This window comes from Gossypium hirsutum, chromosome A12 (genome assembly GCF_007990345.1).
Source record: "Gossypium hirsutum isolate 1008001.06 chromosome A12, Gossypium_hirsutum_v2.1, whole genome shotgun sequence".
In the NCBI taxonomy this organism is placed as follows: domain Eukaryota; kingdom Viridiplantae; phylum Streptophyta; class Magnoliopsida; order Malvales; family Malvaceae; genus Gossypium; species Gossypium hirsutum.
Genome location: NC_053435.1, coordinates 90,975,411 through 91,119,589, shown reverse-complemented (window position 1 = coordinate 91,119,589; position 144,179 = coordinate 90,975,411). Strand labels below are relative to the sequence as shown.

The 144,179-nt window shown below is 32.5% G+C and overlaps 8 protein-coding genes, 1 long non-coding RNA gene, 2 other non-coding genes and 1 pseudogene across 21 annotated transcripts; 8 read left to right on the top strand and 4 right to left on the bottom strand.

Moving 5' to 3' along the window:
• The first annotated feature begins 1,242 nt into the window (after positions 1-1,242).
• LOC121210980 (F-box protein At1g67340) lies at positions 1,243-3,462 on the top strand. Its single transcript, XM_041083066.1, has 3 exons — positions 1,243-2,160; positions 2,257-2,419; positions 2,507-3,462. The coding sequence occupies exons 1-3, from the start codon at positions 1,916-1,918 to the stop codon at positions 3,251-3,253; spliced, it is 1,155 nt and encodes a 384-aa protein (XP_040939000.1). The 5' UTR covers positions 1,243-1,915; the 3' UTR covers positions 3,254-3,462.
• A 3,882-nt stretch (positions 3,463-7,344) lies between these two features.
• Positions 7,345-16,123, top strand: LOC121210979 (probable signal peptidase complex subunit 1). 5 transcript variants are annotated; one of them, XM_041083065.1, is made up of 3 exons: positions 7,345-7,503; positions 8,201-8,472; positions 16,023-16,123. In XM_041083065.1, exons 1-3 carry the CDS (start codon positions 7,405-7,407, stop codon positions 16,024-16,026), a joined length of 375 nt encoding a protein of 124 aa, XP_040938999.1. In that variant the 5' UTR covers positions 7,345-7,404; the 3' UTR covers positions 16,027-16,123. The 5 variants fall into 5 exon arrangements, with proteins under 5 accessions (XP_040938999.1, XP_040938996.1, XP_040938998.1 ...); XM_041083062.1 differs by having other exon boundaries at positions 15,996-16,123; XM_041083064.1 differs by having other exon boundaries at positions 15,901-16,123.
• LOC121210978 (F-box/kelch-repeat protein At1g67480-like) lies at positions 16,046-17,708 on the top strand (annotated as a pseudogene).
• Positions 17,709-19,383: 1,675 nt separating this feature from the next.
• LOC121210977 (uncharacterized protein At3g27210) lies at positions 19,384-20,681 on the bottom strand. The gene is made up of 3 exons (XM_041083060.1): positions 20,151-20,681; positions 19,914-19,991; positions 19,384-19,792 (listed from the first exon to the last, which is right to left on the bottom strand). Exons 1-3 carry the CDS (start codon positions 20,323-20,325, stop codon positions 19,482-19,484), a joined length of 564 nt encoding a protein of 187 aa, XP_040938994.1. The 5' UTR covers positions 20,326-20,681; the 3' UTR covers positions 19,384-19,481.
• A 1,058-nt stretch (positions 20,682-21,739) lies between these two features.
• LOC121210976 (receptor protein kinase-like protein ZAR1) lies at positions 21,740-25,602 on the bottom strand. Its single transcript, XM_041083059.1, has 2 exons — positions 23,655-25,602; positions 21,740-22,715 (listed from the first exon to the last, which is right to left on the bottom strand). Exons 1-2 carry the CDS (start codon positions 25,162-25,164, stop codon positions 22,084-22,086), a joined length of 2,142 nt encoding a protein of 713 aa, XP_040938993.1. The 5' UTR covers positions 25,165-25,602; the 3' UTR covers positions 21,740-22,083.
• Positions 25,603-71,159: 45,557 nt separating this feature from the next.
• Positions 71,160-71,232, top strand: TRNAK-CUU (transfer RNA lysine (anticodon CUU)). The gene has a single exon. It is a non-coding gene; the product is annotated as a tRNA-Lys (tRNA).
• A 2,936-nt stretch (positions 71,233-74,168) lies between these two features.
• On the top strand, positions 74,169-74,296 carry LOC121211600 (small nucleolar RNA snoR86). Its single transcript, XR_005906819.1, has one exon. It is a non-coding gene; the product is annotated as a small nucleolar RNA snoR86 (small nucleolar RNA).
• Positions 74,297-82,299: 8,003 nt separating this feature from the next.
• LOC107928654 (uncharacterized) lies at positions 82,300-88,322 on the bottom strand. 2 transcript variants are annotated; one of them, XM_016859911.2, is made up of 10 exons: positions 88,128-88,322; positions 86,894-87,677; positions 85,275-86,283; positions 84,806-85,202; positions 84,405-84,663; positions 84,116-84,322; positions 83,769-83,942; positions 83,115-83,312; positions 82,912-83,022; positions 82,300-82,776 (listed from the first exon to the last, which is right to left on the bottom strand). In XM_016859911.2, exons 2-10 carry the CDS (start codon positions 87,581-87,583, stop codon positions 82,444-82,446), a joined length of 3,378 nt encoding a protein of 1,125 aa, XP_016715400.1. In that variant the 5' UTR covers positions 87,584-87,677; positions 88,128-88,322; the 3' UTR covers positions 82,300-82,443. The 2 variants fall into 2 exon arrangements, with proteins under 2 accessions (XP_016715400.1, XP_016715399.1); XM_016859910.2 differs by having other exon boundaries at positions 84,806-86,283.
• Positions 88,323-95,144: 6,822 nt separating this feature from the next.
• Positions 95,145-98,199, top strand: LOC121211438 (DNA-directed RNA polymerases I and III subunit RPAC2). The gene is made up of 5 exons (XM_041084205.1): positions 95,145-95,157; positions 96,036-96,156; positions 96,259-96,335; positions 96,416-97,030; positions 97,964-98,199. The coding sequence occupies exons 1-4, from the start codon at positions 95,145-95,147 to the stop codon at positions 96,589-96,591; spliced, it is 387 nt and encodes a 128-aa protein (XP_040940139.1). The 3' UTR covers positions 96,592-97,030; positions 97,964-98,199.
• A 967-nt stretch (positions 98,200-99,166) lies between these two features.
• Positions 99,167-102,554, top strand: LOC107928666 (CASP-like protein 5B1). Of its 6 annotated transcripts, XR_001692666.2 has the most exons (6): positions 99,167-99,248; positions 99,550-99,647; positions 99,782-99,844; positions 100,059-100,113; positions 100,723-100,867; positions 102,349-102,554. XR_001692666.2 is itself a non-coding variant. In XM_041083058.1 (5 exons), the coding sequence occupies exons 3-5, from the start codon at positions 100,073-100,075 to the stop codon at positions 102,425-102,427; spliced, it is 258 nt and encodes an 85-aa protein (XP_040938992.1). In that variant the 5' UTR covers positions 99,291-99,647; positions 99,782-99,844; positions 100,059-100,072; the 3' UTR covers positions 102,428-102,554. The 6 variants fall into 6 exon arrangements, 1 of the variants encoding a protein (XP_040938992.1); XR_005906304.1 differs by lacking the exon at positions 99,167-99,248 and having other exon boundaries at positions 99,285-99,647; positions 100,059-100,122; positions 100,703-100,867; XR_005906303.1 differs by lacking the exon at positions 99,167-99,248 and having other exon boundaries at positions 99,286-99,647; positions 100,059-100,122.
• A 20,865-nt stretch (positions 102,555-123,419) lies between these two features.
• LOC107928685 (NADH dehydrogenase [ubiquinone] flavoprotein 1, mitochondrial) lies at positions 123,420-127,750 on the bottom strand. Its single transcript, XM_016859935.2, has 3 exons — positions 127,466-127,750; positions 124,543-126,011; positions 123,420-123,778 (listed from the first exon to the last, which is right to left on the bottom strand). Exons 1-2 carry the CDS (start codon positions 127,733-127,735, stop codon positions 124,554-124,556), a joined length of 1,728 nt encoding a protein of 575 aa, XP_016715424.2. The 5' UTR covers positions 127,736-127,750; the 3' UTR covers positions 123,420-123,778; positions 124,543-124,553.
• Positions 127,751-129,232: 1,482 nt separating this feature from the next.
• LOC107928708 (uncharacterized) lies at positions 129,233-130,826 on the top strand. Its single transcript, XR_001692681.2, has 2 exons — positions 129,233-129,656; positions 129,750-130,826. It is a non-coding gene; the product is annotated as an uncharacterized lncRNA (long non-coding RNA).
• The last annotated feature ends 13,353 nt before the right edge of the window (positions 130,827-144,179 follow it).

The following is a 144,179-nucleotide window of genomic DNA, read 5'->3' as shown; positions in this document are numbered from 1 at the left end:
ACAATTTTTTTTTTTGAGAACTTGTACAATAAGAGGATTGTAGTTTCACTAATTTGCCCATCTTGTAGGTATGTCAACTATTAGAAATTTCTTGGCCTACATCGAACAATTCAGATAATTTTAGGATTTGATGGTTCATGTTTTTAATAATGCTTATTATGAAGTCAGTTGTATGATTGTGGTAATTGAGAGCATATGGTATTTTTGTAACAAATTGATTCATGAGAATTAACGAATTATTATTACTAATGTTTTAAGCAGAATAAAATCTTTAGCAGAGGAATTAAAAATGCTAGATGGTAACATACCTTCCCAATCTTGTCAGTTGCATGGGTGTCAGTCTCTCTCCTCAACCTCATTTGTTAAGTAAACTTTGGTGCGGGGTTTAAAGGCAAATTAGAACAATCAAGATCAACTATTGTTATCTGAAATAGTGATGACTTAATATTAGGACCGACAGTAATGATGAGCAAGAGCACACCTGAAGCTTTTTCAATTGAAGCCCTCGCTTGCGTCTCGGCCATTTAATTTGCTGAAGACATAGGTTTCCAATTGGTGAAGATTGAAGGAGATGCACGCACGATTATTAGGAGACTCATAGATACCCAAACGTACTAATCAGTTATCAGCACTTGTATTGATGGGAAGCAAGCTACGAGTCGTTTTGGTGCTTGTGGGTTCAAATTTTGCAGTAGGAACAACAACCTTGTGGGGCTTCGATTATAACGAGAACAAATATTGAGTGGAGGAGCTGCCGAATTTCGCCGAGGTTGTGGTGAGAAACAATGGTTGGTGTGTAGATCCACCTGAGTGAAGTTGGGAGGTTCAAGGATTTTTAACAATATTTTCTTTTTGGAAAATTGTGTTTATGGTGCCCTCTGATTTTATTGAAGTTATTAAATGAGGGTCATTCATTTGGCTAACTGTATTTTTAAGGGAGAGTGCGTTGTAATTCTTGAGGTTAAAGAAGAAATAACTAAATGTAGGTTTATAAAAATATTTACATAAATCAATTGCATTAAACAACCTAATTTCCTTATATTCTTAGAACAAAACTGTTATCCTTGTATGTCCACAAAATGAACTAACGGACGGATGTATTCTAAAATAACGGGGCTTCAATTATAATTAAAAGAGAAGAAACGGAAATAAAAATAACAGTAACTGAAGTGAACCTTTGTTCGTTGGTGCAGCTGAGCTGAGAAGTTTAAAATCTTCGGACCCGCAAAGAGAGAGCGTGTGAATCACTCCCGAAACAAGAGCCCAAAATGGCCGGCGGTGTTCACGCGCCGGACCTACGTTGATTCTCGTATAACCTTGGAGCAAAACTGAATAACAGAAAATAACCGTAGTTTTTTTTTTTTTACTTGAAACAAATTTAACCGCTTTCAAAACAAACCCACAACTATTTCTGGAGTTGGACAAGGTACTGCTGCGGGCGAGACAATACGAGGTATTTTTTTGCTTACTTTGGCTTTTATCTTGTTCTTTTATTTACATTTCTCTCGTCTTGATAAAAAAATAATAATAATAAAGTTACAAGGGAGTGGTCGGAGTTGTTGAGTTTCCCAGTGAATCATAGAACCGACGACGAGATAAGGGATCTGGGTCAACGGTATTTGACCGTAGAAACAACCACTAAGCAGGGTCAATAATGTAATTGAATGTTCTTTTTGTTATTTTCTTATACTTTCCAATCTTGTTTAGGTTATGAGTAGGCAGCATATGTTTTTTACTATTTATAAAATTATCAACATTAATTAATTTTAAAGAGTAATTCAACTCGGTTCTGTCGTTGTTTCTTTTATCCCTTTGAGTCCTCTGGTTATATATAAGGTCTCAGTTTGGCTTTTCATTTCCTCTCTTTATCTTTTGTGTTTGAGCCACTAAGATAACAGATATAGAGATAGAGAAAATGAGAACAAGAAGAGGCCTTTGTTACCCTAGGCCCGCCGATGTTTGTGTAGACAAACTAGTAGTTAAAACTCAGGATTTCGCCCGAGATTTTATGGGTTGCCGGAAACGCCAAAGATTCTCCCCGGAGATTGCAGGAAACCCTGATTTCTTCGATCTTTTACCCGATGATATTGTCATTTCTATATTCTCCAAGCTTAGCTCTACTGCCCGTTCCCCTTCTGATTTCATCAACGTCTTGATTACGTACGTCCACCTCCACTGGAATTTCCGATTGTGTTTTTAGCCATAAGTTTGGGTTTCTTTTTCTTACGAATTTTTATTTTTATTTTGTGAAACCAGATGCAAGAGATTTAAGAGTTTAGCACTCAGTTCGGTGGTGTTATCCAAGGCATCTCCGAAAATGTTTGCTATAAAAGCAAAAAACTGGTCGGAGTCAGCTCACCGGTTCTTGAAGACTTGCTCTGATGCGGGAAATGTTGAAGCTTGTTACACTCTCGGCATGGTGAGTTGACTCGGAATCAATACCAACTGATTATGAATTGTTGTTAACTTTTATCGAGTCTCTTACTGTTTTACGATTTGCTATCAGATTCGGTTCTACTGTTTACAAAATCGAGGCAGTGGAGCCTCTCTTATGGCCAAGGCGGCGATTAACTCCCACGCGCCGGCGCTTTACTCCTTGGCTGTGATTCAGTTCAACGGCAGCGGCGGCTCTAAAAATGATAAGGACCTTAGAGCCGGTGTGGCTTTGTGCGCCCGGGCTGCTTTTCTTGGCCACATCGATGCCCTACGTGAACTCGGCCACTGCCTGCAGGACGGGTATGGCGTCCGCCAAAACATCGCCGAGGGACGTCGGTTCCTCGTCCAAGCCAACGCTCGAGAGCTAGCGGCGGTGTTGTCATCAGCGAGTGCTTCTAACGAAATGACGCACACTTGGCTCACGTGGAGCCCACACCCAATCCCGCCCGCCAGCCAACGTCATCCGGCCATCCCCGGATGCCCATTGCTGAGTGATTTTGGGTGCAATGTACCAGCACCGGAGGCGCATCCAGCAAGCAGGTTCTTAGCGGAGTGGTATGAAGGTCGGGGAGGGATACCGGGGCCTGGTTTGAGACTTTGCTCGCACGTTGGTTGCGGGAGGCCGGAGACAAGAAAGCACGAATTCCGGAGATGTTCGGTTTGCGGGGCTGTAAATTACTGCTCACGCGCTTGCCAGGCTCTGGATTGGAAGCTTCGCCACAAAGCAGAGTGCGCGGCTGTTGAGCAGTGGCTGGATGAAGAAGCTGATGGTGGTCATGCTGTTGCTGGGAATGATGACGTTATTGCTGGAAGTTAAAGGCCCATGGTAATTTACTGTTTCAGAGGCCCTAAAAGCTGAAAAAAGGAAATTTACTATGGTGGTTGAAACGGCAGAGTTTCCATTCATTCCCTTAATTGGGGGTGTAAGTTGGGAGTTATTTTGAGGATTGAAAATTGGAGTTTTACTCTTCTCTTTTTGTATTATATAAATTATAGAGGAAAAATGGAGTAAAAATTAAAAATGAATGTTTGGGTAATTTGTAGGAGAATAATTCCATTGAAATTGGGCATTGCTTGCAAAGTGGGTTTGGGAAGAAATAAAAACAAAATTAGGTATGTGGATGGAATTGTGAAGTTTGCATTTCATTTAATTCCAGCAAAGAAAAAAGTAAAAGAAAGAGGGAGGGAGGGAGGGAGGCAAAGTGTATGGCAGACAATGGGGTTTCCTTTATAATTTTTCAACCCACTTTTTCCCCCCTCCCTGACTTTTTGGTGGTCAAAAAAAGGACTGACCAGAAAATTTTATATTCAGAAAGTGAAAGTGGTGGGAGATATGCATTTTGCAAGTGGTTGCTTCTTCCTCATATTGGGAGCGTTGAGTTTTTACATTAAAGTTTTGGTCTAAAATCCAAAATAAAGTAGAGGTGGTGGGGATGCAATCAGAGATGCACTTATTCTTTTTCATTAATGCTCATTGGGTCTATCTTTATTTAATAGTGAAGCCCAACCCATTTAAAAGTTGGTTTTATCGACTTTGCTGAAAAAGGAAGATCCACACCCTCATTTCTTCCCTCTTCCGATCCAACCACTACCATAATTACAACGCATTTCTCACACTTTTACTTTTTTCCTAACTTTCCCAGTTTTTATCATTAAAATCAACCCAAACTCTTGATTTTTAATCTTTCATAACATACCAAAATTTACTTACCCTGTAAAACTTATAAAATGATTCTAATAAAATAGAAAATCATAAATATTTATATATTTAAAAAAAATGTTGACATAGTAATATTAATATAATTTTCTAGGTTTTACATAAAATATAAAATAACAAAAATATCCTCTTAATAATGTTTTTATTTTATTTTATAAAAGAAATAGGTTCTTTTGGTAATTTCCTAACTAAGGGCATATTGAAAAAATTCCATTTAATTTTTTTAGTAATTTATTTTTTAAATGCGTTTGATAATTAAAAATACAAATTATTTGCTAAATTTTTTAATAAAAAATATTAAAAATAATAAGTAGATAAGAGCTACTTATCACTTAACGAAAAGTACGTTAAATTGATTTATTTTGAAAACTATGTTATTCTTTAATTATTTTGAAGACTATCATATCAATTATATGATCATTCAAATTAATTATTTTATTTAAGATATTGAACTCGAATTTTACATTGTTCTTGATTTAATATTTTTTTTAATTTACAATCTTTATATTTATTAAGAATATACTTTATTCCAAATTTTTTAATATTTATTTTTTTAGCACTTAAATTTCATTTTACCAAACAACACCTAAAGGTGTTTTATAAACCATTAAAAATTTTAATTTTATCAACATTTAATGTTTTAAATGTGTTTGATAATCATTTTAATTTCTTACTTAATATAAAATTAACTATTTTAACAGTTAATGTAGAAACAGTTAAGTTCATTTTATTTTATTGAAAATTTGAAATAAAATATTTTTATAAAAAATGAGATATTTAAATTATCATATTTATCTTTTATTCAAAATTATCTAAAATAATATAAAATATTACATTAATAAGATTAAAATTTAAAAAATAAATAACCTTTTTAAAATTCAATATTTACTTTTATCAAACAACATAAATATATTCAATACTTATCTTTATTAATTTACCAAATAATTTTTTAATATAAATTCAGCACTTATAAAATTTAGTAGTAAAAAATCATTACTTAATTTTCCAATGCTTAAATTTTTAGTTTATCTAACACACCCTAAGTTGGAACTCTGCTAATGGGTGACACAAACTCAATTGACACTTTAAATAATAGTATAGATACTAGATGCATTGAAACTCATTCTCTCGGTGAAAAAAATTAATTTTTAAATTAAAAATTTTTATATTTATACTATACTTAAAACTCAGGACTGAACTGATGTCATTATTTTCTTCGGTAAAATAAAAATTTACATTACAATTTAGGCGAGGTTAAAATATTTCTAAGTCCTTGTACGCTTCATATATTTGAAATTTAACCTTAGCTTTTGTTTTATGGAATTTAACTCCTTTATTTTTAAGATTTAAAAGTTTAAGCCCAATTGTTAATCTCATTAATATTCTTTTGTTAAATTCATGTTAATTACATAATCATTTTTCTTGTTTCATGTTTACCAATTGAGTATCTGTTTATTTCAAAATATCACACTGGTTAGTTTAAGAGAAAAATTTTAATAATATTAACAATTGAACCTAAATTTTAAAAAATGGTAAGTAAAATGGACTAAATTACTAGAAATAAAATTAAAAGGATTAAATTCTAAATGTACGAAGAGTATATAAATTTAGAGTATATTTTAATCTTTAGGAGGAGGGGGTGTTAGTACTAAGACTAAAACCCTGGACTTTAAGGTGCCAACACAAAATTTTAACCACTTACTCCTTTAAGGAGTTGATGAATTGATGTCATTAGTTTTACGAACATCAACTTAGTTAAAAAATGACTACAAATTTGTTTCTATTAATTAATAAATTATTTAATTTAAGGGATATACATAATTTATAATGCACACAATAGACGAAAAAAATTGGATCAATTAGAAAATATCACATGTCAAGTCGAAATTATCCCAGGTCAAGTTAAAATTACCTTGGGTTAAAATAATGATATCACGTATTGTGTCAAAATTATTTTTCTCTAATTAATTTAAATTAATTAAACGAATAAAGATAAAATAAAAGAGTTTAATATTTACGAATCACTTCAAATAAAGAGTTTACATTCCACAATAACTCTCTTTTACTCAAGTGATTAACACTATGAAAGGGAATCAGTTCCAAACCATTCTATACTTTCACAAGTTTAGAAATCCAAAAAGTTTTCTAAAGAGAAGATTTTGTAGACAGGATGTTCTCTCCAAAATCTCAAGAAATTTTTAAAGAAATTGAAATTTTGAAGAAATCCTGAAAACATATTAGTTCTATTTATAAAGAAAGCAGTCTTTCAGTCAAAATCTATTTCAAAAGCAAGTTACAATGACATATGAAACAAGCTATATCTGTCCAAGTTCAACCCTTCATGCGGAGATTTTTCACATCCAACGCTATGCCAGCTGTCGTATCATAATTTTTTCCACGTTAATTACCACGTTAGTTGTAGCATTATCACTTAATGACCCATTAAGGGATTTTATAAAATAAAATAAAAAACTAATATTTAAGAGGGTGATTACTAACTTTCAATTAGAGGTGAATTTATTGCAATTTTATTAAGGTTAACTGATTTAAACGTACAGTATTTTTGTGTATTTTATTTTGAAAATCATTTATAGTAATTATCAATTTTATAATAAATTTAAATTGAATAAATAACATGTTTAAATTTAATCTAATTTTATCTTAAAATTAAAAAAATTAATTAAATCGACGTTATTGGCAAAAGTAGAAAAATGAGTATAATTTAAATTTAAAATAATTCAACGTGTTTTAAATTGTTAAATTACTAAAATTAAACCCAAATGACAGAACATGAAAGAATGATAAAGTGAAATGATTTGTGAATTTTTTAAATAAAAAAATCATTAAAAAATTGTAAAATCCAATCAAATTGCTAATTCAATAGATATTTCATCCCAATTCAAATGGTTTATACTAATTTACGGGGCAATTAATTATCTCCCTTACTTTAAATTAATATATCCATTGATTATTGATCCGATTAATCGATTTAATCTAATTTCAACAACAATAATAAAAAAACAATATAATTTTAGATAAAAAAAAATTGAAATCCTGAAAACATTGACTTCAAATATATAACTTAACTAGAGATTATTAATATTATTATTTATTTATTTCAAAACAGCTTTTGTTAATTTAGGTTGCAAACTAGTTTGGATAATATGATCCAACGGATATCAGATACGTCCTTGCTTTGGATCGTGAGGCGATGAATTTTCGTGTGTTCCCCATATATTAAAAATCTGTAAATGTCATATTTCACTCAAAACTCTCTGCTCTCTTTCCTAGGTTACCCCGTTTCACTTCAGACATTTCTTCCTCTCTCCGCTCCCTCACTTCATTTTACGGTAAGATTTTACCTTTTTTGCTCAAAATTGAAATCCTAGGGTTTATACTTTTTAATCCGTTCATCGTTGCCCTCCCCCCTCTTCTGCTTTTCTGATTCGATTTTGTGTTTGCTTCTTGATCGAAACTTATCAATTGCGAGGGAAATGAAAGGGAATTGCACATTCCCGCTGTGAATCCGTGGATTATTAAAGTCTATTTTCTCTGAAACCAAGCGTAGCCCAAATATTTAACCGTCAATTTTTTATTCTTGATTTCTTACCTTCTGGTCGCGGATTTTGGTGATCTTAGATTATTATAATGAACAGTCAGCTTCCATGGCTTTTAAGTTTATTTATTTTGCCATCTGATTTCTCGCTAACCAAACATCATATAGGGTTTTGATTTAGCAGTCTTCGCTCCCAAATCATAATCAACGTTCTCTTGGGTTTATAAAAAAAACGTACTTGTAGGAACCTATTTGGGGATCGGGATTCATGTGTATAGTAAATTTTGCATATTCCAGTTGCAGAATTGCAAATGAAGCACGCAAATATTGATGTCTCTATTGGCGAAGCTCTGAAATGCTAGATCATTAGAAGGTTTAATGGGAGACTAGTGATAAGGGTGGATGGGCTTCTAGTAATAGTTCTTTTAATTGCATTAGGGATTGTTTTTGTCGGCACTTAGAGCTTGGATTGTTGTTGAATTGTATTGTAGATGGATTGGCAAGGGCAAAAGTTAGCGGAGCAGATAATGCAGATAATGCTGTTGGTGTTTGCAGTGACTGCATTCGTTGCCGGTTATGTATTGGGATCGTTTCAGATGATGGTTCTCGTATATGCCGGTGGTGTGACACTCACTGGATTGATTACAATTCCAAATTGGCCTTTCTTCAACCGCCATCCACTCAATTGGTTGGATCCCAGCGAAGCTGAGAAGCATCCCAAGCCACAAGTGACTGTGAGTTCGAAAAAGAAAGGCTTCAAGAGGTAAGGTCATTCAAATTGATCTTAGCATCGTTAGAGGTTTCTAGGGGACTGAATCGATGTTTTCTTCTTTTATGTGCTTCGATGGATACTATAGTCGAGCTGATTTTCCTGAAATTTTTTTGAACCATGAAACAATTAATTGAAGAGTAACCTTCTTATGCATTAATTTCTCTTCCTTCTTGACAATTATACTATATTACATTGTTGCTATTGGATTTTGATTTAGATTTCCTTGATTTTATTGTTGTTGGTTCGTTGTTTATAAATTAATATAATGGAAATCATTTAACACTTTCCAGGACAATTGAACCTGCTCATAGATTAGACCCATCTCTTCCCACAGCCAACCTAGTTACATTAGCATGATAAACATGCATTTGTGCTTATGTGAATGATTACATGAGAAATGATTGTATGGGACAAATTCTGCTATGTCAGTATATATCACTCTTGCTCGAGTCATGTCATGGAATTAGGTTTTTGAAAAAAAAATCAATAAATCATTAGTGGAGTTGTTTTATTGTTTAATTATAGCATGTGATATGTAAATATATTTTTTCAAAATTTTGATTATATGGTTTGAATGATAGTAATATATGCTGATGGCGTAACTATATATATGTATTTTATATATTCCATGGTTTTATAATAATGAAGAATCTGCAAGGCTATTTAGAATTCACTCTTCTTCAAAACACTACTTCATATTGGTAAATGACACAAACTCCTCTTTGATTAAACCATCTTCGTTATTCATTTTCATTTCTAACTTATATTTTCATTTTGTTTAACAAAATTAGACACGATAGTAATTAATAGCAGTATAATACACACTTATTCTAATTGGATTCAAGTCCTAGAATGACTAGATACAGAAGCAGCATTATTCAAAACTTTAAAAAGTATATTCTAAGATAAATAAAAATTATTAAATATTAAAAAGGCTTAATGTATTATAAGCCTTTGAACTTTTAAAAAAAATCAATTAAGCTCTTTTGAACTTTTTTTGTACCCTAACAAAATTGCCCAAATAGGCCTTATGTCGTTATTTCGTTACCTGTTGGTATTTAACGACAATGTTGCGTAGTTGTTAACATAGTAATACCATGTCATCACTAATGATTGATGTAGTGTTGCCATGTCATAATTGATTGCTAACGTGATAGTGTCACATCATTATTTATTGTTGATGTGACATTGTCATGATAGTAAATATAAAAAAAAGAAAAAAATTAAATTTATTTTAAAAACAAGAATACAATAAATTTGAATAAATGATTGTCTAAGTTCATTTGAATCTAGACACCTATTTATTTAGATACATTCTAAAATTATAAAAAATCATAAAAATTATAAAAAAATTTAAAATTTATAAAAATTATTAGAAATTAATTAAACATCATAAAAAATTTAAAAAGTATTATTTTTATTTTTTAAATCATAAAAGGAACATCAATAACTTATATCATAAAATCAAGATTAACAAATTTTGCTTTATTTTTGCCTCTGATTTTTCAATTTGTGAAAGTTATACTAATCAAATAAAGAATAATATTTTTTTAGAAATCTTACAAAAATTAATTTGTTTTTTATAAATATTATGGTTTATATTAATTTCTAAATATTTTTATAAATTATTTTTTTCTATTTTTTATTTTTAATAAATTATTTTCTTTATAAATTATGTAAAATTTTATAGGTTTTAATTAAAGGTAAAGTCTTTTAGATTTCGCAAGCGAATTTAAGATGTGACAAGTGTCATATTTATTTATATAATTATTTATTTTTATTTTTTTACTACACTCTATGATACACTTGTCAAACCTTCAACCCGCTTGTGGAGTCTAAGAAACTCCATTGGTAGTATATCAAATGATTTTTCTTTATTAATTTTAATAATTATTATAATTATTAATGATTTATATATATTTTATAATTCTATAATGAATCTAGACAACTATATGTCTAGATTCAAGTGACCTTGGACAACTGACTGTCTAGATTCATTGTGTGCTAATTTTAAATTATTTTTTTGTTGATGTGGCACTGCCACGCAAGCAACAAGCAGCTATGTGGCATTGCTACATAAGTAAATGGGGATGATATGGCATTGCCACGTTAGCAAACGATATTAACATGGTGTTAGATTGCAATCAATTGCAAAACTAGGCTTTTGAGGGGGAAACTTAGTGGGAGATTGATCTAGCCTTTGTATAACGATGAGGTCGCCAATTTAATGAGAGTTAGATTGATGTTATTAGGACTTGAATAATTGGTTGTATTCTAAGAAAGATGCTGGATCATTACTCTAGGCTAGCCTCGCAGACGTAAATTAAGGTTGATCTGCGTAAACAATCTCGATGTTCATCTTTATGTTTTTGTACTTTTGATTTTGTGGTTAAAATTGTGGCCATAGTTCCAAGCTTTATTTTAGACACAATTTATGTTTGCAAAACTAGTACCCCTTCATTTTTACAATTGGTATAAGAGCCTCTCACTTAACATAAATAGTGATTATCCTGGTTGATATAGTTACTTACAATGGAAGAATATTTAGTCTCATGCCACCCTATGCTCGATGGGGCAAATTATGTATATTGGAAAGCTAAGATGGAATCATTTATTAAGTCAACAACCGAACGAGCCTAAAAGGTTATTTTAATTGATGAACTCATCCTTTCACAGAAATTGAAGGAGTAAAAACTCTTAAGGCTGAAACAACCTGGACTACTGAAGAAGAAATGACTGCTAATGTCAACTCCAAAACACTTTAACTTGAGTGGATGATGGACTTGTTGGAAAATTGAGTCCGGAAAACACAACGGAAAATAAGTTTAAGGGAAAATCAGAGTTGTGTTATCTAAAGTAATAAATACTTAATTAAAATTGCACCTTTATGATTTGTCAAGGATGAATGCTTCAATCAAGCAGTTTTCTTTGCTATCCTCAAACTCACGTCTATTGAGTATGGGCTCGCTTTGAATTAGAAATTTTTTCACAAATTAACAATGGGGCAATTTTATAATTTCTCTAAACTTATGCGATCAAGTTGTAAATAACAAGAATATCTTTAGAAATTTTTTAAAATTATTTCTTTAAAGAATTTTTTTTTACAACTTTTCTTGAATTCAAGTGTGTGAAAATGATGACTCGTGCTCATTTTATATAGGGAGAATTTAGAGAAAGTTCAACTAGGATTAGAATTAATCACATTAATATTAAATTAATATAATACTATCTAGATAAACATTAAATTAAATTTAATATTTCTTATTAATATCTATATAAATATTAAATTCAATTTAATATTAAAATCATTAAAATAATATTATCTTTAGAAAATTTAATTTGAAATCAAGTTACCTAGTAGAATTCTACTAGAAGTCTAATTTTTCCACTACTCTACCACCGAAGAACCATTACCACCAACTATCCTCTGGTGCCTGATGATGCCATCGTCGACGCGACTCTCTCAGTGCCTCGAATCGTCATCGTTTTGCCTGAATGGGTCTGGCCGGTTCGATCCTGTCCAGTGACGTCCAGATTGGTCCGGTCCAACCACCTGTTGGACTGTCAGTCCAGTTTCATACACAGGGCTCGATTCAACTAGTTTTTGGGTTTCAATATTGGATTTTAATTCTCGGGTTCAATTTTCAATCTCAGGTGCAATTTTTAAGTTTAGTTACCCATTGGGCCAATTGTCTGATTTAAAAATTAATTTTCAAAAATATTATATTTATTTTAATTAATTTGATTAATTTAATTTTACTTGATCAAAATTAATTTTCCCAAAAATCATTAAGATTTTTCAAATTAATTTTTCAAGAAAATTCTTTAATCAAATTCTCTAGTTGAACAAATTCTCACGACTACCGAATTTAATTTCACATCGAATAAATTGACTCAATTAAATTATTTTCAAAGTTGTAGAATTTTGTTCTCATTCAAATGTAATCCAATCGAGCTTTTGTTGAGCTAGTAGAAGGACCAATCAGACATATAGAATTAGGCTCGAGTAATTATAATTATGTCTAGAAGCATCGTTTTGATAATTTGCAATTTACATAATCATGGAGTAAATACCATTATTGAAAACTCCTTATTATATACTATTTACGAAAGCAATCCATCCAACTACTTTTTCCAATGACCTCGTCATGTGTGTGTTACCCTCATATGGTATCATTGATTCCTTTGAATTAAATACGTTCACTCAATACAATCCTATTTTATCTCATTGTCACCATTGGGTTTTCTTAATGATTAGTATGATCATTGCCAACTAATGACTGTGATAAATTATTCGTTCGAGAACGAGCAACCCGTGGCCACGTTTCATATTTATCAATTCACACAACGCCAATAAGAGGATATTGTTAACTCCTTAATCAAGCTATTAATTTCATTGTTTCTAGTAAAGCCATGTACTTCACGATCATCTTTAGAGCATAAGGCTCCACTTATATCAAAATACATGGGTTACATAACCATGATCAGTGACTAATTCAGGATTTAAGTAAGTTACACTATGAAGGTCACAAGTGGATTAATTCACAAACGGATTCAGAATTAATTTAACTTGTGTCCAATCCAATGTATCATTCTTTCAATGAATACATTTATGCCTCTACCAGTGGAGCCAACTGCTCTGATAGTTAAGATTAGCCATCCCCTTAGTTGGAATTGTAGACGACATAATACTTATTATGAATATTTGAATCAAATGCTCACTTTGATTTTTTTACTGGATTACAACTTATTTAGATTATTTACTGAAGTAAGTTATTTTTCTTGTAATGTAAACATTCTTAAAGTGTCATTTATCATTAATTTGAACTTAGACAATCAATAAGCTAACATTTGTTTGTCATAATTTTGCTATGTATGCAAAACATACACAAAAGATATAATAGTGAAATGTGAAATTAACTTTATTTATTTATCGTTTAAATACATAGAAAAGAGTTGCATATTTACTACAATATGGGCACATTTCCCAATAGGACTATGTATGCATGACTTGTATACTTTGATGTAAATGAAAGCCTGAGTTCAAATTGATAAAGAACCAAAAGTTGATACATTTGGTGTACTGACTTCTACATGATGTTGCATCATTCCACAATAGTGGAATTCATAGCCTAATAAAGGCTAAATAATATCCTCCCATCGACATTATATGATAGATGGAAAGTAGCGTGGCCACGGGTTAATTGTTTTAGTATAAATGATTAAATTACTATTTGATAGTAATTGACTTTTCATGAAGAAAGATATAATTGTTACCAAAAGATTAAATAAAATTATATTGTGAGAATGAATTTATTCCAATGAGATTAAAGATATTCTATGAGGGTAACACACTTATAACAAGGTCATTGGACAAACACTTATTGAATAACTTTCGTAATGGTATATAATACAAGAAAGCTTAGTTATGATACTTTAATGAATGATTTCATGACTAAATAATATTGTAATTAATAGGCAAAGAGTTGGAACTTAGTTACAAATTATTTGATCCCAAATTATATATATCCAATCAGTTCTTCTGCTAGCTCAAGATAACTAGAAATGAATTGCATGTAGAGCCAATAATTTGAAATGAATGAAAATGATAAAGTAAGAGAAATAGATCGCATGTATTATTATTCGCAATGAATGTGTTTTCTTGCTAAGTACAAAGGATGACTTAAAAATTAATTTAAGCTCTTCGAATTATTATTTAATTAATTTTAATTAAATAATTGATGTTTGAAGTAAGAATTAAATTAATTAGTCATTGTGGATTTGTTGAATAAGTCAATTAAATATATTTTCTTAATAGATTCTACTATTGTAAAGTGGTCATGACTTTAACGGTATCAGAATTGAGTTGAAAAAATAATTTAATTGAGAAATTAATTTAGTTAATGTAACTAATTAAATTAATTGATTAAATAAATAATATTTGAGAAATAGAGATTAAATATTGGGTTGGATAAATTATGAGTATTGGATAAAAAGTTCAGATAGCACATGTAATTGGATCTAATACATGAAAAACCTAACTAGGCCTTATGAAAAACAAGGGGCGACAATCCTTTAGTTAAGACCTTATTTCAACAGAACTCTTATACTGATTCTCTATAAATAGGAACTATGTGTTGAATTATGCATTGTTATTCTATCAAAAAATAGTGAAAATTTATTTTACAAAATAAAATTTATTTTTTGGGAAAACCACATAATTCTAGTTATAGAGAGAATTAACTTCCCTATTGAAAGTTAATAAAGTTTTCTATTCTGTGCAATTGGTTCATAATTCTTTAAGCCCACACATAAAACAATTCATGATTCGAGAATAGAGGAGAAGACTGTTTGGTTGAAAGTCGAGACCGATTTAACAACCTCGTACAAAGTACATGTATTATTTCAGTTAAAGTTTATTTCTATAAATATGACAATGACTCGATTTTAAAGAAAATTTTAAACTTTTATTATGCTTAAAAACACTGTTTTCTAAATCGATTTTTCCAACATCTATATTTTGAAGAGATTGATGATGCTTTTCGCTTGACCTTGTGTAGCTTCAAAAAGAGAAAGGGAGGATAGAGTAGGAAAAAAGAAAGAAATTATATTAAATTATATAATTTTTTTTGTCAACATTTAATTGGTTTAATGGAAGTGGAATGTTGGACCAACGTGATAACAAATTTAAAGTTTAAACTACAACTTTTGACCAAAAAAATGAAAAAAGTTTAAATAAATGAGAAAAACTCTATAATCTAGGATAACTTTTGACAAAGTTCTTTTTTTAAACTTTTGTTGTGTTTTCTTAAATCGATGTTTCCAACATCTATATTTTGGAGAGATTCACAATATTTTTTCACCTGACCTTGTGTTCTTCGAGAAAGAGAAAGATAGGAGAGAGCAGGAAAAAAGAACGAACTTATATTAAATTTTATTTTATTTTATGTGTTAACATTTAATTGGTTTAATGGAATTGGAATGTTGGACCAAAGTGAAAAAAAGTTAAAGTTTAAAGTTTAAAGTATAATTTTTTATTAAAAAAAGTTTAGATATATGAAAAAAAAACTCCATAATTTAGGATAAATTTTTTTATTTAAGCAAAAAAAAATTATTCCTTTAATTTATGAACTGACCAAAACAAATTTGATGCCTTGGTTAAACACGGATAGGGATTGTATAAAAATAATTAATTTAAGTCAGCACATACCCTTTTATAAAAAAAAAGTCAGCACCTATCCATATCGTAGTGGAAGTCATCGTATATCTCTTTTATATGACGTTGTGATGCTCTGTCTGTTCTATCTTCGATGTTATATTTATATTATATATTCAGTCCCCCATTCCTCGCTCTTTTGCATCAAATCTCCTCATCTGCTTCTCTTTTTACACAAGCAAATTCTTTTCCATTATTTTCAGGTAACCCTTTCCTTCAATCTATTACTTGTTTGTTAAGACTGAGAGAAGGTTTTACATGGACGTTTCTAAAGGTTGTACGTTGCTTTTTTGGTCAGACATCAACTAGTATTTTATTATTGTAGATAAAAAAAATATCTAGGAAAAAATGCCTGCTTTTGTGAGAGGAAAGAAGAGGAACAAAGGATCCATCGAATGTCTCACTTCCCTGGTTGACCAAGATAAATTGATTCATTCAAAAGTTAATGAGGGTGATAAATTTGAAGCCATCCCGTTGCTTCCGGGGCTTCCAGATGATGTGGCTAAGTATTGCTTGGCTCTTGTTCCTCGTTCGAGCTTCCCTTCCATGGGCGGTGTATGCAAGAGGTGGAGGTCGTTCATTGAAAGTAAAGAATTCTTGAGAGAGCGAACAATGGCGGGTATGGCTGAAGAATGGCTTTATGTTTTAACTATGGAATCTGAAGGAAAAGAAAGTCGGTGGGAGGTTTTGGATTGTTTGGGACATAAACGTCAAGTTCTCCAACCAATGCCGGGGCCTAAAAAAGTAGGGTTTGGGGTAACTGTCGTTAATGGAAAGCTTCTTGCCATAGCCGGCTATTCAGTTATATATCAACGGGATTGCTTCTGCCTCACCTGATGTTTACCAATATGATTCTTGCCTCAACAGGTTTGTTCTATTATTTACTGGTTAATTAGGAAATAACCATTTGAAAAACATATATATATTTAATATTTAAATAATAATATTATTTAATTTTCATATTAAAGTTAATATATTATAAAATTGAAGAACGGGTCAACCTAGTTTGATTTTTTTTTCCTTGGGGAAAGCACATTTTTAGGGTAATATTTTTAACCAAATTCTCTGAGATATGGATGAGTCTTCAAGGTGCAAAGGATAGCCCGTCCTTTTGATAGGTTTGATCATCATCCGTGACATATCTCTATGTTTGCAGATGGAGAAGACTAGCAGACTTGAATGTTGCTCGTGCAGATTTCGCCTGCGCAGAGGTAAATGGCAAGGTTTATGTTGTCGGAGGCTATGGGGTTGAAGGTGAAAGCCTTTCCACCGTAGAGGTGTATGATCCTGACACAGATAAATGGACTCTAATCCAAAGTCTCCGTCGACCACGGTGGGGTTGCTTTGCATGCGGATTGAATGGAAAACTTTACGTATGGTGCGGAAGGTCAAGCTTTACAATTGGAAACTCTAGATTTGTGGATGTGTACAACCCCGAGAACCGCAACAGGTGTGAGATGAAGAATGGTGGTTGCGTCATGGTCACCACCCATGCCGTGGTGGAGAAGAAGCTTTTCTGCATGGAGTGGAAGAACCCACGGAATTTGGCAATATTTGACCCGAATGATGGTTCCTGGAAAATGGTTTGGGTTCCACTGACAGGGAGCACAAGTGTAGGGTTTCGGTTTGGAATATTGGGTGGGAAACTTCTACTGTTCACGGTTGAGGGCGGCGCCCATGATTATCAAACCCTTTCGTATGATCCAAATGCAAGGCCAGGTTCGGAATGGCAAACTTCAAATATAAAGCCTTCGGGTTTGTGCCTATGCAGTGTCACAATCAAAGTTTGAATGAATCGTTGATTGATAATTTTATAGGCTTCATTTGGATTCACACACCTTCAGTGCGTTGGAATGTCAACACTTTTATAACACAAGTTAAAAATCCATCGCACTGTTTTGTGCCTTAGAGTGGAGAACTTGTAAACATGGCTCCATTTACTCATCACTGGAGGCTTTGGGTGAAGTTGCAAAGTTGAACATCCAATGGAAATAAAAATGGTTTAGCTCTTTCTTTGGACTGTCTTTTTACATCTTTAACTATTTAATTTTTAATAGTTTTTCTACTTTTAACTTTTAATTTTATTCATTTTTTATTAAAATGTTTTTGAATTAATTCTTTTAATATGGTTAAATTTTTAAAAATATTTTATTTTTGAATAAATAATTTATTAAGTATATAATTAGTTGATTAATATGGATAATAATATATTGAAAATTTAAATTAATTTTAAAATATATAAAAATAATTTAGAAAATTGCTCTCAAGAAAAAAAAAACGCTCATATTAATAGCTTTAATAGTCCTTTTTCATTCTCACTTTACTGTTATAGCTATGTTTGAATCTAAACATGTATCTAACTATTTAGCTTGAATCTCATCGCTACAATATTCAATTTCGCAATTACTATTGTTTTTAATTTTACCAAAACCAATTTCACTCCAAATTCTCTAGACTTTGATATTTGGATAACAACACAATTGTGAGCTTAATCAATTGAATCATTATTTTTCACTTCGAGGTCGAAGGATTCACTGTTTGACAACATTAACCTGTTTTTTTTTTTGGATAATACCATATATAATATTTGTGCTTCAAAAATGTTTAATATGGTACTTAAATTATCAATCCATGTATTATTATTACACTTAGAGTTAACAATGTTAGTAAGTGCCAAAGAGGCAAACAAAACATATTAGGGGGTTGGGATATTTATACGAAGTAGACATGTTTAAAGTATGGGTCAGTCCAAATAATATGTGTTTAACTTGAGCTAGTTTTTATTCACCCAAATTAGCATTTAAAAAAGCAAAATAGGTTAAATATTCAATTTATATTAGATGTTGAAATTATTTAAGTTTATTTTTATCAAATTAATATTTAAATATTACTTTATATTAGTTTATCAAATTAAACTAAAAATATTAACAAATTTTATATAAAGTTTTATAAATTATATAAAAGAAATCAAACTAAAAGAACATTGGAAAACTTTGAGGGAAGAAACACAAATTATCGTATTTTTAGACCTTAATTATAAGGTAATAAAATTTTTTAAAAAAATTTAAGGGGCTAAAATGAGTACTCACAAAATTTAGGATACATATATATTGTTTTCAAAATAGCAATTCTACATGGATATTATAATACTTTGTTAAACACGTAAATAAAACGTAACTGCTGTTAAATCGAATTAAAACCTTTAAACCCATAAGTCATCTCCTACAATTCAAAATTCTATTTAATTGATCATACTGAAAATTTATTTAAATGATTTGTTTGGGAGTTGAAAATTTTGTATTTAACTTATTAGTTTATGTTTAAGGTGCGGGATGGATTGAAGTGATAGATAATGAAGAGATGAAGAGTAAGATGTATCGAAATGAGGATTAAGAATAATTTGTTGAAAGAAAGTGGTAAGTCTGATGAATTTAGCAAGTTTATGAAAAAGGTGAGATTTTGCAGCTTCAGAAAACAACATACAATGATATGATCGCAAGAAGTGAGGATGTCATAGGAATTTGCTTTAGTTGGATTCTATTTTTTTTTTATTCATTATGTATTTTGGGATCCTTAAGCTTATGTATTTGTTATGGTTAAATTTTAATGGTATGTACATGGATGTGTTTTGTGCCATTTTGCTAATTTTTATAAATTCCACACTCACACAAGAAAAAAGAAAAAACTAGAGTTGAACCATTTTCAATTTTGAGATTGTAGATTGTTTACAAGAGATTTATACAGAATAAATATCAGTTATTGTGAGGGTTTATTAGCCCTTTCTTTATCTCATTAAAGCCCATGTTTGGTGGGCTGATTTTTTTTCCCCAGGGGAGCATCTTGCTTCATTACTGCCAACGGAGTTGGAGATGGATTCATGCGCACTTCTGCTTCTTGACTTTGGAAGCTTGTTCAGCATTTCAGCTTTGTCTTCCAACTCATCTTTCATATTTGTGTAATTATTCACAGCATCATCATCATCATCATTAGAGCTCTCTCTAAATAACTCAATTAGTTGCTTCTTTGTATCTGTGGGAGAATTTTCCTTCAAGGTTTTCCGGTTTTTAGGGCTATTTCCGCAAGAAAAAGTAGAATCTGGATGAAACCAAGCTTTGTCAAAAGCAACGATGTGATTTTGAAGTTAAGAAACTTAGCAATGCTATTATTATGGGGAAATGAAAATAGTTTGTCTCAACAAAATTAGGGAAAATCTCACCACCATTCACACTGAAGAAATCTTCACTGTCAGATTCTAACCATTGGATGGAATCAAAAAACTTCTCCTCTGTGTTACCTGCATAGAAATGATAGACACACTTCAGTTAGATATGTTAAAAACTTGAGTAAATTAGTTTCCAGGCAATAATAAAGGTTAAAGATCTGCATAATGTAATAATCCATTGATGACAAAAAAAGAAAATAAATGTTAAGAAAGCCAGGTTAAGGAACAAACTCGAGTCTCGAAAACTAATTTCTTGTTCCATTGATGATGGCTGACGCCTGGAACCGAGTTCAGCAATGGAGCGCTCCTTTCTGGCAATGTTCTTCTTAGTGGGGGATTGAATTTGGGCACTAAGATTCATGTCTATAGCATCTTTGTTCTTGCAAACTCTAGCGCAATTGCCCATGTCTTTTTGCGACAATGACTGTGTCTCCTACACATTCATGAGGCGGCACTTTAACCAGCCTGTTTTTCTTCAATGCAAGCCAAGAAAAAAAGAGAAGAAAATTGAGAGAGAAAGGATAGGAATATGGGATTTTAGCTTCTTTTTTTTTTTTTTTGCTTGAATTAAATCAACCAAAATGAGGGGAAGGGAGTGGGGAGCTGATTGCTCTTAAAAGCAAAGAAATATCACTGCTTGCTAGCTTGGGTCCATCCATAATCAATGATCTCTTAATTTGGCCTTTATACTGTGCCATTATCTTTGTTTGATTGATACCTTTCTTACTGAACTATTATTTTCATGGCCGTTGCAGGAAAAGAAATAAAGGTTGTTTGTGGGGGTGGTTTCATCATTCCTCTTTTTTGGATTTGTTTTAACTTTGCTTTACCGACATTAACCTCGTTCCAAACTTGTATGCTAAGTTCAGTGTATAAAAGGAACCCTGAATCCAGATCAACTTGACAGTTCTTTTCTTATCTTTGCTTTGCTTTGAATAATTTTCAGATCCCGTTGTATTGTATTGTATTGTAGGGATCACCAAAGACTGAAGAATTCAACTTTGATTTTGTTATACCAACAAGTATAACGCCACATCTCAACAGAACTTAGTGTTGGCCACCTCAGAAGTCGAGTATAGAAGTGCAGCTAATGCAACATCCGAATTGACATGATTTCGTTCTCTGCTGGATGAAATATGTGTGAAGATTAAAGGCATACCAGTAATTTGGTGTGATAATTCCAGCACGGTGTCCTTGGCAGCAAATCCAGTGCTACATGCTCATGTTAAGCATGTTGAGCTTGACTTACATTTTGTGCGTGACAAGGTGCTCAGCGACAACTTCAGGTCAACTATGTACCTGGGAATGATCAAGTAGACCAAACCGTTAACCATAGGTGTTTTTTCTTGTTGTCATGCTAAGATGAATGTGATTGCTATTGAGTCTGGAGGGGGAATATCAGAAGTAACTAAGTAACTTGAATTAATTAAGAGCAATTCATTGTTAGTTAAGTAGTTAAGGGTAGTTTTCTACTTTGTTAATGATTCATTTCTGGAGTATAAGTATTGAATGTGGATTGTAATTGTTAAGTTAGATTAATGAGTTTTCTAATAAGACTATACTCTTAATTTCGTTAGAAGTCTAGAATGGTTGAGTTTCAACTTTCATCTATATTTACTTTTTCTATTAAGAGTTGGAAGTTGCCAACTAACTGGCGAGTTCCCTCATGGTTTATTTATTTTCCTAAAAACATTAAATCTGAGTACTAGTTTTTTCTTCTCAAATTCCATGGCCTTATAGGATACACTTGCCATATGATCAACAGTGTTAAGTAAAAGGGTCAAACTTAATGTCAGAAAAATAATATCTAACAAAAATGATTTACTTAACCCATGAAATGTGCATTTAACCCTACACAGATAGAATTAATGCCTTAGCACTGTGGCCTTGAATTGTTAGAAAAGAAAGAAATTATTACAATCACATCCCAGGGATAAACAGAAATTTAAAATTACAAAAAAAAAAAAATTGTAGCCAAGAAAGGACACATTGTCTCCTATTGGCTCTCCCGAGACAGTTGAATTTTCAAGAAAATTTTGGGCCTAATCTGGAAAACCATTTAGAGGAATGAATATAGTTAATCTTCGACCCCTAACAAAAATCAGTATACCATGTTATTTCACAGACAAAAGACAAAACAAGCTTATATATGTGTGTTGTTAATTTATGTTCCAATTCTTTCAAGATTCTCGGAAACAGTTTTCATCCTGGGTCGAATCTCAGGGTCTGCTTCAGTGCATGCAAGCGCTACATGAAAAACAGCTAACACTTCCTTCTTGGAATGCACTTCTTGTAATAACATCGGATCCACCATATCCGACAAGGGGTTTTCTTCTTCGAATCCTTTCCTTACCCACCTCACCAGGTCTGGAATTTCCATGGAAGTGGATGTGGTCGGAGATAGCTCAGAGGACTTCCCGGTGAGTAGTTCAAGTAAGACCACTCCAAACGAATAGACATCCCATTTTTGGGTGGGTCGACCACCGATGACTCGAGCCTCCGGCGCTTGGTAGTTGTTGGTTCTTTCGGTTTGGATCGATTTGTAAGGAAGTCCGCCAATGAAGCCACCGGACGAAGAGGGATCGCTGCCGGTGATGGTGATGAGTTTGTTGAGTCCAAAATCGGAAATGTAGGGATGGAATTCATGGTCAAGGAGGATGTTGGAGGGTTTGACGTTGCCGTGAACGAATTTCCTGGGACTGCATTCGTGAAGGTAGGCCAGGCCACGGGCGGATCCCTTTGCGATTTTCAGCCTTGTTGACCATGAAAGGTTTGTTGATGGCTGACCATTTCTGCCTGAAATTATTGTATTAGCTATATAATAAAACTACATAAATGAGTATCTAAACTCTTTTTCTTCTACGTAACATGTGTGGTATGGTAACTTAAAAAGATAATACTAAATTGACTTTTTTTTACCATATGATCCAAGGCCGAAGGTGACTGTTGGGGGACCTACCATTTGGTATACAACTCATTTAAAAGCAATAGTAACCTGTCAACCTCACTAACAAATAAGAGAGAAGCAAAAACAACTAGATTTTCTACTGTATTTTACCACTAAATTTGTACTAAACCATACCCGCTGTGGGTGTTTTCTTATTCAAAAGATCTCTTTATTATGCATGCATTTTTATTTTTTAAAAATAATAATATTTATTCTAAATATATATTTTTAAAATACAACATCTTTATACTAGATCGGAAAGTGAAGGTCTTTAACAAAAGTTTCGGCACTATGAGAGTACAATTGTAACGGAAAGGGACTACACTGGCAGGCCTAATGAGTCCCCGTGGGTGAGTAATTACACTCATAACGGGTCGCCCACTTTGGACCACTTCATTTCTAGATCATCATCATTAAGCATGACCAACGTTAGATTATTATTATTACCATTATTTATGCTTTTAAATATACCAAATAAAGAGAAAGGGAAGGAATACTAAATTTTATTAACATACCAAACACACGATTAAAAGAAGCAAATGTATCAACTAATGTTAGGAATGAACAGGGTTGAACCTTCAACATCATAGAAAAATATATACAAAAAAAAGAACGCAAATTGTATTAAATAATGATAAAAACTTAAACAAATTGTGATTGATCGGATGCAAGTGTTGAATATGTATTTGAAGGATAGGAAGACAGATTTTTGAGAAAAGAATAAAGAAAGTGTGGAGGATAAGGAAATAGTAGAGTTGGGTGGAAGAAGAGGAAAAAGAGAAGCTAACCTTTCATGGCATTGGTCAAATTGCCATTGGAGATGAAATCACTAATGAGAAGCTTTTCATCAGGAGCCCAGTAATAAGCTCTCAACTTCACAACATTGGGATGCTTAACCTTCCCAATGGCTTGAACTTCAGCAGCAAACTCCCTGCACCTCTGCTGATCTGATCCACCCTCACCCAATCGACGTACAGCTACGGGGACCCCATTTCCAAGGACCACCTTGTAAACTATGCCAAGCCCACTCTTTCCCAACACATAAGCTGACGCTCTAAGCAGCTCGTCCAGTTCAATGCTGAACCCTTTATCAATGGCCACCAACTCTCCTTCTCCCTTCGCCGATCTCTCCCCTTTCTCATGGTCTTCATTTTCCGAATCTTCGTTTTGAAACCCATTGATACAAGCACATGAACGAAGTTTCCTTCTATCGCTTTCACCAAATTTGCGTTTCCCAGTGCAGCTACAACCATTTGACGAATCTTTCTTTTTCCAGTAAATGTAGGCTATAATCAACCCTAAGAAAGCCAGTCCAGCGGCATCGGCTGCTGAGATTAACAAAATTAGTCCAGGGCCAATTCCTTTTTTCTGTGTTTCGCTTAAATTATTAGGGCCCGAGCTTTGAGTTCCTGAAAGACTAAAGTTGGAGTTTGTACAGGGTTTTTGAAGAGGAAACCCACATAAAAGAGGATTGTTTAGAAATGCCGTTGGTCCCTGGTTAGCAAACGATCCAGTTTCCGGTATTTCGCCGCTTAAATTGTTGTTTCTGAGATCAAAGCTGACAGTAACCGCCAAGTCACCTAAGGTTTTCGGGAGCTTACCAGACAAGTGATTGTAAGACAAATTGAGTGTCGTCGACAATGAATTTAACTCCCCGATGGTACTGGGAATCGACCCGTTGAATTCATTGGAGGAAAGATCGAGCTGAACTAAGTTTTCCATTTCCGGCCAAATCCCGCCGGGAATTTGACCCGAGAACTTGTTTTGAGCTAGGATCAACCTCTGTAACTGCTTGCAATTCTTAAGATTATCAGGCAAAGAACCCGACAGCGAGTTGTTGGAGAGGTCAAGGTTTTGTAACATCGGAAGATTGCAAATCAATGGAGGCAGCGAACCGGAAAGATTGTTACCGTACAAAAACAAGCTGTGAAGCGACGTTGCGTTGAACAGCTGGTCCGGTATGGAACCGTAAAAGTTATTATTGTGAAGATTCAACCTTCGGAGGTAAATTAATGTTCCAAGCTCTGACGGAATGTAACCCCTGAGATTCTTACCGGAAACGGCGATCCCGACAACACGTGGGTCGGGGAAGCCTGTAGTGTTCATGCAGGAAATGCCGGACCAATGGCAGGGCGTGGCGTCGTTTTCGTTCCAGTCGGCGAAAGGTGAGTTGTGACCGGCGGGTAGGTCGACGGCTGATTTTAAAGAGAGGAGAGAAAGACCGTCAGGGGAAAGTGAAAGGATAGGGTTCAGGTTTCGGAATAGGAAGAAGAGAGTAAAGAGAAGCAAATTGTTCATGATCAATTAAAAGCAGCTCAGTTTCCCTTTTCTCTTTTCTTTTTCTTTCTTGAGAATAAAAAATGTGGGTTTTGAAGAAAAAATGAAAGAGAAGAAGAAATGAGGAATAGTTGGTTGGTTTAATGTGGTTTTGAGTGAGTTCTTACAGGGAAGTTAAAGGCGGAGAAGAGGAGGGGGTAGTTGGGTGAAGAAGAGGAGGTATTTATGAGAAAGAGACTTGAGGAAGACGAGATTTCTATTCGACGGTGGGACCCTACCTCGGGCTAGAAAAAGTTGAGGCGAAAGTGGATATGGTGGTGGTCGTGGTGGAGAAGGGTTTGTAGTAGAAGAAACGTGAGTTAGAAGAATGGAGTGAAAAGGAGAAAAAGATACGGAAGTGCTGGTTATATATTGTTTTAAGATTATTTTTTTAGATTTAATATATATATTTTTATGTAATCCCACAAAAATCAATATAATAATTATTTTTTAATTATATTTTAGATTAATGAAGAAAATTATTTAAAACATATATTATTAAAATTTATATAAAATTTAATAAAATTTTGATTAAAATAATAAAATTGAGTGATTAAAACATTGGTTCAGCGTTTACGTTCTCTGTTGAGTAACAAAGTGCAATCATTATTTTAACATTTTCATCATCTACAAGTTTCATCTCGATAAATTTGATAGGATTTGACGAAACTATAAATTTGTAGAATAGTCTGAACCTCCTCTTCCCACAACGTCGAGTTGTTTTTGCACTAATATTTTGTTTCATATATTCAACTTTTACATTCTTATTAAATCTTATTTCTATTTGTTGGCGAGATTCAAAAATACAACCATCTAGTATTTGTAAAATAATCTTGAATTGAACTGTATACGAAGAATTGATTATTCATCTTCAATGCAATATCTGTAAAATAAATTAAAAATGAAAAAAATAGATTTTATTTTTAAAAAATAGTAACTCCTATTAAAAAATAATAATAATTTCATACAAATAATTACAAACTAACCTTATAAACTCGAGCTTCATTTTTAAAATTAAAAACAAAAATCTTTCTTCTTTTTCATTGTTTTCTACCCTCCTACTAAACACAAATCTTCCCTTTTCTTTTTTCTTTCTCTCTCAAACAGATATCGAAAATTCAATAAAAACAAAAAAATTCAACAGATACCATTTTTTTGCCCGAATGGGGTTTTATATTTTGGGTGGTGCCAATTGACACACTAGCGGCACACATTTAAAAAAAAATCCTTGCAACTTACCACTGGCATCACTTGACACTACGATGAATTGACAAAAATTTTTAAAAAAAATTCGACTGACCCATTAAAAATATTTTTTTTTAATTTTTTTCTCCACTATGAATACCTATATTTTTCGTCTAAAACAACGGCGAGACCAAGAGGAATTTAAAAAAAAATGATGATTAGGGGAAAAAGAGCATGGTGTCGCCAATTAATAAAGCAACACCAACTACTGGTATAAAAAATAAGTCATTTTCGTACATAATTATTCTCCCAAAATTATTTTTATAATTAAATAATATGTTTTAAGTTATTTATATAAAAATGAACTGAATGTGGTTGAACTCTCATATCAATGAAGAAGTGAGCAACTACCAATTTGTTGAAACCAAATATTTGGATTGGGTGACTATGTTTAAATTTATAGAATAGAAATATTAAATATTTATATTCAATGCATCTATGCATTGTGAATAAACCATATGTTATCTCACATCACTGATGAAAATTATTTGTATTTAGTTTAAAATATTTATTTATTTATTTATTAGTAAAGCAGTAGTTTATAAAGTTATACATAAACAATTTATAAAATGCAACACTAATTTTTTTTCTGATACGATTATATTGGTGATAATTATTGTGAGAAATTTAATGGTGTTATGAAAACAAAGTTAATTAATTAATTATGTCAACTCAATCAATCATCCACTATGACATGGAACCTAAATCAAGTCATGGTATGGTTTATTTTTTCCTTCTTTTTTCTTTCTTGAATTGTTAGTCTTCTTAGCTCAATTGTTAGAACTTTTAAAAATCAAGTTTATCTATTTAATTATTTTAAGAATAAAAACAATTAACTTTTTATATGTTATTTTTATAATATAATTATTTAACACATTTGATTTTATATAATATTTTTTTTTATAATTTTTACACTAACAGGTAACAATAACAAATATTTTACTGAAAATTTAATTAAAATATTTCATTATAATAAAATTTTACTTAATATATAATAAATTAATAATTTATATTAAGATCAATGTTTTTTGGAATTGAACCAATGATCGAATTGACAATAATAGCAATGCTCGAAATTTTCCTTTTAGTGGTCGAGAGGCTAGCGATTAATTCTATTTTTGAACATCGTTGCTTGCTTGTTCTACCTGACAAGGTTGAAAAAGTTACTTCACTGATCACAGTGTTTTCAAAACTGGACCTGGAAATGGTCGGGGTATTGGTCCGAAGATAGGGGTTGAAGCGATTAAGTTGTGAATAGATAAAAATTGATTGAACAAAGCTAAGAAAACCAATTGAACTAATTTTTATCTATTTTGAATTTTTATTTTTATGAATTTTTAATGATTTATTTAATTGAACAGGATGAACTGATCAAATCGAGAATTGATGGCTTGATTGGTTCAACCATCGATCTAGATCTAAAAAAAGAAATAAGAAAAAGAAAACATATAAGAAAAATATAACAATTTGTCTTTTTTACCACATGTCAATTTTTAATTAGTTTTTTTAAATAGACTCAATGGTTGAACTAACGATTGAACTAACAAAGATACCAACTTAGAAAAAAATAGTTTAGGTATTACTTGTGACAAAAAAAATATATTTAGGTATCAAAATGAAAAAAAAATACATAATTTAGTTACTAATTTGTGGGTTAATCTTCTTTGAAATATATTTAACGGTTTGACAAATAAGGATACTAATTTGAGAAAAAAAAAACGTAGTTTAAGCACCACTTTGTGACAAAAAAAATTTAAGTACCAAGATAAAAAAAATGGTATAATTTAGATACCAATTTATGATTTAATCTATAATAAAAATACAACCTTAAAAAACTAACTTTGTTAGCTGCCAAGGGATCCAAGTGCTTAAAAAACTACTAAAATGTGGTATAACTTTAAAAAATAATTTGAAATGCTAAATTTTTTTTTTAAAAAAAAAGTAAAAAATCAAAACAATATTTAGATACCCTTAAAAGATCACTAACAAAGGTAGAGCTTTATAGGTTTTCAAAAGTAATTTTAAATGCTAAAAAGTTTTAAAAAAATAAAAAATATTTATATACAAACTTAAATTTTTATTTAATTTTCAAGTAAGAGAAAATCAAAAGAAAAAGACAGTGATCCCCACATATCATTAAAATTTATTTTCATAGTTGATTATCCAAAGTAAATTAACTTGTAATGGTAAACAATTATTTCAAGTTTTGAGGATTCAAAAATAAATTTAAGTTGGTATGGGGTTTACACCACTGAAATTTTCACCATAATTGACTCCTAGTATGTCATTAGGTTATTAACATTCTCGATCCACAATATATCTACTTCATGGAAAAGAAGCTTTGTCGTCAGTTGTCTTGTTTCCTTTTTCTTTTCCTCCTTATTTTTGAGTGGAAAAACAAGTTGTAGTTTAAGCTTATGAATATAGAGAATCTTAAACTTTTTTAAAATTTAACGTAAACTGTGAAGTATTTGACTTAGTGTTTTATTAACAATATATTCTATAGAATCTAATTAACCTCACTTCCAAGTTTCAATCATGAAAACATGCTTAGAAGCTAACAAAAGGATAAAGAGAAGAAAGAGGCCTAGCTAGGTTTACTCAAGTTGCCATTATTGTTTTTATCCATACCAGTTATGCTACCACTAAACAATGCCTTATTTTTCTTCTATACACAATATTTGTGTTTTAACCCAAATATAGTGCTTTTTTAATATTATTTATGTGTGTTTTCAAAATTTATTTTATATTTTAAAGATATTTTAACATTCAAAGGTATAAAGTTCAAATCATCACAACAGTATGAAACTATCAAGAGGAAGCTAGGTACTACAAAATGCAGTTGATTGTACCCTTAACTTCTATAGATGTGAGTTTAGGATTTTGAAGTTTGACCACATAATTTATTTATTTGTTGTCTCAAAAAACTTATTTAATAAATCAAAGTCGACAACTATAATAGTTGACTTTACTTCGTAAGTACTCACCCATTTTTCTTTCTTTTTTTCTCACCCAAAATCCTCTTAAATTATCCCAAAAAAATTTGTGTTTTTATATTTCTTTTTTTTTTTTTAGAAAAATGATCATATTAAGATTTTAGGAACAACACATAGCAAACCATGCCATCAATGTAAAAGTTCCAACTAAATTGTATTTAGTTTTGTTATTTTTGTGAAAACATTTTTAAGATTTTATGAAATTAAATATTATTTTTATGAATTTAGAACATTGAAGCAGTCAAGTTGTTCGGCTGTTCGTGCTTAGGAAAGTTTGAAATTCCTAGAGGAAGATGCACTACCAAAGGGTGCTTAAAAACGACTAGTTTATATGTGGCATTTACAATAAAGAAATTTAGTATAATACCTAAGTTACTTGTCACCTTGTAGGAAAGATGGAAGTCGAAAACACATCTATTTCCATGTAAGGAAGCGACTATAATGCTAGAGGATATCATTTTAATAATCAACCTTCCAATCGATAGATATGCAATAATTGGAACAACTAACGTCAACACAAAGTACAAGTGCCGTCAATTTTTGGGTGTCATCTCGTCTAAGGATAAGGACAATAATGAATTAGATGGCAATATTGTGAAATGGATATGGTTGGAAAGGCTTGTCAAACCAAACCTTCCACTACATGCAATTGTGGAGGAGATGGATTGATACGCCAAAGCTTGGATGCTTGCTAGATAAACTCAAATTCGAAAGGGCTTGAGCCTAGAAAAAATCTGGCCCAAGAAAGCTTAAGCCTAAGAAACAATTTTTGTAATGGCCTAAATTCAAAATTATCGAAACAGTGGTTTCGTAACCACAAATCCGATTTAAAGAGAAATTTATTTCAATATTTTTGCATGAAAATTGATATGATAGGAAAATCGTATGAAAATATTGATAGAAAAATTTTACCGATTTAGTGATTAGATAGAAAAAGAAATTATTGAAGAAATTGGGTAAAAACAAGGTATCGAGACCTCTATCTCGTAAAACTGAGTCAAAAATAATTTTATAAATAATTTAGTGACTATGACTCAAGTAGACAGCTTTGAATGAACTATAAATAATAGTTGAATTATAGAGAACGTTGCATATGAACATGAAATGTATTAAATTGATAATTAAATTTATTTATTTAGATCCGGAAGATTCAAATACGAAGCTAGATCGAGGAAAGGAAAAAGTTCGGGATTAGTAGATTTTTATTGTTTACAAACAAGTATCAAGGTAAGTTCGTGTAACTTGAATTACATTCTTAAATGCTTGAAATGTATGTTATTGATGTGGATATGATTTGAATGTTCATTGTATGAAAATTGATGAAACATTGATATATTTAATAAAAAGGGGGAAGAAATCCCGGTTGAATGAAAGGAAATTTCGATGGATCTCTGAAAATGAATTAACGGTAAAAAGGATCTAGCCCGGACGGGTGATCCTATCCTGATATAGCTCTCCCGAAGAATATGTGTAAAATGGATTTAGCCCGGACAGGTAATTCGAATTAGGGTCTGAATTTAGCCTGGACTGGTAATTCAGATCCAAGCTCATTAGAGTAATTGTCGTTGCAGGGGATTTAGCCTAGACTGGTAATCCCGACAATACTCTATGAGTTTATATTGCAGGGGATTTAGCCTGGACTGGTAATCCCGCTGCAAGGTTGAGGTTCGCGGGAGTGTGCTCTCTGAAATGGAAATGTGTGCACATGAATATGAATTGACGGACCCGGAATTGTACACTAAAAGTGTACCTCTGAAAATCCATCGAAATTCCGATAAATTCAATGGGATAAGTATAAAAAATAACAAGGAAATGGAAATTATGATATTGATGAGCTCATCAATCATGGTATATATTATTGGTACATGGAAATTATTGTACTAACTTGAATGTTGAGTTTGTGCATATTAGGGTAATAATGCATTGAATGGATATATGGATGTTTATTGTATTGTATTGAAAATATTAGGTAAGTATAATTCTTGTTACATGAGCTTACTAAGCACGAAGTGCTTACCCTGTTTCCTTTTTCCCTGTTTTGTAGTGTTAAGAGCTCGGAGGTCGGATTTGGTCGGAGACACATCACACTGTCAACCTCAGGATTTCGGTATATAAAGAAACTTTATTTTGGAAACCAATGGCATGTATAAGCTAACAAAGTAAATGTTAACGTGAAATGAGTGTAAAGTTAGCCATTAGTATGGTTAACAAACCTGGTTTTAGATATGTGATGACGTTATCTTATAAATATGCATGAATTTATCTTGAAAATATGTTGAATTGATTTGGTTGATGTGGATTGGTCTCGATTTAATATTGCGGGGAAGGTTAGATATTTATAAAATGGCTATATTGAATATAAAAAAAATTTAATTCGTAAACTCCGGTAATGCCTCGTACCCTATTCCGGCAATGAATACGGGTAGGGGTATTACAATTTTAATTTGAAGAGAGCTTGATCCAAGCTTGCTTGAACTTGCTCATTTGCCACCTTGACTTTACCTTCTATCAAAAGGGAAATTGAAAGCTTGAGAAGGTATAGATGTAACCCACGAAAGTCGACACCATCCCCGCGATCGTAAAATCACAATCTGATCATTTACTTACTCATTCCCCACTTTACATGCCTTGTATAGCACCTTATAAAGGCATGCTAAGATAGTAGACCCCTAATTGTATATACTAGCTAATTGAAATTTTATAATAAAGAAGGTACATGATATAAACTAAGTTACTAGACTTTTTTGGCATCAATGCACCTTCGATCAACTTAAGAATGTATTGTTTAACGTGATGGTTAATGTCGAAACCATCTTTCAAAATTTTAAATTTAATGAAAAAAAAGGGGAATCGACTTTTTGAAAATAAAATATGGAGTCGCCACCAATCTTTTTTGTTTAGGTGTGATAGGATCACCTAAGGATTTGGTTATTTTAATAAGATATTTCTTTTTATTAAAACAACAATTTTGGCCTACGTAAATATGAGAAAACGGGTTCAGGAGTCGGTTACGTATGAGGAAGGGTTAGCACCCTCATTACGCCCTAAAATTGGTACCAAATCGATTAGATATTGTCCTTATGACTAAAATTTAAAAATGTTTTTGAAATGTGGTTCCCTTTAATAATATTTGAATAACCCGAGTTGGTCGTCAAAATCTTCTTGTTTCAGAGGAATATAGCATCACATCCAGCACGATAGGACATGATCCTTTATACCCTCGAAAACACGATAGATTTTGACTTCCAAAAGTTTATAAGTTGAAAATTACAAAAGGATGCTCAACTATTTAGTCCAACGAAAAATTGAAACCCAACACAGTAGGGCACGATTCCTCGAATTTCCAAACATTGAACATTGCCTCGCCTTAGAAAACACGAGTGAAATTCCAACGGGATATTTGATTATTTTAAATAAACGGGAGATTGCAACCCAGCACGATAGGGCACTATTCCCCAAATTTCCAAACATCGAACATTTCCTTCGTTTTAAAGAGTTTTTAGAAAACATGAATGAAATCCTAAAGGAACATTCGATTATTTTGAGCAAACGAGAAATTGCAACCCAGCATGTTAGGGCACGATTCAGCAAATTGCCAATTGTCGAACATCACCTTCGTTTAAAGAATTTTTAAAAGAATAATTATAAAACTAGCTTAAAACGCATTAATTCGACTTGGAATAAAACGGAATTAATCTTAAAAATTTGAACCTTATAAAACAACATTTCGCAAACCAAGTGGAAAACGATGATATGGGATAATGGACATATATGAGATACAATCAACTAACAAACTAATAATTAAGTATAGCTAACCTAAAAATGTAACCCGATTATAATCATGCATGCAAAATAATTGATATAATAATACAATGCTGAAAATAACAATATAACAATTCAATATAACCAAAACAATACACATAATACATAGCATGATATAAAATAGTCAATGTAAGATGTAAAAAAAAACAACATAGCAATTAGAAGCTAACGTGCTATAACAATTTTAAAATAATAACGAATAAATGGACACATAATATATAGGTTGACAAATTTGTATAAAAACTAGGGATATATATATAATTTTTGAAATAGATATTATAGAATAAAAGTTTGAATCAAATTACATGTAAAATATTTTAAACACAAATTTATTTTTAAAAAAAATTGATAACGTACATGATAACTTAAATAATATATAATATGAAAGAATAATAAAACACATGATAAGATATAATGTACATAATAGATTCATAAAACATGTATATAAAAATAGATTTAAGAACAATTATTTGTAGGAATAGTATGAAATTAATAATGCATACAAATTTTAACTAGTCTATCCTATATACATACCATTATACTTAAAAACATTTTAAAGAGATACTGAATAAATATTAAAATAACCCAATATAAAGAAGCAATAATTTTATAAGTACAAAAAAGAAGTTTTCGAATAATTCTAAATATATACAAAAACATTAGATAAATCTTAAAACAAGAAGTATTTTAAATAAATAAAAAAAACTCTATTAAAATAATATATACACAAATATACACAAAAATATTTAAATATGACGTTATACAAAATGTGTAAATAATATAATAAAAAAGAATTTCGAAATAACTACACAAATGAAGACAAATTAAAATAGATAAACATTTATAAGAATATTAAATGAATTTTAAGGTGGCAAATTGCACAAACAAAAAACTCGACTAAAATATTATATATGTACAAGTATGTAAAAATGTTTAAATAAAATACCATACATAATATTAACAAAATATAAAATGAAGATTTTAAAATAACAATTTTTTAAAACAAAGTAAAATTATTACTGTTATTTCAACAAATAAAAAAAACAAAAAAAAGGAATTATCAAGAAAAACAATGCATGGCGTTGATAGAAAACTAAATTAAAATGAATTTAAAGTAATAGGGATAATTTATAAATAAAATAATAAAAAAAGAGGACCAAAATGCAATACGCGCGAATGCATGGGGACTCAGGCTGGAAATAATCCAGCTCCCAAAAATGCAGTGTTTAGGCGCGGATTAAATCGCACTCATGCGCAAATTTATAGGGCGAATTAAAAAAAACGGAAGTAATACAAAATAGGTGATTGAAATACAGCGCAAAAGAGGAAGGACTTATGTTAGAAATATCCCTCAGTGACCAAAGCGCGGATCCTGTCCGGGCATGGCCGGGTCATCGGGTCACAGCTCATGGAACGGTGTCATTTTGTAGCCATTGAGATTGGCTTAAAACGACGTCGTTTCATACATCACATATAAACAAAGATTAAGAAACCCTAATCTAACCCTTAGCCATTTGAAAAGGCACTCAGCCGAACCAAAAACACTCCCTTTCTCCCTCTCATTCGGCCGAACCCAGAGACCCCCTCCGACTGCCCTCCGACCTTCATGTTTGGTCATCGGTTATCACACAAAAGGCCTAATCCGGCCCCGTCCAACCGTGAGTCTAAGGTTCCGTTCGAAAGCCTTAGAATCCTCGCCCCAAACTTCGATTACGACGAAGTAAGAGAGGATTCGAGGGAACTGAAATGGAGGTAAGCCTCTTTTCTTTATTTCTTTTATACCCCGAATAAAAAAGCAAGAAGAGAATGAGAACTAAATCGGAAAACAAAACTAAAAAGGAAATCACCTTTTTAAAATTTTCTATTCGAATGCTTTCTATTGCGTTTTTTTTGTGATTGTATTGTGTCTGTTCGTGTGTGAAATATGCGTGTGTATATTGCGTAAAAGATTACAATGAACAGATCCTTTGGCTTTATAGCCGGAGAAATAAAATGATAGAAAATAAATAATGAAAAATACAATATTCTTTGTTTTTGTTTCTTTCTTGCTGTGCGTTCGTCCTTTTTTTTGCAGGTACGGGATGCGCTGGCGCTTGGCGTGGGGCGTACGGAGGCGCGGACGTGGTCGCTGGAGGGTATGGAGGCGTTGTCCGGTTCTTGGCTGCGGCGCAATGTCCTAGCTAAGGTTTCTGCCTTGATCTTTGTTTTTGGGCTGTATTATTGGGCTTGATGTATTAGGTTTTGGGTCTAAGAAATGGGTTTGGGCTAGGGTATAGTTATTGGGTCATGTAATTGGGACATTTTAATGGACTGTTAATTTTTTGTTTATTATTTTGTATTTTGGGTTCTTCTTCGGGCCTGGGCAAATTGGCCTATTTACAGTCAATATCACCGGGTATAGATTCTGTGGGAGATGCTTGAGGGTCATCAACCATTTTAACTTAATTTGAAGCCCTTGGAAATTGAGCTAAAGGTCAATGTCTGTTCCAAATGCCGGATAAAGGATCTGCCTTAAATTGTACTAAAAACTTCCCATTATAAGATGTTTGTCCACTAGTCAACAATCTTATATCTTTTAGTGTTATTATTGATACGTCGCATGAGAGATGAAACATATGGGTCTCAAATCTCCATCATTCAATTAGTGTATATATGAATGATGGCACAAAAGTAACTTTCTCTGATAGAAACTGACTTGCATTTACTAAGAATGAATCTATCGTCAAGTAAACTCTAAACCCATGTTACTGCAAATTTGGGCCACAAGAGAATATTCCAATGTTGTGTTCTCGACAAAATGTCCTTGTTCATATCTTAATAAACGGGCATTTATTACTGTATACTTGGAAACAGGGGCAGAGCCAGAAAATTTTTTTAGGGGGGGCCGGATGAAATTTTAATTTTTTATAGTTTATATTTTTATAATTTGTAAAGGATTAAATTAAATTTTTATAATTTTAGGGGGGCAAAGTGGAATTTTACGTTTACTAATTTAAAATTTTTAAAAAATTTCAAGAGTCTAAAATGAAATTTTTCATTTTAAGGGGGGCCAGGGCCCATGCCAGCCCCTCTCGCTATGCCCCTGCTTGGAAATTAGAATTTTAAGATACTTATGTACTTAGACTAGAGACTAGAGTAGAAGTAAAAGAGGATTTGTGTTGGTTCTTTTAAATTAGAGTTATGTTAGGTTTCTAATAAAACCTCAACACTTATGGGTGACAAGGTTAATATAATTTTTTGTTAAATTTTTTTCATATTACATTATACATTTGTTTTGAATTTTCATAACAAACCCGACATTTGATGGTGTTGGGTTTTAGATTAAATGTTATCCATAGTCATTAGAAAATTAAATTATGACAATTTAAAAGTTAAATATTGTACAAGAATCTCAATACTTGTGAGTGGTCAAATTTCTGTAATCATTTCAAAATAACTATCCTGATTTCAACATGGAGCTGAAACCTTATGACCAAATAAACTTCAAATTAAAGGAACTTGATACCTATGAATATTGAGGTAATCCTTCATAAAGAACTTATTCTTAGAAATAACTTTTGGGAACACATAATTTAATAATATTAAAAAAAGGGTAAAAAATCTATATTTAATAATCAAAACGTTTTAAAATGGAATAAATAAGGGAACATTTTAAAGTTAATTTAAATTTAATGTATATAAATATAAATTTACACAATTTAGTATACGTTTTTGAAGGTTGTTTTTCCCTTTTTCTTTTTGAAGAAAATTGAGAAGTATGAAAGAAGAAAGAAAAGATGAAGACATACTCCAATCTCAGTCTCCTATAATTAATATTTTAATACGCATCACTTAGTTAATTGTTCCAACAAAGATTCCTTTTCCCTTTGCTTACTTCCAAAGCGACGTAGGTATTGATTGGATTCTTATTTTTGTTCTTTCTTTTTCATTACCTTTTGATACTGCATGCTGCTATTGTTATTGTTTTTATGTTATATTTAATTGTGTTATATATTTATATATTAATAATTTAAATTGGCTTAAAGTTTTGTACCTAAAATGAAATTTTAATTTCTTATTTTACTTAATTGAATCCTCAAACTAAGAAAAATTATCATTCAATCTCTTTAATAAACGGTTTTATCGGTTATGATGACGTATTTCTTAGTAACCGTTGATTCTTTGTTAACATAATATGTTATGTGTACGATGATGTTGAGTTAATACTATTTTGTCTTATTATATTATATTAGTAAATAATTTAAATTTTTAAAAATAGAAAAAATATAAAATTGTAAAAGTTCTAGAAAAATTATAAAAAAATTTATATATAAATTATTTAAAATTCAAATGATTTTAAAAAATAAAAAGTAAAAAAAGAAACTTTCTTGGGTAATCGGTTTTTAGTCCTAGAAAGTTTTCACAAGTGTTCAGGTTCACGAATAAAGCCCACACTCTAGCAACCCAAGGTCGAGATTAATGAAGAAGTTCAAGAAGTTCAAGAAGTTGAAAGTTTAGAATGACCTATTTTGCCTATTCTGAAAACATAGGTATAATTTGAATAAAAGGTTTGTTGTTGTAAATATCAGAAAAGCTCAATTTTTTTTTAAAAAAATTTAAACTTCCATCATGCAGCAACCACATTTTCTAAACCGTATTTTTCCAACATTATCATCATTCAAAATAGTAGAGTTTGGTCGATCTACAAAGATTCTAACATGAAGCAACCAAAGTTATTTGATTCCTTAAAAACAATCTATTTTTGTCATGGAATAATATAATATTTTTCCTGAACTTGGTAACTAGATTCATTTTGGTACCAATACTTTTTTTTGGTCAATTTTGGCACTTAAATTTAACAACTAGGTTCATTTGGATCTCTGAATTTGAAAAATATAAAAGTTTGATGACGTTTCACTTTAAGAATGTGCCATATCATTACTTGAAAATTAAAATTTTTATATAAACTTTCAAGTAATGATATGGTACAAGCTCAAAGTGTCACATTTAGTATTTTAATAGTCAAACCAATGGTTGAACAAGTCAAATCACGAGAAATAGATTCAACTAATTCGACCAATTCAACCGCCAAAACAACAATAATTAAATAAATAATTAAAATTTTATAAAAATTAAAAAAAAAGAAATTTATTAAATCAGTTCAGCTGTCGATTTTTATTCTAATTTTTTATTTTTACCAATTTCAAGCAGATCTGATCAGTCAGTTTAATCTTTTTATTCGGATTGTTATACCAATCAGTTTTTAGTTCATACGATCTAATCTGATTCCAACAACATTAATTATATTATCAAATCTTGTCAAACTTACAAAGTTTATGGATGAAAATAGAATATATATCCCTTTTGGAATTGATTCAAATTAGAACGCATGAATTGGAGGCTCCACCGAATGGGCAAATCCATTATTGTGGAAGGTTTTATCTTATTGTTGTTCTCTTTTTATTATTTCAGTTTTTTGGTTATTCATTGGGTTAAAATAGTCTCTGCCCTCTGGCTCCGAGCTGTGAGAGAGTTTCTTTCTGATAAGAGAGATTCTTAATTATTAGTATGTATTAGTATGGTTTTACTCTTCTTCGCTTGGGTTAATTATTTATTTTTTAATTAGATTATAAAGTGAAAATTTAAAAGATATAATATTATAAATGTTATAAATATCTTATTAAGTGGATATCCATCATGATCAAGATAAAGTTTTAATATACTTTAAATTTTAATAGTTATTAGAATTAGATCTCTCCTTCTTTTATACTTCTTATGCCTATAAATAGAGACTCTGATGAAGCATTGTAATCATCCCCTTTTGATTAATAAAGTTCATTCTCTGTTGCTCTCATATTTTCTTGGTTCTTTATTCTCCCTATCTCTCTTTATTTTATAACACATTATCAGCACGATCTTGCTCAAAGTGATAGTTCCTTTTATCGACGATCAAATTTATCCTCTATGATTTTCAATCTCTTTGACGGCAAGATGCAAAGTTTTTACAGGAAGTTTATTTTATTTAATGTTTCATATCTGATTATTATTTTTCATTCTTCTTTCATTATATGTTATCATTATTTTGATTAACTTATTTTACTTTTTATTCTTAAGGATGGTGAAAGATTTGATATTGTTATCCATATGAAATCAAAAATATTTTTGAATTATCTCATTCCTTCTAGTGATGACGATGATGTTAAAGATCTTCAGGTATATTTTACTATGTTTTATTTATTGTTTATAATAATAGGAGACTAATCATGACAACATGCATAGATAGATTTTGATTTGAAATCTCACGCATGTTTGCGATGGTAATTATGAAATAAAGAATCTATTGGGATGTTTACAAGTCTGTCCTACTAGATTTATTGCATTCCTTGAAGTGAATGTAAACATAAAGAAAATAAAAGATATACTAATGGACCACTAAAAGTGGGAACATAGTAATAAATAAGAGAACAACGAGAATTCTTAAGATAACTCTTTAAAGGGTAAAGATAACTTATGTTATCAATATCTGATATGAAATATTATTGGCCACATATGTGGTGTATGCCCAAATATTTTGTTTCTGTTAATATCCTTTGAGGCAGGATATGAAAATGTAGGAATATCATTATAGATACAAAATATTTATCTTATTTGGTATTGAAACAAACAAATATTATCCCAATATTTGATAGTATAAAATTAGTTGAAAGCTCTAGAAGAGCTAATATATCACTATCTAAAAAGCACGAAATTTGTGATGGTTAATGCATTACTTTTAAAAGTTATTTGTAATAGATCTCAGATTGAGATTGTGAATAAGGAAAATATTATATTTCATATGAACAAAAAAGGGGATTGAGTTATTAATTTATAATCTTTATGATATTCTTTTGTCATCATCCCTATTAAAGGGTTGAAAGCAAAATATTTGATTGTGAAAGATATACTCATGAGTAATAGAATATGATAATTCTATCTAAAGCTTATTATGGTTGGATGTATCTAAAGTCGTAAGTTCTTTTTAAAAACTGTGAGTATAACTCTACAGTATTCAGAATAAGTTTTCAATTAAAATTACATGGTAAAATATTACTGATAAGAACTTGCAAGAGAGAAAACTTATGTATGAAAAGTCATTAGTTATGTACCTGTTATACACATGGAAAATAAAATTCACTCTCAAAGTTTGCTATTAATAGATTTTTGGGCATTTGAAGATTTTGGCATATTCCCTGAAGCGAATATTGCATACAATTATTTGGAAATTATATTTATTGACTTGGTGATATTATAGACTTCACATTGATATAGATATTTCCAGTAGTAAATGTCACAATAGTACTTATATGTGGATAAAAATTAAAAGGAATGATAATACAATTATCAATTTGTTACAATTTAGTACAATTGAAACACATGCTAGAAGTTTACTAATACAAATGCGTTTACTACTTGGCGTGACCAGTTAGACCATCCTGGATCATAAATGATACGAAAATTAATTGAGAATTCATATGGACATTCAATTAAAAAACCAAAAGATTCATTAATTTAAAGAATTCTCATTAGTTGTTTGTTCTTAATGAAAATTGATTATTAGAAACTCATTAGTTAAATTTGAGATTTAATGTTTTGCATTTCTGAAATGAATATGGGCCCATTCATCCACCATGTGGATGGTTTTGATATTATATAATTTTTGTAGATGGATCTACAAAATAATCGCATGCATTATCAACTCGCAACCTGTCATTTGCGAGATTTCTTGTTTAAATGATTAATTTCAGATTATGCAATTAAAATAATTCATCTTGCTAATGTTGGTGAGTTTACATCCCAAGATTTTAATGATTATTGCATATCAATTAGAAGAAAAGTTGAACATCCTATAGCTCATGTTAACAAACAAAATGATTTAGCTGAATTGTTTATCAAATCCCTCCAACTAATAGCTAAACCATTACTTATGAGAACTAAACTTTCTATTTCAACATGAGGTTATGTTAATTTCCGTGTTGTACGCATCAAACTAATAAGTTATAAATACTCCCATTACAATTGGTTTTTGATCAATACCTAAATATTTCTCATCTTTGAATTTTTGTACGTGCGTATATGTTCCAATTGCTCCACCACAATGCACAAAGATGAGTGAATCCTGAAAGAAAGTTGGGAATATATATTAATTACAAGTTTATTTGTGATTACAATTTTGATTCAATAGTTTTCCCTACATTAGGGGGAGAGAAATAATAACTTGTAATGAGTTAGGGGGAGAATAATTTGAACCAGAAGTTCAATAAGGATAACTCATTACAAGTTAACTGTTAAATGTATTTACAAACTTAATGAGAATAACCAAGTGTTATATACCATCTAATATTTTAGTTTGATTCAAAGTCCCAGTAGGAAAATCAATTGGAATAAATAATTGATTGATCGGTTCCAAATATGAAAATTATTCTAGATGGTCAAATAGTGGAGGCGGGTGCTCCAAAAGAGACCCAAGATATAACTAATAAGTAAAACTTTAGAAGAGATTCAAGTACCTGAAACTGAATTTTAAAATAATAAAAATAAGAGATCTCGATAAGTTAAGTCAATTCGAGAAAATATAGAACCGAATAATAAAAGTGGTCGACAATGATTTTGCATACAGTATTATTATAATAAAATAAAAGGAAGATCCTAAATAAATCTATTGAGAAATATAGATATAAAATAAATTGATCAAAATAGAAAGACGCAACTCAAGTACAATTAAACTTGTGGAGTTTTTGGACCAGTAGTCCAAATATATAAAGGTATAAAGTCAGTAAAGGTGCAATTAAAGTAGTTTTGTAAAAGCGGAATAACAATATGAATTTTTTCATGAAGTCCTGGCATTGATTATGAAAAGATATAATATTCTTTTGTGGTAGATGCAATAACCTTTAAATATATTATTAAATTGACAATTCATAAACGATTTAACTTGCTTCTAATGGATATTGTTACAACCTTTTATGAATCGCTCTATAGTAAAGTTTATATTAAAATCCTTGAAGGATTTAAAATGCTAGAAGCATATTAAAATTCTCGGGAAATTTTTTATTTATATGAATTGAAATAATTGAACATATGTGGTAAATTTGACTTAATCAATAGTAGATGAAAAAGGATCATAAAATGATCCAAAATACCTATTTGTATTTTTATAGAAGGATCATGATTAAAGTTTGCTATGATTATTGTTGAAATTACTGAAGAGATCAAAATATGTTTCCCCAAAATTTTCCCTCACTCACGATTTTCAAAAGAATGGTGGTATAAATGCTTAGCAATACATTCAAATAGTCATTTGAAAAATTAGTATTCAAGATTGAATACGTAGAATATGAGAAAGTATGTTATGTTTTCATAAGGGGGAGTAAATACGTGTTGTACTCTTTTTCCCTTAACCGAGGTTTTGTCCCATTGGGTTTTCCTGGTAAGGTTTTTAATGAGGCAGCATATTATGCGTATTATAGATCATGTACTCTTTTTCCTTCATTAGGTTTTTATCCGACAAGATTTTTCTTAATAAGGTTTTAACGAGGCACATTATCTACCAATGGACATCCAAGGGGGAGTGTTATGAATATCTTATTAAGTGGATGTCCATCATGATCAAGATAAAGTTTTAATGTACTTTAAATTCTAATATTTATTAGAATTAAATCTCTACTTCTTTTATACTTCTTTTGCCTATAAATAGAGACTCTGATGAAGCATTGTAATCATCCCCTTTTGATCAATAAAGTTCATTCTCTGTTGCTCTCATGTGTTCTTTGTTCTTTATTCTCCTTATCTCTCTTTATTTTATAACAATAAAGTATTTTTCGAGTATTTAGAATTTAATTTTTTTGGGGGGAATTTAGTCTTTCTATTTTTTGAATTTAAAAATTTAGATTTGTTTGTTAACATTATTATAATTCTTTTGTTAAATTTGTTAGCGTAACCTTTTGAAATTAAAAAGATATTCATTTGGTATCCATGTAACAAAAAAAGACACTATAATGAACTTGAATTTAATAGAGAATTTTAACAGTGTTAACAATTCTTAAAATTTCACATAGGTATTGTAATCAGAATAAAGTATTTAGATTAACTAATGACATTGTAAGAATCAAGGTGCCAAATTATGTCAAAATTAAACTATAGAGATTCAGTTTCAAATTTGAGTGAAATATAGAGATCAAAATTTAAATTTAACCATTCTTGTATAATCTCAAAAAAGTAAGGGGATTAAAGATGAAATTTAACCATAATCGTCAAAATTGACCATAACCATTAAAGATTAAAGTAAAGGTAAACGGATTAGTTGGTTACCCAATTTTTAAAGCGTTTTCATTTTACTCACCTAATCGTTAAATCTCTAACGGTGGTTAACTGTACACACTATGTCATGGGGCTAGATCTTTCGTCTCGCGATCTGTGCGGCCTTAGGTGATCCATTCGTCCAAACTTGCCTAAGTCAGCCTTTATTCAAGTGAGGATTCCTTTAGAAGTCCTCCAAGGCACCAATTTGTAGAGCAGAAGCGATTTTTGCCAAACGAAGCTTACAAAGAAAAATAGAAAGAGCGCACACAAAGTGTTTAGTAAATGTTCTCAATATTCTCTTATTCACAAAAAATAATGAAACAATGAATGGAGTGAGTACAAATGAGGGGGAGGCTCTCTATTTATAGTTGAGCTCCCCCAAAACCGACGGTTAAGGTACATTTACATCGACGGACGAGATTAACCATATCCCTTAAATCATGGTGTCGAAACCATTTTTTTATATTTAAAGAAAAAAACGGTCGATTGAATTTAAAAACGAAAATGTGGAGTCGCCACCAATCTTTTTTGTTTAGGTGTGATTGGATCACCGTAATAAAACGTTTTATTTCATTTAAATCAATTTTGGCCTACGTAAATATGAGAAAACGGGGTCGGGAGTCGGTTACGTATGAGGAAGGATTAGCACCCTCACTACGCCCAAAACTGGTACCAAATCGATTAAATACTGTCCTTTTGTCTAAGATTTAAAAATGTTTTTGAAATGTGGTTCCTTCTATAAACATTTGAATAACTCAAGCTGGTCATCAAAATTCTCTTGTTTCAGAGGAATACAGCATCACATCCAGCACGATAGGACACGATCCTTTATACCCTCGAAAACACGATAAATTTTGAGTTCCTAAAGTTTATATGTTGAAAATTTCAAATGGATGCCCAATTATTTAGTCCAACGAAAAACCGAAACCCAGCACGGTACGGCACGATTCCTCGAATTTCCAAACATTGAACATTGCCTCGCTTTAGCATTTAGAAAACACGAGTGAAATTTCAAAGGAATGTTCGATTATTTTCAACAAACGGGAAATTGCAACCCAGCACGATAGGGCACGATTCCCCGAATTTCTAAACATCGAACATTACCTTCATTTTGAAGAATTTTTGAAGACATAAGTGAAATTCCAAAGGAATATTCGATTGTTTTGAACAAACGGAAATTGCAACCCAGCATGATAGGGCACGATTCCCCGAATTGCCAAACATCGAATATTTTCTTCGTTTTAAAGATCTTCAAATGAACAAATATAAAACTAGCTTAAAACACATTAATTTGAGTTGAAATAAAATGGAATAAATGATTTAAAACAAAAAGTCACAAATTACAAAGTAGCATTTGTAAACAAAAAAGTGAAATTATAAACATGGGACAATATGCACAAATAAAGTACTATATTAAGTGAAGAATAATAGTATAAACATAAAAAATGAATTAATCAACACATCATGGCAATGAGTTCATATCTTATTTAAGACATTAATAAGAAACCAAAATATAATTCACCAAAGAAACATATTAGAAAGAAATACAATAAATTTTCAAATATAGATGAATAACAATTAAAATGATAATACAAATGAAGAGTAAACAATATGCAGCAGTTATGTATGAAATGAAATGAAAACTAAAAAAACAATACATGATATACAAAACAATACGGATAATAGGATTCAATATAATGTGCAACAATTCAAAAACCACTAATAATAAAAATTTTAAAAAATGAACTATACATGTTAGGGTTTGAAATGATTTACATATATAAAATAAAACTAAGAATTTGTAAATGAAGATTTAAATAAATATTGTAAAAGAAGAAATTTGGAGCAAGTAATATATGAAAATATTTTAAACAAAACATATCTATTTAAAGGTGATGATATACATACAATAATAAAAATCAATGTAAACAATATATAATGAAGATATAATAAAAATAAAGAATAAACAATATACATGACAGAATAACAAATCAATATATAATAAAACAATATATACATGGAATAATCTTAAATAACAAAGAAATAATAAAACATATTTTTTTAAAGAATAAAATACTTAATAAATTTGAAACGAAATACAAATAAATAGATTTAAGAAATTATATATGTAAAATAACATGGAACTAATAATGTATATAAAATAAAACTAATTTTGTCATAAATCATATCTATATTAATATAAGATTAATTTAAATTAAATATTATACAAAATTTTAAAAACAATATGATATACAAGGTAATTTTAAAATAATAGTTTTATAATTTAAAAAAAAACAAAGTAAATTATCAAAGTAATTTAAAATGTATATAAAAAATAAAAGATGAATGCTAATCGAATAAAAAAAATGAACTATACAAATTAAAATGAGAAAAAACTTAATTGAAATAAAAGCAAATTAAAAGAGCTAATTAACAAATAGAATAAACCATTGAAAGGACCGAAGTGCAATGCGCTCAAATGGCCGAGGATTAAAAATGCAAATGGTCCCAACTCCAAAACGAAACGCTTAAGCGCGGACTAATCTGAGAAGACACACGAAATTCCGAAAAAAATTAAGAATAAAATGAATTCGAATTGGGCCCAATCAAATGTCAGCGCAACAAGAAGGGACTATCCGTGAAAATAACCCCTCACCGCAAAAGCACGCGGATCTAGTCTGCGGGTCGGGTCCAGAAGCCGGTCAAGGGCCGTGAAACAGCACCGTTTCAGCGTTTAAACGCTGGACTGAAAACGACGTCGTTTGATCCATTTATTTAAACCAATTTTTTTTAAAAAAAAGCTTCATTTCTACTGATTTCTTTTTAAAAAAATCTCAAAGTTTCCCCTTTTCTTGCTCTGCTAGGGTTTGAAAAACTCTTTCGTTGCTGTCGTCGAACCATCGTGAACCCACCGTGGCTTCCACCGTAGACGGTGGTCCAAAGCCTCATGGAGTCGAGTTTTTTTGACCCTTTTGAAGGACGATTTGATGGTGAGGCCTCCCTAAACCGAGGAAAACAGAGGAGAAAGGACCCCCCGCCTTCTCCTTGCATCAACTCCGAAGACAGGAAAGAATACTCCGGCGACGCAACCCCGGTTTTGGATAAGTTTTTTTCCTCCTTTTATTTATATTTTATAAAAAAAAAGAAATTTAAAAAGGAGAAAAATAAATAATAAAGAAAACCGAAAGAAAAGAAGAACAAATTTTGAAATCACCTTTCTCTGTTTTTTTTTTGATTGCCTTCTATTGCGTCTTTTTTTGTATCCTTTTACAATGAAAAACTTTATGGCTTTATAGCCGAAAATAAAAAGAAAAAATACAAAGAATTTCTTTGCTATCGTTTTTCTCTTTGCTGCTGTTTGCTGTGCTGTTTTTGTCTTCATGCAGGTACGGAGGAGGACGTGGAGGCACGAGCGGCGCTAGGGCGTAAGAAGGTCGTGCGTGGGAGCATACGGAGGCTAGAGGTTGCGACGCCAAGCTGCTAGGGTTTTTTTTGTTTTGTTTCTGATTTAGGCTTTGTAGTGGGCTAGGGTTTAGTTTTGGGACCGTTTAGGGTTTGGTTTGGTTTTGTATTTGATTTGGGCTTGTTGGGTCTGGGCCGGGCAAATTTGGGCCTGTACAGCTGCCCCTCTTTGCTCATTATCGTGTAACGAGAATAGAGCAAAGACTTTGAAGAGGGCTAGTTTTGTCCGGTCTTGTCGAGTCTCGACTTCTCTTGGCGCTTCTTTTCTTCAAGTATCCTCAATGTGTTCCACTGTAATTTCAGGGGTAAGATTTGTGGCTTTAATCTATGCTTCTGCAATTAGCTTGATCTATTCTATTGCAGCTTTAAGGAGATAAGATCTGTTTATTTAGCTTCAATCTGTTCCATTGTAATTTCAGGGAGAAGAGATTTGTAGCTTCGATTTACTCCGCTAGAACTTCAAGGGGATCTGCTGTTGATTTCAACCTGCTCCACTCTGCTTAGGGAGACAAGACTTGTAATTCTCAGCCTGTTACCCTACTGCTTAGGGGGTTAAGGTTCACCGTCTTTGATCCGCCCAACTACTACTTAGGGAGGTAAGATCTGTAGTTCATCCTGTTACCCTACTGCTTAGGGGGTAAGATCTATAGTTTAGCCTGTTACCCTCTTGCTTAGAGGGGTCAAGGCTCACCGTCTTTGATCTGTTCCACTACAACTTCTGGGAAACAAGATCTGCAATCTTCAGCCCGTTACCCTACTACTTAGGGGGTTAAGGCTTGCTTCTTCGATTTGCTCCACTACTGTTTAGGAAGACAAGATCTACAATCTTCAGCCTATTACCCTACTACTTAAAGGGTTAAGGCTCGCTGTCTTTGATCTATTCCACTGCAGCTTCAAGGACACAAGATCTGCAATCGTCAGCCTATTACCCTACCACTTAAAGGGTTAAGGCTTGCTTTTTCGATTTGTTCCACTACTGTTTAGGGAGACAAGATCTACAATCTTCAGCCTGTTACCCTACCACTTAGGGGGTTAAGGCTCACCGTCTTTGATCTGTTCCACTACAGCTTCAGGGAGACAAGATCTGCAATCTTCAGCCTGTTACCCTACCACTTAGGGAGTTAAAGCTTGCTTCTTCGATTTTGCTCCACTACTGTTTAGGGAGATAAGATCTACAATCTTCAGCCTGTTACCTTACCACTTAGGGGGTTAAGGGTCACCGTCTTTGATTTGTTCCACTGCAGCTTTAGGGAGACAAGATCTGCAATCTTCAGCCTGTTACCCTACCACTTAGGGAGTTAAAGCTTGCTTCTTCGATTTTGCTCCAATACTATTTAGGGAGACAAGATCTACAATTTTCAGCCTGTTACCCTACCACTTAGGGGGTTAAGGCTTGCTTTCTTCGATCTGTTCCACTACTATTTAGGGAGACAAGACTTGTAATTCTCGCCAATGTCGCTACACTGTCATCTAGGGAACATGTCTTGTAGACTTGGTTTCATATGCCTATGCTTATGCCAAATGACTAGGATGCTATGATCAGAATGAGTCAAATGCTCCTACTAGATGAATGATTATGAATACAGAAATGTCGTGAGAATGATTCATTTTTAAAAGCTTAAGGTATCATTACTCATAGTTCATCAGGGTTCTATCATTGATGTATTACGCCGCCATTTTGTTCGGCTAGTATTCTTGACAGAAAAGTCAAAGAAACAATCACATTTTGCTTAGCAAGCTTGCCCCACTGTAATTTTAGAGTCCCTTCCACCGTACCTTCTGGGACATAAAGTTTGCATCTCCCACCGCAATTTCAGGGGAATAATATTTGCTTCTTTTTTTTTTAAACCTGTTGCAACTCAGAGGTATAGGATTTTTATCATCTTCAATCAATTTGATCTGTTACACCATTCCTTGGGTATAGTGACCAGATGTATGTGTCTAATATTTACATAAATGCAGAGTATCGTTTTTCTTTTCCCGAGAATGATCCCCTTGTACACTTGGGTTGACATTGCTCGTCATTTGTCGAGGTTGTATCACCGACGAAATACCTTGCCTCTTCATTCAACTGATACCTTTGATAGAAAATCCGAAGAGATAGCCACAATTTAGACTCCTTTTTCTCAAGCATTTTCATCCCTTAGGTTTGGTGAGTTCTAAACAACAGTCCTGTTTCAGGGTCTTATACTATTTAGAAGCCTCCAGAGTAATATGCATAAAGCTTTATTGGTCTATTAATCGTTATTTCAATGAGAAATGCTTGAAAAAGACTATAACAATGGACAAGAAGGAAATTGATTGAGAGCATGGCTAGAAACAAATAAGTTTATCAAAGATTGCAAATGTAATAAGATGGAATTAACTCGAGATAAGTTAATCAAAGATAGCAATGTAATAAGAAGGAAATTTATTAGGAGCATATTTTGAAACGAATAAAATAATCAAAGATAGTAAATTCAGTAAGGGTAAGATGAAAACTAGGTGCCCTAGATATCGCAGCCTGAGCTTCTCTGTACAAACTTCTTGTGGACCATTTTGAGCTCAATATATATTTAGGGGATCTGGAGTACTTTGTCAATGCCCCAAGATGTAGCATACTTCTTCATTGTTAATTCAGGCATAGCAAGACTACTGTATGCCCCACTTTGATCTAAATTTGAACCGTCCTTTTCGGGTTTTCAACTCAAATCCCCTTTGGTCTCAAAGCGCCCTTTGCGGGTTTTCGCCTTGGCCTCTCCTTTTTCTTTTTCTTTTTTTTAGGCTTCATTTATAGGTTTTCACCTTCGACTCTCCTTTTAGGTAGAATACTCCTCGACTGGATTTGAATTCACTGGATTGGGCATATCCTTGCCATCAACGGCTAGGATTGATGCTCCTCTTAGAATAGGCATTCTTCACTACATAAGTTCCTTCCCAGTTTGGCGTCCACTTTCCTCTGAAGTCCTTTTGTATAAAAAGGATCTTTTTCAACGTCAGGTCCCCCTCGTGGAATTCTCTAGAACAAACATTTTTGTCGTAAGCTCACATCATTCATTTCTGGTACATTGGACCATGACAGATGGCTGTCAACCACCTTTCTTCAAATTCAACTGATCATATCGAAATTGGATCTATTCTGTCTGATCCAACTTCAGCTTTGACAAGACTTGGCCAAAAGAAATCTTGTTTTCAAAACTGTTTCTATCCCATTAAGCAAATGAGCAATGTGTTGCCCCGGTGAAAGTTCTGGCCGACGTTCAATAGGTATAGAGGGTAAATGGTAACGTCTTTATGCCAATCTTTACAAGCCTCGATTATCTTCCACGATTTTTTATTATTTTTTTTGTTTTTGTTTTTTTTGTTTTTTTGGTTTTGGTTTTTTGGTTTATTATTATTATATATATTTGGAATTTGATGATTGTTGACTTAGTAACATTGGCCATATGAAATGACTTTCACTTTTTTCACGAAGTAATCGACGACCCTAAAGATGAATCAGTATCGGTTAGAAGCTTTTGACGAGATCAGCCTCATAATATCTGTGCCCCACATATAGAAAATCTGTAAAGAAATGGAGGCACATAAGTCTTGTCTTCCTCTATTTGGCATTTATGGCATAACTGATACGATTCCCTTTTACGGTGGGCCAACAGAACTCAAATCTCATGATTAGCCTGGCCATCATAAAGCCATTAGCATATGCTGTTCAAACACCTTGCAGCATCTTCACGTCTTAATAGCCCATGCATGTCTTAATGCGATCATGCGAAAACATCTTTGAATTGGGAATAACTTAATGATGTCTCACTTTGCCTTTATGGTGAGCTAGGGTTTGATCTTCACCTCTTTTCTTCACTTAGATGTCTATTGCCCCTTTGTAAGGTAGAATCTATTTCTCATCTTGTTCTACCATCCTTAACAAATCAGGAGATAGGCTACAATCTCTATCATCTTCAAGGTCCTGAGATCCCTCTAGACACATATTTTACTCAAAAAGAGACTCGAAGTTAGTGACAACGTCGTTCCCGTCATTGATATCTGGAGACCTGCTGTAGGTACAAAGGCAATTTTCAAAGAATAAATTATTCCAAGGATAATTATTTGTATGGAATGATCATGAATGAAAAATATTCGAAAGAATGTCCAAAAAATAAAAGAATTTAAGAATAATTGTTTGAACGGTATGAAATGGAAAGAATAAAAGAATATTTACTCAAAATAATAACAAACATGCATTTTATTGAAATAAAGATTTTGGATATAAGCCTATTTTACAAAAGGATTCTTGTTGCTTCTAGGCTTAAAGCAACAATCGTGTTTTGAATATTACTCTAGATTAACTCTAAAAATACAGGGGTCTCTTCCACAGTCTCATGGTTCAAAACATTCCCAAGTATGTAAGGGCAGATGCTCGAAAAATTCTACTCCTGGGTTCCCTCTTCTAATTCGTTGTTAACGTTCAGATTCCCCAATATCAGGTCTTGCATTAGGGTCCTGAGCTCGATGCACCCTTAAATCTCATACCTCTATCCATCATAGAACTCATAATGTTTACCCCTTTAACAGGAAGGTTGGGTAATAAATTTTCTGTATCAGAGAGATCATCGAATTTCACGATGCCCAATTTGGTAAATCTTTCGATTAACTTTTTAAAAGCGGTACAGTTCTCAATGGAATGCCCCGTGATTCTCGCATGGTATTCACATCGGCTGCCTGCATCGTACCATTTAGGGTATAGAGGCTATATTGGTTCTATGTAAAAAGAGGATACAACATGTGCGTCGAACAGAATGTGGTACAACTCTCTGTATGTGATTGGGATGAGCGTGAATTGGGGTTTTTCTGAGTTCAGTCTTCGATTAGGTTCTTGCCTTGGGGAGGCCTGATGGCTGGCAGTTACCGTCCTTGGCTGGCTTACTATAATCAGCTCCGAACGACCCTTGTTATACCTACTCATACTATTTTCTTTCTTTTCCTTCTTCTTTGGGGCATTTAAAGTCCACTCTCCCCTTTCCTTCGTTTCTGCCAGAACAATTGGTTTGGCTCAATCATCTTTCGGGTTAAAACCTGAACCCATCGAGAAGCTCAATAGTGCCGATATATCAGTCTGATATTGGGGTCCGATAACGACGGGTACCCCTTGTATGTCTGGTTGGGTCAGGATGCTTATTGGGGTAAAACCAAGGGAATAGATGATTTCTTCATTATCATCCTCACTATTGACCACTGGGCCACTCTTTTTTTCAAATTCTCCGGCCAGTAACTAGGTTAACTGGCCCATCATATTTCTTTAGAGTTTTAGCATTTGTTCTCGCATATCTTGTTGAATTTTTATCAATTATTCTTGTATCTGTATTTGCCTTTGCTCTATTCTGTCCAACCTTTGGTCTATGTCCCTTGTCGATTCTGAAATAATTTTACCTAATTAGGGTCCTTTTGGGAAAATCTAATGCAAATGATGCAATGCAATGCAAACGCATAGGATGAATGCAAAGGAAAGAAAGATGTTGATTTTGAATTCAATTCCCTTAGAACAACTTTTCTAGAAAACAAATTATTTTACATAAAACGAATTACGTATACGGCCTTGCTTTCATATTCCAGGCGAAGACACTGATCCCTTCTCTTCGTGAAAGTCAAATCTCGCATGCTTCCAATAAATGCCTCTACTAGCTCCTTTTTGCTTGATCCAGGCCACGACTTATTATCCTCGCAATGTTGATTAGCTCCTTTAAGAAAGTTGGGACGCGACAGCTCTTGAATAATCTTTATCAACTTGAATCCTAGGTAAAGTATTGTTTTCCTCCGTGAACTGTCAGCCTTCTTCTGTCGTGTTTACTTGGACCATATTCAGACAACCATATTGTAGTCCACTTTATCAAGCAATGAATCAACCTCCTTTCTATGATGATGTAATGCAATGCAGTCATAAAAAAAATAAAACACGTTAGTATAGAAATAAATAACAAATAAAGTACCTATTTGGGTGACCACTAAATTTGGGCAAGTTCCTACCTAAGGTGGACTCTCAAGGTTCACTATATATGGCTCGGTTCTAGGGAGAGGGTACCTGAACTAGCAGATTCCTCAACCCTCACCCATTATAGGCTCTATGGATCGAGTTCGATTCAAGGGGTACATTTCCCTATGACCATGCGGAGATGGAAATCTCACGAAATCATAGGTACGGATGTACCCCGAAAGCAATCCACTAGCCCATGCGGAGGTAAAAACCTCACGAAAGCATAGTTTTTTACTCCCACTTAAGAGGTGTGACCACAGCGGTCATGCAATGAAATGCGATATTATTCCACAAGACCTGAACCATAACAATCATACAATCAAATGCAATCGAAAAAAACATGATTTTCAAAATAAATTTTCAATTCTTTGACAAAAGGACAACAAATAATCGATTTTATGGCTTGACTCTCTTGTTCATGTCCCCAACGGAGTCGTCAAGTTGTCGAAACCATTTTTTTTATATTTAAAGAAAAAAACGATCGATCGATTTTAAAAACGAAAATGTAGAGTCGCCACCAATCTTTTTTGTTTAGGTGTGATTGGATCACCGTAATAAAACGTTTTATTTCATTTAAATCAATTTTGGCCTATGTAAATATGAGAAAACGGGTTCGGGAGTCGGTTACGTATAAGGAAGGATTAGCACCCTCACTACGCCCAAAATTGGTACCAAATCGATTAATATTGTCCTTATGTCTAAGATTTAAAAATGTTTTTGAAATGTGGTTCCTTTTATAAACATTTGAATAACCTAAGTTGGTCATCAAAATTCTCTTGTTTCAGAGGAATACAGCATCACGTCCAGCACGATAGGACACGATCCTTTATACCCTCAAAAACATGATAAATTTTGAGTTCCTAAAGTTTATATGTTAAAAATTTCAAAAGGATGCTCAATTATTTAGTCCAACGAAAAACCGAAACCTAGCACGGTAGGGCACGATTCCTCGAATTTCCAAACATTAAACATTGCCTCGCTTTACCATTTAGAAAACACGAGTGAAATTTCAAATGAATGTTCGATTATTTTAAACAAACGGGAAATTGCAACCCAGCACGATAGGGCACAATTCCCCGAATTGCCAAACATCGAACATTACCTTCATTTTGAAGAATTTTTAAAGACATAAGTGAAATTCCAAAGGAATATTTGATTGTTTTGAACAAACAGAAATTGCAACCCAGCATGATAGGGCACGTTTCCCCAAATTGCCAAATATCGAACATTTTCTTTGTTTTAAAGATCTTCAAATGAACAAATATAAAACTAGCTTAAAACACATTAATTTGAGTTGAAATAAAATGGAATAAATGATTTAAAACAAAAGTCACAAATTACAAGTAGCATTTGTAAACAAAAAAGTGAAATTATAAACATGGGACAATATGCACAAATAAAGTACTATATTCGGCGAAGAATAATAGTATAAACATAAAAAATGAATTAATCAACACATCATGGCAATGAGTTCATATCTTATTTAAGACATTAATAAGAAACCAAAATATAATTCACCAAAGAAACATATTAGAAGGAAATATAACAAATTTTCAAATATATATGAATAACAATTAAAACGATAATACAAATGAAGAATAAACAATATGCAGCAGTTATGTATGAAATGAAATGAAAACTAAAAAACAATACATGATATACAAAAAAATACGGATAATAGTGTAACACCCTGTACCCGAGACCGTTGCCGGAGTCGAACACGAGGTGCAAACAGACTTAATTCATTTATTTACACAGTCCATTTTAAAATTTCCAGACAAGCTGGCTAACTGCGTCACTGTCACCTTAAAAATCATATCTCAAGTTCCACAACTCGAAAATCAGTTCCGTAAATTTTCGCTGAAACTAGACTCATATTTCCATCTATAAATTTTTTTCTAGAATTTTTGGTCAAGCCAATTAGTACAGTTTATTAGTTAAAGTCTCCCCTGTTTCAGGGTTCGACTGCTCTGACCTTTATGCATTACGACTTATATATCTCCCTGTACAGGGCTTCAATACTTATTCCGTTTGTTTCTAAGGAAACTAGACTCAAAAAGGAATCTATACATATATGGCATGACTTCTAATTATGTCTGGTTAATTTATAGTGAATTTCCAAAGTCAGATCAGGGGATCCAGAAATCGCTCTGGCCCTGTCCCATGAAAACTTAAATATCTCTTAAAATACGACTCATATGATCGTTTCGTTTCTTCCATATGAAAGTATATTAATCAAGGTTAGATTACATAATTTATTCACTATTTAATTCCATTCCTACTATTTTTAGTGATTTTTCAAATTTACATTACTGCTGCTGTCAGCATCTGCCTTTAAGGTAGACTTTACCTATTTCATAGTTTCCATGATTCAACTAGCCCTTTAGCATATATAGCACAAAATATGATCATGATTAACCATTCCAATGGCCAATCATTGCCAAGCATATCCACACCTCTCGTTAACCATATACATACAAAATGATTATAACACTATGCTCAAAATATATAAGCCATTTTCGCATGGCTATCCAAATATATACAACACCAAAGTACTTGACTAACAACAAAAGGGTAGTCCTATACATGCCATTAGCAGAGTTCAACTAAAAGAGTACCACAAGGACTTTGATAGTGTGGACAACTTCGACTTTGACAATCCCGAGTCCGATAGCTGACGAACCAAAATCTATGAAACAGAGAATCAAAGAAACGGAATAAGCATTTAATGCTTAGTAAGTTTTGAATAATGAAATTAGTTTCGGCTAAGGTATGACATTCATATAGCTAAATGAATAACTTCATATATGCACATTTTCATAATCATACTTACTTTACACTTCAACCAATATATTCATACACAAGGTATCAAACCTATCTAAAGGCCGAAAATTCGTTGATCAATTTAACGGATACTATTTAAAACGAATCGAATTTTCCGATGCATGTACGAAACATACCTTATCGTTTGGATTTTATGAGCGTATTAATTGAAATTATTACAGCAAGATCGCTCACTTCCAAACCCAAGTATCTTCGGGATTTAGCCGGATATAACAACTCGCACAAATGCCTTCGGGTCCTAGCCCGGATATAGCAACTCGCACAAATGCCTTCGGGTCTTAGCCCGGATATAGCAACTCGCACAAATGCCTTCGGGTCTTAGCCCGGTTATCATCCGAATAATCATGCACATATGTCCACAAATCATAACACATTTTTATTTCGTTATCATTACTAGAACTCAAACACAAGGCACTTATCTACCATTACCATTTTCGGCTCAATAGCCACATACAAAAAGCATGGTTTTGATTCGCTATATAACATGATCTAATCGAGTCATAATCTAAGTTCCATTACTCGAGAACTTACCTCGGATGCTGTCGAACGATTTCAACGGCTATTCGATCACCTTTTCCTTTCCTTTATCGGATTTAGTCCCCCTTTGCTCTTGAGCTTAATTTAACAAATAAATTGATTTAATCATTTTGAACATCAAGGAGGAATTTAAGGTACTTAGCCCATATATATATTAGGCATTAGAGTCATATATGTATGAAATCATGAATCAAATTCAACATTTTAGCCAATATTCTCCTTTAGCCGATTTTCTAAGTCAAGATAAGGCCATCAATATGCTTACCTATAGCCGAACGTACAACATCAATCTATGTATTCATTCATGTGGCCGAATATGCATGTCTATGTTGAGGCCGATTATTTACTTAATACATTCCACAAATATGGTTACTTGTATTGACTAAATACCATTTTGTTTCAAGTTCAAAACTCGGCGAATACACATATATATATACTAGTAATCAAATACTAACATTTGCACTTCACCTTAATAGCTAGCTTAGCAAACCTTAGTTTAACATATAATTGTTCATAACACAATTAAAGCATCCTCTCCATTCCATCAATTCAAAACACATACATCACTCAATAATATTCCAAGTCATATTCGGCCTTAGTACACACTTGTTAGCCGATTTTTCTCCATTTAGCAACTAATGCACATATGTGCTCATTTGCTAGACTCTACTTCACCTAACTACCATTTCTCATCCAAATAACATGAACAACATTTACTCATGACATCAAGCATTCTTTAATTTGGCTATCACTAGTATAAGCTCCTTACCTTAATATTAACCTAAGATGACCGAATGCTATTTAACCCAAGTCATCAAGAGTTTTATTATTTAACACCTTAGATATCCATTTCAAAACACTTAACCGGCCTTTGATCAAGACTTTAAACAAAGTCTATGTTCGGCTATCACACATATGGGTGTTATTAGTTTAAAGTTTTAACAAGATTAATTTCTTTCATCAACAATCTTTTTGTTTCTTTATCCATCAAAACTTAAGGGTAAGAAAGAAAAAAATCAAGTTCTTCTCACACATACCATAACCGAAAGTTCCATCCAACCCTCTAAATTCAAAATTTTAGTATGGCTAGGTAAGAAAAACATGATGATTAACCTAAACAAACTAAGATTTCAAAAGAAAGATTAACAAAATTTACTAACCTTCTCTTCATTCAAAAGGCCGAATGCCCCCCCTCTCTTTTTCTTCTTCTTGTACGGCTAAGAAGAACAAGGTGATGCCTTTTTTTTTCTTTTCTTCACCCTTCATCCCCTTATTTTATTTCTAACTCTTTTATTTTATTCTTTCCAACATGAAACATTAACACACCATGCTTAAAATATGCTATGACCCATAGCATGGCCGGCCACTAGCTCAAATTTTGGGCAATTTGACATGCAAACCCATCATTTCTATAACATGCATTAATAGGTCACTTTACATTTGCCTAGCACATTTCTAAATTTTCTCACATAAGTCCTATTTACTAAAATTCACCTACAATTAACAAAATTCAAATATGAAATTTTCACACATGCATATATACATATAATAAGCATCAAATATGATAGCTAATTATTTTTATGACTCGGTTTTGTGGTCCCGAAACCACTTCCCGACTAGGGTCACATTAGGGCTGTCACAACTCTCCCTCACTTAAGAAATTTTCGTCCCCAAAAATCTTACCGGTAAATAGATTTGGGTATCGTTCTCTCATAGAGTTCTCGGTTTCCCAAGTAGCTTCTTCGATTCCGTGTTTGAGCCATAACACCTTTACTAACGGAACCCTTTTGTTTCGCAACTCTTTCACTTCACGAGCTAGGATACGAATCGGTTCTTCTTCATAACTCAAGTTAGATTGAATTTCAACCTCTGATGGACTAATTATGTGCGAAGGATCAGATCTGTAACGTCGAAGCATCGAAACATGAAAAACATTGTGAATCCTTTCAAGCTCAGGGGGTAAAAGCAACCTATATGCAACTGGACCAACTCCTTCGGAGATTTCATACGGCCCAATGAATCTCAGACTCAGTTTGCCCTTATGGCCAAATCTGAGTATCTTTTTCCAAGGTGAAACCTTAAGAAACACTTTGTCTCCTACCTGATACTCAATATCTCTTCGTTTTAAATCCGCGTACGACTTCTGACGATCGGATGCCGCCTTCAGACTTTCACGAATTATTCTTACTTTCTGCTCAGCATCTTTAATCAAATCAACTCCGAAAATCTTACTTTCACAGAGCTCGGTCCAAAACAATGGTGTACGGCATTTACGACCGTACAAAGCCTCGTAAGGTGCCATCTTAATACTTGATTAAAAACTATTGTTGTAAGCGAATTCAATCAAAGGTACATACCGTTCCCATGAACCACTAAACTCAAGGATGCAACATCTTAACATATCCTCGAGTATCTGAATTATCCGCTCGGATTGACCATCGGTTTGGGGATGAAAAGCGGTGCTAAAGTGCAACTTGGTACCCAAAGCTTCTTGCAATTTCTTCCAAAATCGCGAGGTGAATCTCGGATCTCTATCCGACACAATAGAAATGGGTACCCTGTGTAATCTCACAATCTGAGAAACATACAATTCAGCTAGTTTATCCAGTGAATAATCCGTACGTATGGGAATGAAATGAGCCGACTTAGTTAGTCTATCAACAACAACCCAAATCGCATCGTTCTTACTCGCCGACAATGGTAACCCAGATACAAAATCCATCGTGATTCGTTCCCATTTCCATTCAGGTATCATGATCGGCTGAAGTAAACCTGTAGGCACTTGATGTTCTGCTTTCACTTGTTGGCATATTAAACACTTCGAAACAAAGTCAAAAATGTCTCGTTTCATACCATGCCACCAAAACTGACGTCTCAGATCGTTGTACATTTTCGTACTCCCCGGGTGAATTGACATTCGGCTACAATGAGCTTCGTTCAGAATCGTCGAAATAAGTTCTGAATTTCTTGGAACACACAAACGACTTCTGAACCTCAAACAATCATCATCATCAATTTGAAACTCTGATTCCATATTCGAAACACGTTCAGCCCGTTTTGCAACTAATTCATCATCGACTTTCTGAGCTTCACGAATTTGATGAATCAACAATGGTCTAGCCTTTAGTTCCGCTACTAACATATTGTCGGATAGAACGGACAAGTGTACACTCATCGCTCGTAAAGCAAACAGTGATTTACGACTTAAGGCATCCGCAACCACATTAGCCTTTCCCGGGTGATAGTCAATGACAAGCTCATAATCTTTCAACAACTCGAGCCAACGTCTTTGTCGTAGATTCAAGTCACTTTGAGTCATCAAATATTTGAGACTTTTGTGATCCGAATATACATGGCACTTCTCACCAAATAAGTAATGTCGCCATATTTTCAAAGCGAATACGATGGCAGCCAGTTCGAGATCATGGGTAGGATAAATTTTCTCATGTGGTTTCAATTGTCTCGACGCATAAGCTACAACTCGACCCTCTTGCATCAATATGCAACCCAACCCAAGTAGGGATGCATCACTATAAATAACAAACTCTTTGCCTGATTCGGGCTGCACTAGTACTGGAGCTTCAGTCAAACAAGTTTTCAGTTGATCGAAACTTTTCTGACACTTTTCTGTCCATTCAAACTCAACATCTTTCTGAAGTAGTTTCGTCATTGGTGTGGCTATCATCGAGAAACCTTTTTACAAACCGTCGGTAGTAACTGGCAAGTCCCAAAAAGTTCCGAACCTCAATAATATTTCTCGGAGGCTTCCAGTTAAGTATGGCTGAAATTTTGCTTGGATCAACTCGAATACCCGATGCGGATACCACATGACCCAAGAAGCTCACCTCTCTTAACCAGAACTCACACTTACTGAACTTAGCATATAACTGCTTATCTCGTAAAATCTGCAACACTAATCTCAGGTGTTCAGCATGATCGGTTTCATTTCTCAAATAGACCAAAATATCATCGATAAACACAACTACAAACCGATCCAAATACTGTCTGAAGATCCGATTCATCAAATACTAAGAATTCGTAGTGACCGTATCTCATTCTGAAAGCAGTTTTGGGTATATCCGAGTCTCGAATTCGCAACTGATAATAACCCGATCTCAAATCTATCTTTGAAAACACTGAGGCTCCCTTTAGTTGATCAAACAGATCGTCAATGCGCGGTATCGGGTATTTATTCTTTATTGTCACCTTATTCAGCTGACGATAGTCGATGCACAACCTCATGGTTCTGTCTTTCTTTTTCACAAACAATACTGGTGCACCCCAAGGTGAGAAACTAGGTCAAGCGAAACCTCTATCCGTCAAGTCTTGCAACTGAGCTTTCAACTCTTTTAACTCGGTTGGTGCCATACGATACGGAGCTATCGAAATCGGTGTAGTCCCAGGTACGAGCTCAATACCAAACTCTACCTCTCGAACAGGTGGTAAACCCGGTAATTCTTCGGGAAAAACATCCGGGTATTCACAAACCACCGGCACAGATTCAAGTTTCTTTTCGAACTCTTTGTCATCAAGTACATACGCAAGCTATGCTTCACACCCCTTTCTTACATATTTCTGAGCCAACATCGATGATATTACAGCTGGCAACCCATTCAAATCAGTAGACTCAACTCGTATTATCTCGTTATTTACACACCTCAAATCAATGGTTTTTCTTTTGCAATTTACAATTGCATCATGTACGGTCAACCAATCCATACCGAGGATAACATCAAATTCATCAAACGGTAAAAGCATCAGGTCAGCCGGAAAACAGGAGCCTCGGATTGTTAAGGGGCATTTCTTACACACCTTGTCGACAAGCACATAATGACCCAAGGGATTTGACACCCGAATTACGAACTCAGTAGACTCAACAGGTAAAGTCTTACTGGATGCTAAGGTTTTACATATATAAGAATGAGTAGAACCAGGGTCAATCAAAGCAATCACATTAGTATCAAAGAGAGTAAAAGTACCGGTAATAACATCTGGCGAGGAAGCATCCTCGCGTGTGCGTATAGCATAAGCTCTAGCAGGAGCACGGGCCTCAAATCTGGTTGTAGCATCTCTAGATCCTCTCTGACCGCCACTAGCATTGCCCGTATTTCTAGATGGTTTACCCCGAGCAGTAGTAGCACCCGGTTTCCCACTCTGATCTACATTCTGTTCAGACAATCTCGGGCAGTCTTTGATAAAATGGTCAGCTGATCTGCATTTATAACAGGAGTGGTCATGGAATCTACAACTCCCCGAATGCCATTTACCACAATACTGGCACTCCGTTCTATCTCGACGATCATTTCTAACACTGGCGACCGAAGTGACTCGTGCACTCACAGGGGGTCGATCACGATCTCGTCTAGAAAAGCCCGAAGTGTCTCTAGATCGGCCTAAATCATCTCTAAATTTCTTCGATGACTGTTGAAAGGGTTTTCCCGAAGATCTCTTACGAAACTCCTTTGGTCCCATATCAGCTTTTTTTTTCTCCATACTGAGCTCCTCGGCTTTGCAAGCTCGCTCGACAAGTACCACAAATTCTCGGATTTCTAAAATGCCAACATACAGCTTTATATCATCGTTCAGTCCATCCTCGAAACGTTTACACATCACGGCTTCTGAAGAATGCATTCTCGAGCGTACCGGCTAAGCTTTACAAACTTTCGTTCATAATCAGTAATCAACATGGAACCTTGTTTAAGTTCAAGAAATTCCTTCCGTTTTTGATCGATGAATCGCTGACTGATATACTTTTTTCGAAACTCGGTTTGGAAAAACTCCCAAGTTACTTGCTCTCTGGGCACAACAGAAATCAACGTATTCCACCAATAGTAGGCAGAATCACGTAGCAAGGAGATAGTACACTTTAGGCATTCATCGGGTGTGCAAGATAGTTCATCAAGTACCCGAATAGTGTTATCCAACCAAAATTCAGCTTGCTCGGCGTCGTCGCTGTCTGTAGCTTTAAATTCAGTAGCCCCGTGTTTTCGGATTCTGTCAACTGGGGGATTATTTGACCTTATTTGGTCAGTGACCGGAGGCATTGCAGGTGCGGGGGTTGTATTAGTCGGGAATGGGGGTTGTGGAACAGCCGTATTAGTTCGAATGTATTGGTTGAACCAATCATTCATCACGCTATAAAAAGCTTGTCTAGCTTCATCGTTCGGATTACTAGCAATAGGTTGAGAGTCCGCCGGCGCTGTCCCTTGCGCGGGAGCAGGCGCTACACTCTCAAGATCATCAGCTACCGCTCGGTTGGGATCGGGATCCATTACTATAAATAAACACATTTTCAATTGTCAGAAATCACCACACTATCAAATAATCACATAATGGCATGTATAGCTAGACCCAAACGTATTACGGTAGTCCTAGAATCGACTAAACCGTGGCTCTGATACCAATAAAATTATAACACCCCGTACCCGAGACCGTTGCCGGAGTCGAACACGAGGTGCAAACAGACTTAATTCATTTATTTACACAGTCCATTTTAAAATTTCCAGACAAGCTGGCTAACTGCGTCACTGTCACCTTAAAAATCATATCTCAAGTTCCACAACTCGAAAACCAGTTCTGTAAATTTTTCCTGAAACTAGACTCATATGTCCATCTATAAATTTTTTTCTAGAATTTTTGGTCAAGCCAATTAGTACAGTTTATTAGTTAAAGTCTCCCCTGTTTCAGGGTTCGACTGCTCTAACCTTTATGCATTACGACTTATATATCTCCCTGTACAGGGCTTCAATACTTATTCCGTTTGTTTCTAAGGAAACTAGACTCAAACAGGAATCTATAAATATATGGTATGACTTCTAATTATATCTGGTTAATTTATAGTGAATTTCCAAAGTCAGATCAGGGGATCCAGAAATCGCGCTGGCCCTGTCCCATGAAAACTTAAATATCTCTTAAAATACGACTCATATGATCGTTTCGTTTCTTCCATATGAAAGTATATTAATCAAGGTTAGATTACATAATTTATTCACTATTTAATTCCATTCCTACTATTTTTAGTGATTTTTCAAATTTACATTACTGCTGCTGTCAGCATCTGCCTTTAAGGTAGACTTTACCTATTTCATAGTTTCCATGATTCAACTAGCCCTTTAGCATATATAGCACAAAATATGATCATGATTAACCATTCCAATGGCCAATCATTGCCAAGCATATCCACACCTCTCGTTAACCATATACATACAAAATGATTATAACACTATGCTCAAAATATATAAGCCATTTTCGCATGGCTATCCAAATATATACAACACCAAAGTACTTGACTAACAACAAAAGGGTAGTCCTATACATGCCATTAGCAGAGTTCAACTAAAAGAGTACCACAAGGACTTTGATAGTGTGGACAACTTCGACTTTGACAATCCCGAGTCCGATAGCTGACGAACCAAAATCTATGAAACAGAGAATCAAAGAAACGGAATAAGCATTTAATGCTTAGTAAGTTTTGAATAATGAAATTAGTTTCGGCTAAGGTATGACATTCATATAACTAAATGAATAACTTCATATATGCACATTTTCATAATCATACTTACTTTACACTTCAACCAATATATTCATACACAAGGTATCAAACCTATCTAAAGGCCGAAAATTCGTTGATCAATTTAACAGATACTATTTAAAACGAATCGACTTTTCCGATGCATGTACGAAACATACCTTATCGTTTGGATTTTATGAGCGTATTAATTGAAATTATTACAGCAAGATTGCTCACTTCCAAACCCAAGTATCTTCGGGATTTAGCCAGATATAACAACTCGCACAAATGCCTTCGGGTCCTAGCTCGGATATAGCAACTCGCACAAATGCCTTCGGGTCTTAGCCCGGATATAGCAACTCGCACAAATGCCTTCGGGTCTTAGCCCGGTTATCATCCGAATAATCATGCACATATGTCCACAAATCATAACACATTTTTATTTCGTTATCATTACTAGAACTCAAACACAAGGCACTTATCTACCATTACCATTTTCGGCTCAATAGCCACATACAAAAAGCATGGTTTTGATTCGCTATATAACATGATCTAATCGAGTCATAATCTAAGTTCCATTACTCGAGAACTTACCTCGGATGCTGTCGAACGATTTCAACGGCTATTCGATCACCTTTTCCTTTCCTTTATCGGATTTAGTCCCCCTTTGCTCTTGAGCTTAATTTAGCAAATAAATTGATTTAATCATTTTGAACATCAAGGAGGAATTTAAGGTACTTAGCCCATATATATATTAGGCATTAGAGTCATATATGTATGAAATCATGAATCAAATTCAACATTTTAGCCAATATTCTCCTTTAGCCGATTTTCTAAGTCAAGATAAGGCCATCAATATGCTTACCTATAGCCGAACGTACAACATCAATCTATGTATTCATTCATGTGGCCGAATATGCATGTCTATGTTGAGGCCGATTATTTACTTAATACATTCCAAAAATATGGTTACTTGTATTGACTAAATACCATTTTGTTTCAAGTTCAAAACTCGGCGAATACACATATATATATACTAGTAATCAAATACTAACATTTGCACTTCACCTTAATAGCTAGCTTAGCAAACCTTAGTTTAACATATAATTGTTCATAACACAATTAAAGCATCCTCTCCATTCCATCAATTCAAAACACATACATCACTCAATAATATTCCAAGTCATATTCGGCCTTAGTACACACTTGTTAGCCGATTTTTCTCCATTTAGCAACTAATGCACATATGTGCTCATTTGCTAGACTCTACTTCACCTAACTACCATTTCTCATCCAAATAACATGAACAACATTTACTCATGACATCAAACATTCTTTAATTCGGCTATCACTAGTATAAGCTCCATACCTTAATATTAACCTAAGATGACCGAATGCTATTTAACCCAAGTCATCAAGAGTTTTATTATTTAACACCTTAGATATCCATTTCAAAACACTTAACCGGCCTTTGATCAAGACTTTAAACAAAGTCTATGTTCGGCTATCACACACATGGGTGTTATTAGTTTAAAGTTTTAACAAGATTAATTTCTTTCATCAACAATCTTTTTGTTTCTTTATCCATCAAAACTTAAGGGTAAGAAAGAAAAAAATCAAGTTCTTCTCACACATACCATAACCGAAAGTTCCATCCAACCCTCTAAATTCAAAATTTTAGTATGGCTAGGTAAGAAAAACATGATGATTAACCTGAACAAACTAAGATTTCAAAAGAAAGATTAACAAAATTTACTAACCTTCTCTTCATTCAAAAGGCCGAATGCCCCCCCTCTTTTTCTTCTTCTTGTACGGCTAAGAAGAACAAGGTGATACCTTTTTTTTTCTTTTCTTCACCCTTCATCCCCTTATTTTATTTCTAACTCTTTTATTTTATTCTTTCCAACATGAAACATTAACACACCATGCTTAAAATATGCTATGACCCATAGCATGGCCGGCCACTAGCTCAAATTTTGGGCAATTTGACATGCAAACCCATCATTTCTATAACATGCATTAATAGGCCACTTTACATTTGCCTAGCACATTTCTAAATTTTCTCACATAAGTCCTATTTACTAAAATTCACCTACAATTAACAAAATTCAAATATGAAATTTTCACACATGCATATGTACATATAATAAGCATCAAATATGACAGCTAATTATTTTTATGACTCGGTTTTGTGGTCCCGAAACCACTTCCCGACTAGGGTCACATTAGGGCTGTCACAAATAGGATTGAATATAATGTGCAACAATTCAAAAACCACTAATAATAAAAATTTTAAAAAATGAACTATACATGTTAGGGTTTGAAATGATTTACATATATAAAATAAAACTAAGAATATGTAAATGAAGATTTAAATAAATATTGTAAAAGAAGAAATTTGGAGCAAGTAAAATACGAAAATATTTTAAACAAAACATATCTATTTAAATGTGATGATATACATACAATAATAAAAATCAATGTAAACAATATATAATGAAGATATAATAAAAATAAAGAATAAAGAATATACATGACAGAATAACAAATCAATATATAATAAAACAATATATACATGGAATAATCTTAAATAAAAGAGAAATAATGAAACATATTTTTTTAAAGAATAAAATACTTAATAAATTTGAAACGAAATACAAATAAATAGATTTAAGAAATTATATATGAAAAATAACATGGAACTAATAATGTATATAAAATAAAACTAATTTTGTCATAAATCATATCTGTATTAATATAAGATTAATTTAAATTAAATATTATACAAAATTTTAAAAACAATATGATATACAAGGTAATTTTAAAATAATAGTTTTATAATTTAAAAAATAATAATAATAAACCAAAGTAAATTATCAAAGTAATTTAAAATGTATGTAAAAAAATAAAAGATGAATGCTAAACGAATAAAAAAAATAATGAACTATACAAATTAAATTGAGAAAAAACTTAATTGAAATAAAAGCAAATTAAAAGAGCTAATTAACAAATAGAATAAACCATTGAAAGGACCGAAGCGCAATGCGCTCAAATGGCCGAGGATTAAAAATGCAAATGGTCCCAACTCCAAAACTAAATGCTTAAGCGCGGACTAATTTGAGACGACACACGAAATTCCGAAAAAAATTAAGAATAAAATGAATTCGAATTGGGCCCAATCAAATGTCGGCGCAACAAGAAGGGACTATCCGTGAAAATAACCCCTTACCGCAAAAGCACGCGGATCTTGTCTGCGGGTCGGGTCCAGAAGCCGGTCAAGGGCCGTGAAACGGCACCGTTTCAGCGTTTAAACGCTGGACTGAAAACGATGTCGTTTGATCCATTTATTTAAAGCAATTTTTTTTTTAAAAAAAAGCTTCATTTCTGCTGATTTCTTTTTAAAAAAATCTCAAAGTTTCCCTTTTTTTTGCTCTGCTAGGGTTTGAAAAACTCTTTCGTTGCTGCTGTCGAACCATCGTGAACCCGCCGTGGCTTTCACCGTAGACGGTGGTCCAAAGCCTAATGGAATCGGGTTTTTTTTTACCCTTTTAAAGGGCGATTCGATGGTGAGGCCTCCTTAAACTGAGGAAAATGGAGGAGTAAGGACCCCCCGCCTTCTCATTGCATCGACTCCGATGACAGGAAAGAATACTCCGGCGACGCAACCCCGGTTTTGGGTAAGCCTTCTTTCTTCCTTCTTTTATTTATATTTTGTAAAAAAAGAAATTTAAAAAGCAGAAAAATAAATAATAAAGAAAACCGAAAGAAAAGAAGAACAAATTTTGAAATCACCTTTCTCTGTTTTTTTTTTATTTGATTGCCTTCTATTGCGTCTTTTTTTTGTATCCTTTTACAATGAAAAACTTTATGGCTTTATAGCCGAAAATAAAAAGAAAAAATACAAAGAATTTCTTTGCTATCGTTTTTCTCTTTGCTGCTGTTTTGCTGTGCTGTTTTTGTCTTCATGCAGGTACGGAGGAGGACGTGGAGGCACGAGCGGCGCTAGGGCGTAAGAAGGTCGTGCGTGGGAGCATACGGAGGCTAGAGGTTGCGACGCCAAGCTGCTAGGATTTTTTTTTGTTTTGTTTCTGATTTAGGCTTTGTAGTGGGCTAGGGTTTAATTATGGGCCTATTGAGGGTTTGGTTTGGTTTTGTATTTGATTTGGGCCTGTTGGGTCAGGGCCGGGCAAATTTGGGCCTGTACACATGGGATTTACAAGATATGCCATATCAAATCTCATCTAATCTTTACAAGATATGATTCTATCAATCTTCTAAGATTAGTTACCAAAATAGCCTAAGTTGCCATATCTTCATTATCGGGCCAAACAGGCTTCAATCTGATAGGCTTCTCCAGCAGGTTACCGAATCGGGCCAATTCTTGCGGGCCAAATGATCCCCATCTACACAATGGACCTCCATCGGATGCATTTGGTGCGATGGTCACGGGCTTTGAACTGCGGCCTGTGACACACCACACCATATCCGCACTTGCATTTTGGTCATCCAACTTTTAGGTAGCTTTCATTTTGGTTACCCAAAAATTTTTTTTTTAAGTATTTGATTGGGGTAAAAAAATTGAGGATTAAAGTGAAAAGGCGGTAGAAACTAAAATAATATATTAAAAATTTGTTAAATTGTACTTGTTTATCTCATTGCCAAAAATTCTAAATTTCTTTTCTTTTCAATATTGAAATTTTAAATTTCAAAAAGATAAAAACCAATTAAATAAATTGTTGAAAAAAATTTATCCCTTGATAATGTTAACCGATTTGTCACTGTGATATCGAAATTAATTAAACTAATCTCTCTCAAAAATTAAAACTTTTATTTTATGTTTCCATATTATTCTTAATGAAATCAACTCGATAGCTCATATTTATTAATTGTCTGTGAAACTTAAATTTCTCTTGATTATATAATGTCAAATCTTCCATACTAAGTTAAAAGTAAAGAAAAATCATTGCAATTAATTAAATTAATTGTTTGTTCTTCGTTTCAATAAAGAAGTGATGAATTTTTTTTTGGAGTTTGTTTGGCATGGAAGATAAAATTAATTAATTAAATTAATTGTAAAGATTTTTCTTTATTTTTAGCTTAGAAGGAAAGATTTGAGATCATATAATAAAAAATTGAATTTCATGTACAATCATTAAAAATAATTTATTTGAGTTGATTTTAATTTGGAAACATAAAATAAAATTTTAAAATTTAAAAGGAGGCTAAATTAATCAATTTAATCATTTCAATATTATTGTAACAAATCGGTTGATACTATCAAGGGATAAAAAATCGTCAATAACTTATTTAATTGATTTTGATGTTTTAAAATTTAAAATTTCAATATTCAAAAAAAAAATTTAAACTTTTGCCAAGGGGGTAAACAAGTACAAGCATTATTTTATGTTCTACCGCTTTTTCACTTTAATAGTTAAAATTTTTTATCCCGACCAATACTTAAAAAAAGGATATTATTTAGTGACCAAAATAAAAGCAGCCTAGAAGTTGGGTGACCAAAATGAAAGTGTGATCATGATATGACGTATACAGTTAACTGTTGTTATAGATTTAACGGTTGGGTGACTAAAATGAAAGCACCCTAAAAATTGAGTGACGAAATTACAAAGATTTCATTTTGAGTGACCAAAATGAGAATACCCTAAAAGTTCGGTAACCAATTAGGTAGTTTACCAAAAAAACAAAAAAGATAGTTGTATAGATTTATTATTTTTATTGATTTTCCATATATTATCTAGATCCACTTAATAATTGTTATAATCTTTTACTCTTTTTTATTTCTAATTTTTTTATATTCCCATATCTTCTATATATTCTTAGCATTTTATATACATGATATGCGGCTTAATCATAATCAACTGAATCAATCGTCATTAGCCACATTTAGGATGAGTTTAGATGGATCATTAGATACGGTGCAATGTATTTAGCTTACTTTTTATTTCACACTACAATATAAATATAGTATCTAATTATAGTTGTTACAACTTAACAATCAATGATGATTTTCATCAGTCAAAGAATTATTTAATGCCTTTTTTTCAATTTAGAAAGTCAACTGGGTGTAAAAAAAAGTTTAATTGATTTAATAAAAATTGAGGGTTTTTTAAATTATTAAAATTTTGTAAATTTTTATGTATTAGTGCATTAATATATGTTATATTTTTAATTATTTGTTATATGGATATCATGGAATCAAGTCATATAAAAAAATTGTTATATTTAATTTTTGGTTATTTAGTATCAACAAAAAAAAAAGTTTTAAGTGAATATTAATTGACTTTGAATAAATAAATTTTTGATCTTCAATATTTGAGATTAGTGATTGTCCGTTTTAATAATGTCATTTTTCAAGTTTAAATTTATATTTTTTTAGAGTACAATATGACTTACAACTATACCCAACTATATACTCATAAACCAAATTGAAATGGTAGATTAATGTTGCATGAAAGATGATGTGATAATGGAATAAGAGAAAATCTTTGAGTTGCTTGGTAGGAGCCAAACAAATTTGAGCTCAAAACACAGTAATAGAATTAACGACAAAGAAGGATTGAGAAGGCCAACCAGAAAATTTGATTGAAGCAAATTATATTTATTCAAAGCTTAGATGATGAACCAAAGCATGCTTATTTCCAAAACTGTGGAAATCCAGTGTTTTCAAAAGGAGCAGATGGAAGTAAATAGGGAATTGTGTTGTGATATTATCAACAATGAAGAAGCACAGGCCATGATCGTCCCAGTGCTCCACTTTCTTTAGATACTATTTTGTCATAATAGCTAGGAAATTTGGGAAACACAATTGCTTTAAATTTAGCCACTCATACAATCACAATGTATGTTCAAAACCAAGCATTGGAAAATGTACTTTCACTTAGGCTTTAGTGCACAAACGCGTATATATACAGTAGATCCAGAAAATCGTGTACTCAATTCATATTTGTGTAATTTTTTTGTATTATAATTTTATTTAAGATATTTTATGTTTATATAATTTTTTTTTATAAGCTAATAATTTATGTTATATAAAATTTGATATTTTTCATTTTTTTTACAACAGTTGTTTGCTATGAAATACTCTTCAAGTTTTAACTTCCAAAATATTTTCTTTCCACAAACATGGGTTCATATCTCAATTATAGAATCCTACATATTGTTGCGAGAATGTAATTAGTCAAAGTAAACCCTATTTAAAATTAGTTTGCTACACTTTCAACTTGCCCGTCTAGCTCAGTCGGTAGAGCGCAAGGCTCTTAACCTTGTGGTCGTGGGTTCGAGCCCCACGGTGGGCGTACTATTTTTCTATGTAAAATTTTACGAAATCTGCCATTTCGATTTTCGACATGGGTTTGTTTTGTTTTGGTTCTAATTTAAGTTTGTTTGTTTTTTAAAAGCGAAAACGTCCAAAAAGGACAAAATCAGTACAAACTGGGCCAGTGGGCCCTTTCTTTATTTGAATAATTTGAGTACATTTTAATATTCAAACATTATTTACAATATACACTAAAATTTAATCTAAAAACACAATATTTAAATAATGTTTCTGTAAATATTTGAAGTTTAAAATATACTCTATGTCTATGTTTGTACATTTGAAATTTAATTTTTATGTTTTTGCTTTTAAGAATTTAATTTTTGTAATTTTCAAATTTAAAATTTAAATTCAATTATTAACACTATTATTTTTTTGTTAAATTCATTAGTGTAATATTTTAAAATTTAAATAAAAATACTCATTTGTGATATGGATTGAAGGTGGAAGCGGATCAAATTTAAATTATTCAACTCGAAAAGGAAAGATTTGGATCTGATCTTAAAAAAAAAATAGTAATAAATAATAAAACAGTAAAAGAAGAAATTTGAGAATAAATAACAAATAATAATATATAAATAAATAAACAGACAAAATTTAAAAGTGAAACATGAATTGAATAAACCAATAGTTATGAAGGATAGAAAGATAAATATTCAATTGAACCCTTTAAGATATAAATATCAACAAACTCAATTAATGACTCTAATCAATCCTCTAAGAAATAATCCTTGTCAAATTGAAACGTAAAGAATAAATTCTTACGATTCTTTGAAGAAAATTGAGAATAAAACTACTTTTAAAAATCACAAGAAAAAAATCTTGCACAAGAAACAAAGAAAACAAATTTGTCTTCTTTTATGTACAATGCAAATGTCTATATAAAGGCTAGCTAAATAAATCTAAATAAAACTTTTAAGTATACTAAAACTCTAATTAATCTAAATAAAAAGTAGTTTTAAACTAAGTTTTTTTGTTGACATAAAACTCCTAAATAACTTAAACTACTTAATAGTTATTAAAAATTTGAAATAAGCCTAAAAATCAAACCCAATATGATTTAAACTCAAATTAAAAGCCCGAAACTCGTAATTCCTGTCATAATCCTATCTAGAAATTCTACTTGCATAGTTTTTACTAAAATGGTCATAACTTGAGCTCCCAAATTCAAAATCGAGTAATTCAAAATGCGTTTCGAAGCTAAGAAATAGATCTTTGAACATCATAAGACATCTCAACCTAGAAATGTCAGGATCCCATCCAAAAAGTCGCCTTAAGTCTATTGATTTTCCAAACTTGAAAATTGGCAGCTCCGGTGAATGGAATTTAATAAATTTCACCCCATCCGTGCATGTATCAATCTGCTACCAATGTAATAGAAAAAAGCACTACAATGGTCTTAATTTTAACAAATGATTTTAACATTGTTTACAACTCTTAAAAGTATATAAACATTTTAATCAAATAAAGTATTTAGGCTAATAAATGATATTGTAAAAATTGAAGTAACAATTTATATAAAAAAATTAAAGTATAAAGATTAGATATTAAATTCGAGTATAGCACATAGACCAAAATTAAATTACGTATCCCCTCACCCAAAAGAAAAATCAAACCCTCCCACTTAAATTGGGTTGGGGATTAATGTATGAATATATCAGTCTTTGGGTTCAAACTCTTAAAGCTAAATATCTTTAGGACCCGAGAAACCCACTTGCTATTAAGAACATTTCTTAATTATAGAGTTCTCTTCACAAGATCAGACTGATCCTTGCCTCAGGGATTGAGTATGTAAATGGTAATTACTCAAATACACATTACCCTAAATTATAAACCGTAATCCTTAAAGTCAAATAGACATTACTCAATACTTTTAAAAGTCAAAACCCATTAAAACTTTAAAACCCAATACCCATTAAAATTTAAAAACCAAATTGAAATGATAATTCTTTTTTATGATATTCATTTTATCATTTAATATATAAGTTAAATAAAAAAAAATACACCCTAAAGCTAAATGCATCTTCAGACATAAAAAATTAAGACTCATTGTAACACCTTTCGCTCGACCCGATCATTAGATCTGAGCTTTCGCTCGACCCGATCATTAGATCTGAGCTACTGTCAAGTTCACATTAAAACAAACATTTACACGTGCTATTCACTGTTAACCCCATTCATTCTAGCTTAAACAAACAATTTGGAGCTTTAATCGAGGTTATGAGAGCTTTTTGATCAACCCAAGTATAAAATAAGATCAAATTATAAAATTTTTAAAATATATGGATTGACGTTGCGATTTCAGATAGTTTTTGTCATGACATGACCATCACAATATGTCACATCCAGCGACAAGCCCTAGCTCGTCTTGATGTCACTCACTATATTGATAACGTTGTGACGTTCAAAATTTAAATTAAATGTTTTTATTTTACATAAAATTAATTACCACGATGCATTTTTTCATTGGCCAAAACATGCCATGTGGCACCTTTTCATTGGTCAAAATTGTCTAACAAAATTTTAAAATGACGGTTACAAAATAGACCAAAAATATAGAAAATTGACACTTTAAATACAATTTAAACACCAAAATTAGAAAATATATACGCTTTAAGAGCGGAACAATGAATTAAGCCTAATATAAACATGAAAATTGAGCCCAGAACAAACTCGTCCAGGCCTTGCTCCCACAAAAGCGCAAAAAGCTATAAAAAGAAGGGTGTTTTTGGCCATTTTACAGTAATAATTCAATCTCGACTTAGGGTTTTGGTTCTTCACCACCTTCTATATAAACGACCTTTCTTCCAAAATCTCTATATCTGCCATCCCACAGCTGCTCCTCTTCTCCGCCTATTCTAAAGATTTTTTTTTTTATTTTTCTTTTGATTCTTATTTAAAGAGAGCCAATTTGCAGAGCAAAGGCGTCAATTAATTATTGATGGCGTGATTTGCATTGAAGGTTGGCAATATCATTGAGCGATTCTCCGTGCCCATTAACTTCATTTTCGTTTTGATCGTGGCCTCGAACAAGTCGCTACATTTTTTTATCTCAAAATTTACTTCAAAATCTATAAATATATTTTCCTCATAATATTACTTGCAAGTCAAAATTCAAGGTATTTAAATTAATATGTTAAATGACCGTGTTTGTGTTTATATGTTTTGATATAGTGTTATATTTTTAGATGATGAATATTAAAGAATAGCAATATACAAGTACAAATGATTCATAGTTAACATTGATTGTATTGAAGGATGCTTGTTTATCCTTGAGCATTTGTAATGTTTTTTTATTTAAATAACCTAAATAATTTAATTAAGTATCAAAATGATTTTTTTGTTAATTAAATACGAAAATAACTCTAAATCCACTGTAAAAGTTGGTGGAGTCAAATTATATGGCGCCACCAACTTGCCACGTCAGCAGGAAGCATAAAAAATTAATTTTTTTGTGGAGCCATGTAGAATGACGCCACCTGTATAAATATTAGGAAAATATTATAATTTTTAGAAAAATAAATGATTTCAAAACAATTTTTCATTTTTTGGTGGAGCCAATTTAAATGGCTCTAGACCTTTTTTTTACTTTTTTTTAACTTCTTTTTAACTTTTGTCTTTTTCTTTAATTTTTTTTTCATTTTTTAAAGTTTTATATTTTATTTTATTTTGTTCTTTTATTTTATTTATTTTTTGTTATTAATTTTAAAAAATTTGAAATGTTTTATAATATATATTTTTTAAAATTTTAAATATTATTTTTAAAATTTTAAATATATATTTTTGAAATTATTTTTTAAATTTTGAATATTATATTTTTGAAATTATTTTCTCTAAATTTTAAATATTATTTTTTAAATATTAAATATATTTTTAAATAATATTTAAACATTAAAACTTTTAAATAAAATTTTTATAAAAAATTTTAAAAAGGTTTAAATATCTTTAAAAATATCAATTTTTACATAGAAAATTTTTTATATTATTATTTTTTAATCATTTTTAAAGAAATTTAACCATTTTAAAATTTTTTATTAAAAATTTTATTTAAAAATTTTAAATGTTTAAAAATTTTATATTATTAAAAAATAAAAACAAATAATAAATTTGAAAGATCATATCTTTTAAATGTTTAAATGTTTCATATTATTAAAAAATATATTTAATTTTTAAAAAATAATATTTAAAATTTAAAAAAATTAATTTCAGAAATATATATTTAAAATTTTAAAAAATATATATTATAAAACATTTCAAATATACATTTCAATTTTTTTAAAATTAATAATAAAAAATAAATAAAATAAATAAACAAAATAAAATAAGAAAAAATATAAAACTTAAAAAAGAAAAAAAATTAAAAAAGACAAAAGTTTAAAAAAAAGTAAAAAAAAAATCAGAATCAGGAGTCAGGTTTGGTGTCGCCATTTAAATTGGCTCCACCAGAAAATGAAAAATTGTTTTGAAGTCTCCTATTTTTCTAGAAATTGTAGTATTTCTCTAGTATTTATAAAGGTGGCGCCATTCTACATGTCACCACCAAAAAATTAATTTTTTTATACTCCCTGCTGATGTGGCAAGTTGATGGCGCCATATAATTTGGCTCCACCAACTTTTACTGTAGATTTAGGGTCATTTTCGTGTTTAATTAAAAAAATAGGTCATTTTAATACTTAATTAAATTATTTGAGTTATTTGAATAAAAAAGTTGCGTTTGTACCTTTTTGAAAATTTGAAACAGAAGTTCTTTCAAGGGTTTTAATAATTAAATTAGGTTGTAAATATTTTAAGTTGAATTTTAAATATATTAAATATGTTATGTTAATTAGTTGAGTTGAAATTTTAGAATGATTTTTCTCAATCAAAACTTTTTTTCTTAAATCTAGAAAATAGAGGTGCTTATAGAATGAATTAGGTTTTAGTTGACCTAAAAATGATATGAATTTAGTTTATGTTTACCCAAATTTAGTGGGTTTAAAATATAGATTTAAAATTTTTATAATTTTGTTTATATTTGTAAATAATTAATTTAAGTTTATTTTAAGTTTGTTTTGTTATTTTTAAAAATATATCTTATAATTTTTAAAATAAATAATTATACTTATTTTAATATTTAATAATTATATATATTTAATATTTAGTATTATATTTTATTATAAATTTAATTTTTATGTATTATAAATTACTTAATATATAAAATAACATAATATAAAATATTATATTATAAAATGAGTTGAGTTTTGAATGTTTAAAGGTTATTTCATATTTTAAATGGACCTCATTTTTTAGGCTTAATATTATTTTCCAGATCTTCTTAAATTTTGGGCAAATATTTTGATCTGAATGGATAATTTGATCTATGAATAGATTTATTGACCAACATAGATCAATCATATTCTAATTATTAATTTTTTATTTGGTTGAATGTATCAATTAAATTTTGTAACATTTCAATAATATTAATATTGAAAAAATAATAAATTAATATAAATATTTGTGGAATTATGGTATTTTGTATTATAATAAATATATATTAAAAAGTAATTTTTAAAATAAAGAAGAATTAATTACTAATATTCTTCCAAATGAACAAATGAGTCAAAGATTAGAATTTATAAAAAGAACTCTTGATTTCTAATATTTAATATCTTCAATCTCAGCCTTCAAAAGTTGTTCCAAAATGTTGTTAAAACTCCTATTTTAATTAGAATGTCATAAATTTTTTTTAATATTTAAACATTGCAATATTATAATGTATATTAACTTGTCAATATGATTGTGCATGATTATTGAAAAGTCATTTTTATTTTAATTAAGTACATAGATTAATTGTATTTAAAAAATATTCTCAATCATTTTATATAATAAATTTAAAGGATAGCTTGTTTAATAAGAAAAAGGAAGTTAATATTGTAAAAAACTATGAAGATCTTAGTATGTAGGGATGAAAAACTAACATATTCCACAATTTACAGCTCATAAATAAGGACTAATTGAAATTACTATTTCATAGGTTTTTTATTATTTATAAATTTAATTTAATCAATATTATTAATATTTTTCTCTAATATAAAATTTATTTTAAGTTCAACAATTAACTATTGACTAATTTTAATATTGAAATATTAAAAGTTATTTGAATTGATTGCAAAAAAAAATCAATTACATAAATATTTTTAATAAAAAGATAATTTATTTAAAATCAACTCAATATTTAAATTATGAAAAAAATAAACTGAATAAATTTCAATGGAGAAGAATTCACTTATATTGGTGTAAAATTATATTTCTTTATTTGACTAATATTCTTTGTACAACTAATATTTTGACGATCTAACCATTGAATTTATCGATACAATTGTCCTTATCAGTTGGAATGAATGTAGATTTTCAAACCAATCCGATATTTGTATCATATCAATCAAATTGTATATATTAGTATTTATTTAATGGTTGAAAATATTTTTTCATAAAAAATAGTAATAAAATTTTAATCTATATCAAATTTGACTTATATGATATATATGAATGAAATATAAAATATAATGTTTGGACTGTTAAAATATTAATTGTACAAAAACATATAAAAAGATATAGTTTTAAACCGATATAGATGAATCCCTCTCTAATTTAAATAAAAGATAGTGACTAACTTAAAATTAGAAACAAAACTAAAGTAATTGAAGTATAATTTATCCCATTCAAAAAGAAAAAAGTCTAATTTGAGTCAAGGGAAAGTTAGTGCTTGGAAGGTGCTCATTGGATGGCTTTTTTTTTTTTTCATTTTTTAGGTAATTAAAAACTAGCTTGTTTTAACATTTTTCTAAAAATACCTTACATATATAATACCAACCAAAGGGAAATTGGTTTCTTCTCCAATTACACTAACCAAAAGAGTTTTTTTTTCTAATAATAACTATCAAATTTATTAAGTGGTATTATTTTTAAAATTTGCAAACCATTTTTTTAAGGGGCAAATGTATGATTATATGTATAATGAGTTAGAAAATAAGTATCATGTTTAAAAAAATACAGCAAATTGGAGGAGTAAACTTAAATGTCATTTAACCAATCCTTTTTTCTATAACAGGTAGTAGATTTATACATAAATTGGTAATAAAGAAGAATAACCAATTCTACAGATAAGTAAAAATGATGAGTCATCCTTTCTCAAATTTTATCTGGGGTAATTCTAGAAAGCTCTTAAAGTTCTGGAACAAACAACATAATGTTATATTAGTTAAGATTAAAATTTCAAATTTTAAAAAATAAAAAAGATGATTTAAAATGATTCAATTAGAAAAAATTAACTAAAGGCGCAAATAAAATTAAGTCTAAGGTTAGCTTTACGGTACATGCTTGATTTTGTTGGCATGCAAAATTGTTGCGGAAGCGACGATAATATTAATAACAATATTATCAGAAATATTTAGATAATTATTATGCCAACAATTATACTAAGAAAATTCCCAGTTAAATTGGAGGGGTCACAATGGTCCCGCTTAAAACCCAACAACTAGACAGAACTCACTTAGATATTTATAGCAATAATAACTAAATAAATATAACCAACATAAAGCTATTAAATAAAAGCAAACAAATAAGAAATAAAATACCAGAGTTTTAACGAGGTTCGGCCAATTTAGCTTACGTCCTCGGACACTACCAAATTAATATTTCCTCTAGAAATATTACAAAAGAGAAGATTTTGGGATGATACAACCAAAGGGGGAGGGGTTCTATATATAACAAACCAAACCCCCTCCATTTCTATCTTTTCCTAATGTGGGATATTGCCAATATTCAACAAATCTCCACCTTGGCGATATTCCACATCTTCGAACATCTTCTCATAACACAAACTTCAATAGTGTCTTCAAATTTTGCAACCAATCGCCTTCTTCCCTTTTGGTAGTTGTGCCAGCTTCCACATCTTGTTTTTCTCTAGAGATTGCATCTCCTCTTCCATTGCACCTAACCATCTATAATTCTCTAAACTCTGAATGGCTTCGGTGTAAGTGGATGGAATATTATCAACAACTGGAAGTGCATAAGCTACCATGTCAGTGAAACGAGCAGGTTTCTGAATTTCTCGTCTCTGCCTTCTGACTGCAATTGGCTCTGATTGCTGTTGAGGTTCTTGGGTAGAAACCTCTTCCTCATCTGACTCTGCATCTGCCAATGAAGAATCACTAGTGGTACCTTTTGCTGGAATTACCACACTCTGCTCAAACTCCACCTGCTGCGGAGTACACTCCACCTGCTGTGAAGTACTACTCACTCCTTCTGGATTTACCTTATTCAACATGGCAGATTCATGAAAGGTAACATCCCTACTGATTATCGTCTTCTTTGCCTCTAGACACCACAAACGATATCCCTTAACACCAGCATTGAAGCCCATGAATAGAGCCTTCTTTGCTCTTGGATCTAACTTTGATTCTTTCACATGATAATATGCAATAGAACCAAAAATGCGCAAGGTGTCATAATCAGTAGCAGGTTTTCCATACCATTTCTCCAAAGGAGTCTTGCCATTTATAGCAGATGATGGCAAATGATTGATGAGATGTTGAGCGTACGTCACAGCCTCAGTCCAAAACTTTCTATCTAATCCAGCATTAGATAACATACATCGAACTTTCTCCACAAGCGTTCGATTCATACGCTCTGCCACCCCATTCTGTTGCGGTGTTCCACCTACGGTGAAGTGCCTTACTATGCCACAATCTTGGCATATCTTCAGGAAAGGATCGCTTTTATATTCTCCACCGTTGTCTGATCGGAGAACCTTAATCTTCCTTCCTGTCTGATTTTCAACTTTAGTTTTCCACTTAAGGAAAACTTCAAGCACCTCATCTTTGTTCTTCATAGGGAACACCCAAACTCGTCTGGAAAAATCATCAATAAAGGTGACAAAATAACGTCTTCCTCCAAGTGATGGAGTCTTGGACGGTCCCCATACATCAGAATGCACATAATCCAGAATACCTTTAGTATTGTGAATCCCAGTGCCAAATTTCACCCTTCGTTGTTTTCCCAGAACACAATGCTCGCAAAATTCAAGTTTGCAAGTCTTTGTACCTTTCAATAATCCTTGCTTGGCTAGAGTTTGCAAGGATTTTTCACCAGCATGGCCCAAACGCATATGCCACAGCTGTGTTGCCTCAGCGTCCTTCTTGGTACTCGTAATTGCTGCTGCTGTTGTCCCGACCACTGTACTACCTTGGTAGTAATACAGATTGTTCTTTCTTATGCCTTTCAACATCACCAATGCTCCTGAAGTTGCTTTAAGAACTCCATCTCGTATTGTCACAACTAGGCCTTTAGATTCTAACGACCCCAAAGAGATGAGATTCTTCTTCAACTTTGGGACATATCGTACATCCCGCAAAATTCTAGTAGATCCATCATGACTCCTCAGTTTAATTGAACCTATCCCGGCTATTTTACATGTGTTATCATTACCCATGTAAACAACCCCTTCATCTAGTTTTTGAAATTCAAAGAACCATTCCCGAATGGGACACATATGATAGGAACAACCAGAATCCATGATCCACTCATCTGCATATAATGTTGAAGATGTCATACTAAGAGAAAAGTCTGACTCTGCTTCACTATTGCATTCTGCAACATTTGCATCTTGCGGAGTCTTCCCTTTTTTCTTCAATTTTGGACAATCTTTCTTCCAATGTCCTTTTTCTTTGCAAAAAGAACATTCATCTTTGGCAACAGCTCGACCTTTGGACTTTCTTCTCTTCCCCTTAGACTGACTTTGCTGACGACCTCTTGTTACCAATGCTTCCACTGCTGCTTCACCTGAACCTTTCAACTTATCCTTTCGGCGTAGTTCATAGCTATACAATGCAGCAGTTACTTCATTGAAAGTTACTTCCGATTTTCCATGAAGTAGAGTAGTTTCAAGGTACTCAAACTCCTCAGGAAGCGATCCCAACAACATTAACGCCAAGTCTTCGTCTTCAAAAGTCACATCCAAATTCAACAAATCAGCCACCAGCTGATTAAAATTGGTAATGTGCTCGTTCATCGTGGTACCAGGAACATAACTGAAACGAAACAGTCTTTTCTTCATATGTAACTTATTTTGACTGTTCTTCTTCAGAAATTTCTCCTCCAATGCTTTCCACAATTTACTTGCAGAAGTCTCTTTACTGAATGTATACTTCTGCTCTCTGGAAAGACATGATCGAATTGTACCACATGCCAATCGGTTGATGGTCTTCCATTCTTTATCATCAACCCCTTCTGGTTTTTCTTCCTCAATGGCAATATCTAGACCCTGTTGAAAGAGGGCATCTAGAAGCTCACTTTGCCACATGCCGAAATGACCTGTTCCATCAAAAATTTCCACTACAAATCTCGTATTTGCAGTTCCAATCCTCGGCAAAATGTACGAAGTGGAAGTTGTTGATATGGATGGTTTTTCTTCTGTCATTTTTGCCATAGCTTCTACTTAATAGCCACCAAATGCAGAATACCCACAAGCTTTAGGAAATGTTTCTGATGTGTAAGATCAGACTAAGCTGCAAACACAGAGCATACTACAAAACCTTGGCTCGGATACCAATTGTTGCGGAAGCGACGATAATATTAATAACAATATTATCAGAAATATTTAGATAATTATTATGCCAACAATTATACTAAGAAAATTCCCAGTTAAATTGGAGGGGTCACAATGGTCCCGCTTAAAACCCAACAACTAGACAGAACTCACTTAGATATTTATAGCAATAATAACTAAATAAATATAACCAACATAAAGCTATTAAATAAAAGCAAACAAATAAGAAATAAAATACCAGAGTTTTAACGAGGTTCGGCCAATTTAGCTTACGTCCTCGGACACTACCAAATTAATATTTCCTCTAGAAATATTACAAAAGAGAAGATTTTGGGATGATACAACCAAAGGGGGAGGGGTTCTATATATAACAAACCAAACCCCCTCCATTTCTATCTTTTCCTAATGTGGGATATTGCCAATATTCAACAAATAACATAACATAGAGGATATGATCTCTTAATAACTAGAAGAATAGCTGATGGAAAATACCGATTTCTGTTAAGCTCCAACAACTTAATACACCAGCCTATAAGTCATGAACTTATATACAAAACCATGTTCAGTGAAGAACAGTGGGAGGGGGTTAAAACTTGAGAAATTTTACCATTCGCCTTCTTTCCATATTTCTCGGATTAATTGATATCGAATTACTTTTCGCTCTCCCTTTCCCATTCTCATCCAATTCAGTGATTTTGAATGGGTTGAGTCGCTGCGGTTCTCGATAATGATCGAGGTGATGGGTGAATCCAACTCATCAAGCTCATCATCACTAGTGTATGATTTTCTAAGCACTGATCTACTTCTTCGCAAGGCTTGACTTCCGACCTCTCCGACAATGCCTATTAGGGAAGCTGCCGAAGGTGGTGAATACACTGTTGGAGCTGCCATACATGGAAAGTTTGTAATAGATTTGTCCCCAACCTCAGAAATATTCTGAATACGAGAACACGGATCAGTCAGGAAAACTAAAATTCAGCACCATAAACTTGGAAGATTCCGGGTTGACAAAAGAAGTGGAAAGTTCATTTTAAGGAAACTTTTTCTTTTTGGGGTTATGTCATGACAAACCTCTTCCAATGATTCAAAAACTGCCTCTGAAACTAGGTTCGGATTGAATTCATCAGGCACAAAATTGTTAAGAACCTTGATGATCAATCGTGGGCTGAATTTGGGGCATACCTTCAACATGAATAAAGATGCAATAGAAGAATGAGGCATATACAAGACTAAATATGTATGTTGATACATATATACATGATTCCGAACTATACCTCCTTCCTCAGGGACCGATTGACAAGCATATCGGATGGAAGCATCATGAGATCACTCAATGCATTGAGGAGACCAAAGGCCTTGAAGGAAGCCTCAAATCCTGCTTTTTTGTCATCATCAACTTCGTTGCTATCTTCGAGACCGTCATTATCGTCAATACCGAATAGATCAGTTAGCCATCTTGACCAGTTTCCAATCTGCCAACACAAGGTCAATAGAAAAAAGATCCCTCTTAGTCAAATGTTAAACACATAATAAGCTTTTGCATGCTTAAATTAATTCTTAATAAAATATTTGGGGGACAAGAGATCACAAGGTTCAAGCATTTAACTTCTTCGAAGTGAATGAAATTTCCGACTGTCGAATAAAATCATGTGTTAAGTTAAAGAGAGAAAATAAAGCAGAAGGTAAAGCATATTAATAGGCTGGAATCGCAGGTACTGATACAGTTAACTATCTCCAGCAGCAGACGAGTTATTAAACGAATATATGAAAACGTGTACTTTTGATGTGCATATAAAAATATTAACATCAGTAAAATGTAAGTTGGGTGGATTTCTCTTTAAATATATGGAAACGGGTTCAGAACTTACGAATCATAGAGGCAATTAAGTACTAAAGTAGCTCAACAGAAAGAGCAACCAAATACTCACAGCATTTTTTAATTGTACACCAGCCCCAAAGCTTGATTTTCCTGCAGGAATGGGAAGAACCTTCGAATCACATATCGGATCAGAAACAGGATCTGTTGGCATTTCGTCCACTGATTCACGAAGAATAGCATTGAACATTGCAACATCCAATCTACCCACCAATTGCTCCATGACCTAATCTCAAATTTGCATGTCGACAACATTAACAATATGAAAATTAATATGATAGAAACAACGACATGGCCACATCATATCACAAAGAGACATAATGAATATAAACAAGGTTAGACTTCAAGGCCAAGTTCTTTATGCATAAAATAAGAATAACTTAAAATGTATCATAATACCAATTTAGCCAGCATGGATAAGCAACCACACTCATGTCCACATGCTCGAATGGGACAAAGCCTCTCGCAGGCATCTTTAAAAGCCTTCTCCCAAAGCTTGACTGAAAAATTCCCCTGCTCTTCATCACCTAATTCATATCTTTTGGTTGATGTTTTCCTTGAGCTTGAGCTCTTTGCAGCAGCCGACTGCATATGTGGAGTCAAAGTCTGGCAAGTATATAGGAAGAAATAGCATTAGATATGAACTGAGAAGACGATATGCACTAAGCTTTTAAAAGAAAGGATTGACCTGCCACCAGACTGACTCAATTATTCTGGAGAAGATCCAAGTTTCAAACTTCTCCAATGCGAGTAGAAACGTCCGAGGGTCCACCCACTCTTCAAAACTTTCTGTTGAATTGCATTCCTCTTGCAGATGGGAGTTGTCCTCCAACACCATTCCCTCGCTACTACTATTTAAGCATGGTCCAGAATATAGCTGAATTCCCCCAATAGCATTGCTCACAATTGCTCTCAGTACAATTGAATTTGACAACCAGAAGGTTAACCTATGAATAATGGGATAGGAATGATCAACATGCAAACCAAACTAACATCTTTGGTGGTAGAGAAGGTAGAATCTAAAATCTTCCAGTTTCATTTTCTAAAAGGGAAAAAGGGAAAAAAATTACAGGAAGTGTAAGAACACACCTTGGAACATCATTTCCACAAGCTTTAGAGACCAAAACCAATCCTGAAACAGCAGCCCTAGCAGCATTTGCCCTCTTATCTGGGTTACTTGTTCTACAAGCATGGATATAGAATCTAGAAAGTCGTCTAGCTGGAGCATGAACCTTGTTTATAGAACCCCCATGCTCTGCAATAACAGAATAAAGACTAGCCTCAACAACAGCAGCTTCTCTCAATTCTTGTTCAAGCATTTCAATTTTGGACTCCAGTTCAACTTTGCTGTTGGAAAAGCTATTTGAATCTTCTTCGCTTTCATTACATGTATCCTTTGTAGAACCATTATGAATCTCTTCAGGAATATCAGATTCCTTTGCCTTCTCCATGAACTTAGTATTCTTTAGTGGCCCATAACTGTTACCTGAGTTAAATTTACTGTTAGAAAAGTTGTTCACAGTTTCTTCCCTTTCACTAAGCATATCACTTGAGTTACCATTAGAGATCTCCTCGGAAATATCATGTTCCTTTTCCTTCTCCATAAACTGGATCTTCTTTGACAGGCCATTGTTGTCAAAATGCAATTGAACAGGTGCCACATGCTTCTGTCCATCGTTTGCAATGAAGCCACCTTTGACTTCAGTTGTTTCACAGCTGGACGCAAAAGTGTTACTCCTCCAAGTGATTTTATTTTTTGTAGAATCTTGAGTCTGTATAAAACTTAAAATGTCCCGCGGAGAGTATTCCTTGGCATTTAAAATCTGGCTATCCAGCTCATCTTCCCACAGTGTCTTTTCCTCATTTTCCTTCCGCTGACCAACATGTGAAATGCGACTTAAAGATATGTCTACATGACTTCGGTCATGCCTCAATGCTTTCCTATCACCCTCTCTTTTGGCATGGGAATCTTCTACATGGTCAAAGTTCATATCTACTGGAATGGTAATGCTCGTCTCTGTGGATGTAACTTTAGCCATAGGAGAAGTTACAGGATTCTTGGGGCTATTGGGCAAACCGTTATCTGTTACATGGTCTAAATTCGTATCTACTGGAGTTGTAACACTCGTCTCTGCGGATTCAACTTTAGCCATGGGATAACTTACAGGATTCTTGGGGTTGTTGGATAAACCTTTACCTTTTACATATTCTAAATTCGTATTTACCGGAATGGTAACACTTGTCTCTGAGGATGCTACATCAGCCTTGGGATAAGTTACAAGATTCTTGGGGTTGTAGGACAAATCTTCATCTTTTACACGGTCTAAGTTGGTCTCCACTGGAATGGTAGTAGCACCATGCTCCGGGGATGCAACTATAGCCATAGGATTAGTTACAGGATTCATAGAGTTGGAGCACAAGTCCACTGAAGATGAAGGAGAAGTATTGCCATTCACTTGTTTGAATACTTCAACAATTGGACTTACCCCCGAGTTTACATGTGTTCCAGCAGAAGGAAGCGTGAGTCCAAGCCTTTCAAACCCACCAGTGGCTGATTCTGATTTATTCTGTAATCAATAGTGACATGCTATTAAACATTCAGAAATTCTAGCTTTGTTAAGATGACATTGGCAGCCACCAAATTAACCAGAACTACGACAGACCTCAGAATAGAATCATGGTGGTAGCGGATGATAAGAAACAACCATCTGATGTGTTCCCAAAACTAATAGCTATGTTTGCGTAATGGTTAAACAGGGATCATATCTACAAATTAATCACTATAATATAATTTTGGCTCATCTTACTGCTCCTAGTGATTTTCAAGCCAAGCCATAGCCTAAAATAACCAGCTACCCCTTAACTTAAGAAAAGGTCCCAAGATGAAATCCCATTCCCCATATTAACTAAACAAATTGTAACTATACAGAAAATTGCATGTGCAAAATATATGCAATTTCAATTAACACTACTAAGAGTAGCATACATGAGTGTCTAAGTAGGACGGTGTTAAGTCCTCAAAAAGCAGTACTTATGGTAATGCCCAAGGATCAAAGTCCTCCAAGCCAAATTCATAAATCCAATCCAATCTTATAACCCAATTCAAAGACAACAGTTAACAGACAATTCAATGAAAATGGAAATGAAGAACAAAAGGAGGATGATGAACCTAAGTACCTTATCATGTTGAATATGTGACTCTCTAGAATGATCGAAAACAGAAGAAGAAGAAGTAATATGGGATGACCGTGAGGAAAGATCATCAACATCATCATCAGTAAAAGAAGCAATCTCGATTTCCTCATCATTTCCTTCATTTATGAATTCAGAAACACATTCACTGCCATCCTTGTCAAATGACACTTCTTTCGACAAAGCGCTCGAGCTATCTTTATCAAAAGGTTGGATATTAAGATAAAGAACTGGATGCTCTATGTTCCTAGAACTCTTCTTCAAGTTAAAAGGAGCACTAATGGATATAGCTTCCTTGATAATTCCATAATCAGCAAGATTTACAATAGCAGATCCCAAAAGTTGAGCTTTTGACACATTTTCTTTCCGAGAGACATACAAGTAAAACTCTAAACAGTTCTTGTGGAAACTCAAATGATTCGTGCTCTTACGAGATGCTTCTTTACGTAAAGTTAATGGAAGTTTGAAAGATTCATTGAACGCAATCTTTCCATTATCAATGGTAGAAGCTATGGATCCAGAACTCTTATCACCAGTTTCCCATTGTAGCAAAACAGATTGAGCCGATCGCAGTGATTGCAATGGTGTCCAAGGATTAATCTCCTTCACATTTACAGTGTAAACAAGCTGATGTAAGCAGCCTTTTCTGTTCTTAGTTCTTAGGCCAAGAACCATTGTTGGAACTTGGAACTTGGATGAAACACCCGCTTCAATCTTAATTGATACGATCCGCTAAAAGGCCTTAAAGTTTGATGAAAACCATAAAGACCTGTATTTAGAGAAGAAGAAAAAGAACAGATTAGAAATGTTTCTTCAGCGAACTAAAACAATTAGCGTGCGTGAACCTGAAGGGAATCTTCACCAGTGAACAATATATTTAAAATTTGGAAAAAAAAACAAGTTAACAACCTACCACTTGATAATCAGACGAAAGAAAGAGTGAGAAAAGTACAGATTAAACCCTTTTTTTTATAAAAAAAAAATCTATATTTAAAACATTACTTCAGTTGCAATCAAATAAAACGAATCATCGTAACAGCAATAGAGAGAAGAAAAGCAACCCAATTCATGCAAACATCATTAAGGTCAAGACTAGGAATGATATAGACAAAAAGAAAAGCAACCCAATTCATGCAAACATCATTTAACTCAGGAAAAATAGAGTTAGAAGCAGAACAACATTGGATATCCCCAGAGAAAAAAGAGAGTTGAAATGTACATAGTGGAGGCAGATGAGGAATTCAAAGGAAGAAAATGTTAATAATTTTCTTTCTGGAAAACAACTAAACAAAAGTTGAGGAAATGTTAGTATTTTGAATTGTAAAGGGTCAAAACTTTGAACAATGTGTTTGAAAATTATAGAAATCAGAACTCGTGAAGAAATGTCACAATTTTAGGATGCAACATACAGGTTTTTTTTTTTTTTTTTTGCCCACAATTATTTTTCCCTTTGTTTTGTTAACTTAGTGGAATGTAAAAAGACAATCAAGTATTTTATTATCTCATCTCATGTTATAAAAAGTCAATTAATGTTTTTATGAATCCACTCTATGAAAAAGCTAAATACAACTCTACAACGCATTAAGAATGGCAATTGACAAAGTCAATAAGCAAAGCTGGAAGTAATAATTTTTTTTTAAAAGTCAATTTATTATATTATTAGTAAATGAACGTATTTTTGTTTAAAAAATTGGATTATATATTTTCTGAAAGACATTCTACATTCTGATAATATATCACAATTTTTCCTTTATTCAAGGTTTCAACTAATAAGCATCAAGAGAAATAATTGAATAACACTACTTAACTGTGTTTTGTTGATCCATATTATTATAAATGATTTTTAATGTTAGCCAACTAATAATAAAGGTGCGGAAATTTTGAAATTTTAACTTCAACTTCCTATTTTAATGTATTAATTAATTCATACAAACATGCGAATTTTTTGTAATAATCTAATCTCCATTCTAAAAGGTTATTGGTTAAAGTTTAATCATGAATTTGGCTACTAACATTTATATATTTTTTCAAAATGATTTTAATTGTATTTTTTGTATTTTTTTTGCCATCAATTTTTGTTTTTTTTATAACATATTTGATAAAAAGTATCGTTAAAAAAGTTAAGGGGATGATGTGAAATTTTATATGTGGAATATTTTTAATTAGATGTAATTTATTACTTAAATAACCCTATAAAATAATTACATATGAAAAATAATAAAATAAATAAACAATATATGAAATTAAAAAAAATTCTTAATTTAAAGAAAATAAACGTATTTATCTAAAAAAAAGGTTAACTCAATAGAAAATTTTCTCAGTAAACAAACGTATGAAAGATTGAAACCTTTTGAAAAAAAAAAAATTGAAACCTTGCATTTATTCATTAAATCTGTTAGAAAAAACAGTTTGAAAAAATATCAAAAGTTGATAATAAAAAAAAACTCAAAAATACAATTAAGACAATTTTGATAAAATATGCCAATATTAGTGATCAAATTTATCATTAGCACTTAATTAATAAAGACTGACTTTTCTGTAATCCATTTTTGTGAATGAAAAATGATCCTCCAATTTGGTCAAAGTCTTCCTAGCACAATAGCCAATCAAATCAATTCAATTTAAATTTTGATAATTTTTTTTTATTTTTTATTTTTCATGTCTTGATCACTTGTCTCCCTAAATTTAATCCCGCATCCTTACAAAATAAATAGCAATTAAATGATTTTTTTATAGCATACTTATTTTTACTATAATTTCCAAATTTTTAAATAAAAAAATTAAACATCTTTGAATTTATATTTTATTTATTGTTACAATAACAGCATTACCACCTATTGAATGATTTTAATGTAAATATAGATATTATATCAAAATTTTAAATAAAAATAAAAAGAGGCATTAAACATATCGTATTATATACATTAGTATAAAAGTTTAACATCATATTTAATTATAACATGTATTATGTTCTAACAAAGCAAAAAGAAAAAAAAAGTATTATGTTCTAATCCGACTCTTCTAAGGGATAATGTCAAATTTAGTAACTTTACTCTCACAAAATGTTAATTGCGGTATGTGTATTTTGAAAATGTTCAATATAATACTTAAATTATTAATATGTGTTTTATTATGATTTTATAAAATGTTCTATACTTTAAAAATTTCTAATATAATACCTAAACTATCATTATATATTTCATTTAGGGATGAAAAGAAACCCCAAATCCAACAAGTTGTACCCAATTTGACTTGATAAGGTTGGATTTTTTATTCTAAAAATTAGGTTTAAAGTAAAGCCGCTCCAAAATATTTATAATATTACCCTCTTTATATTTTTATTTATGATTTAACTCCTAAATGATTGTGTTTTTTTAATTCAACTAACAAATAGCTTATGTTTTGAAAGTGCCTTATGTTTCGACTCAAATCGTCCAACATGTTGGACAAATTATTGAATTATTTTATATACATTTGTTTACCGGTGCCTATTTTTTTGAATTCATTACATTTTCTTATTGCTTCTAACTTTTTCAGAGTAAGCAAATTTGTTGAAAACTCAAAATTTGAGGAATTCATCACATTGGCAAATATTTGATACACCACTGCTTTATAATTAAAAATCAAAGAACGGGTTTGAAATAATAAAATGAAACAGGTTTGGGGTCATTTTTTTTTTAATATTAGTTCAGAGCACAGGTGTAGAATTTCGAGTTCAGGCATGCAAAAATTCACTCTTTTATCATTTATACTTTCATAAAATATCTAATCTCATACATATAATTTATAAATGTTCAATATGTAAATTGTTAAATCAATCAATAAAATTTTGACACGTAAAATATATTTTTTTAAATCATCAAGTTCACATAGGTAGTATAATATTATTTGAAAAACTAAATAAAACAAAAAAAAATAATTAAATTAAATTTTAAAAAAACCCAAATAACTAAACATTAAGTAAATGATAAAATATAGATACTTCTATGTAAGTTTAGTATTTACTCCTTTTTCATTAATCATATTAGTTATTTATTTTTTAACTTAATTTAATTTAATTTTTTGTTTAATTTAATTTTTCACATAATTTTATATTATCTATGTGGATTTAATGATTTGAAAAAAAAAATTATGCGTCGAATTTTCATAGGTTGTTTTAGCAATTCATTAATGGTGCTAACACCCAATACCATAACAAAGCACATATTGATAACTTAGGCACCGCATTGGACATTTTATGAAAGTACATGTAACATAATAAAATACATATTGATAGTTCAAGTACCACATTGGACATTTTCAATGTGCAAGTACCACATTAGACATTTTATGAAAGTACAAGTACCATAATAAAAACACATATTGATAATTCAAGTACCAAATTGGACATTTTCAAAGTACAAGTACCACATTACATATTTTATGATAGTACATGTACCATAATAAAATACAAATTGATAGTTCAAGTACTACATTGGACATTTTCAAAATACAAATACCACATTAGAATTTTATGAAAATATACATACCAAATGTGACATTTTCACTTTCTATTATAATTAGGTTGATCAAGAGTCAAGATTGGCAACGGACACCATATCCCACCAATCACACCATGCATAAAGCCGAAGGTTCACATCTCCTCAAATTTAGGGTTAAAATATCCACACCCAACCCAAAAATTGATGCCATATTAATCATTGAAGTAACCTCAAACAAAACCAAAACAATCAAATCCACTTTTATTAATCACAATTGCATAACATTTATAAGCATTAATTCATACGTTCTAAATATTAATTAAGCAAAGATACAATAAAACAAGTTAAAAGACAACATTCAAGACTCAAAATATCAAAAAACAAAAGACAAATTTCGGTATTTTGTCTCAATGTATCAATACTTGAACCAAAAATTTAAACAAACAATTACATGAGTACAAGTTCCGCTACGTGAGAGCCAATTTATTGATACATAGAATAATGTATCGATATCTTGATCTATATTTCGATACCTCATACAATGTATCAATACTTTGTGAAGAAGTTTTGATACCTCATCTCAAAATCCAGAAAAATTACAAAATTGACAGTTTAAGCCTTCCAAACTAACCCCAAAACATGCTCAAACATTACCAACATATAACCAAGGCTATTCATACACATTTAATATATCAAATTTAGTCTAAAATGCAAAGTCTCATGCGTTCAAACATATTAGATAACGACAAAATATAAAACATGAAATTTAATTAGAAAATTCATGTATCAACCAAAGCAAGTTACCAATATTTTATATATATGTTCAAATATATCAAAAATAACATTTAAAATCCAGGTTAAACCAACATTTAAAATACAAATGACATTTGAAATTCCTAATACATGCATTACGAAGGTTGAATATAGCCAACGATCCTTCAATATTTTTTGGATTCTAAGAAAACTCTAACGTCAAAAATCTATGCACACTAAGCATATAATATTCAGTGGTGCAAAACAAATCCAAAATACCCTAAACTAAAGCTAAATCACAAATTATATAAAAACAACTTCGTATTGATTCTCAACAACATATACCACAAAACTAACTCCAATTTCACATTCTTTCATCACAACTCTCCAATAATGCTTCAAGGTTCATTTTGCATATCTCATTTTCAATACATACCAACATATTCCAAAATTTGTAACACAATATCCTTTCCATTAACATATTTTAGTTCCCTATTAACTGAAATTAAATTTGTAAACAAATATATGAAAAGTGTATAAGCACAAATAGTAGGTACTCTGTTTATAATACGACTTAATCCAACCATTCCTATAAGTTACGCAAAGCACCATAAAACAAATCTCTCAAGCCCACAAAGCTAACCTGTAACACAAGAGCTCAAAATATACCATATGACATACTAATTATACTCTAGAACTATCCAATTTCATCTAGTGAGCCAATTAATATATATTAATTCACTTTAATAACTTAACCAATATAGTAGCACCATGATTAATTCAACGGTCTAAGCATTTAACCATGACAGCAGTACCATCAATCATTACTAAACAAAGTTCACTTTCAACATGAATTCCCAAGCATTTTACCATCATATACACTACAGCAAAACAGGTTTTTAGCGGCGTTTGGATAAAAAATACCGCTATAGATCAAGCACTAGTGGCACTTTTTGAAAAACGCCACTATAGATCGAGCATTAGCGGCCCCTTTGAAAAACGTCGTTATAGGTCGAATATTAGCGGCGCTTTTTGAAAAACACTGCAAAAAAGTGAGCACAACGCTGTCGTTTTATGTTGAGCTTTAGTGGCATTAGTGGCGCTTTTTGACAAATGGCGCTATAGATTGAACATTAGCGGTGCTTTTTAAAAAAACGCCGCTAGAGGTCAACCATTAGCGGCGCTTTTTGAAAAACGCCACAAAAAAATTAAGCACAACACTGTGTTGAGCTTTAGTGGCATTAGTGGCGCTTTTTGAAAAACGCAGTTATAGATTGAGCTTTAGCTGCGCTTTATCAAAAACGCCGCAAAAAAATATTTTATCTGTCTATTTATTATTTAATGGTTTATTTATATTAATTAAAATACAATTTATTTTTATTTTTAATTGAATACTTAAATTCTCCAAAAAAAAATAATGACACGTAGAAAAATATTGAAAGTAAAAACATAGAAAAATATTTGTTAAAAATGAAAAAAATTAAAATACTATTATTTAAAATAATTTTAAAGTTTTTTGGGTATATGACTGATTGTTTTTTAATTTATATATTAAATAATTTCTTATATAATCGTAAAAGAGATAGTATTAATTTTAAAATATTGAATAAATTATTATTATAGTTTAGGGTTTGTGATTTAGGGTATATGATTTAGGGTTTAAGCTTTAGGAGTTACTATTTTAAGGTTTATAGATTATATGTTTAGGGATTATGGTTTATGGTTTAAGATTTAGGGGTTAGGGGTTTAGGGTTTATGTTTTATGATTTAGGGTTTATAGGGATAAGGGATAAGGGTTAAGGGTTTATATTAATTAGTGTTTTTTAATTTATATATTAAATAATTTCTTATATAATTGTAAAAGAGATAATATTAATTTTAATATATTAAAATTATGATTATAGTTTAAATTATTTAAGATATAATAGATAAACTTTATATATATTAAATAGTTTAAGATTTAATGTTTACTTGAGATTTGTTAAATGATAAAATTTTATACAATCAATTAATGCTTTTATATTTAAAAATATTTAATCTAAACCATTTCATATATATTTAAATATTATATTTAAAAAAATTGATAAATAAATAAAAAAAGTAACAGATTGATATGGATAGGTAACTATATAATTAGGGTTTAGGTTGTAGGTTTATAGTCTAGGATTTGGGGTTTGGTGTTTGGGGTTTAATTTTTAGTGTTTAGGGGTAAATATGGTGAACTACTTAACTTGTGAATCTTGGATTTTTTTTATAATATAAATCTAAATGAGATAAATATAAATTATTATTTTAAAAAATATATATATCAAAATGGGTTAAATCCCAAAAGCATACATGAACAATGGTTTAGTGTGCAATTGTATACATAAACTTTAATTTGATACAGTTCTTGTAAATTATAACACAATTATTGATATAACATTATTTTATATTTATATATTGCATACATAAATATTTATATTTATTCAATATAAAAATATATTGATGTATTTATTTTTTTAAATATGTATAATTAAATCAAAAATAAAGTTTCAACTATACATTTAAACGACAATTAGAATTTCACGTCTAAAATTATACATTAAACCGAAATTCATATATAATTCTGAGATGTATCTCTATCAAAATTTAGGTGTATACATATAATTAAATGCCATTTATATAAAAATCTAAACAACTAATACAGACCATACTTAAAAGAATAATGCTTGTATTGCTGTGTCATTTTGTATTTTTTAATTCATCGATTCCATTTTATTTTTGTTAAAGTTTCCTTTTGTATTTCATATATTAATTTAAAAATTATAAAAATCTTCAAAAAAATTTAAATTTTAAAAATTAAAAATTAAAAAATTAATATTTTAGTCCATATTTCAGTTAAAACTTCAATATTCAAAATTTAAAAAAAATCCAAAAAATGATAATCTCAACACAAAAATTTTGAAATAAAAAATAGAAAAAAAAATGTTTAAAATGGAAAAAATTAAAATTGATCAATAATGGCGTTTTTAGGCAAAATGCCACAAAAAGTTGAGCAAAGCTATAGTAGCGTTTTTAGTGAAAACGCCGCAAAATGCCATTATTTTTTATAGCAAAAAGGGGAAATCAAAATCCCGCTCGTTACTCCCTCTTCTTCTCATCTCCGTCGCGCGCCCTAAATTCCCCAAATAAAAGTTTGTACTTATTTCTTTTTCCCTTGTACTCTCACAATTTGCCCCAAAATTTCCCATTTCCAACAACACCAAGTCAATACACCTACACCAATCACACTTATTTTTCCTTTTCATTTCACTGCACTGAATTCACCCACCATAGCTACTCCTTTTCTCTCGATCTATTACAACATGTTTGGTTGGGTGTATTGGCATAGCCATTACACCCCTAATCGTGGGCCCCACTCAATACATTGTTTGGTTGGGTGTATTAGCCTAATACGGGTCTATTCCATTACTGATCTAATCCCCAAATTCCACCGATTTCCAATCCCTTCCTTGTGCTCAGTTTAGGTCTGGATTGAGTTTTGGTCCCTATTTTACCCTCCTGATTCACGCTTCTGTCTTACCCAAAATCCACCGTATTCTGTTTCTTCCTTCTACCTTTCTTCTCCACTCTCCTCACCTTTCTGTCTTACCTTTCTATCTCCACCGATTCACGCTTATACCTTTCTGTCTTACCTCTCTTTGGCGTTACAACTGGACTTTGAACACCAATCAGAAAGCAGCCTCCTTCTCACGTTTTCTGTTCCTCTCTATCGGTGAAACTATGTTCTGTCCATTGGAACCGGTAAGGAAGATACAACCTTATTTTTTATTTAAAAATATGTTTTCCCAATGATTATTGGATTAAATTTCATCCTTTTAATAGTTTTGTTTCTTGGTTTGGAAATCTAGAAATTGGATTAAAGGAAACAATAGAACACGGGTCTTTCACTGATAATAGTCCTGCCACTTTTTCTTTAACTGATGAAGATCATACCATAGCTAACGTTGTTAGATTCACTTTGAATCAAGAGTCAGTTCACTCACCTCTGTTTTTGGCTTTGATTCATGCTGGGTTTTCTTTGTTTTAAGTGATTGTATTGAAAGTGGAAGCTATCATTTTTATGTTGTGCAGCCCAAGGGTTACATTCTGTGGCTACAGTATTCCTCATCCTTTAGAGGCTCGAGTTAATATTATAGTTCAAACCACTGGTAAACTCAATATAACACTCTTTTTCAAGTACTTTGGTTGGGTTCAAGTTCCTTTAGTTGTTCTATGTGAAAATTTGTAGGTGATCCAGCAAGAGAGGTATTGAAAGATGCATGTCAAAATCTAATGTTGATGTGTAGGCATGTGAGGTGCACTTTTGACAAGGCTGTTGAAGATTTTAAAGCAAGCAATGTTGTGAAGGCTATGAAAATTGATTCACAAGACAGTAGTGGTGATGATTCAGAAGAGAGTGAATGAAAATGATTTCCTACCATCTATCTTTCACATCTTAAGACTATCATGTGGTCATTAGCTCAATCTGAATTACTTCTTTTTGTTATCATATCAAAAGCTTTTCGTTTGATATCTCACTTATCATCAACTATTTTCATTGGATTTGCAAACTAGAGTTGCCTATGCAAGCTATTCGGTTTACCTTGCTTGCACAAACCTATTTATATTTAAGGAATGAGTTAGGGAGAATACAATAGCATGTTGTTAGCATCCACTATTTCAGGCTGTGGGGATTTTCTTTTGGTTTCATCAAGTTCGAAGTTGTTTCTCCTGGCTTCGACAAATGTGGTATGGATCTCTAACAGCGCTTTTGAACTCTGATTATCTTCTTGGGAGCGTCCTCAGCCTGCTTGCTAGCCTGCATTAAGCATCGATAAACATCAACTCAACCATTTTGTAACAGGTAAATGCAGAAATCATATCTATTCCTTGAGTTATCAATTACAAATTCTGGGATTACTGTGCATATGCTCCACAATCAAATACAACAACAATACACAATATTCTTATGCACATTTCCTCACAAACTATAATATTTCATGTCTTCTACATTAAGATTGCCTCACGGTGGTTTGAACACTTCTAAAACCAAAACAGAACCACACAATCAACTAACCGAATGATTGAGTTTCGCTTTGCATTTGTTTTCCAGAACCTATAAAATCTTTCACTGCTTGCTAGAAACCTCTGAAGTTATTTGAAATGGTGTTTAACTTCATTGGGCTCATTGCTTCGGTTGTCTCTTCCGGTACCAAATCATTATACATTTGTTTCTTCCATTGACAGAGCTCCTAACTCAACAAAAAACCAGTAGTTTTCCAACCAGTATGGCACTGTCTACCAATATAAATATTTCCTCCTTAGTGATTATAGTGAGGGGCATATTTGTTGTCAATGTCCAGCTTTGATGCAACATGCAAATGTGGAAAATAAATAAAACAAAGAGGACATATGATAGGGCACTATGTGAAGATTGTTTTAAAAAGTATGATCTAGATGTAAGATATGTTTTTTTAATAGCTGCCATATCTTCCTTTACTAACTCAACTTTGTTGTTTAAATCAGTTTATTGCCCAATTGTTCAATTAAGAAAAATAATGTGCTATGTTAGTCCTGAGGCAATGGGATGTCGTCCATATACTTTGGGTGGAATTGCAATAATAATTTTATTGCTGCTATAGTAGTTTGTATTGATGATCTTTTTCCAGTTTCATGTTGCCGCTGAATTGTTCTCAAGTCATAGTACCATTACTTGTGTAATAGTTACATAAGTCATATATTATTATCCTGACCACTGTTGTTCCAGTAAATTGATGTTCTATGTGGAATTTTGTAGGTATTGGACTGTTAGCTACCGATTTGCTCCAGACATAAATCGTTGGCAAGCTGAAGCTGTAGTTGCAATTCAAGAGGTTTGGTAACTTATCAAACCTTCTAAACTAAAGAAAAATTGTAAGACATATATATGTTCTGTTTTTTTTTGTTTACTCCATAGTAATGTTTGGAGAGTTATATTTTGCAAGTGGTGATGTAGTAAGTTGATTTTTATTGGTATATTTAATTTGAATTTGGGATCGAATTTCTTAAGTTGATGTAGTTCGAAAATTTTAATCGAATTTTTTAAAATTGGAACATTAGATATAATCAAGTAAAGAACTTGATTAAAAAACAAATATTCAATATATTAAAATTGGATCAGTAGATATAATACAATGAATAAATTGTAAGGTGATTAAAATTGAATGAATAAATTAGAAAAATTTTATTAAAAAAAAACTAATTAAATGTGTATATTTATATACACCGCATTAATTAAAAATATTTTTAATTAATTAAAATAAAAAATATTATTTTAATAACATTACATATATATCGACTTTTGAATCATTGGCAACTACTTCAGTACAAAATAAAAAAGGTAATTAATAAGTATGCTCATTCATAATTTTTCCCCACAGAATGAATGATGTTATTTGTAAACAAAAGCAGTCCTCAAAAATCTTCTCCCAAATTTTTTGTGCCATTAATATAAATATAAACCGGTTAATGTGGTATATTAATATATAAAAGGAAATGAGTATATAAATTCATATAAGAATATTAATTATTAAGAATTTATTAAATTATATATTTTAATTAAAATATATTTAATAATAATTATGTTTAAATATGATTAAATTATTTATTATTGATATTAATAATCTTATTAAAATTTAAATAAAATAATTTATCAAAACAAATTTCTGCTAATTATTAAGAATTTTATTAAATTATATATTTTAATTAAAATATATTAAATAATAATTATGTTTAGATATGATTAAATTATTTATTTTTGATAATAAATAATCTTATTAAAATTTAAATAACAATAACAATAATCATTTACCAAAACAAATTTATGCTAAGGGTATTCTGATCATTTTAGTTTTCTCCATTATGCTATTACACCTCTATTACATTTAACCAAACACAGTTTTACTATTACGCCTCTATTCCATTACATTCAACCAAACAGTTGATTTGCTATTACACATCTATTCCATTACACCTCTAATCCAATACACCTCTAATCCAATACAGCGAACCAAACGTGCCCATAGGGTTTCTTTTAATTCTAGGTAAATCTTGCTCTCTCTTTTTTCCCTTCTTTTAATTTCAGTTTATTTCTTTATAATTTTGCTTTTTTTGGGTTTCTGAAATAATGATTCATTTATGTTGTTTTGAAAAATCTGTATTAGGAAGTAACGAAATTTTGTCCTTTGATTTGGTGGCTAGAAGATTGAAGAAGGGATTTTATTTATTATTCTTTTGCAAACATTGCTTTTGTCTTTCGTTTTGATAATTTCACAGGGGTTCAAAACATCATTGTCTTACAGTTATTTTGGGTTTTTAAACTTGTATGATTATTTGTGTTTCTAGCTGGTGGTTTCAATTAGATGAGGCTAACATCTCCATCACTGGTGTATAGAGGTATCTTCGCCATGTTCCTCGCAGCTTCAAGATAGGTTTCAGGGAAGGTAGGAAAATGCTAATGTCTTTAGGCTCGTTGCTTTTTGATTTTAGTTCCATTGCATATTTCTGTTCTTGTAAGAAATTTTGGGTTTTCTTTTCTTTCAAAGTGTTCTTATTTTTTATTGAGGGTGATGTATAGGTACTGAAGCAACACCAAGGAAGAAGGTTGCAGCAGCTTTTGCTTAAAAGGCAAATTGTAATGGTATGAGGTTTTATTTTGGATAAAGCCATGTTTATAAGGGAACATTTAGTGATGAAGAGTGAAATTATGTTCCGTTGGATGCTTTAGTTGTTATTTAGTTTCTATTTGAATGTAGCTGTCTTAAATTTTGAACAATTATTGGAGCTAATGTTTGACTCTTAATTTCTTCATTATCTTTTTTTTTAACTTGATCAATGTTCTTGTTTTGTTTAAGATGCCCTTAAATCAATGGATCAGAAACGGGTTCATGATTTCCTTTTAGATATAAGGTAATGCAGGTTCGGATTTTTAATCCTTTTTCTCATTTATTTTTCTAAATTTGTATAATAATATTCTCATTTGAATATTATAGTTATTGTCTACAACAGATACAAATCTTTCTTTGAATTTGTTTACTTTTTATGCAAATGATCCATTAAAAATGTAAAACTTATTAAATTCAAATATTTAATATATTTAAATATTTAGTTGTTGGTTTTTAAATATGTATTAGCTGTTGGTTTAAAGTCCGTAAACATACTCGGTTTAATAAAGTTTTCTTTATATTTTTTTTGGTTATGTATAGAGGCATTACGTTTGCCCCTTCACATCATATTCTTTTCAGCTGTTCCCCATCTAATATACCTGTGGTATAGTGGAGTTTGATACAAAAAATTTACAGAAAAGAATAGCCTTCTTTACCAGCACTGATCTATTTTTGTTTGCCCACGACACAGGGTGACTATATTTTTGTTTATCTATATAAATATGGTATTAATATCATATACATAATCTCAACTTATTATTTTATTAATGGGCAATATGAGAAAGGTTTTTCACTGTATGCTGATGTAAGTATTTTAATGTATTTGTGCTCAGACTAATATATCTGCCCTTAGCTTGAAGGAACAAGATGAAGGTGTTTATAGAAAGTCCAGGAACGGGGAGTAGGTTAATGCTAAGGATATATCAATGTGCATTTGTTGCTGTTTCCATTGCAGTCATGTTCTTTGCCTCTGATTTCTCTTCCTACACCACATTCTGGTACTTTCTGTTTTTACCTTTTTCTTACTTTCGATTCTGCTCTCAAATTTTACGCTTTTAGATTCAACGGTGCTTTTTTCCTTTTTTTCCTCGTTTCGATTTATGTGGAAAATTTAATATTCTTTTTATTTTTTGCCATTATATCAGTATTCCAAGGTTTGATGATCAATATAATTTTAGGTGAAATTATGTGTTTGAATCAGATTACTTATCAGCTTGGGAGCATAATTTTATTGGGCAAAAACTATGGGTGAAAGATAATTACCTTAGCTGATTTGTAGACTTGTGGATTATTACCTCTTTGAATGTTGGTGCAAATTTGTTTTTAGTGCTAATATTTAAAAGAATCCTGTAGCTATTTTTGCTACTCTGGGTGTTCTGGTTTCAATTTATTGGATGTTGATTAGTTTCTAGATTTGAAATCTGGGTATGTTCAGTTTTTAAGTTTAAATCAATTTTGGACCCTAGTATTTATGCTTTCTGTTTCTTATGTCAGCTGAGAAGCTTTGAGTATTGTCCTTGAAGGGTATCATTCCAAATTCTAGTTTTGTGTTTTTGTTAAAAATGGAGATGAATGAGAATTTGCTACCTTCAATTTTACAGTTTGCTTGCATGAATGTCTAGCCTACCTATTCTTCTGAAATTTTATTCTAAGCTGAATAAGAAGATGTAACAATTGTGTCTAGGAAAATAATAGAAAGTTGGTTGTTTCAAGTGTACTTTTGTTTTTAATAGCAAATTTTGTTTCAAATTGAGTGATTATGTTGGGGTTAACAGCACAGTAGGAAAAATGAACTGATCTCTATAGAACTTTTCTTCTACTATACATAATGCAGTGATGATGGTTTACAATATAGTGACAGCATTTAATACAGCCCTTCATTTGTGTTAATGACATTCGAGACAGAAATATAATATAGGTTTGAATGAACTTGAGTGAATAGTTGACTAAAAGTATATAATCTTTTTATGAGTCTTCTATTTTTCATGTCTGATCCTTCAAATATGCAACTCTGTTGGAACTTATTCTTGTTCATTTTTGAAGTCTCACGAAGTGTAGGTTTTTGTTGTGAAAATGTTGAAAACAGTTATTTTGGCATGTAAAATAGCATTTAAGCTTATCTTGTGTGGAATCTTATAGTTCTATATATTCCTAGGAAAGGGGGGAAATGTTTAGATTTGATGGGGTGGAAAGGATGGTTAAAGTAGAGAAGAAATGCACTGCAATAATTTTTATTTTGTGCACTGCAATAATTACAAATTGCTTATGGAAAATAGGTTTTCATCCATTCTCTAGTTGGACATTTTTTTTGCTTCTTTGTTGATGTAACTTGTCTGTGATTTCAGCTCATGAAGCCAAATATATAAACGTTTTTATTTTCTATTTGGTTTTCTGTTTGGTTCTCTTGTAAAATGAATATAAACGTTGAAAGAATTGTCAATTTCTTTTAATTTTTTGCTTTTGTGTGTTTCTTGAGCAGCAATTCAGACGAGGTTACAAATGGCAATGGAGGTTATAGACAGTCTCGAGATAGCTCACACTACGGAGGACTTCTTTAAGTTATATGCAGGCACTGCAATACTTTGGCTTCATCTAAGCTTGAACCAGCCCTCTGTTGTATATTGTTTCTTCTTCTTTTCTGATCTTTTTCCTTTGATTAATGAGAGGTGATGATGATTTGGCATTCTTTTCTCACCAGGATAAATTTTGTTTTAGAAATAGTAATACTTTGTGATTGTGTCTGTGTGTTTTTTTTATGTATTAAATTACATATTGAATCAATGTTTATGTATTAAATTTAAATTATTAATTTTTATATTTAGTTTTAAAGTTAAAATCTTTATAGAAAATTTAATTTAATTAATATTTTTTATTTATCCTTAAAAATAGTTTAAAGTTCAAATTTCAAAAATAAAACATTGTCGAAACCATTTTTTTTGAAAAAGGGGTCGACTTTGTTTGAAAACGAAAATTAAAACGGGAGTCGCCACCAATCCTTTTTTTTTAGGTGTGATCGGTCACCTCGTAATCTGGATGTTTTAATAAAATATTTCGATTTATCAAAATAGTAAATTTGGTCTACAAAATTAAAGAAAACAGGTTCGGGAGTTGGTTACATGCGAGGAAGGATTAGCACCCTCGTCACGCCTAAAATTGGTACCTAATTGATTGATTAGTGTCTTATTGTCGAAAGTAGAAAACTTGGAAAGAGTTTTAAAATACGATCCCTCTTCGTATTAATGTTAATTTTTACGAAGAATTTTCTTGAGTAAATCGAAACGATGCTAAAGACCTTGTCCCGAAATAATAAAATGTCACATGAGGACGCAACATTTTATACTTTCGATAATAAGCTAGTCTTTTGATTTTCAAAACTCATGCTTTTTAATTAAAAGGTTATTTGGTCATTTGAATCAAGCAAGAAAAATCGAAACCCAGTACGTTAAGGCACGATCTCTCGAATTTCCGAAACACAGAATATTGCCTTTATTAAAGAATTCCCTTTTTATGAATTTTGGTGAAAATTAATTTAATATTTAAAATGATATACAATATATGATACAATGTTATGATGACAATGATAAGATTACAAAGGTGGATGTAGTATTAATAAACAAGTCTCGATAAATGAGTAAAGCAATAAAACAAAAATACATGACGTAAAAATAAACATACATAACATAAAATGTTTAAAAGTGGATGGGACAATGAACTATATACATAAAAGAGGAAGCAAATGATGAACAAAAGTATGAGTAAATATTAATAGTAAGAAAATACACGAATCAACAAACATTTATAAAGAAAACATTAATCTTACAAACTTTAATATGTATACATAAATTATATAGAATAATAAATAAGTAAGTAAAATATATATGTAATATTAAGTAGAAAATCTTTTAAAATATGAAAAATAATAAAATAGCAAAGATGAGAAAAAAATATAACAATAATAATAATGATAATAGTAGTAATAATAATAATAATAATAATAATAATAATAATAATAATAATAATAAAATGAACTTCGAAACATGCAAAAATATATGTATAAAGAAATAAATAAATAAGCAATAAAATAAACAATAGTGAGTAATAATAATAAAAGAATATTAGAAAAATATTAAATGAAGAAACGAAAAGAAAAGAAAAGAAAAGGAATAAATAATAAATACAAAAAAAATGCTACATGTTAATTTAATAACATGATAATATTAACAAGGAAGGATTAAATTAAAATTAATGTGGAAATTTGGGCGAAAATCGGGTATGGAAACAAGGAAAATGACCAATTTACAAATTACAAATAACAAGGAAAGACCGATTGGGAAATAATCCCTATCCTCCAAAACGCACCATTTCAACGTGAGCTAAAATGAAACAGAAATAAAAGCACAGGGGCAAAATTTAAGGAACAAAACAATAACAAAACAAAAAAGAACTAAATTGTAATAAGCAACAAAATTAGAAGGGGTTAGCGTGTAAATAACCCCTGCCTTTAAAACACGCTGGTCCTGAAATGGGTCAGGTTGGACTATGGTTCGGCCCAAAACGGCACCGTTTCAGGTGCTTAACCCATTAAAACCTTGCAAGGACTAAATTGGAACAAAAATAAAATGTATGGCCAAATTAAAAAACAAATAAAAGGGGTGAGACCTGATCGAATTAAGCTTCAAAAGCGGAAGGGCCTATTGTGTAATTAGACCATTAGTCAAAAACACGCGGATCCCCTAGGTTGGATCGGGTCAGTGTACGGGTTGTATAAGACGACGCTGTTTTGGTGCCTGAAGCTTAGGCCCAAAATGACGTCGTATTGGACCTTATATAAATGTAAAAAAACACCAAAAAAAATCATTTCAACAGCTTTTTATTTTTTAAAAAAAATCTTATTCCTTCTCTTTTTCTCTCTGGGACTGACCTAGAATTCAACCGCAGAGGCTGTCGGAATCAGCCATGACCACCGGTCATTGGTGATAGTGACCGTCACCTCCGGTGGTCGAAGAGGAGAAAAAGGCTTTTTAGCCCTTTTCGAACCAAACCTGAAGGCTAGGCCTTCGATTTTAAAAGGGATGCCTTTACTCCCTACTAGCCACTCTAATGCCAGAGAAGGCCTTCGACGAGGGGGTAAACGAGACGACTCAGGTGAAAAATCCTTTTTTTTCCTAGTTTATTATTATTATTAATATTTTAAAGCAAGACCAAAAGAGAAGAAAAGGAACCACCTTTGGTTTTTCTTTTGAAAATCTATCATTGTTTCAAAGTCTCTTTTTTGTATTTAATCGTCTATAAAAAAAACATCAATAATGTTTGGGCTTTTTATAGTTGATTACACCGCTTTATTCACTGTTTCTACTACTTTTTCATTTGCTACTGTTTTGTTACTGTCTTGTTTGCTTCATTTTTGTCCTGCTTGCTTCGTTTCTGTCTTGTTTGCAGGTTATAGGAGGAGTCAACGAATGCATGTTTTGCCATCTTGGTGCAAAGTTGCAGGCAGAGCTGCCTTGGGCGGTGTGCGTGCTGAGGGCGTACATGGAAGGGGTACGGCACACTCGAGGCACGTGAAAGGAGGGAACGACGCCTAGGGTTTCTTTTGGCTGAAAGTGTTTAGGTTTAGTAGGCCATAGGGTTGGGCTTAGGTTTTTATTTTGGGTTTTTTAAGTTTGGGTTTGTAAGTTGGGCTTGGTATTGTAAGTGGACTTTACTAATTTGGACTTATTTTATATTTAATTGTTTTTTATTTTTTGTTTTTGAGTTATTGGTTTGGGTTTTTATTTGTTTGGTTTATTGTTTAGTGGGCCAGGGTAAATTTGGGCATTTATAGCTGCCCCTCTTTGTTCGTTGTCGTGTAACGAGAATGGAGGAAAGACTTTTGAGAAGGACCAATTTTGCCCGGTCTCACCGAATCTTGACTTCTTAGTGCTTATCTTTTTTAAGTAGCCTCATTCTAATCCACTGTAACTTTAGTAAGATAAGATTTGTAGCTTCCATCTGCTTCGCTGCAGCATGGTAAATTTGATTCAACCTACCGCAACTTTAGAGGTATAGAACTTGTAATTCGTAGCTTTGATTTGTTCCATTGCAACTTTAGGGAAATAAGATCCACTATCTTCAATCTGCTCCACTACAACTTCAGGAAGATAATACTTGTAACTTGTAGCTTTAATCTATTCCACTGCAACTTTAGGGAGATAAGACTCGCAACTTGTAACTTCAATCTACTCTATTGCGACATGATAAATTTGATTCGACCTACTGCAACTTCAGAGGTATAGGACTTGTAACTCGTAGCTTTTGATTTGTTCCATTGCAACTTCAGGGAAATAAGATCCAATATCTTCAATCTGCTCCACTGCAACTTTAGGGTGATGAGATTTGCTATATTCAATCTGCTCCGCTGCAACTTCAGGAAGATAAGGCTAGTAGCTTCAATCTGCTCCACTGCGACTTCAGGAAGATAAGACTCACCATAATTTGTAGCTTAAATCTATTCCACTATAATTTCAGGGAAATAAGATCTGATATATTTGATTTACTCCACTGCAATTTCAAGGAGATAAGATCTACAACTTCAATTTGCTCCACTGCTACTTCAAGGAGATGAGATTTATGGATTCAACGATTTTGATGACCTGTAGAATCGATTTCATGAGCCTATGCTTATGCCAAATGATTAGGATATCATGATTAGAATGAATCAGATGCTCCTAACTAGATGTGTATGAATGATATTTGCATGAATGCAGAATGTCATGAGAGGGATCCCTTCTTAATGCTTAGGTTGTCATCGCTCATTGTTCATCAAGGTTTTGTCACTGATGTGTTACCACGCCTTCTTGTTCAGCTGGCATATTTGACGGAAAACCCGAAGAAATAGTCACAATTTAGACTATTCATTTCTCAAATGATCCCAATTCTTAACTTTGGATAGTTTTGGCCAACGGTCCCACTTCAGGTCCTTGTACTATTTAGAAAAATTTTCAGAGTAATACGTAAAAATCATTTTGTTTGAATATTACTAGTCCATTAATCGTTATTTCAATAAAAAATGCTTGAGAAAGATTATGACAACGGACAAGATGAAATTTTATTGAGAGCCAAGCTCGAAATAAATTAATCACGATAACAGATTTTGCTAAAGTACAAAATGAGGATAAATTGATCAAGATAGTGCATTTTGCCAAAATACAAAATGAATAAGGTGAAAATAGGTGCCCTAGATATTGTAGCATGAGCCTCTCTGCACACAACTTCTCGAGGACCATTTGAACTTGATACGTGTTTAGACCAAGAATACTTTGTTGATGCCCCAAGACATATCATCTCTCCTTCTTGTTAATTCGGGTCGGACAAGACTACTACATGTTCCACCTTTGATCAAAATTTGAATTGCCCATTTTCTGGGTTTTCAACTCAAAACCCCTTTGGTCTCAAGGCGCCATTTGCGGGTTTTCGCCTTGGTCTCTCCATTTTCTTCTTCTTCATCCTTTTTTTTAAAGGTCTCAAAGAGCCCCTTGCAGGTTTTCGCCTTGGCCTTTCCCTTTTTTAGGTGAATTACTTCTTGACTGAATCTGAATTTACAGGATTAGGCAAGTTTTTACCATCCATCTCGGCTAAAATCAGCACTCCTCCGGAAAAGGCTTTCTTTACCACATAAGGTCCTTCTAGTTTGACATATATTTCCCTCTGAAATCCTTTTGTATGGGAAGGATCTTTTTTAGTACTAGGTCCCCTTCATGGAATTCTCTAGGGCGAACTTTTTTGTCGTAAGCTCGCATCATTCGCTTTTGGTACATCTGACCATGACTAATGGCTTTCAATCTTTTCCCTTCGATTAAGTTTAGTTGATCGTATCGGGATTGGATCCATTCTGCTTCCTCCAATTTCAATTCTGCCAAAACTCGCAGAGAAAGAATCTCGACTTCAATGGATAAAACTGCCTCCATTCCATAAATCAAAGAGAAAGGCGTTGTCCCGGTTGAGGTCCTGATAGATGTTCGATAAGCATAGAGGGCAAATAGTAACTTCCCATGCCAATCTTTGTAAGTCTCTGTCATTTTCCCCACGATTTTCTTAATGTTCTCATTGGTTGTTTCCACTCCACCATCAATTTTTGGGCGATATGGTGATGAGTTGTGGTGTTTGATCTTGAACTGACTACAGACTTCTAATATCGTGCTATTGTTCAAATTCAGTGCATTGTCAGATATGATCCTTTCTAGCATTCTAAATCGACATATGATTTCCTTCTTTAGGAATTTGTTGACTGCTGACTTTGTAACAATGGCATATGAAGTGATTTCTACCCACTTGGTGAAGTATTCAATGGCCACAAAGATGAATCAATGCCCATTTAAAGCTTTTGACGAGATTGGTCCAATGACATCCATGCCCCACATAGAGAAAGGCCATGGAGAAGTCATAACATGCAGAGGTGAAGGAGGTATATGAATTTTATCTCCATAAATTTGGCACTTATAGCATTTCTTAGCGTAATTGATGCAGTCTCCTTTCATGGTGGACCAATAATACCCGAATCTCATGATTTTCCTAGCCATTGTGAAACTATTGGCATGTGTTCTGCAGACACCCTCACGGGACTTCTTCCAAAATTTTCTTAGCCTCAATAGCGTCTACACATCTTGGTAGCACCTAATCCTTTCTTCTTTTATATAGGATCTCTCCATCTAAGACATAGTCGCTAGCCAGTCTTCTCAGCGTCCTTTTATCATTCTCAGTTGCCTAGTCATGATATTCATAATTGTTTATGTATCGCATATATCATGGTACCAAGGGTGATCGTCCTTTTCTTCTTCTTCTTCGATGTTGTAACAATGAGCCGGAGTATCATAAATACTCATCTAGATAGGTTTCACATCATCTTGTTTGTTCATTTTAACCATTGAAGCCAAGGTAGCCAAAGCGTCAGCCATTTGATTTTCGTCTCGTGGAAGATAGCAGAAGGTGATGTTATCAAACTCTTCAATTAGCTCCATAACCAGCCTTCGATAATTAATCAACTTGGGGTCCCTCGTCTCCCATTCACCTTTGAGTTGATAGATCACTAGTGCAGAATCCCCATATACCTCTAGCACCTTGATCTTACGCTCTATAGCTGCACAGATGCCCATGATACATGTTTCATATTTTGTTATATTATTTATGCAATCAAAATCCAATTTGCTAGTAAATGGATAATGATCTCCGTTTGGGGATATTAGGACTGCCCCGATTCCGTTACCTACAGCGTTTGAGGCTCCGTCGAAGTTTAGGTTCCATTGATGTCCTTATTGAGAGTCTTATTCAGTGGTTGCTACATACATTAGATCTTTATTCAGAAAATCAAAGTTCAAAGGCTCATAATCTTCTAGAGCTCTACTGGCCAGAAAATCTGTTATTGCGCTTCTTTTTATAGCTTTTTGATTCACATAGACTATATCAAACTCGAACAACAGAATTTGCCATCGGGTCATTCTTCCATTCAAAGCAGTTGAGTCCATCATGTATTTTAGAGGATCGAGTTTTGAGATGAGCCAAGTTGTGTGGTATAGCATGTACTGTCTCAGTCTTTGGGTCGTCCAGATCAAGGCACAACATAACTTCTCGATTGCCGAATATCTTGTCTCGCATTCAGTGAATTTCTTACTGAGGTAGTATATCACTCTTTCTTTTCTTCCTGACTCATCATGTTGACCAAACACGCATCCCATGGAATTCTCGAATGCTGCGAAGTACAATATTAGCGGTTTATTCGGGCTAGGTGGCATCAGTACTGGGGCATTGGACAAGTAATGTTTAACCTTGTCAAAAGTCTTCTGGCACTCCTCATCCCAAACGCCTGGATTGTGTTTCTTAAGGAGACGGAATATAGGGTCGCATTTCCCAGTTAGTTGTGAAATGAACCGTGTGATGTAATTTAGTCTTTCTAGAAAACCTCAAACTTTTTTTTGAGTGTGTGGCGGAGGCAATTCTTTTCTTTTGCCTAGTATCTGGCTTATATCCTAAGCCAAAGCGGTCTCATTTGTCCATGAGCATGGGTGCCTCGACCCTTCATTGTAGGAGTTTTCCAAGCCCCCTCCCGGGCAAAGCTCCTTTCCCAACTATCAGTTACAGGCCCAAACTTGTAGTTTTGGAGATTTTGAGCATTGGGACCCTATTCCCTTCGACAATAAAGGTTGCATTCACAAATTCCAGTGATCGAAAGGAACATTCTATCACTTCATTGTCTATCCCCACATATGGCGCGTCACTGGTTACGGATGCGATGATGTCCTCTTCAGCGTTTATGGTTACTAGTCAGCCCTTCGTTACCAATTTAAGCTTTTAATGCAACAATGACGACACTACCCCTACTGAGTGAATCCATGGCCTCCCCAATAAGTAATTGTAGGAAGGTTTGATGTCCATCACTAAGAAATCCACCTTGTACGTGCTTGGACATATCAAAAGGGGTATTTTAATCCTCCCCATTACTTTCTTTTCAGTACTGTCAAATGCCCTCACTATATTTTGGCATGTCTTCATATGGGAACTATCCACTAGTAGCCTATTCAGTGTGGATAGGGGCAGGACATTTAGTGTAGATCCATTGTCAATCAATACTCCCGGCAATGTATATCCTTTACAGCGAGTGGTGATGTGTAGAGCCTTTGTGGATCCTATTCCCCCTAGCGGTATTTCGTCATCGTTAAAAAATATAAAATTTTCGGCACTTATATTATTGACAAGACGGTCTAGCTTATTGACAGAGATATCATCTGCAACATAAGTTTCGTTTAGCACCTTTATTAACGCGCTCCGATGTGTCACCGAGCTTAAAAGTAAAGCTAGCATTGATATGCGAGCCTATTGCTTATGTAGCTGTTCTACAATACTGTACTCATTGTGCTTTAAGAATTTTAAGAATTCTCTAGCCTCTTTTTTAGTCACTGGCTCGTTAATAGGTGATTCAATTCTATCCGTATTTTCTTTTTCTTGCTCTACCGCCAAGGCTTTTCCTTTTACGGGTTCCATTCTTGAATTCACTGGATCATGGTGTTTCCCACTACGTGTGTAAGAACCCATATTTTGACCCTTCTCTAAAGCGTTAAATGGGTTCTCCTCTCCCGGGACTGTCACATTGTAGTCATAGTTTCAAGGAACCCTTTTATTATCCTTATACGGAAAGGATACGAGTTTTTGGATTATGACTCGTGGTGCCATTTGCGTTCCAGCTTCGTTATTTCTTGGTCGTAAGATGATGACAATCGGATAATTGAATTTTTGGATTTTCGTCGTCAATTCTCCTTTTGACGCGCATATATTTCCTTCATTGGGGCTTTTAACTTCTTCATAAAACTCCATTTCTTTGTTGTTCATCATGTCCTGCACTAGGGCCCTGAACTTCCCACATTTTTGGATTTCATGTCCCACCTCGTTATGGAACTCACAGTAGTTCCTCTCTTCTTCAAATCTTTCTTTCGAATCCAATACGATCAGTCCTCTCTTTACTATCTCCTTCCAAACTCGTCTCAATGGGGTTTTGACTTCTGCAACCTCATGTTTGACCTTCTTGCTCCCACATTTGTTTATCCTGTTTTCCCCCTAGTTAACATGATTGGATAGTGGGTTTCCTGCTACATTGGGTGTAGATGGGTTGTCAAACTTCACAATCCTCATTTTAATAAATCTTTCAATTAACTTTTTGAACGCAGTACAATTTTCGATTAAATGCCTAGTAATTCCAGCGTGGTATTCACACTGAGCATTTGCGTCATACCATTTGGGATATGGGGGTTACATCAGCTTTAAGTAGAAAGGAGGCACTATGTGTGCATCAAATAGGTTCTGATACAGCTCCCTATACGTCATGGGTATAGGCGTGAACTGTAGTCTTTCTGTGTTCGTCCTCGTATTGGATTCTTGTCTCGGGGTGCTCTGATGGTTGGTAGTCACCGTTTTTGGTTGGCTCATTGTAAATGATTTGGAATGAACTTTGTTGTACGTGCTCATGTTGTTCACCTCGTTCTCCTTTTTTTGGGGGGCTGATCTCTTGGTACTTTTCCCTACTTCTATTTTGCCGCTCATTACTATGTTTTCGATCATTTTGCCGATCATCACTATATCTGAGAAGATTTTAGTGGCGCTCCCTAGTATATGAGCGATGAATAGAGCATTTAAGGTATTGATGAACAGCATGGTGGTCTCTTTTTCTAAAAGAAGTGCCTGGGCTTGTATAGTAACCTCCCTCCACCTTTGAGCATATTGTCGGAAGCTCTCATTCGATTTTTTTCCATGTTCTGCAAAGTGATCCTATCCGGGGTTATATCCGTCATGTAACTATCATGTTTCATGAAAGTTTGAGCTAGGTTCTTCCATGAGTTGATCTTGGTACAGCTCAATTGGTTGTACCATTTGGATGCTATCCCAACCAAACTATCCTAGAAACAGTGAATCAATAGCTGATCATTGTTGACCTACCCAGTCATTCGTCTACAAAACATGGTAATATGAGCCTCGGGGCAACTAGTCCCCTTATACTTCTCGAACTCAGGAGTTTTGAACTTGAGGGGAAGCACTAGGTCTGAAACTAAAGTCAAATCTTTAGCATTGATCCCACAATGATAGTTATCACTTTCCATTGCTTTAAACTTCTCTTCTAACCACTTGCATCGGTCTTCCAATTGTTTCGAAAGCTCCACTCTAGCTCTTTCAGCTTCTACCATGTCATCCAGATCAGGGACTACGGGATTAGTTGGGTTATTCTCTAGATTAGAGCCTGAGCTTGATTGATAGTTGATTGGCATCGAGGCACCGACATGAAATTGTTGGGGCCTAATTGTAACGGAAGGCCTTCGTGTATACACTTTGGCTTTTGTCTGAGCGTTTGTCGGGGTAAAACCAGTAGGGTAAAGAGGATCTTCATTGTCATCTCTAGTATTGACCATAGGGCCCTTTCCTTTCTCCTGTCCACCAATCAGCAGTTGTGTTAACTAGTTCATCATGTTTTTTTGTGATTCCAGCATTTGGTCCCTCATATCCTGTTGGATTTTAGCCAATTGTTCTTGTATTTGTGCTTGCATCTATTCTTGTATCTGTTCTTACCTCTCCTTCTACATTTGTTCCAACCTTTCTTGTAATATCTCGAATTAGGGCTTAATCGGAATAGTGGTTTCGTGACCACAAATCTAATATAGAAATAATTATTTTATAATTATTTTGATGTTTATGATATGATTGCATGATTGTGTGAAAATTTCGTGATGACATCCTATGCCTAAAGTGCTTAAATTGAAATTAGGACTAAATCGAATAATTTGTAAAACTTACATTCTAGGAGTTTTTAGTATGAAATTGTTTTGGAATATTAATGAGGAGGTCTTAAATAGCAATTTGACCAATTTCTAAGTCTATGGACAAAAATTGGACATGGATGGAATATTTGGAAAGTTTAGTAGTAAGGGCATTTTGGTCATTTAGTTATTAAAATGAATTAAAACAACATTAAAAGCCAATTTTTGTCCATCTTCTTCATTAGGTTGAAATTTCAAGGGTTTTCCATGGTTAGGGTTTGTTTCAACCTTTCAAGCTCTATAGTAAGTGATTCTAAGCCCCGTTTTTAATGTTCTTTACGTTTTTGGAATCTCACTAGCTCGATTAAGCTTATGCTAGCAATAATTCAACCTAGGGTTCATATTTGGAAAAATACCCACAGGTGAAATTTGTGTATTTTGGTGTTTTATAATAAAATATGAGGTTTTAAATTATGTTAGACAACTTGTACTACTCGGTTTTAAGCAAAAACGAGTAAAAGGGCTTAATCGGTAAAAATACCTAATAGTCATAAGTACATGTTAGAGTGTGAATTTGATGTTGCCATAGAAGGGAAAAATGATCAGCATGTCATAAAACATAAGAATAAGGGATGAAGTTTAATTCTCGAGCCTAGGGGCAAAAGTGTAATTATGTAAAAGTTTAGGGGCAAAAATGTAATTTTGCCAAAGTTCGTATTAAATGCTGTTTTGATGAATGTATGTATTAAATAAGATTAATTTGGCATTATAGATCAAGAGAAACGAGATTCAAGTCGCGATCAAGGGAAAAATAAAGTTTACGAAGAATAGGCTCGATTGCTAATAATTTTATACCGAGGTAAGTTCATGTGTAAATGTAGTAACATAATTGTCATTTTAAGCAATTTAATGTTGTTTATATGATATGATGCTGATTATTATCATGAAATATTATGCTTTGTGGTTATTGTTAAATAATATGTAATTATGTGAATTACTTGATGAGTATGAACTATCACCGAAGTATCGATTTTGATATTCCGTGGAATACAGCAAAGATGTGTGATCGAGGAAAATGCCCGTTTGAACCTTAGGAATAGATTAGAATACAAGTGACATGTCACTAGGATACTTGAGTTCCGAACTCGTTGAGTTGAGTCCGAGTTCGTGAGATGTAACTAGGCATCCGAACTCGTTGAGTTGAGTCCGAGTTCACTTATGGGCGGGTTACATAGTAGCTTGGCTACATAAGTTCCGCAGGCTATTGAGTTTGTCTAGCTGCGGGTATGACACTTACGTTCATGAAATCCGTGTATTCGAATTATATTCCGATGTGTTCAACGGGTGAATCTTAAGTGAATGAGAAGAAGGCCTAAAACGAAGGTGACATGTTGGTAAGTGTGGTAAATGAGAAAATTTGACAGGTATGTGCTTAAACCATTGGGTTGAAAACTTGGTATGATGAAATCGTAGGAAGATATTAAATGTAAATGAAACATGAATGTCTTGGTGTTGTTTATGCAAATGATGTTTTATGTGAGATTGTGTGATTATGTTACTTGCTATTTGCATGTGAACTTACTAAGCATTTGTGCTTACTCCCTCCTTTTCTTTCATTTTAGTTTTGACAAGCCGGCTTGAGAATCGGGATAGGTCGAAGACTCGTTCACACTATCCGAAGGCTTAAATTGGTAAAATGGCTTGTGTATTTCGAATGTGGCATGTATGGCAAAACACTCACTTTGTGTAATTGATCTTATGATATGGCTATGGTTTGGTAAGAAAAGGGTTTGTAAATGATTAGCCATTGGAATGGCCAATCTAAGTCATATTTGATGTTATGTATGTTTAAAATGCTATTTAGTCCATGAAAATCCTTAGTAAAGTGAAATTTGCCATAAAACAGAATCTGACAGCAGCAGTGATGTAAATGTGAAAAATCACTAAAAATAGTATAAATGGAATTAAATGATGAGTAAGTTATGAAATTGAAGCTTAATTAGTCTATTTTTATATGGATTGAACAAAATAGGTATATAAATTATATTTTATGAGATATTTGAATTTTTATGAAACAGGGCCAGAGTGATTTCTGGATCCCCTTTTCTGACTTTAAAAATTCATCATAAATTGTAAAAAAAAAATAGAAGTCATTCTTTATATGTAAAGATTCCTTATTGAGTCTAGTTTTAATAGAAACAAACTTCATAGTCATTGAAATTCTATACAGAGAGATATCTGATTCGTAATACACAGAGGTCAGAGCAGTCGAACCCTGAAATAGGGGAGACTTTAACTAATAAACTGTACTAATTGGCTTGAGAAAAAATTCTAGAAAAAAAATTAGTAAATAGATATATGAGTATAGTTTCAGGGAAAATTTACAGAATTGGATTTCGAGTTTTGAAACTCGAGATATGAATTTTTAAGTGAATGTGATGCAGATTGCTAGCTTGACTGGAAAGTTTAAAAATAAATTGTTTGAGCTGTTTAAGTAATGAATTAAGTCTGTTAACACCTCGTGTTCGAATCCGACGACGGTCTCAGGTACGAGGCGTTACATTTCTAGTCTTTCATCCGTTGCTTTAGTTTTTCTTCGAGTACCATAACGATGCGTACTTGGTAGGTTTTTTTCGGTTTCCAGATTACTGAAATAATTTAATTAATTAGGGTCCTTTTGTGATAATTAATGCATATGATGCGATGAGATGCAAATGTATGAATGCAGAAAAATGCGTCGACTCTGATTCAATTTCATTTAGAACAACTTTACTAGAAAAAAATCCTTTACATAGAAATGTATTACAGATACGGCCTAGCCCTAATGCTCAAAGTTTTAACTTTCCTAAGCAACCAAGCCAATTCTCGGCCCTAGTCTGATTTTAATTCATATTTTACAGTCAATACATCTGCTTGGACTGCTAAAGTCTATAGATGATCGACTGCCTCTCGAATCTGGGCTACAGCCTCACCCATAATGTAGTCTCTGTCCCTAATTTGACCCTGAGATCGATGGAGTTGATCATTACACCTCTCATTACTTGCTTCAAAGAGCTCAACCCGGAGCTTACTGTTTTGTAACATAATCTCGAGTTCTTTGACCTTCTTTTTCAGCTCTTCAATCTTATCCAAGCTCGCCTTCAGCTCCATTGTAGAGTTACGGCTACGATGCTGATGAAGCGATTTTTCTAATTCTGCTATTTTGGCTCTTAACTCGATCTTCTCATTTTGAGCCTTTGACAGACTCTTTTCTAAAGTTTCTTTTTGACCTTGGGCGTCTTAATATTTTCTCTCCCATCGATTGGCTTTGGCCTTCTCTTCTTGGATCTCTGTCGCCATTGTTCGGGTGTTTTTCCTAACCCAGTGGTTTTCATTGATAGGCGTAATTTCTTATAATCCGTTTTCAGACTATCCAAATCTTCTTCAGCCTTATTCTTTCCTTTTCTCCACTTCTTGGTCTCCAATTTTTGAACACCAATATCAAGTTTCAAATGCATTTTTTCCTCTTCCAGTTGCTTTATCTTTTTTCCGAGCTCCGAATTCCTTATTTCAAAATCATGCTTTATAATCTCTCATTCGGATAGGACTACTTGTAGGTATTTTTCCATCGATCGCGCGCCCTTCTGACTTGGCTCAGGGATGTTGTTGTTGATTCTTTTACTCCACCACCCGTTATACTCAGGTGTCATCATTGGACCCACAGCTAATCTTTTCACCAGGCGAGTCTGGCACCAAACGTTGCATATTTCTCGTACCTTCTTCTTATATTTATCCTCTCTATACGAAAACTCACAATGAGCTAGCCCATGGGTTATTGGTATGAACTATCTGGATCAGTACTGCCTCAACACAAGCAAAGGGGCATATCCTACGGCTCCCTAAATCCTAAGTAGGGAGACCCAGTCAAAATCCCCACATTAGTATAAGATCTCGTCGGGAACCAACCAATGGGCTTTTCACTTGACATCCTCTTCTTAAAGATTTTGGAGGATCGCCATCTATCTTTCCTCTGATATGTCATCCCATCTTGGTGTAGCTATTATTTCCTTTAATGGTGAGTAATTCTCAGAGAACACTCGATATGACACATTGTCTACCTTCCAGAAATGGCTATAGAACCAAGCTAGTAAAAGTTGCGCACATTCTATGAATCGACCCTCACCAATTCTGTGGCATGTATTTAAGGATCTGAATGTTTCGGCTAAAATTACAAGAACCAGCGTAACTCTCTTATCTAGTAGGTCAAACAAATCAGAAACTGCCTCGTCAACATGCCCCAGTGTCTTAGGGAAGACCACTAACCCGTAGATACTTAAAGCAAAAACATCCACTCTCTTCTTCATGTCGGGGTGTGCCAAAATTAGATCTCGCAAACTTTTTTTAGGGTTACATTTGCTTTCTTCTTTATGTTTGATCCTAGCCGTAACCCACTGCTCACTCATTTCGGTGATATTCATCAATTTCTTCACGAAGGTTGGAACATTAGCGGCTCTAGAATAGGCCTTGTCAATCTGAACCCTTGGACAATAAAGTAGGGCAGTATATTCTTCCACTGTGGACACCAAATCTACGCTCCCAAAGGTGAAACAACTGTAGGCCAGATTCCAGAACTAGGCCAAGACCATAAACAGATGCTTGTCTATCTTGGTGTCGAGTAAGTAGGGTAGATCACCATAATTGTCATAAAATAGTTGTTTGACTTTATCACCCTGTTGGGCCTATATTTATTTCAATTCTCGAAGATCATTCTGTGTCACGCTGATACGAATAAAGTCCCATAATTCTGACGTATACCCCGTCGTCAAGCTATCTCCCTTTTCCAATTGTGTTTTCTCCGATCATATACGAACAGCCTTATTATCCTCCATTTTATCAAGAAAACCGTTCTCCATGACAAGCTCTCTATTTAGTAATCGAACTTGAACCGACACCCTTTTTATGATGAAATGCCACACAATCACAAGTAAAACAACACAAGTTAGTACAATTCATATGAAATTAAAGCAAGCAAAAATAACAAGCAGAACACCTATTCGAACGACTGCTAATGGCTTGGTGTAGCTCTACCTAAGGTGGGCTCTTATGGGTCACTATGTGTGGTTCGGTTCTAAAGACAGGGTACTTGAACCAGCAGATTCCTCGATCTTCACCCATTATAGGCTCATATAGATCGAGTTCAGTTCAAGGAAATACATTTCCCTATGGCTATACGAAGATGAAAATCTTAATAAAAACATAGGTATGGATGTATCCCGGAAGCGATCCACTATCCTATACGGAGATGAAAACCTCACGAAGGACTAGTTTCTCACCCCACTTAAAGGGTAGGACCGAGAGGTCATGTAATGCAATATGCAAAAATATTTTAAGACTCGAACCAACAAAGCAGATATTATGACCAAGATCACAAAGATAATAGATGAAATGCAATGAAATGACATAAATTTTCAATTTTCAATTTTCAATTTTCAATTTTCAACGAAAATACATAAATTAATCAATTTATGGCTTGACTCTCTCAATGTAATCCCCAGTGGAGTTGCAAAGCTGTCGAAACCATTTCTTTTGAAAAAGAGATCGACTTTGTTTGAAAGCGAAAATTAAAACGGGAGTCGCCACCAATCTTTTTTTTTGAGACGTGATCGGGTCACTTCATAATCTGGTTGTTTTAATAAAATATATCGATTTATCAAAACAGTAATTTTGGTCTATAAAATTCAAGAAAACAGGTTCGGGATTCGGTTACGTTCGAGGAAGGATTAGCACCCTCATCACGCCCAAAATTGGTACCTAATTGATTAATTGGTGCCTTAGTGTCGAAAGTAGAAAACTTGGAAAGAGTTTTAAAATACGACCCCTCTTCGTATTAATGTTAATTTTTACACAGAATTTGCTCGAGTAAATCGAAACGGATGCTAAAAACCTTCTTATCCCGAAATAATAAAATGTCACATGAAGACGCAACATTTTATACTTTCGAGAATAAGCTATTCTTTTGATTTTCAAAACTCATGCGTTTGAATTAAAAGGTTATTTGGTCATTTGGATCAAGCAAGAAAAATCGAAACCTAGTACGTTAGGGCACGATCTCTCGCATTTCCAAAACACAGAATATTGCCTTTATTAAGTAATCCCCTTTTAATGAATTTTGGTGAAAATTAATTTAATATTTAAAATGATATACAATATATGATACAATGTTACGATGACAATGATAAGATTACAAAGGTGGATGCAGTATTAATAAACAAGTCCCGATAAATGAGTAAAGCAATAAAACAAAAATACATGACGTAAAAATAAACATACATAACATAAAATGTTTAAAAGTGGATGGGACAATGAAACTATATACATAAAAGAGGAAGCATATGATGAACAAAAGTATGAGTAAATATTAGTTGTAAGAAAATACACGAATCAACAAACATTTATAAAGATAACATTAACCTTACGAACTTTAATATGTATACATAAATTATATAGAATAATAAATAAGTAAGTAAAATATATATGTAATATTAAGTAGAAAATCTTTTAAAATATGAAAAATAATAAAATAGCAAAGATGAGACAAAACTATAATAATAATAATAATAATAATAATAATGAACTTAGAAACATGCAAAAATGTATGTATAAAAAAATAAATAAATAAGCAATAAAATAAAAAATAATGAGTAATAATAATAAAAGAATATTAGAAAAATATTAAATGAAGAAACGAAAAGAAAAGAAAAGGAATAAATAATAAATACAAAAAAAAGCTAAATGTTAAATTAATAAGATGATAATATTAACAAGGGTTAAATTGAAATCAAAGTGGAAATTTAGGTGAAAATCGAGAATGGAAATAAGGGAGAGGACCAATTTACAAAGTACGAATAACAAGGAAGGACCGATTGGGAAATAATCTCTATCTTCCAAAATGCACCATTTCAACGTGGGCTAAAATAAAACAGAAATAAAATCACAGGGGCAAAATTTAAAGAACAAAACAACAACAAAACAAAAAAGAACTAAATTGTAATAAGCAACGAAATTAGAAGGGGTTAGCGCGCAAATAACCCCTGCCTTTAAAACACGCAGGTCCTGAAATGGGTCGAGGTAGACTATGGGTCGGCCCAAAACGGCACCGTTTCAGGTGCTTAACCCATTAAAACTGTGCAAGGACTAAATTGGAGCAAAAATAAAATGTATGGCCAAATTAAAAAAAATAAATAAAAGGGGTGAGACATGATCGAATTAAGCTTCAAAAGCGGAAGGGTCTGTCGTGCAATTAGACCATTAGTCAAAAACACGCGGATCCCCTAGGTTGGATCGGGTCAACACGCGGGTTGTATAAAAGGACACTGTTTTGGCGCCTGAAGCTTAGGCCCAAAACGATGTCGTATTGGACCTTATATAAATGTAAAAAATCACCAAAAAAATCAATTTTAACAACTTTTTTTTAATAAAATCTTATTCCTTCTCTTTTTCTCTTTGGGACTGACCCAAAACTCAGCCATGGAGGCTGTCGGAATTGGCCATGACCACCGGTCATCGACGACGGTGACCGTCACCTTTGTTGGTGGAGAGGAGAAAAAAAAGAAGGCTTTTTGGCCCTTTTCGAACCACACCCGAAGGCTGGGCTTTCGATTTTTAAAGAGACACCTTTTCACCCCCTAGCCACTTTGATACCGGAGAAGGCCTCCGACGAGGGGGTAAACGAGATGAATCAGGTGAAAAATCCTCTTTTTCCTAGTTTATAATTATTATTAATATTTTAAAACAAGACGAAAAGAGAAAAAAATGAACCACCTTTGGTTTTTCTTTTGAAAATCTATCTCTGTTGCAAAGTCTCTTTTTTTGTATTTAATCGTCTGTAAAAAAAAACATCGATAATGTTCGGGTTTTTTATAGTCGATTACACTGCTTTATTCACTATTTCTGCTAACTTTTTCATTTGCTACTGTTTCGTTACTGTCTTGTTTGCTTCGTTTTTGTCCTGCTTGCTTTGTTTTTGTCTTGTTTGTAGGTTATAGGAGGAGTCAATGAAAGCATGTTTTGCCATCTTGGTGCAAGGTCACAGGCAAAGCCGCCTTGGGCGATGTGCATGCTGAGGGCGCCCACATGAAGGGGGTACGGCGCACTCGAGGCACGTGAAAGGGGGGAACGGCGCCAATGGTTTCTTTTGGCTAAAAGTGTTTAGGTTTAGTGGGCCATAGGGTTGGGCTTAGGTTTTTATTTTGGGTTTTAAGTTTGGGTTTGTAAGTTGGGCTTGGTATTGTAAGTGGACTTTACTAATTTGGACTTATTTTATATTTAATTGGTTTTTATTTTTTGTTTTTGGGTTATTAGTTTGGGTTTTTATTTGTTTGGTTTGTTGTTTAGTGGGCCCGGGCAAATTTGGGCATTTACAAACATAATATAATATTTATCATAGAAATAAAGATTATTTAATTAAAATATATATTTTTAAAGGTCATGTTCTTTAGCGGCGTTTATGAGAAAAGCACCGCTAAAGATCTATTTTATAGTGGCGCTTGAGGGAAAAGCGACGCTAAAGGTTATGTTTTTTAACGGTGTTTGCGGGAAAAGTGCCGCTAAAGATCATGATCTTTAGCGGCATTTATGGAAAAGCGCCGCTAAAAATCATGTTCTTTAGCGACTTTTTTTACATAAACGCCGAAACATGTTAGCGGCGTTGTTTTTAGCAGCGCAGCTATAGGCCCAAAAAAATGTCACTAAAAACCTGTTTTGCTGTAGTGATAACAACATAAACTTATATAAATGATTCAATTTAAACAATAACACAACATAATTCGGAAATGAAATGCACAAATTGAAAAATCAACTCAAGCCTCCCCCACTTTCTCCTTGCCATTCTTGCTAAAGCTTCCACCAACTTCTTTGGCTTCAAAGTTAACATCAACATTATGAGTCAAGTTAGTGTAGTAAGAAAAAACAATTAAAACTTCTGAAATTTTAAATATATATATATATATATGCAATGCAATCAAGCTATACTTTTCACCCTATCAATGTCCATTTTTGATAACTCAAATCAAAGTTTATTGCAACTCAAATCTTACCTTATATTCACTCCTATATCTAATCTATAAATGTCAAAATATCAATTGAGCACTCATTCCTCCACTTCTTTTAAGCACACATCAATGGGAAATTTCAAGGAATTATGTCCAAATTTTAATCTAATCTGATTTTTAGCCTTCAATCAATCTTCTAAACTTATAATCAATAGCCTAAATTAAACTTGAAAACAACTAAAAATTCTAGAAATTTTTAACTCTCTTTACTAACCCAAAAATCAAAAACAAAATTGAGAAAAATGAAAAATCTTTGCAAATCCATTTAATAAGATTAGAAAACCATATATTATAGTTAGAAACTACATTACCTTGCTGGATTTATAGTAATCAAATGAAAGATCAAGCAAAAACATTTTCCTTCTCAATTCTCATATTCTTGCAAAAATGAAAAAGGAAACAAAAAATTGTGTTTTGATCTTGAAAACTCTTAAGAATCTTACTGAATAATAAATTTACCTTTTAAGATTGCTGATTAGAAATGAAAACCTTAAAAAATTAGAGAGAAATTTAAAAGAGAAAGGGTAAATAATTTTCCGTACTCTTGCATATTTATAAAATTACCTCAAAAATTCTGAAACCTTATCCATGCTATCTTCCGGAAAACTCTCAAATTAACCTCCCGAGATGCTTGATTCACAAAACTGATCCAAAATCGACTTTCGATTCTCGAGAAAATTCGGAACGTAACAATGGGTCCAAGGATTACATCTGCTCAAACTTACCGCAGCACGACACCAGAGAGTTATAAGTTTCTGGGTTAACAAAGTTCGTTCATTAAATTGCTAGAGCATAAATTATTTAACCAGCCAAATTCAAGCATTCTGATGCCCAATTTAAGTAGTTATCAAGTCTCATCGAATTTTTATATTTTAAATATAATATTTTTAAATTTATATTGAGAAAAAAATTTTTCAAACTCAAAATAAAGCTTGAAGCTTGAAATCAACCATAAAAATCAAAGCTTACTTGATTTTTTTTTCTCCCTGATTATATGGAATCAAGTTCACGCTTTAAAAATAAAATTCGATCAGGATCAAGCCAAGTTCTAGCATCCAGTCAAAATTCTTACTGATTGAACTCAATTCAGCTTCATTACATCCCTACCTCTACCACACCCATCCAACCTACTCCATATTCGTACTCTATTCATGCCAGTTCCATCATTATCCATTTCAATATCTGGGTAGTAGTATAACTTTATTTTATTTCTCTGAAAACGTTTATTTTTATCCTACGACATCTATGATCATAGAAAAATACAGATACCATTATATGTTCCCAAAAAGAAATAAAAAGAATACAGATCATTAGCCATGTTCATCAAATGGCCAAAAAAGAAAACGTTGTGGATGCTATGAGAAACAAGTATAGCCCAGACATTGGAGACATTCATTATTTTCTAAAACAGTGAAATGTTGTTAACACAACAGCTTAGGAGATAACAAATAAAACACTTCCACAACACCAGATGCCTGAGAGTCACCTATTCTCCAAGTTTTGGGTACTTCAATTTTATTCCATAATGGCCACTTGCACAGGTAATTCCCTACATAGCAAGAAGCAACTTGTCAAAAACCTTCAAATGTAACCCTGCAGTTGCTGTGGAACTGATTTATATGTTGTAAGAATATGCAAAGGATCACCAAACAGGTGTTAAGTATGCTATCCTACTCATTTCCATGGCTTACAAAGAGGGAACTAAATGTTATGCATTTAAGAATAAGGATGCACTCCTCGCTAAACTTGCATCCTTCAATGCCGTTTTCCACTAGAAAATAACTAAAATTGATTTGGTATGTCTTATGCCTCCTTCCCTTGCCTTTTCGTCCAACTCATTTCTTGCACATCCTTTTAATAAAATCATCGTCTAACAACCAGAAAACCAGATACTAATTCATGAAGAAAATATGTAAGGTTCTTTTGCCCTTTTTCAAGTGACCAGGCAACCATTACTTGGGTGCCACTGCCAGATGTTATGAAGAGAAAACTAAAATGAATTCCTTAAGGACAGTAAAAGAAATAAGTTAGTTCTCTTTCACTCATCTGCAGGCATTGTACTAATCAGCACCATATTTTTTTCTTCCTTCTCATGAAATCATTCATGTATATACTACATAGTTGTGAAAGCAAGCATAATGTGGCTGACAGACTGAGAAGATAGACAACGGATTACATAATTCCATAGAAATGTACAGTTGCACATAAAGAAATAGAAATTGATGCCAAATCATGCAAGATAAGAGTACTTCAATATTTTGGAAGAAAAAGACGCAGCAACAAATTGAACGTCAAAAAGATGCCAGAAGCAACCTGAGCAGAGATTAAGCAGAAGCCTCCAGCAACTCCCTTTCTGCACGCTCTCTAATCCTTCTCTCCAGCTCTGGCCTAAAATGCCGTATAAGACCCTGCACAGGCCAAGCTGCTGCATCACCCAAAGCGCAAATTGTGTGCCCTTCAATCTGCTTGGTCACCTCCTGAAGCATGTCAATCTCTTCCAACTTTGCATTCCCAACTTTCAATCTTTCCATGATCATCCAGAGCCATCCAGTCCCTTCCCTGCAGGGTGTGCACTGTCCACAACTCTCGTGCTTGTAGAAGTATGAAAGCCTTGCGATTGCATCTACAATATCAGTTGATTTATCCATCACAATTACTGCAGCAGTTCCAAGTCCTGACTGGACAGCCTTGAGTGCATCGTAATCCATCAAGACATCATCACATAAGTGCTTGGGTAAAAGTGGAACAGATGAGCCTCCAGGTATTACTGCAAGTAAATTGTCCCATCCACCTCTGACACCTCCACAGTGCCTCTCTATCAACTCCTTAAGTGGTATACTCATCTCCTCCTCAACTGTGCAAGGCTTGTTGACATGACCTGAGACACAAAACAATTTTGTCCCGGAATTATTCTTCCTTCCAAAACTGGCAAACCACTCAGGACCACGTCTCAGTATTGTGGGCGAAACAGCCACTGTCTCCACATTTGTGACAGTGGTGGGACAACCATATAATCCAGCATTAGCAGGGAAAGGAGGTTTCAATCTAGGTTTCCCTTGTTTTCCTTCAAGGCTCTCTAAAAGTGCTGTTTCTTCACCACAAATATAGGCACCAGCACCATAATGGATGTGAACATCAAAATCATAACCAGAACCACATGCATTTTTGCCCAATAGTCCAGCTTCATAAGCTTCTTTTCTAGCTCTTTCAAGGTTTTTACGTTCATTCACATATTCACCCCTGATGTAGATATAAGCAGCTGTAGCTCTCATTCCAACCCCCGCAATCAAGCAGCCCTCCAATAGTTTGTGTGGATCGTGCCGCATAATTTCCCTGTCCTTACAGGTTCCAGGTTCACTTTCATCAGCATTGACAACAAGATAAGAAGGACGACCATCAGATACTTTTGGCATAAAAGACCATTTGAGGCCCGATGGAAATCCAGCACCACCACGTCCTCGAAGTCCAGATTTCTTCATTTCATTCACAATCCAATCAGCACCCTTGAGTACTAAATCCTTGGTTCTATACCAGTCACCACGTTTCATGGCACCTTTGAGAAAAGGGTCATGCAACCCATATAAGTTGGTGAAAATACGGTCTTCATCTTTTAGACCACCAAAATGGGTTTTTTCAGGCAGTGGAGGAGGAGGAGGTGCCTGTGGAGCACCAGCAGTTGTTGCTCCTTGAGTACTAAATGATCTAGTGCCTAGTTTCCACCTTTCACCGCAAGCTCTTAACAAAGCTGCCCTTTGCAAGGAAAGAATGCCCTTTATGGGTGCCTATGCAAAGAAAGAACAACCATTTCTTTATTCTTTCTCATTAAACATTTTTCCCAAAGATATTGGAACATAACTAATCAACTTTTTTAGCTTCCATGAAATGATCTAATTATCAGCAATAAATCTAACAAATGCTCGAAAACACTCAAGAAGAAAATAATAGCAAATTTGAAGTAACACACATGTTTGAATGAAGCAACTGACATCGGTAAAACCTATAAAAAGGGTCCAAGTGAACAATGAGGGGGATTTGGATGTCAATAATGCAACCAGAGCAGCTAGTGGCAACCAAAATAACGGAAAGAAAATAAGAAAAGATCATGAACTTTGATTATGCAAATTAATCAGTCCATCAATTTTGAAGTCTCAAGTCTGACTTCTCTCTGAATTGAACTAAAACCATCTTTCTGAGAATTAAGAAAGTTATCACTTTTTAAGGAATTTAATTGGTTGGAATGTGATTCCAATGTTTGGTAAGCAAAAATTGCTTCTTTCATTGGAATGTAACATTCCCTTGGGAGTTAATTTCTCACAAGTAATGTGAAGTCATTCCCTTGATAATTAGTAGGAGAGTTACTTTTCCATCTAGATGGAAAGTAATAAAAAAAATCACTAGAACAAAATTAGCCTTTCTTTTATTTGTGTTTAGGGTATTAACTAGTTCATCGTAAAAAAAGAAAAACATAACTGATGCTTGTTCTTTCGTTCTCTAGTCTCTACAATTTCAATTCATCGTTCCAAAGTAAGTGTTTTTTTCTAGTTTTATTCTCAATCTACAAATTCTACTCTGCATATTATTTTTTCCCTTTTTAACATGTCATATATGTGTGCTATCACAGGGTAAATATCTATATTCTCAGAAAAATATTAAAATACATCTTTTATTTTAAGGATAATTTAGTTAAAATAACATTATGTTCTCAGAAAAAGCATTGAATTTAACAAACGTCTTAATATAACTTTCCATGATTTTAACTGTATATCATGTTATAAAATAACTTGCACAGCAATAATGTTATCACAATCACATTTTAAAATCATAACATGGGAAATCACCAAACACCCCTAAATGTAGAAATTAATTCCTTGGGCCAAAATATGAGCCACATCCAATTTATCCAAATTTGAAGCAACAAACAACATTCTTCATTCCTTTTTGGTAAGGTATGCGAATGGACAAGGAGATATTAAAATCTACACTAACTAAAATTAGTTTCATAACCCTAAAACAAACAATCCATCTTCAGTAAGCTAAGTTTCTAGAAAATTAAAACTAAAACCTTTTCTTCTGTGCGCTCATTTTCCACTAGCTAATCGCATCTAAACAGAAGATGAAGGAAAAAATTCAATTGCTTGGATCTATAACTAAACGCGAAACAACATTTCACGATCAAACAACGAAATGAATCGACGAGAAACCCGAGGCAAGTGAAAGAGTAAGGAAAGGGGCGTACCATAGAGTGAAATTTCGCGGATGATCCTTGATTGTTGCGATTCGGCTCGACTGCAAAATTCAGAAACAAGGGCGGAGGAAAAGGGAATAGGGAATTTGAAGATGGGGAATGATTGGCTACGGTATCTAAGCAACGGAGATTGATGGTGCAAAATAAAAAATGTTGATTGAAAGGGGGTGGTAAGTGATCTAACGGCCAATATTTCTTAGAGTGTTTGTGATGGCTATCGGTGATACGTTGTGATGTCGTGGATGTTATTTGGGCCACCATTCAACGGATATGATTAATTTGCCACGTCTACTGTTGCATTAAATATTTGCGCTGCTGAAGACGAGTTTTTCTTAACACAATTTAGCAATTAACATTTACATTTACATTTACATTTATATTTAAAATATTAAATATAAATGAAAATTTTTAATAAATTTATTAAATATGCCTTTAGTTAAAAAAATTAAATAAAATTTTTAAAGAAATATTATTTAAAATATTAAATTTTTAATCATGCTCGCATAGTCACCCACGTGATCGTTTATATATTTTTCATATTAACATGACATTATTTATTTTATATGTCACGTAAATAAATAATTTAAAAATATTAAAAATATTAAAAAATTTAAAACAATCAAAAATAAAATAAATAATTAACGATAAATATCAATTTTATACATGCACTTTGATCCAATATGCAATTTGATACTTGATCTTTAATTTGGTATAATTATACACACGAAACTTGAATTGTAGTTCATATGCATACATAAAACTTTGATTATAATTCAAATGTCCACATTTAAAAAATAGATACATACATTTATTTTCATATTAGAATAATATAATTATTTGTATATACAATATATTAACGTAAAATGATACTAATTCAATAATATTATCAGTGATTTGTAAAAATTGAATTAAATTAAAATTTCATATATAAAATCGCATAAAATTGATGTTCGTATGACATTACACATTGGATAAAAGTTCATGTATAGTTTTGATATTTATCCGAAAAAATTATAAAAAGTTTAAGAAAATTTAAAAAATAGTATAAAGTAGGCGTGGATTGCAATGTAGGCTGTCATGTTTAACATTTTAAATTTTAGTTAGTATTTTCATTAAAAAATATCAATTCATCTCTTTTTTGAAAGGATGATGATAAAATTTAACTTTTTTTTTTAAGTTGAGGATCAAATTTAATTAGAAAAAAAGAGAGTAAAATTGATAAATATATATATACATATAAACTTTAAGGGACTTGTTGATATTACCAAAAATTAATTGTTTACTTTTAAAAATTAAATTTTTTATTCCTTGAGAAAATTTGGAGAATTTTAATATATTAGTGTTTTAAGATGTATCATTTCAAAAGGTTAGTAATTGTGATTATTTTGTTTATGTAATTTTTTAAATAAAAAATATATTATTGGAATTTTATAAATTAGAAAGTAATTAAAATATAACAATGATATTAAAATAAATAATATAAAAATATGCAATATGAATGTTATTAGACTCATAAAAAAGTATATAAATATTTTTAATAAGTTAAATCCAAATTATATTTGAAATTTATGTTTTCTTTTAATCTTATGGCGTGATAATGTGTTTTAAATAAAATAAGATTATAATGAATTTTGAAAAATCACCTCTCTAGTGTTTAGAAAGTTTTTTTTTTTTGAACTTCAACTGATACTTTTATTAATGAAAGAAGTAATTATTATGGTTACAAGCATTAATAAAGCAACCTACAGCTGTCTTTTTCCTGTAAGGCACCAAAACGGTGCATTGAAAATCATCAAATAGAGAAAAAAAAGAAAGTAAAATAAACTGTTCATTAAAACACAAGAAAATGAAATGAAACGTCAAAACTCAAAGAAACTCGGGCCTGGAAACTCTTCTTCTCTGTCGTTTGAATTGTGTATCAGCTACTCAAAGAGATCGATTATCACCCAAAATCAAATCTTTGAAGCCTTATTCTTGGTCAAGATCACGAGTTCATTGGGCAGAAAAAATGTCGCAAAGTCCGGACTCTATTTTTCCATCTATCCTTCGTCTCCGTCGCTTCTCTTAGCGCGATTCACCAGCCCTTCCACCGCGTACAGGACCTCCTCTATTTAGTATTGGGGGTTTTCATGCCGACATCCTTCTATTGCCATCCCGTGAGCCGCTTTGTTGGCTTCCCTTGGTATGTACTTAAAACTCATTCTTCTAAATTTGGGGATTCTCCCTTTGATTTCTTTAATTAGACTACTAATTTCAGATTTATCTTCTTCTACAGAGTTTAATTTGTGTATTATGGTTAACGTATCTCCTTCAACACAAATATCCTGGAAACCCATTTCCTCTGCCATAGTAATGGCCTGCAAACACGCCCTTGCCTCGACCATAACCGGATCTGCGATATTCTCCCATGGAAAGGTACATGCTGCCATCACCAAACCTTCTTTATTTCGTGCTATGATTCCTGAACAAGATATTCTCAAATGTTGATTGAACGAAGCGTCAAAATTAATTTTTATAGTATCATTCTCCGGTGGTTTCCATTCATAACTGTTAGCTTCCTGCGCATTCTTTGATATATACCCCATAAAAGCTATTTCTGCACAAAAAGCATTGACAAACCCTACTACTTCATTTATTTGTTCTCGTACTCCTTCATGATGTATCTTGTTGCGATTGTACCAAATAGCCCAGTAGGCAATAGTTCTGATTTTACATGCTTCAGTGCTCAGATTGTTAAACTCTGTCGCTAACCATTTTTTGTTACGTCATGCAGACATCTAAATTTTTAGTTTTTGTGACAAAATTTTTCGTTTGTTTAAATTTAAATGGGTGAAAGAGATTCAAAAAATGAAAGATTCTGGCTTGGGGGGATGTCTGTACGCCTAAAGGGAGGATTAGGCATTCATCAAATGAATCAAGTGAATGAGGCCCTGCTCGACAAAACCGCTTGGAGAGACTATATCGACTGAATCGTTTTTCCAATTGGATTCTCTGTTGCATGTTGGATTTGTCGCTCCCAACCCGCTCAATACCTACTATGTAAAGGTGCAATCTTTGAATAGGTGACTCACCATTTCCTCATCTTCTTGACAAACCGGACAAAGTGTATTTACAACCAGTTTACGAACTCTTAGATTATGTAAAATGGGTATATAATCATTAGCAATTCTCCACATATGTATTCGGATTTTGCTTGGCACCTTAAGAACCCATAGCTTTGTAAAGAAAGTAGTTGGAATTTCATTCTGTAATCTAGGTCCCTCTGCTGTAATTAGCCATTTGTAGCCACTTTTAACTATATAAACCCCTTGTATTGTCACTTCTCCGTATTAGCACATCCTTTGCTTCACTACACGCCAATGGGACCAAGAGAATGTTTTCAAGCTGCTCCGCTCCGAATAACGCTCGAATAGTATCTTGCTTCCAAGTAGTAGTTTCCTTGTCGATTAAATCTAACACTTTAGTATATCTAATATCGATGTTCTGACCTTATACCCTACCATTTCCAACCCTCGGCAGCCATGCATCATTCCATATGTTTATTGTATTCGCCATCCGATCCCCTCTTCAAGAAGTTGTCTAGCTCCTCAAATACTTCTCAGGTATACGAAGGGTAAGAACATAAACCTGCACTCATGAATTCCCCTTTTAACAAATATTTTGCTTTCATGACGCGTGTAAACAAACAATTAGGCTGTGTAATAAATTTTCACCCCTGCTTCGCTAGCAGGGCCAAATTAAGCTTTGACAATTCTTTAAAACCCAAACCTCCCTTTGCTTTGGGGATACACATATCACTTCACTTGCATCAATGTATGCATTTGTTTGTCTTAGAATTATGCCACCAAAATTTACACATAATGCTCTTGAGCTCTTAACAAAAAGAAATTGGTAACTTGTAGCATTGCATCGCATAGATCAATATCGCTTGCAAAACAGATTTTAAAAATACCTCCTTACCCCCAGCCGATAAAAAACTCACACTCTAGTTATGCAACAGTTTAACAAAGCGTTCTTTGATATCAACAAAAGCATGCTTTTTTCGACATCCTACCATAGTTGGCAATCCCAAATACCTTTCTGGGTTATTGGATATCTTTACCCCCAAAATTCTTCCCACCTATTCTTGCATTTCTAAATCAACATTATTGCTGAAATAGATTAGAGACTTATCAAAATTAACCAATTGTCCCTACACCTTTTCATACTTTTTAATCACATTCTTTATATTATTTGCTCCTTCAATAGATGCCTCTCCAAACAACACATTGCCATTAGCAAAAAATAGGTGTGACACCGAGACATTACCTCTTCCCACCTTTGTCGCAGAAAGCCGCCCCTCCTCTTTAGCTAATGTGATTAATCGTGAAAAACCTTCAGCACAAATAATGAACAAATATGAGCTTAGTGGATTCCCTTATTTGAGCCTTCTTTGAGGCTGAAATTCTTCTTTATGTCTTCCATTAATCATCACTGTATACACTACACTAGTGATACACCTCATTATGATTGAGATCCATTCTTCACAAAAGCCCATTCTGAACATTATTTTTTCTAAAAAAAACTCCATTCAATGTTGTCATACGCTTTGCTCATATCAAACTTTAAAGCAAAGACTTTCTCTGATGACCCTCTTCTTTTCTTGAATGAATGCAAAATTTCATAAGCCACAAAAATGTTGTCTGTAATTTGCTTTCCTAGAACAAACGTCCCTTGATTATCTTCAATACAATAGTTCAGAACCTTGTGAAACCTGGCAAAACCTGTGAACTAACACCTTTGAGATAACTTTATAGATTACATTGCAAAGACTAATGGGTCGAAATTGGTTCATTGACTTTGGCGAATTCACCTTAGGAATAAGAACAATACTTGTTTTTGTTAATCTCTTCCATGTCTCTTCGGTTGTTTAAAACATCCAAGTAGTAATTAGTAACTTCATCCCTAATAACATGCCAATATTTTTGATAAAATATTGTAGGGAACCCGTCCTTGCCTGATGCTTTAAGAGGGGCTATAGATTTCATTGCCACAACAATCTCTTCTGCTTTAAATTCCGCCATTAATTCCTTATTAAGATCTTCCATAATGCATAGTGAGAATGACGCAAGTAATCTATCACAGTTGCTGACTTTTTTCAACGAAAACAAGTCTTTAAAATAATTTGCTACTGTTTTGGAAATTTCATCAAAATTAGTAATCAAATTCCCATATTCGTTTTCCAGCCCCTTAACCATATTTTTCTTCTTGCGATATGAAACACTTCTATGAAAGAAAGCTGTATTTCTGTCCCCCATTCGAAGCCAATTGATTCTCGTCCTTTGTTCCCGAAAAATCTCCTCCTTATCAACTTTGAAATTCAGATCTAATTTAATCTTTGTAATCTCCTTCAATGCCGCATCACTTATCTCACTAGCACTTAATTCAAATAATCTAGCATTTAATTCTACAGTTCGACTTTCCCTTAGTTTTTTTCTCTTTTGTTGCCTAAAAATTCAAACTCATTCCCAATTCCTTTAATTTCACCAAAATATCCTGTTTATTTGAATTCTACTCATATTTTAATTGCTCCTCAAAACTTGAATGCAATATCCAATCAATGTTGATTCAAAATTTCCACTGTTGCTCCCCAACTCTCGACCTTCTATCCCTATTTGTATCCACAACCACCAGGCAATGATCCGAAAAATTATGTTGTAAGTGGCTCACCCTATAACCTGGAAAAAGATCTCACCACTCTAGATTTGCAACCCTTCTGTCCAACCTCTCCCTGATATTATTACTGTAACACCCACTAACCCTAAACCGTCGCCGGAACAGGGTTACAAGGCATTACCGGATAATCGGATAATTTACGATTAATATTCAAATAATTATCGTTATAATATAATCATAAGTTCATATAAAACTTTTGCTAATTGACTCTTTTTTTCTTTCTTTTTTTTAGAAAAAAATTCAATATAACACCTTCATAAATATTTAACCTTCTTTGCAAATTCAAATCGCAACCAATTCAAAACTAATATCACAATCCATACAATTTCATATTTAAGTACACTTAAACATAGTTCAACATCAACTCAGTAATTTACTAAGTAAACATTCGCATATATTGTTTAATTAAATAAACTTCATTAATTCTATTTCAACTTGTTCCCAACTATACCAAATATGTTATGATAATTCTATTTCCATTTCATTAAACTAAGTATCAAAAGATCATGGTAGTATTAATTATACCAAATACCATTCTTTACAACAAAAATTATATAGCATTTTCAAGTGACCAAATTAACACCTATGTACATGCCACTTTTGCCAAAAGAAGAATACATCACCGAGTTTTGAGCTGGAGTCGGGATCGCCTGGATGCTGAACCAAGACTCTGAATACTTATTAACTTGCGCACGGAAACAACTGTACGCTAAGTATTTTATACTCAATGGTATTACCATAATTTAAATTATAAACATAATAATCATGTAAATTAAATCATCTAACTTTAATATTTACTAAACCAATTCAAACATAAATTTGTCATTCTCAATATATTCATACGATTGAATTTAGCTATTCGTCAATTGAAATCATAAACATTCATGTTGAGCCATTGTCCATTCCATGAACCATTAATTCATACTTTTCATTCTCATACTCACATTCAAATCACATTTTCAATTCATGTTCCATTTTTACATTTCTTACAATGGCTCAACCGATTCCTTTTATTCAACTTAACTATTCTTTTAATTACCCCTATTAACAGATTCGGACTTTAGCGGATATACGGATCCAACCAAACACACCAATTTGGCACCAAGTGCCTCATCGGATAGTTCGAAGCAAAGTTGACACCCAATGTCTCATCAGCCTAGCCGAAGTAAAGTGGTACCCAGTACCTCATCGAATCTATCCGAAGTAAAATAGTGACATCCAGTGTCTCATCGACTCGAGGTCGAATCATTCCTGAACACTTTTAATCCTATGGCATGCCAACTATATCCGACTCAGCCCAACTAGTTAATAGGGTTCTGGATTACATATAAATCTCAATTAAATTCAGCCGCAATTTCTCACATTTTCAATTCAATTATTTTCCACTTTTCAATCAATTTTCAATTCACATATTCATAATTCAATACACTTTCTCAATTTAATATGCATTTCAATTATTCACGTATAATCACAATTCAATTTTATTTCATACAATTCAATACTAATACTTACCATGCATATTAACTTAAGATTCAACAATTAATAATAATTAAATTCGAATTATAGTAATACTAACGTATTTCTCATTAAATTCAATTTTCTAAATTCAATTCAATAAAATTACTTACCTCAATATTTACTTACTATAAAATAAATAAATTTAAAATTAATAATTAATAATAAATAACTTGAATTATAGTAATATAAACCCGAAATTCTTGATTTACTCCTCGGTAATCTTTTCCTTTCCCTTTTGAGCCGATATGTCTGGTTCTTTGTTAGCTATCAAAAATTAAAATAATTATACTATTAATTATAACACTAATTAAAATAAATAATTGAATTTCTAATCAATTCTTACCTTATTCCCAATTTATAATTCAATTCATACTTCATTTCTATTCAAATTTCCTCCATACTTACATTTAACTATTAATTTTTCAGCATTTTTTCCTAATTTTGAAATTTCTTCAATTTATTCCATACAACATAAAACTTATAGTCTAGTTTACAATTTAATCCTTTAATCAATTCTAACTTAAAATTCATTCAATTAAATCCCTAATTTTTCTTTTTGTTCAACATAAACTATACTTAAAAACTTATGAACTTTCAAACTATCAACTTAATTCTATCAAAATCTTGTTTTAAGACTTCTAAAACATCAAAATTGAAAGAAAATGACTTGATTGACTTACTTATCAAAGCTTTAAACCCTAAACCCTTAGTTTTTCCTTTTTCCTTTTTCTTTTCTTTCTTTCTTTTTCCTACTACCTTCGAAATGCTTTCTTTCTTTTACTTTAATATTAAGTAAATTAATAATTATATAACAAGTGTACATATTTATATTATTACAAATGTCATTATCTAATTTGTTTTTTTAAAAAAAAACTCATAATTTATTTATTTAATTTAATAAATATCTTTAACATAATAATAATTAATAATTATCTATTTTAATATCAATTACATATATTACATTTGTACACATACATATTATTACATTTGTACCCTATCATCCTCATACATTTGTCATAACTTTAATTTATTTATTATATAAAAATCTCATAATATAATTAATACAATTAATTATTATAAAATATCTATCTACTTAAATTATAAGTAATTTGAATATTTAAATTACAAATGTACCAATATAATTTTTACACATGTATATTTTTATTACCATACAATTATTTACTATATAATTTATTTAATAATAATACTAATAATAATAATCTAATATAAAACCATAATGTTAATTAATAATTATAATATTTAAATATAACCTAAATAAAATCTTAGATTTTAATACATATATGCCGTCTCAACTTTTGTAAATGATTTAATTAGCATTTTAATCCTTTTTATTTTCTATTACTTTAGAATTAAACTTTTACCCCTTATTCAATTTAGTCTTTTTTTTTACTAATTACTCTAAATTGAGCTAAATTTACCTAATTAAAACCTAATTAGACACACCACTAGGCTCATAAATATTTTTAATAATTATTTTTGAACTTATTTCACTAAGACAAAGGCCCTATAACTCACTTTTCCGGTGCTCGTGAATTTTGGGTCATTACAATTACCAACCAGCCTACCTTTCTTCCAAGTGTACCACTGTCCAGAGAATCCCAAATCGTTCGTCTTACAATCTTCTAATGCTTCCCTAAATGCTACCATCTATCTTTCCTCTCTAATTCTTCCCCCTTGTTTCTCAAAAGAAAATAGTATTTCATTAAAATCCTCGGTGATCAACCATGGCTTGTTTTTCCCGTGCTTCAAGTATCTTAATAATTCCCATGACTCCTTTCTATCATGTTCCATCGGTGTTCTATAAAAACCTGTGAATCTCCAAGGAATCATTTCATTTTCTTCTTCCACCTCCATGTCAATATGAGATTTCGAAAAACATTTTAAAGTTCAATTCAATCCCTCCTTCCAATCTAATGATAAACCCCTTCTTGTCCATTTCGCATCAACATCTATTCCATTAACGAACCCATATTGCCTTCTTATTTCTCCATTCGCCTACTTGTAACGTTTGTTTCCATAAGAAACATAATTTGGGCCTATGTGTCTCAACTTGTTTTTGAAATGTCAAATTGTCCGTGGTTGCCTCAACCCACGAACATTTCAACTGAGGATTTTCATTGTGCCCGGTCGGCCAAAGTATTAGTGGCCGCCGATATTTCATTTTCCAATCCCAACTTCAATAGTCCTCTACCTATTTCTAGGTTAGATCTTTGCCTTTTCTTTCCATCTATAAATTCCACAGATATGTCTTTCACCTCTACTCCATCCCTCCTTACCTCAATTTGTCCCGATCTTTCATTAGTGCTTATTTTCATGGTTTTCCTGTCTTCAGAATAAAGCATCCCACCGATCCCATTCCTCCTTTATAATCACTATTGTTTGTTACATCCGCTCCAAATTTCCTTTCCCTTCTTTCCTCATCGATTTCCATACTAACCCACTTATTAGCTTCTGATTCCTTCCGCAGCCATTTACTCGCCAATTGACCTCCTCTCCTTAGCGCAGCCCTTAATGACAAATCCCACCTAAACTCCACTTGTTGATTCTCTAATGTTAGTCGGACCTGATAGAAGCTTTCCCTATGTTCAAGACGACCACAAAGAAAACAAAACAGTGACAATCTTTTATATTGAAATCGAAAGCAAAAACCTTAGTAAAACCCTAAAAAGTGAATTCGTGCTACAAAGTAGACAAAAAAACCTTAATTCATGGTACTAAGCAGAACTCTATTACGTATTAGTGTTTAGAAAGTTAAGTGGATTTAGATTTAATTGCTTGTAATTACATAAATGTGTCAGATTTAGATAATCATTGCAATTGATAGGTCTCGTTGAATTAAGTGTGATTGAAACACTTTAATTATACTTTCTAATTATTAGAAGGCAACAAGAACTGGAGTAATTACGCGGATAATCATAAGCAATTATCTTATAACTTTTCAAATACAGATACATGATTTAAGTTTAAAATTTTATTTTTTATACAATCATAAAATGTCACATATATTTCATTTAAAAAAATATAATTATATATTTATTATTGGATGAAAATGCTTTGTTTTTGGACGCAAATTTCAAACTAATAGCATATTAGGTTTACAGAGGCTATATTATAATTTATATATTATTCTTGTAAGGACATGCATTTGAGCACCCAAAAATAAGTGTTATAAAAATTATTCAACATTCTATAAAACCTCTTTTATAAAGGTTATGTTATAAATTTTATATTATTTTTACTTAATTTGTGTAAAAAAAAATTAATCGAAATATTTTAAAAAGGATTATAAATTCGATTTGCTATTAGGCACCATGCATACGTCAACTGCAAATTAGGTCTATAAAAATTATTATAATTGAAGGATTCTAAAATTGTTTTGTATCTTATATTCTAAAATGCCAAGAAACGTCGTTAGGGAGATATCCCAAAATAGGTTAAAGATTGCATATAGTAATCCACTAATATTATAATACTGTTGCAACGTCTTTTTGGCAAAAAAATTTGCTTACAAACAAGTTGGCTAACTTACTAAAGTTGTGGATAGAAGCCCTCGGGAGTGACAAGTACCAAGCTTGGGTTGTGGTAGTTAAGGTCATGGAAAATGCTCGACTTTTAACCTTATTGGAGACCCTCTAGGATATTCATGTGTTATTGTAATAGGCTAAGTGGTCCTATGGGTCACATTGGCCTTCGTACAATGCCTTGGAGAACTTGAACATCGAAAGGAGGTTGTAGGGCCAAAATTTTTGTAGAGAGGGCTTGTTCACATAACTCCATGAAGCTCCCTCATAAGGGCAAAACCAATGGGGCTTGGCAAAGGCCTGCCCCCTTAAAATGAATTTTTTTTCATTTAGGCCCTTTAAAATTTTTAAAATTTTAAATTAGTAAAAGTAAAATTACACTTTATTGTCTAAAATGATAAAAAAATTAATTTAATCCTTTAAAAATTATAAAGATAGAGGCTATTAGAATGGTGAAATTGTATTTTTTACTATCATAAAAATTACAATTTAATCTCGGCCCCCCTAAAAAAAATTTCTGGTTTTGCCCCTGCTTCCTCAGTTTTTGTGTAACAACTTATTTTTAGTGAAATTGGAACAGTGGTTTCGGGATCAAAAATTCGAGCTAGAAATAAAATTTATTTGAATATTATTGCATGGTCCATATTATGATAGGAATGTTATATAAAAATTCTGATAAGAAAATTTTACCGATTATGTGTTTAATTATGGAAAGGACCAAATTGCATAGAATGCAAAAGTTGAGTTCTAGTAGCTATAAATATCAAGTAGTTATGGAATTCAAAACTTGATGTCATTATATGGTAATTAGACCATTAAAAAAAGTTAGTAGATATTTTTGATGAATCATTTATGGAAAAATTAGAAAAGGACAAGTACTAAATTGGAAACTAAAATAATTAAAAGATGATAATAGAAAAATATCATCATTTTATATCAACTTCCCCAAATTAAGACGTGGAAACCCTAGGAAAGAGAAAAGTGTTCAATTAAGCTTTCTTGGCTTAATTAAGTAAGTATTCTTGTCCTGTTTTCAGTAAGTTTTATATTTTTGAGACCGGGGTAGCCTAATCTATCTATTTTGGGATTAATTTGAAAAGTTATTAAAGTAGACAAGTTTTTCCATGGATGTAAATGCTGAAAATTTGAAATTTATGGTAGAAAATGAAAGATTGTTAGATAAATAACTTATACAAAGAGAATTTTGATGAAATTATTATTTATGGATTAAATTGTAAAGATGTAAAAGTTATGGAAAAAAGTTAAATTTTTTGAAATACATGTGTTTTAAATGTTATATGAAAATTTCAGTTGGGCTTAGAATAAGGATTAGATTACATGAAATTCATTTTTCGAGCCTAAAGACAAAATTGTCATTTATGAAAAGTATAGGGGCAAAATGGTAATTTTACTTAGGGTGTGAATTGAATGTAAATGAGTATGAAATGGATTGAATTGATGTTAAATTCATTTATATAGATCCGAAAATGTCAAATAAAGAGTTAGATCGAGGAAAAAAAAAGGTGCCGAGTTAGTAAATTTTTAAATATGAACAAGTGTTGAAGTAAGTTCATGTAACTAAATTGTGTTTATTTTATACTTGAATTGAGTGTAGTATGTGAATATATGAATTATATGAATGTTATAAATTTATAAAATAATCACTTGTCCAAAAATGTCTTTAATATGTTAAGTTCCGTTTGAATAATGGAATTCGATGGATACATAATTTTCTTGTATTAATTATAGTCCTGCATATGTTGCGAAAATTATAGCTCGGACGAGCATCTTGTTAAAGTTCTTTTCAAGCATCCTGTTATATATTTCCTGCGAGCATCCTGATCGATAGTGATTCTGCATGTGTTGCACACTACCGCAGCTCTTTATGAGCATCCTGTTATATGATTCGATTGGTTGTGATCCAGTATATAATGCAGACACAAACGCAGCTCTACAGGAGCGTTCTGATATAGACTCTTATGAGCTTCCTTACATGATTCGCTTGAACTCCCTGTTACGCTATCTAGTGCTCCTTGATAATAACTCTTCGGAGTTACCTGTTAAGCTCTATAAGCTTCCTGATTAAAACTCTTATGAGTTTCTTGTTTAGCTTGGATAAACGTCCTATTACATGGCTCATCTGAGTATCCTGATATATGTGGTTCGAGAATGTGCTTCCTAATTATGTGCCCTATCAGGAACCCTTGAACATGAATTGACAGATCATTGATTTTTATACCTCGTGTATACTATTTGAGTACCCATCAAAATTTCAATAATTCAACGGATAAAACTCTTGACATGAGAAATTGTGAGATTAAAGGAATTATGTCTCCAATGCTTCCAAAATACTTTAAAGTTTGTAATATGATGAGCTCATCTATGTTTATTTGATGTACATGTAAATTATGTGACTAACTTACTTAATTGAGTATATGTGATTAGGCAAATTGCCAAATTGTTGGAAAGCATATTATTGAAAGCTTATTTTAATGAATGTTATTGGTAAGTTTAATTCTCGTTATATGAACTTACTAAGCATTAAATGCTTACTAGGTTTTTTTCTCTGTTTTATAGTGCTTTGAAGCTCACAAAGGATCGGTCGGAGCATCATCACATTATTTACCAACTCATTTTGGTATAAATAGTAAACTTATTTTGCTATAAATAGTAAACTTATTTTGTTATAATGGCATGTATAGGCTAACTTTGCCAATGTTGGCATGTAAATGGATGTTTGTAATCTAGCCATTGGAATGGCTAGTAATGGTTTGATTTGGTATTTTTATAAGGTTATATCATGGTAATTACATATGTGTTTAGTATGGTTTGATTGAGTTTTGTTTAATATATATGTCAATAAAAGGTAAGATTATAAACATGAATGCATGTGATGATATATCATGTTAGATGTTAGAGTTGGGTTAGTTATAATGCTTGAATTGATTGGTATATGTTTGCAAGTATTGGTGTAGGTTATTAGCAAATTTGGGTGAGAAATAAAGCTAGGAAATGACTTTATTTTGTCCACATGGGTAGGCACACGGGCATGTGTCTAGACCGTGTGTGACACATGGCTAGGCATATGGGCATATAGTTCGGCCATGTGTCCCTTGCATCTTAAAATTGAGAAACAGAATACTCAGAATTGGGCACACGAGTAGAGACACGGGCTTGTGTCTTTGTCGTGTGTAACACATGGCGTAGAACACGAGCGTGTATCTTGGCTGTGTGAAATCTGTACCTAAATTTCGAAAATTAAAATTAACCATATGGCCTAACACACAGGCGTGTGACTAATTATGTGACCCAAGTCAAAGAGTTACATGGTAAAGAGACGAGCTGAGACACGACCGTGTGCCTCATATTGAATGCCCACACGGTCTGAGACATGGGCATGTCACTTGGCCGTGTGAGTTACACGACCTACTTACACGGGCATGTTACCCTTGTATTAAATAATTTTTTTTTAAAATTTTACAAAAAAATTTCTGAGATCCCGATTTAGTCTCGACTTGTTTTTAATGTTTAAATTGGGCCTCGAGGGTCCATTCAAGGGAAGACATGATTAGTTTTGGATATGAATAGTAAATGATATGAATTATTTATAATTATTCTGTAAACTCCGGTAATGCTCCGTAACCTTATTTCAGCGATGATATGGGCTAGTAGTATTACATTTATTGGTATCAGAGTTACAATTTAGTCAATTATCGGACCAACGTAACAAGTATGAGTTTAGCTATATATGCCATTATATAATTTTTGATAGTGTGATATCTCTTGACCATTTTTAAATGTGTTTTCCATATAGTAATGTTATCCAACCAAGTTAGAGATGAATCTAAGAAAGTTGAGAGCACTGCTCAAGCTTCCATTCAACGAACTGTATCTAGTTGTAGTAGAAGGTCCGTATCTAAGGGCTGAGGTGAGGAGGCAAAAGAAGCATTTTTCCAAATGATGAATGCATGGTTCACAGAATTTATAAGAATAAATCCTGCTGTACAACAACTTTCCACTCTTGCTCTTCAACTGGTTCTTGACATGCCACAAGGTGTTGAACCTGTTAGAACTGGTAAGCCTCCGGTAAATAAAATTTGTAAGTATGAAGCCGAAGAATTTAGGGCTACTACTGAAGATGATCCGAAAAAGGTTGAATTTTGGCTGAAAAATACTATCAGGGTTTTAGATGAATTATCATGTACACCAGCTGAATGTCTGAAATGTGTCGTATCATTGTTTAAAGATTTAACTTATCAGTGGTGGAATACTTTGATTTCTGTTGTGCTGAGAGAAAATGTTACTTGGGAATTCTTTCAAACAGAATTCAAAAAGAAGTATATTAGCCAGAGATTTCTGGATTAGAAAAAGAAAGAATTTTTAGAGCTCAAACAGGGAAACATGACAGTATCTGAATGCGAACGAGAATTTGTTAGATTGAACACGTATGCCAGAGAATGGATTCCGACGGAGGCTGATATGTGTAAACGTTTTGAAGAGGGCTTAAATGAAGATGTCAAGCTCTTGATAGGAATTCTTGAATTAAGGAAATTTTTGGTATTAGTTAATCGAGCACACAAAGCTGAAGAATTAAGTAAAAAAAATAAGCAGAGAAAGAAGCTCGAATTTTTGGTAAAAGATTTACGGGTAAGTCACAATCATCTACTTCAAAGAAATAAAAAAAAGTACCATGATCATTTTACTGCTTCTATGGGATATTTCAAAAAAGAGCGGAGCTCTCTACGCTCTAACCTGAGCTCTTCGTCTCTATCTGTAACGAGTGTGGGAAGTGTTGGTAATCTCAAACCAAAATGTAAACATTGTAATAAATTTTATTTTGGGGAATGCCATATGAGAAGTAGAGCCTATTATAAGTATGGTTCTCTTGACCATTTTCTCAAAAATTGACCAGAAAGGGTTGAAAAAGATACTGATCAAATTTCAAAGCTGAGTAATCTCGCCTCGAGAGGCAGACCACCCTGTCACCTCGACAATTTTAGTGTTAGTCGAGGTGTTACAAAAGACTCAACAATTAAATCTGATGCACGAGTACCGGCAATGACATATGTTATACGTGCAAGAGAGGATGCATTTGCACCAGATGTCATTACTGGTACATTTTCTCTACTTGATATTGATATTACTGCTTTGATTGATTCCGGTTCAACACATTCATACATGCACGAAATTAGTGTCTGTTAAAAATTTATCTGCTAAATTTACTGAATTTGTGGTTAAAGTTTCAAACCCCTTGGGCTAGTATGTTATGGTGGATAAAATTTGTAAAAACTATGTTGATGGTAAAATGTTATTGTTTCTCAGTTGATTTGATGTTACTTCCCTTTGATGAATTTGATGTGATTTTGGGAATAGACTGACTAACTCGGCATGATGCAGTAGTGAATTGTAAACAGATATACATTGTGTTGAAGTGTCAAAATGGTGAGTTACTCCATGTTGAATATGATAAATTGGATGGGATATCTAATGTGATCTTAGCAATATCAGCACAGAAATATATCAGAAAGAGGTATGATGCTTATCTTGCATATGTGTTGGATACTAAAATATCTGAGTTGAAGATTCAATCAGTGCGGTTGTTTGTGAATTTCCTGAGTATTTCAGGAGTAATTACCTAGTTTACCACCTGTTAGAGAAGTGGAGTTCTCTATAGATCTTGTTCCAGCGACAACACTGATATTCGTAGCACCCTACAGAATGACTATTATCGAATTGAAATAATTGAAAGCACAATTGCAAGAATTAATTGACAGAGGCTTTGCTTGACCTAATTTTTCACCTTGGGGTGTACCAGTTCTGTTTGTAAAGAAGAAATATGAATTGTTGAGGTTGTGTATTGATTACAGGTAGCTCAACAAAGAGGCATGTATAGGCTAACTTTGCCAATGTTGGCATGTAAATGGATGTTT

What these genes read in the sequence shown, in the direction of transcription:
- LOC121210980 (XM_041083066.1), top strand. Translation starts at nt 1,916, where the DNA reads ATGAGAACAAGAAGAGGCCTTTGTTACCCTAGGCCCGCCGATGTTTGT. An exon ending in TTCATCAACGTCTTGATTAC is followed by an intron (nt 2,161 to 2,256) that starts GTACGTCCACCT and finishes TTGTGAAACCAG; the next exon opens with ATGCAAGAGATTTAAGAGTT. An exon ending in CTTGTTACACTCTCGGCATG is followed by an intron (nt 2,420 to 2,506) that starts GTGAGTTGACTC and finishes ATTTGCTATCAG; the next exon opens with ATTCGGTTCTACTGTTTACA.
- LOC121210979 (XM_041083061.1), top strand. Translation starts at nt 7,405, where the DNA reads ATGTCATATTTCACTCAAAACTCTCTGCTCTCTTTCCTAGGTTACCCC. An exon ending in CTCCCTCACTTCATTTTACG is followed by an intron (nt 7,504 to 8,200) that starts GTAAGATTTTAC and finishes ATTGTATTGTAG; the next exon opens with ATGGATTGGCAAGGGCAAAA. An exon ending in AAAAAGAAAGGCTTCAAGAG is followed by an intron (nt 8,473 to 8,771) that starts GTAAGGTCATTC and finishes AACACTTTCCAG; the next exon opens with GACAATTGAACCTGCTCATA.
- LOC121210977 (XM_041083060.1), bottom strand. Translation starts at nt 20,325, where the DNA reads ATGGGCAATTGCGCTAGAGTTTGCAAGAACAAAGATGCTATAGACATG. An exon ending in AATTAGTTTTCGAGACTCGA is followed by an intron (nt 19,992 to 20,150) that starts GTTTGTTCCTTA and finishes ATTTCTATGCAG; the next exon opens with GTAACACAGAGGAGAAGTTT. An exon ending in TTTCTTCAGTGTGAATGGTG is followed by an intron (nt 19,793 to 19,913) that starts GTGAGATTTTCC and finishes GGTTTCATCCAG; the next exon opens with ATTCTACTTTTTCTTGCGGA.
- LOC121210976 (XM_041083059.1), bottom strand. Translation starts at nt 25,164, where the DNA reads ATGAACAATTTGCTTCTCTTTACTCTCTTCTTCCTATTCCGAAACCTG. An exon ending in TTTGACCAATGCCATGAAAG is followed by an intron (nt 22,716 to 23,654) that starts GTTAGCTTCTCT and finishes CAATAATTTCAG; the next exon opens with GCAGAAATGGTCAGCCATCA.
- LOC107928654 (XM_016859910.2), bottom strand. Translation starts at nt 87,583, where the DNA reads ATGGTTCTTGGCCTAAGAACTAAGAACAGAAAAGGCTGCTTACATCAG. An exon ending in TGTGGAAATGATGTTCCAAG is followed by an intron (nt 84,664 to 84,805) that starts GTGTGTTCTTAC and finishes CATTATTCATAG; the next exon opens with GTTAACCTTCTGGTTGTCAA. An exon ending in TTTTTGAATCATTGGAAGAG is followed by an intron (nt 82,777 to 82,911) that starts GTTTGTCATGAC and finishes TCTCGTATTCAG; the next exon opens with AATATTTCTGAGGTTGGGGA.
- LOC121211438 (XM_041084205.1), top strand. An exon ending in AGATTCACTTTGAATCAAGA is followed by an intron (nt 96,157 to 96,258) that starts GTCAGTTCACTC and finishes TATGTTGTGCAG; the next exon opens with CCCAAGGGTTACATTCTGTG. An exon ending in TATTATAGTTCAAACCACTG is followed by an intron (nt 96,336 to 96,415) that starts GTAAACTCAATA and finishes GAAAATTTGTAG; the next exon opens with GTGATCCAGCAAGAGAGGTA.
- LOC107928666 (XM_041083058.1), top strand. Translation starts at nt 100,073, where the DNA reads ATGGATCAGAAACGGGTTCATGATTTCCTTTTAGATATAAG. An exon ending in GATTTCCTTTTAGATATAAG is followed by an intron (nt 100,114 to 100,729) that starts GTAATGCAGGTT and finishes CTTAGCTTGAAG; the next exon opens with GAACAAGATGAAGGTGTTTA. An exon ending in TCTTCCTACACCACATTCTG is followed by an intron (nt 100,868 to 102,348) that starts GTACTTTCTGTT and finishes TTTCTTGAGCAG; the next exon opens with CAATTCAGACGAGGTTACAA.
- LOC107928685 (XM_016859935.2), bottom strand. Translation starts at nt 127,735, where the DNA reads ATGGTGGCCCAAATAACATCCACGACATCACAACGTATCACCGATAGC. An exon ending in CCGCGAAATTTCACTCTATG is followed by an intron (nt 126,012 to 127,465) that starts GTACGCCCCTTT and finishes TTCTTTGCATAG; the next exon opens with GCACCCATAAAGGGCATTCT.